We start from the raw sequence: 138,046 nt of genomic DNA on the forward strand, positions 1-138,046 counted from the left end.
AACAGCTGCAGGACGAGCTGATGGCCTTGCGGGTTGAGAATCGCACCCTGGGGATGAGCAGCGCCGAGCACGCGGCCCAGACCCAGAGCCTGCAGGCCGAGGTGAGATACACACCCTCCCCTCCAGGGGGCGCTGGCTCCCATCCGGCCCCAGGGTGGGGATTGGCTGGCTCAGGGGATGGGGGAGGACCTGGGGCCTTTCTCCTCTAGGGTGCGCCGTGGGGAACGGGACCTGGGACCTTTCCCCTCCAGGGGGCGCTGACTCCGGTCTGGCCGCAAGGCGGGGACTGGCTGGCTCGGAGGGTGGGGATCTGGACCTGGGGCCTTTCCCCTCCTGGGGGTGCCGGTTCTGACCCGTCTCTCGCTCCCCAGAACCTGATGCTGCAGGAGCGGAAGCAGGAGCTGGAGCGTCAGACCCGGCAGCGGCGGGAGGAGACCGAGGCCGTGCAGGGGCTGGTGGAGACGCTGCACGAGAACCTCCTGCTCCTGCGCCGGGAGGTGCACGAGAAGGAGCTGCAGGTACGGCCCGGGGGCGCCGTGCGGCAGGGAGGCTCGGCGGCGGTGGGGGGGGGGCTGTATTAACCCTTCGTTCCCCTTGCCCGCCCCCAGGCCCAGCAGCTCCGGGCCGAGGCAGAGGAGCTCCGAGTCTCCAACACGTGGCTCCAGCGCCGGGTGAGGGAGATGACGGATGAGATTTGTCTCCACGACTCGGATGCCTCGGTCGCCTCCCTGCAGTCAGAAATTGAGCAGAGTGGCGAGGGGAGCCCGGATCAGAACGGGGGGCCTGCTAAGGTAAGCGGAAGGGCTCTTGGGGGGTCCCCAACATCCTTGTATGGGCTGGGGTACATTCCCCTCCGTTAAACCGGCACGAGTCTTCTGTTGGGAAACCTAGAACCCAATCTCTTGGTGAGTCTCGCCATTGCCCAGAAACACATCCCCTGCTGAGGAACCTAGAACAAACCCAATGTTGGGAAACCAAGAACCTCCTCTTTGGGGAGGTGTAAGTCACCCAGAACTCAGTGGTTGTTGAGGAACCTAGAACCAACCCAATGTTGGGGAACCAAGAACCTCCTCTTTGGGGAGGTGTAAGTCGCCCAGAACCCAATGGTTGTTGAGGAACCTAGAACCAACCCAATGTTGGGGAACCAAGAACCTCCTCTTTGGGGGTTGTGTAAGTCGCCCAGAATCCAATGGTTGTTGAGGAACCTAGAACCACGGCTCAACTAATTCGGAAAGTACCTAGAACCCCAAAGTGGGTGACGGACATGGAACCCTCCCTCTTTGGGGCCATAGAAATTACCCAGAATTCATCCATCATTGGGGAACCTAGAACCTGTTCCTTTGGGAACCTAGAAATTGCCCATCTAAGCACTGGGTGAGGGGGTCCCCGTATAAACAGCCCCCACGCCGCACCCCAGAGGTGGCTGCATCTCAGTGCCAAAGATGTTGTTCTTTGTGTTGGGTTAGCCCCTGGCCAGGACCATCTCCGAGGCTGCCCCTGGGGGTCCGAAGACCCCAGCCCGGGGGTCGGAAGAGGAGGGTGAATATGCTAAAAGGATCTTGGCTCTGAACCAACTGGATCAAGACCTGCTGAGACAGAAAGAGGTAGAGATACAAAAACTCCATGACCAGGTGAGTGTATGCGGGGGGGGGGGCTCTCTCCTCGCTGGGGTGGGAGCCAATAAGTGGGACCCCGGGTGGGAAGCATGGGGGGCTCCCCAGCAGGGGGCGCTCTCCCTGCCCTACCCCCTCTCTCTGCCCCCAGCTGACCCTGCAGCACGTGGAGCTTTGCAGCCTGCGGGGGGAGCTGGCGAGCCAGAGACGCCTCTTCCAGGAGAGCGACCGGGACGAGACCCTCAAACTGGCCGTGGCCGATCGGGACGAAGCCATAATAAAGTGAGACCCCCCATGCCGCCCCTGCCCCGAGCCAGGCCGCCCCCCTCCCCCGGGGCTGGTGCCCCCTAGAGGGGAAATGCCCCGTGCCCTATTCACCACCCCCCTGCATGATGCACCACTGAGGAAGAGAGACCCCTTGTGTTCACAAGTGGGAACTGCCCCCAAATGACTATCCAGGGAGTTAGGGCTGGAGGGGGAACTGGGGGGGCGGGGATGTGAGCGGGGAACACAGGAATGATCATGGGGGAGGGGAGCGGGGGAGATGTGGCTGATTGGGGGAGGGGAGTGGGGATATGGGGCAGGAGGGGGCTGGAGCGGGGGAGGCTGGGCTGGAGGGGCGCTGATCAGGGGAGGGGAATGGGGGAGATGGGGCAAAAGGCGGTGGCTGGTTGGGGGGGAGGGGAGCAGGGCTGGGTGCTGGGTCTGACCCCTGTGGCCCCCCCACCACAGGAAGGGCCAGATGGAGCTGGAGCTGGCCCAGGTCTCTCTGGAGCGGGACTCCATGAGCCAACAGCTGCTCGCCGCCATCCGCCAGAAGATGGCGCTGTCCCAGGAGCTGGAGGGCTGGCAGGTGGGTCCCGACTCTGGGGGGCGGGAAGGTTCCCCCCAGGACTCCTGAGTCCCTTTCTTAGCAGGTAGAGGCCCTAAATAGTATCCCGGACTCCTGGGTTCCTACCTCAGTGGCTAGAATCACCATGACTCCTGGGTCCCACCCCTGCTGGGTAAAGCCCCCAGCACAATGACCCGGACTCCTGGGTCCCATCCCTGCTGGGTAAAGCCCCCAGCACAATGACCCGGACTCCTGGGTCCCATCCATGGTGGGTAAAGCCCCCAGAACAGTGACCCAGAGACTTGAGTCCCATTCCCAGCTGCTACAGTCTCCGGGACCGTGACCCGGACTCCTGGGTCCCCTCCCTAGCCTATGGCAATGTTCACCTCTGTGCCCCCATTTCTCCCCCAGGACGACATGGAGTTCATTATCAAGCAGCAGCTGAAGCTCCAGCGGCAGCAAGAAGGGATCCCCATGTCCCCCCCAGCTCCCTCCAGGACCCCGGAGCAGGCCAAGACCTCACCTTTCTTTCGGCGCGGGAACAGCGCCCCCAGTGGCACCAGCTTCCTATCGCTCTTCAAAAAAAGCTGAGACACTGGGGGCTGGTTCTGGAGGTTCTAGGGAGTGGAGAGGCAGAGGGGTCAGGATGGGGTGAGTGGACACAACACACCAGCACCAAACAAAGGATGCGGCCAAACCGGCTGGTTACCGAGGTGCCACTGAGATGAGTCTTGGGTAACTAGCTGCAAGGTCACTCAACAGGAGGTTCTAGGTCACTCAGCTAGAGAGTCCGTCCAGAGGATTTGCAGGCACGCCACTGCAAGTCCCAGCTTTCCAAAACCGTCCCCTCTCAATTGCCCAAGTTGATGTTCTAGGTGGGTCAACAGCCATTCTAGGTCCTCAACCTCCTAGGTTTAATGCTGCATGTTGAACAAGCAATTGCTGCTCTAGGTTGCCCAATCCTATCTGACTGGGTCATCTGCAGTAGCAGCCCACAGGTTTTCTTACTGCACAATCTGTTGGCTAACTAACCAGCTGTTTACTCCATATTGGCTGGACTAGGGTTCTAGATTACCCTACTGAGTGACCTATATTGGCCATCTTTATACAACTGGATATGCAGTATTGACCAACCCTGAGTTCCCTGTTATCCTACTGCGTAATCTAGGTTGGCCAACACTATTCAACTGGATTCTCCATATTGAACACACTAGGGTCCTAGGTTATCTTACCAGGTTATCCAACCCTTCTCACCATGGCTTGACAAACTGGATGGTGCTGATTAGTCAAATGAATGTTTCATGTGAGCCAATTGAGTGTTCTAGGTTAGGCTACTGGATGTGCAAGGATACCCAGACGTCCCTTTCTAAATTGGCCAGTTGGATTATCTGGGGCGGTAACAGTTATGGTGCGTGATCCTAGCCGGGGTTCTTGGTTACACCGTTCACTCCAAGTGGATGCACCCTGTTGACAAAGACATGGTCCTACATCATATCCTGTTTGGAGTTCTAGATCAGAGAACTCACTTCAAGTGGACTCTTCATTGCTGGCAAATCCTCCTGCCCCTCTATGCTTCCCAACGGGAGGTTTGGTGTCAGCCAACCGACACTTCTAGATCACCCTACATCCTGTTCTAGATTAGCCCGCTCTTCACTCCCTTGCCCGTGGATCTCTAGCTACCAAGACGCATTGCTCATCTGTGTTTTTCAGATGAGGACTCAGGACTAACGTGTATTATGGACAGACAGAAGGTGCAGAATAAGGCATCTGTAAAAATATCTGCTTCAGGTTTGGTGGGGAGGTTCTAGGTGACTCAATACAAGGCACAAAAGGTGGCTGGCCAGAACACTAGAGAAGCCAAGAGAAAAGCGGCCATGTAATAACCCTCAGCACTGACCCTTAGCCAGCACCTTCCACTTGATTAGCACTTTATTAACACTGATTAACTCCCTCAACCCAGCCCCAGTAAACTGAGTTCCTACCCTTATCCCCACTTCACACGGGGCAAACTGAGGCACGGATAGGCGAAGGGACTTGACCTAGGTCACACAGTGGCAGAGAAGAGACCCCAGGAGTCCTGATGCCCAGCCCCCTCTGCCGGTCTAACCCACTAGGCCCTACTCCCCTTCCACGAAGCACCCTCTTAACTGCTACTTTGGGCGAGTATTTCCCGCTCAAGCCGCAGAACTTGTGAGGTTCTAGATTCTCTCACACACGCAGAGCAGGGCTCACCCCCCTCCAGCCGGGGGCAGAATATTTTGCTACCTTATCTGCTCAAGGTGCCCCGTGCACCTTGGCTTATTATAGGATCAAAGGTCTATCTAGCGACCCAGGGAACACGCTCCCTTACGGTGACGCCGAGGCTGTCGGTCTCTGTAGTTAACGCGCTCGGGTTGTGACCGGGGATTTTTCTATCCCGCTGCCTTGTGCAGGTATCATTTGTGCCGAGCAAGTATAGAGAGAGATGGTTACTAATCGCTCTGTGTGTGTGTGTCATTTCTACAAGGAGGCAGGACTCCTGGGTTCTCTCCCTGGCTCTGGGAGGGGAGGTGGGTCTAGTGGGTTAGAGCAGGGGGGGCTGGGAGCCAGGACTCCTGGGTTCTCTCCCTGGCTCTGGGAGGGGAGTAGGGTTGGGGGGGCTGGGAGCCAGGACTCCTGGGTTCTCTGCCCGGCTCTGGGAGAGGAGCAAGCGGCTGTGGTTGCTGCCCCGGGGGCGGGAGAACAATGGGGTGCTTGTGGCGGTGTGTAGGGGAGGGGGTGGACGGGAGGCCAGGCTGGAATGTCCTTTCCGGGTGGAGGAATGGGGCCCAGACAGACAGATGGACAACTCCAGCCCAGACACCCTCCCCCCCCGGACACAGGGAACGGGCTGTGGGGGGGGGACCCCAGATTTTGGGGGAGATCAGCTGGAGGATAGGGACTGAGTGTGCGTGGGAGTCGGGGGAGCCATCTTCTTGGGGGCTGATGAAGGGGGGCATCTGGGGGGATGGGGAAGGGGGAACCCATTTCCTGTGCGGCAAGGGGACAGAGTGGGGGGTGACTCCATCTCTGGGAGGGGTGGACCTGACCATCTATGGGGCTCAGCCTGGGGGGCCCCCAATCTGGGGGAGGGGCCCCGGGGGGTGGGGATTTGGGATGCGGGGTTCATAGTGGTGGAGTGGGTGTTTGGAGGTGCAGGGGGTGGGGTGCATGAAGGTGGGGGGTGTTTGGGGTGCAGGGGAGGAGGTCTGGAAGGTGGGGATTTGGGGTGCATGGGGGAGGGGTGGGTGTTTGGGGGTGCAGGGGAGGAGGTGTGGGTATTTGGGGCACAGGTGGGCGAGGTGGGTGTTTGGGGGTGCAGGGGAGGAGGTCTGGGGGGTGGGTGTTTGGGGGTGCAGGGGGAGGGGTGGGTGTTTGCGGGTGCAGGGGAGGAGGTCTGGGGGGTGGGGATTTGGGGTGCTGGGGGGAGGGGTGCATGGGGTGGCAGCGTGGGTGTTTGGGGCTCCGGGGGAGGGGGCAGGGACTATCAGCCAGACTGGGCGTCTCCAGGGAGGATGGGGGGGGGCAAATGGCCCCGCCCCCTCATTAGGCCCCGCCCCTTCCTAGCCCAGCCGGCCCGGCCGAGGCCGCAGGAAGGGAGGTTCTGGGTCAGCTGATCCCGGGTCCACCCACCGCCGGGCCGCGGACGCCGCTGGAAAAGGGGGGTTTCTGGGGGGCCCGATTCCCGTCCGCACCCGGCTCTGCCCGCCCCCCCCTTCCTGCAGCCGGGGGCCCGGGATTAGAGGACCCCACCCGGGAGAGGCGCCCCCCAGCCATGACCCCCTGAGCAGAGGCCCCTTGCGCCCAGGCAGCTCCCGGGGGCCGGGACTTTGACCCCCCGCAGCCCGGGGGCGCCGGGCCGGACCGGCGGAGGGAGGGACCGGACCGGAGCGGGCCGGGCAGGCGGAGGGAGGGACCGGCAGGCGAATGGCTGGCAAGGACTATGACCATCTCTTCAAGCTGCTCATCATCGGGGACTCGGGTAGGGGCCGGGCCTGGCGCGTCCCCCCTTCCCCGGGACCCCCTTCCCCTGCCGACCCCGCTTTCCCCGGGACCTCCTGTCCCCGGGACCCCCTTCCCCCTCCCTCCCCCCTTTCCCCGGGACCCCCTTCCCCTGCCTCCCCCATGGTGTGTTCCCTGCCCCCCCCCCCGGGCCCCTTTCCCCTGCCCCCGCCCCCCTCTGCCTCCTTCTTTCCTTTCCCTCGCTCCCTCTCTCCAAGTCCCTTCCCCGCTTCGTGTCTCTGTTTCCTTCCTTTGTTCCAGCTTCTCTTCGGCCTCCCCCCCCCCCGGCTTCCTGGCGCCCCCTGGGGAAGATTCCCCCCCCATCCTTCTCTCCCCCCCCCCCCCCCGCCCGAGTTTCCCTCCCTCCATGTTCTTCCCTCCTCTCCTGGCCCTGGCCCCTCTCCCCCCCCCCCCCCATTCCGTCTCCTCTGGGTCATTTCTCTTCTGTCCGGCCTGTCTCCTTCTCCCCCCCCCCCGCCCGCTGTCCCCCTTCTCTTCTCCTCCCCGCGCCTCTTCCCTCCCCTCGCTCCCAGCTCTGCACCCCGCTGCGCTTTCCCCTTCGGCCTGTTCTCTGCCACCCGCCCTTCCCGCCCTGCGGCCTAGGGGTTAGAGCAGGGGGGCTGGGAGCCAGGACTCCTGGGTTCTCTCCCCGGCTCTGGGAGGGGAGTGGGGGCTGGTGGGTTAGAGCAGGGGGGGCTGGGAGCCAGGACTCCTGGGTTCTCTCCCCGGCTCTGGGAGGGGAGCGGGGGCTGGTGGGTTAGAGCAGGGGGGGCTGGGAGCCAGGACTCCTGGGTTCTCTCCCTGGCTCTGGGAGGGGAGCGGGGGCTGGTGGGTTAGAGCATGGGGGGCTGGGAGCCAGGACTCCTGGGTTCTCTCCCCGGCTCTGGGAGGGGAGTGGGGGCTGGTGGGTTAGAGCAGGGGGGGCTGGGAGCCAGGACTCCTGGGTTCTCTCCCCGGCTCTGGGAGGGGAGTGGGGGCTGGTGGGTTAGAGCATGGGGGGCTGGGAGCCAGGACTCCTGGGTTCTCTCCCCGGCTCTGGGAGGGGAGTGGGGGCTGGTGGGTTAGAGCAGGGGGGGCTGGGAGCCAGGACTCCTGGGTTCTCTCCCCGGCTCTGGGAGGGGAGTGGGGGCTGGTGGGTTAGAGCATGGGGGGCTGGGAGCCAGGACTCCTGGGTTCTCTCCCCGGCTCTGGGAGGGGAGTGGGGGCTGGTGGGTTAGAGCAGGGGGGGCTGGGAGTTCTATTCCCAGTTCTGTGAACTTGAACAATTCCCTGCGCATCTGTGCCTCAGTTTCCCCATGAGTGCAGGGGGGTAAATAGACCCAACCCCCCGGGGTTGAAATGCATTGAGATCAACCCCTGTATAACACAGAGGTGGGGTGGGGTTTCTCGTCCCCCCTTTTTCAGTCCTCCTCTTTCTACCTACTCTCTCTGTGCCCCTCTGGGGTGTGTCCTGGGAGTTGTGCAGACCACACCTATAGTGGGGGGGAGAGATTATTTTGGGGGGCAGATCGGGGGCGAGAACCCCCAGATCTCAGCCGGTGCCCTGCCCTGCCCTGGCTGCCCTCGGGGTGAGGTTTGTAACGGAGCGAGCGGAGCCGCCCCGGATGCCTGTGTCCTGTCCCGGTTTCTCCCCACCCGGCAAGGCAGCTGTTCCCTTCAGTCCAGTTAGTCCCAGCGCCACCCACCCCCTTCCTCCAGAGCAGCTGGGCACCCCCTGTGGGCTCGAGACAGGCCAAGAGCCAGGACTCCTGGGTTCTCTCCCTGGCTCGGGGAGGGGAGTGGGGTCTGGTGGTTAGAGGGAGGCGGGGGCTGGGAGCCAGGACTCCTGGGTTCTGTCCCTGGCTCGGGGAGGGGAGTGGGGACTGGTGGTTATAGCGCGGGGGGGCGGGGGCTGGGAGCCAGGACTCCTGGGTTCTCTCCCTGGCTCGGGGAGGGGAGTGGGGACTGGTGGTTATAGTGCGGGGGGGGGGGGTGGCTGGGAGCCAGGACTCCTGGGTTCTCTCCCTGGCTCGGGGAGGGGAGTGGGGACTGGTGGTTATAGCCGGGGGAGGGGGGCAGGGAGCCAGGACTCCTGGGTTCTCTCCAGGTGGTGGGGTGAGGGTGACACTCGCTGGGTAAACACCCCGGGTGGCTCTGGGAGGGAGTGGTTCACGTCTGTTTGTGTTGTGGGTGCGGCAGGTCGCTCTGGGACCCAGCACTGGGGGGCGGGGGGTCCCGGCCGCTCCCCCTAACCGGCCCTTTCTCCCCACAGGGGTGGGGAAGAGCAGCCTCCTCCTGCGGTTTGCAGATAACACGTTCTCTGGTAAGTACCCCCCCCCCTGCCTGGCTGCCCCCTCTTCCAACCCCCCCACAGGTCCCCAGCCTCCTTCCCTCACTGCCCCCCAAACTCCTCTGGCCTCCCAATTCCTCTCCCCACTTCACCCCAGTCCCCAAATCCTCCCTCTGCCCCCCCATGGGCCGTGTGGTTCTTGGGGGGGGGGTGGTCCCCAGGGGTTCACATCTGGGCTGGAGCGACTGCACTCCTGGCTCCGAGCCCCCCTCCCTGGGACGGACCCCACTGGGAGGGGCACTGTTGGGTCTGGGGGTGTCTCGGGGGGATCCTCACAGAGCCCCGGGACCCCCCTCGGCCGGATGCATCACTTGTCTCTTCCTCCCTTTTCACCTTTCCTCCCTTTTCTCCTTCCCGGCTCCCTCCCCTTCCTGGTTCCTCTCTCTTCCCCTCCATCTCTGTCCCGCCCGGCCCACTCCTTCCTTTCTCCTTTCCCTCGTTCCCGCACCCCCGCTCCTCCGTCCCCCCCTGCCCCCCCCGGCAGGCAGTTACATCACCACCATCGGAGTCGATTTCAAAATCCGGACCCTGGTGATCAATGGCGAGCGGGTCAAGCTGCAGATCTGGGACACGGCCGGGCAGGAGCGATTCCGCACCATCACCTCCACGTGAGCCGGACGCCTGGGTCCCATCTGGGATGGGGAGGGGAGGGGGTCAGTGGTTAGAGTGGGGGGGGGGGGGAGCCAGGATTCCTGGGTTCTCTTCTCAGCTCTGGGAGGGGACTGGGGGTCTGTTGGGTTAGAGCGGGGGGGGCTGGGAGGCAGGACTCCTGGGTTCTCTCCCTGGCTCTGGGAGGGGAGTGGGGACTTGTTGATTACTCGGATGCCTGGGTCCCATGGCTTGTCTCGTCCCCCCACACCCCTGGGGCAGGTATTACCGCAACACCCACGGTGTCATCATCGTCTATGACGTGACGAACCCCGAATCCTTCGTCAACGTCAAGCGCTGGCTGCACGAGATTGGGCAGAATTGTGACAGTGTCTGCAAGGTGCTGGGTGAGTCTGGGGCCCCCCTCAAACCCCCTGGGGCCCCCCTTCCCCCGCAGTGTCTGCAAGGTGCTGGGTGAGTCTGGGGCCCCCCTTCCCCCGCAGTGTCTGCAAGGTGCTGGGTGAGTCTGGGGCCCCCCTCGTCCCCCCTGGGGTGTCCCTTCCCCCGCAGTGTCTGCATGGTGCTGGGTGAGTCTGGGGCCCCCCCTCATCCTCCCTGGGGTTCCCCCTTCCCCCGCAGTGTCTGCAAGGTGCTGGGTGAGTCTGGGGCACCCCTCATCCTCCCTGGGGTTCCCCCTTCCCCCGCAGTGTCTGCAAGGTGCTGGGTGAGTCTGGGGCCCCCCTCATCCCCCCTGGGGCCCCCCTTCCCCCGCAGTGTCTGCAAGGTGCTGGGTGAGTCTGGGGCCCCCCTCATCCCCCCTGGGGCCCCCCTTCCCCCGCAGTGTCTGCAAGGTGCTGGGTGAGTCTGGGGCCCCCCTCATCCCTCCTGGGGCCCCCCTTCCCCCGCAGTGTCTGCAAGGTGCCGGGTGAGTCTGGGGTCCCCCTCAGCTCCCCCAGAACTGCCCTCCCCAAGGGGATGTGTCCCCTTGCCCCCATCCCCCTACCCCAGGGGACTCTGGGTTAACCCCTTGGGGCCCATACCCCTGTGCCTGACCCTCCCCCCTCTTTCCCCACAGTGGGGAACAAGTGTGAGGACCCCTCCCGGAAGCAGGTGGAGATGGCCGACGCCCGGCGCTTCAGCGAGCAGATGGGGGTGCGGCTCTTTGAGACCAGCGCCAAGGAGAACCTCAACGTCGAGGAGGTACTGGCACTGCTGTGGGGAAGCTCGCAGCGCGGCAGGGGAGGGGCAAGCCAGACTGGGGACACTGCTGAAGGGAAGCTCGCAGCACTGCGTGTGTCTCGGGATGGGGGGTGGGGTGCAGGAACAGTCCATGGTTGGGACACTGTTCCTGGGAAGCTCCCAGCCCCATTCCGGGAAAGGGGGGATGGGGCCGCAGGGCAGTTTGCCTCGGCCTGGGATGCTGCTGGGAGGAAGTTTGCAGCCCTGCAGGGGGCAGGGAGGGAAGCTGGTGGGGGCACTGCTGTGGGGAAGCTCGCAGCACTGTGTGTGTGCGGGGGGAGTTGCCAGGAAGCTCCTAGCACCATGGGGAGAGGAGGGAGGAGAGGCTGCAGGAAGCTGACCTTGGCCAAGAGAAGCCCTGCGGGGAAGCTCGTGGCGCTGGGTGGGGGGATCGGGCCGGGGGCACTGCTGCGGGGAAGCTCACCACCCTCTTGCCCCGCCCCCCAGATGTTCAACGCGGTGACGGCCATGGTGCTCCGCACCAAGCAGGAGAACCTGGCCCGGCTGCAGCACCCCGAGGTGGTGAAGATCAACAGGCCCAAGAAAAAGCCCCCCGTCAAGAAATGCTGCTGAGGGATGGGGCCCCCCGAAACCTGGGGGGAGCTGAGCCCCTGCCCCCACCCCCTGGGGCAGGGATGGACTGTGTGTGTATGGGGGGGGGTATCTGCCCCCCCGCCCCGGGGACTCCTGGCCATTGCGGCTGTGGGATGGGGGGTCTGGAGAGGGGGGACGGTGGGGGTTGGCTGGAGGCTGGGGGGCTGGTGGAAGGAACAGAGAGAAGGGGGACTAGAGGAGACTGTCCTGCTCTGGGGGGGGTCCTGGGCCCCCAACTTGCCTCCTGCCCCCCAATCTGCCCCCCATCCCTATCTCTCCACCCCACTGTGAAAGGGAAGATGCCTCTTTGAGGTGCCCATGCCCCCTGAACGCGGCAGGGTCCCACAACTCTGGAGTGGGGGAACACATGGGAGTTGCTGCTCCACCCCCCCCATATTCCCCATGCCCTCATTTGTTTGGGGGTGTCTCCCTGCTCCAGCTCTCCATTCTCCCACAGGGGACCCCAAATCTCCCCAGCGCAGGCCCCTCCACGTGCCCCTATGCACTCCAACCCTCTTGAGCACTGGAAAGGCAGCATGTAGGAAATGGGGGGCAGCAAGCACCCCAAACCCCCTCCTTGCACCCCACACTCTGGGAGCATGTGGGGATGTGGCCCCCTCATTGGGAACAAGATGGGGTTCACCCCTCTTTTCCGAGAACTGCCCCCTCTGGGATCAAATCTGGGGTTTGCTGCCCGGCTCTGAGTTCTCGCCCCACTAGGAGTGGGGTGGGGGGGCTCAGCAGTGGGGGGCAGCCCCCGCACTGGGAGCAAAAGGAGGCAGTTCGCTTGTGGGGTGCAGCCCTGGGACCCCCTCCTGGAGGCAATAAGGGGAGCTTGTAAGTGGGTTCACCCCAGCACTGCACTGGAACAGGGTGGGGTGTGGGGCTGGCCCCCCAATAACTGTGCAATAATCCGGCCCCGCCCCGGGGGGGTGAACTGACACTAACCCCGCCCTAGCCACGGAGACAAGTGTTTCTTCAATAAAGACAGTTTAGGTATGAAAAGAAGCCTGCTTGCTTAGCCCGGACGCCTGGGTTCTCTCCCGGCTCGGGGGGGCTCAGAGCCAGGACTCCTGGGCTCTGTTCCTCGCTGTGCGTGCCTCGTTTTCCCCCGGCACTAGCCAGTTATGACTCTCCGGGGGCGGCGCGAGGCAGGGGGCTCCGGAACGCCCTCCCCTTAAGAGGAACCCAGTTAATTCAGATTCAGGACGTTTACACTTTGCCATTCTGCTTTGGGTCAGACCTGCTCTGGGGGGAGACGGTGGCCAGCGAGGGATCTGTGTGGATGGTCCCCTCATCCTGAGCAGGGAAACGGAAACTGGATTCAGCCCAAGGGCCGGGACCACTGTGGTGAGGAAGCTCGCTGCGCCGGGGGGCGGACAGTCTGGGGGAGAACTCGCCGGTGAGGGGCACTGAGGCAGGGCACAGTGCTGGACAGTGGGGTGGGGGAGGGAGAACTCACCAGCAGGGCGGCCACTGAGGCAAGGCACAGCGCTGGGGGTGGGCCGGTGTTGGGGGAGTGTCTGGCTGGGGGCACCGCTAGAGGAAAGCTCACAGCAACAGGGTGTGTAGTCACTGGCTGGGGGCACTGTTGGGTGAAGCTCGCAGCGTTGCCGGGAGAGGGGACTATTCCTGGCTGGGGGGTTGCAAACCCCTTTCGAGCGCCTCACCTGCTTTGAACTCCCAGGCCGGGGGAGAAACGCCGTCCCCACCCTCCGCCTGGGGCGAGAAATCTTTCCCCGGGGGGCTGGTCCCTCCAGCAGGGAGAGAGGGGACTCCCCCAAAATTCCCCCTCCCCGCGTGGGGGGCAGCCCCCAAAACATTCCAGACCTCCCCAGCCTCAGGGCTCTCTCCTCCTTTATTGACTCCCGGGCAGCGGGCGAGACGCACAAACTTCAGTACAGTTCATCTTGTGGTCGCAGTGGTGGGGAGGCCCCAGCTGGGGGCACTGCTGCGGGGAAGCTCGCTGCGCTGGCGACAGGGTGCGTCCAGCCCGTGTGGGTCTGTCTGGGGTGAGTCCATACCCAGCGTCTCCCCAGCTGGGATGGGGAACGGTCCTGTATCACAGCTCCATCTGCTCCGGCTGCGCCCCCTGCCCCCGGCCCGGGGGGAGCAGTGGGGGGGCAGCCAGGGCGCTGGGGGGCAGCATGAGGGTCCGGATGGAGTGGGGCACCTGGCTACCCGGGGGGGTCCACAGCACCAGCTCCGTTGCGGGGTTCCTGGGGCAGTGGAAGGAGACGGAAGTTAGATAACGCAATCCCGTCCCTGCCCCTCCATGGGGCAATACTCACAGGTACTGCAGGAGGCCCGGCTCTGTCAGGCTGAGGGGGGTGCAGTCGGCCATGCTGAACTCCCCCTCCAGCACCACGCTGCCCTCCTCGGCCTCCGCCCCGCTGGCGTCCTCGCTCCCTCCAGCCGGGGGCAGCCTGGGGGGAACACACAGCGCTGAGATGCAGCCACCTCTGGGGCGAGTCCCCCGTTCCCCCTGGCACGAAGCTCCCCCGCCCTGCTCCCCATGGTGCGCCCTGGGTACCTCTGCTCTGGCTGCCGGCAGCGGGCGTAATCCTGCACCCACTGCGCCCAGGCGGGGTCGGGCGCTGGGCCCCGGGCGGGGAACCCGTTGCCGCTGTAGATGTGGTCGTTCTCCAGGCTCAGCGTGTTGAAGCGGGCCGCCATCTTCTCCTCCGACAGGAACTGCTTTGGGCCGGGCTGCCTGCGGCGGGCGGGGAGGGAAAGGGGAGCTCCCACAATGCACTGCGCTCGGTCGCGCCAACCTGGGGGGCTCTTGGGCTGCAGAGCACCCACTTGCACCGAGACGGGGGTTCCCAGCATGCATTGCGCACGGTCATGCCAAGCCTTGCGTGCCTAAGCGCCCGTGTGACCAGTCCAGCCAAGCTGGAGAGCTCCCAGAAGCCATTGCACCACCTCATGCCAAGCTGGGGTGCCACCTAGCAGCTCTGTGTTCTTGGGGAACCAGGGCGCAGGGCCCAGCCTGGCTGACCCACGAAAGACCTTCCCGCCCCAGCCTCTGCTTGAACCAAATCTGTACCAGAAGAAAGGCGTACAAAAAGCAATGGAAAGGCAGTGGGAGACACCCCTAAACCCCGGGATAAGGGGGACAGGAATAAGGAAACCCCTGTAGCCTCAGCTGCATGGAAGATGGGACAAGGAGGCATCTCCATCAGCCTACAGAATGGAGATTCCAAGGCAAGGACCGCAGGGAACTCTGGGAGCAGAAAAGCAGGGCAGCACGGCATGATGGGGGATCTCTGCCCCAGATGTTAATGAACCCACGCCTCCACGCCCCCAGCTCGGTGGTGATCAGAGCAATTCTGGTCATGAATCCTTTACTGGTATCCAAAATGGTGACGCTCCCTAACTGCACTGTGAGCTCCCTCCAGGGAACAGCGCCCACAGCCAGGAAGCTCAGCTCCTGTTGTCATGAACAACAACTTTGGGATCCTCCCTTGAGCCATCCGCCTGCCCATAAACAAATCGAGCGTCTCCCTTGAACCCCTGTTCTTCCCCTACAAAACCCCGACCCACGCTTCAGCCCGTGCTCTGCTGCCTGGATCCAAACTCTGCAGCAGGTCCACTGGGACCCCAGCACTCCGGACCCTCAGCTACCTCCGCCCCCTGGGACCCCCGATCGACTCCAGCTTCACGGAGTGGTGAGAACCCAGCTCTCTCGCTCTCTAGGTGCAGCCCTCTGACCCTGATGTGTGTGATCAGTTAGAGTTTTCTAAATCTGACTTTTATAATCTGGATTTAATATGATCACGGCTTGGTTTGGCTCCCCGGTGGTTATTACCTGGCTATAAATAACTTTCATGGTTAAGCCGGTTGTGTCTCCCTCTCTCCGTCTCCCCCTCGTGGGGTTTTTTTTGGTTCCGCATTCGCTCTGCAGCAAGGCTCCTCGTCCCTAAGCTAAAGATCCCTGCAGCGCCCCAAAATCCCCTGGGGTTTGCTCAGCCAGTGGGTTACGACCAGAACAATTGTGATGTGAAAGTGCTGATTAACCTGGTCCACTCGGGGTGGGGTGTGTGTGTGTGTTTTCACGGAACCCAGCCCTAGGGAACCGAGGTCCTGCAGGATCACGCCGTTGGGAGGGGACGTGCAGCAGGGAGAAGCAGAGCTCCGTGTGAAAACACAAGGGACACAAGCAGTACGTTGATAGATGTACACAACCCCCCTCCCCAAGAGTAACCCTAATAAATGAGTGAACCCCAAAGTAACGGGCAAAGCTGGTAACGGGTCTCCTGGGCTGCATTGCGCCTAGTCACATGAGGCCAGGAACCTCCCAGAATGCATTGCACTGACTTACGCCAAGAGGGGCGCCTCCTAGCAGGCACTGCCCCCACTCATGGCAACCGGGGGAGCTCTCAGGAAGTCCCGCCCTCGGTCCTGCCAAACTAGGGATCCCCCAGCATGCACCGCAGCCAGGCTGTGGTGAGGAACCAGGCGGGGTTTAACCAGGAAGGAGGATGAAGGCCAATATAAGGGGGGACCCCCAGGCCTCCCCCATTGATGTCACCTCCCCCATACTCACTGCTCTTCCTTCTCCAGGCGACGTTTGAGGGCCAGCGACGCCACGTGGGGCAGCTGGCGGGTGCTGAAACAGGAGGAGAGAGTCAAAATCAGGGGGTCCCAGTGCCCCATCCCAGCTCTTTCAGTCCCAGCAGCCCCCACATGCGCTCACCATGGCAGTGCCGTGCCGGTGAAGCTGACCAGCCCCTGGTCCCGAGCGGCCCAGGGCATTCTGCGGGGCACCTCCTGCCTCCAGTCAGGGGTCGGGGCCGTGCAGCGGGGGGAGCCCAGCCATGGGCGGCGGCTCCAGCCCATGTCCGTTCCCCAGGAAGGGGCAGTGCCGGGGCTCGAGGTCACCGCCGCACCCCGCTGCCAGGGTCAGGGACCCATCCGCGGGTCATCGCCTGGGGAGACAAGGGAGAGTTACACGCTGTCATAAATATCAAGGGAAGGGTAAACACCTTTAAATCCCCCCTGGCCAGAGGAAAAACCCTGTCACCTGTAAAGGGGTAAGAAGCTGGGATAACCTCGCTGGCACCTGACCACAATGACCCATGAGGAGACAAGATACTTTCAAAGCTGGAGGGGGGGAGAAACAAAGAGTCTCTCTGTCTGTGGGAGGCTTTTGCCGGGGACAGAACAGGAATGGAGTCTGAGAACTGAGTCAGTAATCTAGCTAGAGACGCGTTAGATTCTGATTCCTTTAAATGGCTGAGAAAATGAGCTGTGCTGAATGGAATGGAGATTCCTGTGTTTGTGTCTTTTTGTCACTTAAGGTTCAGCATAGAGCGACTCTCTGTGTTTTGAATCTGATTACCCGGTAAGGTATCTACCAGCCTGAGTTTACAGAGGTGATTCTTTTACTTTTTCTTCAATTAAAATTCTTCTTTTAAGATCCTGATTGCTTTTTCCTTGTTCTTAAGAGCCAAGGGTTTGGGTCTGTGGTCACCGCTGCAAATTGGTGAGGATTTTTATCAAGCCTTCCCCAGGAAAGGGGGTGTCGGGTTTGGGGAGGATTTCGGGGGGAAGACGTTTCCAGGCGGGCTCTTTCCCGGCTATGTATCTGTTAGACGCTTGGTGGTGGCAGCGATAAAGTCCAAGGGCAAAGGGTAAAATAGTTTGTGCCTTGGGGACGTTTTAACCGGAGCTGGTAAGAATAAGCTTAGGGGGTTTTCATGCGGGTCCCCTCCCCTGTGCCCGAGAGTTCAGCGTGGGGCGGGAACCCGGACAGGGCGGCGGAGACGCGCAGCGACCCGGCCGACGGGCTCGGCCGGCTCCCAAGGCGCAGGGCGCCAGAGGGACTGGGCTGCTGGTCTCCCAGCATGCACTGCGCCGGGTCACGCCGGGCCGGGGGGCTCCCAGCATGCACTTCGCCGGGCCGGGGGGGCTCCCAGCATGCACTGCGCCGGGTCTCGCCGGGCCGGGGGGTTCCCAGCATGCACTGCGCCGGGTCACGCCGGGCCGGGGGGCTCCCAGCATGCACTGCGCCGGGTCACGCCGGGCCGGGGGGTTCCCAGCATGCACTGCGCTGGGTCACGCCGGGCCGGGGGGCTCCCAGCATGCACTGCGCCGGGTCACGCCGGGCCGGGGGGGCTCCCAGCATGCACTTCGCCGGGTCACGCCGGGCCGGGGGGCTCCCAGCATGCACTGCGCCGGGTCTCGCGGGGGCTCCCAGCATGCACCGGGGGGGTTCACGCCAGGCCGTGGGGGTTCCCAGGAGGCACCGGGGGGGTCACGCGGGGCCGGGGGGCTCCCAGCATGCACTGCACCCACCCACCACCCCCTGAAGAGATGGGGCGGGCCCTGGAAAGCGGGCGTGGCTAGACGCAAGGGGCGGGGCCGCAGTTCAGGGGGCGCGCCACAGGCCGAAGTCGGCCCGCACGCATGCGCAGAGCGACCCCAGGTGTAGCGGTTGGCACCTCGGCGCGTGGCTTCCACCGTTCGTCTCGCGACGGGGGCAGGGATTGGGTGGGGTTCGACGCATGCGCGTACGGACCTGACGGAGATTTTTTTCGCACCGACCGGGGTCCTTTTTCTTACTCCCCTCCCCCCCCACCTCAGCGTCCTCAGGATTCTCCGCCGCCGCCTTCCTGCGGGATGCGTGGGCAGCCTCTCCCGTCACGTGAGAGGAGCGGGCCAATGGACTGCGGCGGCGTGGGGCCTGCTGGGAAATGTAGTCCTTGGCCCTCTGCTGGGACGAGACCGTCCGGCGCGTGGGGACTCCATTTCCCATCGGGTGCCGCGCGCGCTCGCTGCCCGAGCCGCCCCGGGCGGGCCCGCGCAGCCTGCTGGGAGGTGTAGTCCTCGGCCGGGGGAGACGCGGAGTGACGACGTCAGAGTAGCGCGACGCGGAGGCACGTTGTGTGAGGGGACCTCATGGCAGCTGGGGAGGTAACTGGAGCCACAGCGCGGGCAGGGGATGGGGGGAGGGAATCCCAGCATGCACCGGGCGGGGGGCTCCCAGCATGCACTGGGCGGGGACCTGGAGCATGCTGGGAGCCCCCCGGGTTGGCGCGACCCAGCCCGGGGCAGGCTGGGAGCCCCCCGGGTTGGCGCGACCCGGCCCGGGACAGGCTGGGAGCCCCCCGGGTTGGCGCGACCCGGCCCGGGCCAGGCTGGGAGCCCCCCGGGTTGGCGCGACCCGGCCCGGGGCAGGCTGGGAGCCCCCCGGGTTGGCGCGACCCGGCCCGGGGCAGGCTGGGAGCCCCCCGGGTTGGCGCGACCCGGCCCGGGGCAGGCTGGGAGCCCCCCGGGTTGGCGCGACCCGGCCCGGGGCAGGCTGGGAGCCCCCCGGGTTGGCGCGACCCGGCCCGGGGCAGGCTGGGAGCCCCCCGGGTTGGCGCGACCCGGCCCGGGGCAGGCTGGGAGCCCCCCGGGTTGGCGCGACCCGGCCCGGGGCAGGCTGGGAGCCCCCCGGGTTGGCGCGACCCCGCCCGGGGCAGGCTGGGAGCCCCCCGGGTTGGCGCGACCCCGCCCGGGGCAGGCTGGGAGCCCCCCGGGTTGGCGCGACCCGGCCCGGGGCAGGCTGGGAGCCCCCCGGGTTGGCGCGACCCCGCCCGGGGCAGGCTGGGAGCCCCCCGGGTTGGCGCGACCCCGCCCGGGGCAGGCTGGGAGCCCCCCGGGTTGGCGCGACCCCGCCCGGGGCAGGCTGGGAGCCCCCCGGGTTGGCGCGACCCCGCCCGGGGCAGGCTGGGAGCCCCCCGGGTTGGCGCGACCCCGCCCGGGGCAGGCTGGGAGCCCCCCGGGTTGGCGCGACCCGGCCCCGGGCAGGCTGGGAGTACATGTCCCAGTACTTGACCCCGTAACCCGCCCCCCTCCCGCCCCCAGAGGGATGCCCAGCGCGCGCTGGAGCTGCTGCATATGACCGTCTTCTCCCAGAGCGTCTCGCCCTGCGGCAAGTACCTGGCAGCTGGGAACAACTATGGGGAGATCGCCATCTTCAGGTAACCCCCGGCCTGCCCCCGTCACCCCCTGCCCCTCCTGGGGCTGCTCCCCTCCGCTCACCCCTCTCTGCTCCCCCCCAGCCTCTCGGCGGCGCTGAGCTCCGAAGCCAAGGAGGAGAGCAAGAAGCCGGTGGTGTCCTTCACTGGTAGGTGCCTCTCGCGGGCGGGGGAGTGAGGGGGGATTCCCAGCATGCACTGGGGCCACTTGCGCCAACCTGGGATGATCCCGGGATGCGTCGTGCCCCGCGTTGCCAAGCCAGAGGGGTCCCAGGATGCATTGCACCAAGCTGGGGAGCTCTCAGAATGCACAGCACCCGGTCATGCCAGGGAGCTCCCATCACGCACCGAATCCAGCTGCCCCAGCTGGGGCGTCCCCCGGGTGCCCTGCCCCGGCGCTGATGCCCGCCTCGCTCCCCTCCGCAGCCCACGACGGGCCGGTCTACGCCATGGTCTCCACCGAGCGGCAGCTGCTGAGCTCCGGCAATGGCGAGCTCAGGGCCTGGAACTGGAGCGACATCGTGAAGAAGGTGAGACGTGCCGCTGCCCTCCCCCACGTGTCCCGGACGCCTGGGTCCCTGCTGAGTCCGCCTCTCCCGCCCCGGGCTCCTGGGTCCCTGCTGAGTCCGCCTCTCCCGCCCTGGGCTCCTGGGTCCCTGCTGAGTCCGCCTCTCCTGCCCCGGGCTCTTGGGTCCCTCCTAACGCCACCTATTCCCGCCCGGACTCCTGGGTCCCTGCTAATGCTGCCTATTCCCGCCCCGGGCTCCTGGGTGCCTGCTAACGGCGCCTATTCCCGCCCCGGGCTCCTGGGTCCCTGCTAACGCTGCCTATTCCCGCTCCGGACGCCTGGGTCCCTCCTAACGCTGCCTATTCCCGCCCCGGATGCCTGGGTCCCTGCTAACGCCGCCTATTCCCGCCCCGGACGCCTGGGTCCCTGCTAACGCCGCCTATTCCCGCCCTGGGCTCCTGGGTCCCTCCTAACGCCGCCTATTCCTGCCCCGGACGCCTGGGTCCCTCCTAACGCCGCCTCTCTCCCTGGCAGGGGTGCAAGGAAGCCTGGAGCCGCAGACCCCCGTACAGGTGAGCCCCCCGTCCCCCTGCCCCCACCCCCTTCGCTTTCACACTCCCCCTCTCTCTCCTGTGCCAGGAGCAGCCTGGAGGTGCCCGAGATCAACAGCCTGCAGCTGAACCCCAAGGTGAGCTGCCGTGCATTGTGGGAAGGGGGGCACCCCGCAGTCCCCCAGCCCCCCTTACCTGCTGTCTCTCTGCCCTTCCCCCGCAGGATAACAGCCTCCTGCTGGCTGGGGGCGACTGCGCCGTGCACGCCATGGACCTGGAGTCCGGCGCCTTCACTGTGAGTGTGGGGGGGTCACCGGGGAGCTGGGGGGGCCATGGGAGCCTGTGGGTGCAGGGGTGGGCCACCAGGGGGAGCCCCCCCACCTCGGTCACTGCTGGGGAAATGGGCCGGAACGCACTGAAACGGGAGGGTAGCGTCTGTCCGTCCCCGTCCTCCCGTCTGTCCGTCCCCGTCCTCCTGTCTGTCTGTCCCCGTTCTCCTGTCCCCGTTCTTCCGTCTGTCCGTCCCCGTCTGTGTGTGCCTGTCCTCCCGTCCTCCTGTCCCCGTCCTCCTGTCTGTCCGTCCCCGTCCTCCTTTCCCCATCCTCCCATCTGTCCGTCCCCGTCTGTGTGTGCCTGTCCTCCCGTCCTCCTGTCCCCGTCCTCCCGTCTGTCCGTCCCCGTCCTCCTGTCCCCGTCCTCCCGTCTGTCTGTCCCCGTCCTCCTGTCCCCGTCCTCCCGTCTGTCCGTCCCCGTCTGTGTGTGCCTGTCCTCCCGTCCTCCTGTCCCCGTCCTCCCGTCTGTCCGTCCCCGTCTGTGTGTGCCTGTCCTCCCGTCCTCCTGCCCCCGTCCTCCCATCTGTCCGTCCCCGTCCTCCTTTCCCCGTCCTCCCATCTGTCCGTCCCCGTCTGTGTGTGCCTGTCCTCCCGTCCTCCTGTCCCCGTCCTCCCGTCTGTCCGTCCCCGTCCTCCTGTCCCCGTCCTCCCGTCTGTCTGTCCCCGTCCTCCTGTCCCCGTCCTCCCGTCTGTCCGTCCCCGTCTGTGTGTGCCTGTCCTCCCGTCCTCCTGTCCCCGTCCTCCCGTCTGTCCGTCCCCGTCTGTGTGTGCCTGTCCTCCCGTCCTCCTGCCCCCGTCCTCCCATCTGTCCGTCCCCGTCCTCCTGCCCCCGTCCTCCCATCTGTCCGTCCCCGTCTGTGTGTGCCTGTCCTCCCGTCCTCCTGTCCCCGTCCTCCCGTCTGTCCGTCCCCGTCCTCCTGTCCCCATCCTCCCGTCTGTCCGTCCCAGTCTGTGTGTGCCCATCCTCCTGTCCCCATTCTCTCGTCTGTCTGTCCTTGTCTGTCTGTCACCATCCACCCTGTCTGTCTGTCCCCGTCTGTGTGTGCCTTTCTTCCCGTCTGTCCATCCCCGTCCTCACGTCTGTCCGTCCTCGTCTCTCTGCGTCCGTCCTCCTGTCTGTCTGTCCCTCTGTGTCAGTCCATCCCCATCCACCCCGTCTGTCCGTGCCCCCTGTCCACTCTCTCTCCCTGTCTCCCCAGCAGGAGTTTCGGGGGCACAGCGACTACGTCCACTGCCTGGCGCTGCGGGACCAGGCCCAGGAGTGCCTGTCGGGCAGCGAGGACGGCACCGTGCGCATGTGGGGTGAGGAGCCGGAGGACCCCCACGGCGCCGCTGTCCTGACACCCTGGCCCCATCCTGAGCTCTCGGGCGGGCCCGTGGGCCGGGGGAGGGGGTGGCTCGGAGCCTGGGGCCCATCCATGTCCTCCGGGATGTGCGGGGACCCGTCCATGTGCCCCCCTGCCCCGGCTGAGTGGTGAGAATGGCGCATCCCGCTGCTGTCTCTCTGCCGGGGCAGGTGATGACTTGGGGGGGGGGGGGGTAAAGGAGGCCGTGCCCCCCCCCCACACCGAGCTCTCTGTGTCGCAGATCTACGCACCGGGGCACAGGTCCAGCTCATCGAAGTGCACAAATACGAGGTAACGACAGCTCCCCCCGTCCCCCAGTTCTAACCCACCAACCCCCCACTCCCCTCCCAGAGCTGGGGAGAGAACCCAGGAGTCCTAGCTCCCAGCCCCCACTGCTCTAACCCACCAGCCCCCACTCCCCTCCCAGAGCTGGGGAGAGAACCCAGGAGTCCTAGCTCCCAGCCCCCTCTGCTCTAACCCATCAGCCCCCACTCCCCTTCCAGAGCTGGGGAGAGAACCCAGGAGTCCTGGCTCCCAGCCCCGCCTGCTCTAACCCACCAGCCCCCACTCCCCTCCCAGAGCCGGGGAGAGAACCCAGGAGTCCTGGCTCCCAGACCCCCCTGCTCTAACCCACCAGCCCCCACTCCCTTCCCAGAGCCGGGGAGAGAACCCAGGAGTCCTGGCTCCCAGACCCCCCAGCTCTAACCCACCAGACCCCACTGCTCCCCCCATAACGGGCCCTCGTTCCCCTCCCCCAGGAATGCAGCCGGCCCCAGCTCGGGAAGTGGATCCGTTGCCTGGCAACAGACTGTGACTGGATGGTGCGTGAGTTCCCAGTAGGGGGCGCTGGGGGCTCTGGTTTGGGGGCCCCCCCGCTGCACCTGGGGTGGTAAAGTCACCGTCTCCTCAGCTGTGGGGCCAGGGATCTGCTGGGATGCATCGCGCCCGGCCGGGGGGCTCCGGGGACGCGCCTCGCCCAGTGACGCCCGGCCGGGGGGCTCCGGGGACGCGCCTCGCCCAGTGACGCCCGGCCGGGGGGCTCCGGGGACGCGCCTCGCCCAGTGACGCCCGGCCGGGGGGCTCCGGGGACGCGCCCCACCCAGAGACGCCCGGCCGGGGGGCTCCGGGGACGCGCCCCGCCCAGTGATGTCCATCTGGGGGGCTCCGGGGACGTGCCCCGCCCAGTGACGCCCGGCCAGGGGGCTCCGGGGACGCGCCCCACCCAGAGACGCCCGGCCGGGGGGCTCCGGGGACGCGCCACGCCCAGTGGCGCCCGGCGGGGGGGCTCCGGGGACGTGCCCCACCCAGTGGCGCCCGGCCGGGGGGCCCCGGGGACGCACTGGGCCCGGTAGCAGTTTCCCCTTCCCAGCTGGCTGCGAGGGGTTGGCCTGAGAAGCCGAGGCTCATGGGATGCGGGGGGAGCCGGGCTGTGGGGGTCCCTGCGGCGTCTGACCCCGTCTCTCTCCCAGGTGTGCGGGGGGGGCCCGGCGCTCACCCTCTGGCACTTGCGCTCCGTGACCCCCACCACGGTCTTCCCCCTGCCCCACTCCCAGCAGCACGTCATGTTCTACCAGGACCTGGTGAGTGCCCCCCGCCCTGCACCCCTCGGCCTGCGCCAGGCCCGGGCTCCTCCGTGTCTCCTCCCCTCCGGTCCGGCCTCTTCCTGGCACACGCCTGGGTGGGCATCGCGTCCTTCCCCCGGGTGGGCAGGTGGGGGGCCACTTCGGGGGGCGTTTGTTCTTTCACCCAGGTGGGCGTTCGTCCGTTCCTTCTTTCCTTCCTTCGTTCTCTTCCCCCGTTCGTTGGTTCTTCCTGTTGCCCTGCGGGTTCGTTCGCGCTTTTCATTCATTCGTTCTCCTCCCCGGTTCATTCGTTCGTTTTACTGATTCATTCACGCGTTTTCTTCCCTCTTTCTGTTCCCCGATTTATTCCTTCGTTTTATTCGTTCTTTCTAGCATTCATTCGTTCATCCATCCTTCCGTCCTGTTCCTCCATTTGTTCCTTTTCCTGTCCATTCGCTCTTTTTTCATTCTTTGCTTCTCTTTTATCGTTCATTCATCACTGGGGTTCTTCCTTCGTTTGTTCTTTTCCCATTCATTTGTCTTCATTTTTCTTTTCGTTCTTTCTTTCTCTTGCCTTCTTCCTTCCTTCCTCCCTCTGGGGTGCCTGGCACTGGCCACTGTCGGCAGACGGGACACTGGGCTAGATGGACCTTTGGTCTGACCCAGTCTGGCCGTTCTTATGTCTATTTCCCTCTTAGTTCATTCTTTCGTTCTTTTCTCCATTCTTTTTTGTTCGTTCTTTCTCTTGCTCTCTTCATTCATTCTCTTCTCCGTTCATTCACACCTTTGTTCTGTTTTTCCTCCTTTCGTTCTCTTCCTCCGTGTTTTTATTCACTTTTTCCCCATTTCTGTTCTGTTCTCCTGTTGGTTTGTTCATTGTTTTCTTTCTATTACCCTCTTCCTTCCTTCTTTTTTTTTACATTCGTTCTTTTTCTTGCCCTCTTCATTTGTGCCATTCCCCTGCTTGTTCATTTGTTCGCTTTTTTAGTCAGTCCTTTGTTCCAGCCCTACCTTCCTTCCTTTTGTCGGTCTAGCCCCCAGGTCACTTTTTCACTCTTTTTTCCCTGTTCCTTCTCTCTCTCGTTTCTTCATGTGATTTCTGACGTTCTTTTCTTCTGTTCCTGTCCAGCCGCTCTGTTCCTGTGTTTGTCTCTTCGTTCGTTTGCCTTTTTGTTCATTCCTTGCGGCTTTTTCCCTCTTTGTCCCGTTCCCCCTTTCGTTTGTTGGTTCTTTTTAATGCTCTCGTCATTCAGTCTAGTCCCGTCTTTTCTCTTCTCTCCTCTCTCCTTCTATTCCCATCCCGCCACTCGTTCCAGGCCCCGCACATTCATTCGTTCTTTCCCTCCGTTATCTCCCGAGGTCTCTCACTAACCCCCCCGCCCCGTCTCTGCCCCCCAGATCCTCTCCGCAGGGCACAGCCCGGCCATCAACCACCTGCAGATCAGCGGGGAAATCAGGGCTCAGATCCCCTGCACGCCCCGCTCCGTCCACTCGCTCTGCGTCAACGAGCGCTCCCCTGAGCACAAGGTAGGGGGCGCCCCACTCACGCGGGGGGGGGGTAGGTGGGAGGGGCTTAGAATGAAGTGGGAGGGGCTGGGAGAGAGGCGGGGCCTGGAGCTGGGGAAGGGGCTGGGATTGGAGTGAGGGGAAGTACCTAATTGGGGGGGCTTGGAGTAGAGTCAGGCATCTAGTCGGGGGGGGGGGGGGGAAGGGCAGGGGGCTGGGAAGAGGGGGGCTCTGGGGCAGGGACTCCAATGAAGCTAATCCAGCTCCAAAGGGGATCCCAGGATCCTGGCCCCACTGACTCTTCCCCCCCCCCCCCCCGAATTGGTCTGACCCCCCAGGTGCTGACGGCCGCCGGGAGCAGCCACAAAGTCGACGTCTTCACCAACTTCAGCTACCGAGCCTTCTCCCTCTGCTTCGCTTAGCGCCCCCCAGCGCCCCGTCCCCCAGCACCCCCCGATCCCCTCCCCCAGCACCCCCAAACTCCTCCCCCTACCCACGATCCCCGCCCCCAGGACCCCCAGTTCCCCTCCCCGACCCCCCGATCCCCTCCTCCCACCCCAGAGCCCCCCAGCACCCTGTCCCCCAGAACCCCCGATCTCCTCCCCCGTTCCCTTCCTTCCACCCCTGATTCCTGCCCCCAGGACCCCCCAATCCCCTCCCCCCACCCCAGAGCCCCCCCAAGCCCCCTTTCCCTGCTCCCTTTTGTTTTTTTCTTTCCTGTTTGTTTTTTTAATAAAATCCAGTCCCCCCCTCCCCGTCTCTGTGCCCGGAGCGCTGCTGCGGCTCAGGGGTTTGGCTGGGAGATCTGGAGCCGGGCGGGGCGGGGGAGGTGCACGGAGTTGTCGCCCCACAGATCTGGGGGTGCATTGAGGCGGCGTTTGACTTGGAGGGCAGGGAACGCGTTTAGCAAACCTGTGTTACCCAGAGCCGTGTGGTGAGCCCCAGCCGGGCCCCTTGGCACGGGTTATGCAGCCGGCTCTACCTCTGGCCTCTCTCCAGCCTCCCTGACTGCGCCCAGCTCTGGTGTGCGGCCTGCTGCCGTTTTCATCACAGCTCGCGTTACAGCAACTCAGAGAAGGAGCCCTGGGGGTCCTGGTCCCAGGGCTTCGCGCAGCAGGAGACGCTGGAGCTGAGAGTCTGAACATGGGAGGTTCTGTAACGGGTGTAACTGCGGGGAACTGGCCCAGGGAGGGGAGCCAGGCAGCAAATCCTCCAACAGCCCCTACTCTCCTCCCCGATCCGGGGAGAGAACCCAGGAGTCCTGGCTCCCAGCCCCCGCTGCTCTAACTCCTCTAGACCCCACACCCCTCCCTGAGCCGGGGAGAGAACCCAGGAGTCCTGGCTCCCAGCCTCCCTCGCTCTAACCCACTAGACCCCACTCCCCTCCCAGAACTGGGAGAGAACCCAGGAGTCCTGGCTCCCAGCCCCCCTTGCTCTAACCACCAGCCCCCACTCTCCTCCCAGAGCCAGGGAGAGAACCCAGGAGTCCTGGCTCCCAGCCCCCCTTGCTCTAACCACCAGCCCCCACTCTCCTCCCAGAGCCAGGGAGAGAACCCAGGAGTCCTGGCCCCCAGCCCCCACTTCCAGAGCTGGGAAGAGAACCCAGGAGTCCTGGCTCCCAGCCCCCCGTGCTCTAACCCCTCTAGACCCCATGCCCCTACCAGAGCCGGGGAGAGAACCCAGGAGTCCTGGCTCCCAGTGCCCCCCTAACTGCCAGCCCCCACTCCCAGAGCTGGGAAGAGAACCCAGGAGTCCTGGCTCCCAGCCCCCCCTTCTCTAACCGCTCTAGACCCCACGCCCCTCCCCGAGCCGGGGAGAACCCAGGAGTCCTGGCTCCCAGCCAGGCCGTGGGGTGTGCTTTCTCCAGCGATTGCGTGGGTGACACAAACGTCACAGCCCAGGGAGGTGAGGACAGCGGCTCCGGGATGGGTGGAACTGAGCCAACTTCCGGCCTCCGTCCCGAGGCAGCCTGGCAAAATCCACAGCCACATTTTAGGGCTTTGGCTCTGCCGAGCTCAATGAGCATGTCAGGCTTCTGCCACGCCCCAGATTAACGAGGGAGCCTAATGATCATCTTGGCTCGTGTGACCCGGGGCAGCCCACGCTGGACATGCCCAGGGCAGGGCAGGCTGCAGGGGGGGGAGCAGATCCTCCCAGCGACTGGTGGGTAACACTGATGTTCGACTCCCCAACCTGTCACACACGGAGCTCCTGATCCCCCACCCTGGTTATGGAGAAGCTGAAAAAAGCAGCCACCCAGCCCCCTTTCCTGCCGTCCCCGTTCTCTGGTCCCAACCAGCACCGAGCTCCAGTCCAGGGAGAAGTTACGTAAAATCTCTGCTGGCTGCACAAAGTGCTCTTCTGACCCTAGGGCCAGCCACGTTGCCAGGTCAATAGCAGTCTGGATTTTATGCAAAGTACCGTGCGGTCGGCCAGTCCTTTGGTGTCTAGCCCTAAAGGTTTCGTGGGAAAGGGGTCTGGAACGGCTTCCAGGGGTCTGGAACAGCTTCCGTATGAGGAGAGATTAATGAGACTGGGACTTTTCAGCCTGGAAAAGAGGAGACTAAGGGGGGGATATGATACAGGTCTATAAAATCACGGCTGGTGTGGAGAAAGTGGTTAAGGAAGTGTTATTTACTCCTTCTCATAACACAAGAACAAGGGGCCACCCAATGAAATTAGACAGCAGGTTTAAAACAAACACAAGAAAGTATTTTTGCACGTAACGCACTGTCAACCTGGGGAACTCCTTGCCAGAGGGTGTTGTGAAGGCCAAGACGGTAATGGGGTTCAGAAGGGAGCTAGATAGATTCATGGGGGATCGGTCCATCAATGGCTATTTGCCAGGATGAGCAGGGAGGGTGTCCCTAGCCCCTCTTTGCCAGGAGCTGGGAAAGTCTCTGCAGTACCCCACTATGAACACCAGGGAGCACCTGGGTGCACAGGGATGTGTGTCTGCGCCATATCTCACTGCTGCCACCAGGGGGCAGCTGTGTGTGTGGGCACCCTTGGCACTAGCCCACTGCTGCCATCAAAGGGTGCCACATGCCCCAGGGGACAGGGTGGGGATAGTGTGTCGGGGTGTCAGGGTCCCTCTGTTTTCCCATTTGCTGAGTGACACTTTGCTGGAGTGGGTGGGTGGGTGGCTGGGTATTAACAGGGAGGGAGGAGGCTGGGGGTGATGACCCAGGTGGGCGGGGGGCATGCTGGGGAGGGAGAAGCGTGGAGTGAAATCACCCAGAGCTGTATAAGAAAAGCCAGTGGAAAGGCAGGTGTCAGCACTGCCGGGCAGGGGCAGGGGAATAGCCAGGGATGTGTGGGAGCCAGAAGGGGGCAAATAGCACAGATGGGCCAGCTGTTGGGTGTGATTTCAGTGCAGGCTGAATTGTCTATTCCCCCCCTCCCCCCAGCACTCGATCCCCCCATTCCTCACTACACACAACCCTGTCATGTTCCCCTCCCTCCCTGCCCCTCCGTTTGTCTGTCCATCCACCCCACCACATCCTGCCCCTCTTGTCACTGGCTCCTGGGAGCCTGCACCTCTGACAGCTCCCTGAAAATGGCAAGGAACCAGATGATTCATGGGATGCAGTGGCCAGGATGGTGGGAGTTTGCCTGCTCCCCCCCGCCCGCCCCCAAGCCCCAGGGTCCCCGCAGCGGGTATTCCTCAGTGCACTGCAAGAATTAGCCAGCATGCTCATTACGACACGCTGGGCTCCCTGGGATACCTACCCAGCGGACAGTGGGCTCCCAGCGGGGCAGGCAGAGCGCGGTGGACTCACCCCCGCCGGTCGCAGCTGACTGGCAGCCGTGTCAAGGAGCCTGGTACGACTGCCTGGCACGAAGCAGCGGCTGTTCAAAGGAGCGCGGTCGGCAGGTGCTTCCCCGCACGTTCTAGGCCCGTGGAGAACGAGCCCACGTTCCAACACGGACCGAAGGGGAGCGGGCCCACACGCAGGCTCGCTGACGACAGAGACGAGACAACGAAGATTTAGGAACGGCGACATTTCCGTGAGCCGGCGTAATGGAGCCCGGCGTGCGGAGGGAGGGAGCGGGCTGGGCCTTCGGAAAGGAAGCGGACATGCTCTACTAAGCCACCGAACGGCGTTTGAGGGCGAAAGGAGAAAAGAGGTTCGGTTTCTACTCCCAAAGGGCTGGATTCTGGGGTCAAACCGGAGTCACCCGCCGACTGCAGTGGGGTCAGGGCCGGATTCTGATCCCAGCTCCCCTTGGGTCAACCCAGAGCATCCCCATGTGACACCCACTGCAAAACTCTGAAGGCCAATAAACAGAACCTGGCATTTATTATTGTTTAAAAACATTGGTTTTTTTAATAAAGTCTCATGGTTTTTAAGCAGACGCTGTTCCCCCAGGATAAATCCAAAGCCAAGTGAAGTTAGCGTAGAACAGGGGTTCTCAGACTTTTGTCCTGGTGACCCCTTTCACACAGCAAGCCTCTGAGTGCGACCCCCCTTATACATGAAAAACACTTTTTCATATATTTAACACCATTATAAATGCTGGAGGCAAAACGAGGTTTGGGGTGGAGGCTGACAGCTCGGGACCCCCCATGTAATAACCTCACGGCCTCCTGAGGGGTCCCAACCCCCAGTTTCAGAACCTCTGGCGTAGAATATTCAACTGCAGACACGAGCCCAAGTGTCTGTGTTGGGCGAAGAAGATACTCGCAGCTCCCTGTCCCGGCTGTTTTTCTTCCTTCAGGTTTTTGAACTCTTCAAAGAGTTTCTGATGCTTCCTTCTAAACTCGTCCAGCTCCCGCGCCCGTCGGAAGAAGGGTCCCGGGCCTTGGGGCTTGGCCAGGTCGTAGCTCAGCTGGAGGTACTGTTCTGGGCTGCATCTCATCAGCCTCACCTCCAGTCTGAGCACCTCCAGCACCCGGTTTTTCAGGGAATTCTCTTCCTCACTCCGGTGCCAGTCGAAGAAATTCATCGAAGGCAGGAAGTAGCTGGGCAGCTGTTTCTTCTCCAGGCTGAACTCCAGCACCTTCAGCAGGGTCCCCAGAGCATCCAGCACCGTGGCCCATTTCTCGGGCTCTGGGTTGAGGTCAGAAGCCCAAAACAGGACCATCTGCGAGAGAAGGAGAAGTTACTCACCTCGCGTAGCAGCTGGAGTTCTCCCAGAACCGGGCCCCGACGGATGCTGCCCTTCAGGTGCGCACACCCCTGCGCCGTCCAGCAGAGATTTTTCGGTAGCAGCACCTGCGCTGTGCGTGAGCTCCACACACCCGTGTGTCCCACACCGCGAGCCCTAGAGGTGAGCGGACAAACCGCCCTCCATTCCGTCTCTACCGTGACGTCCCACAAGATGAAACATTTTCTGTCTCGTTTTCTATCCCTCTCCTAATAGTTTCTAACACACGGTTAGCCCGTTTGACTGCTGCTGCGCACTGAGTGGAAGTTTTCAGAGGACTATCCACAGTGACCAAAATCTCTCTCTCGAGTGGAAATAGCGAGTTGAGAACCCATTGTTATGTATTGTTATGTTGGGATTATGTTTTCCAATGTGCATTACTTTGCACTTATCAATACTGATACGTCACCCGGTTTTGTGACACCCCCTGTAACTCTTTGCAGCCAGCTTTGGACTTAAGTATCCTGAATAATTTTGCCACTTTACTGTTCACCCCCTTTTCCAGATCATTAATGAGTACGTTGAGCAGCACAGGTCCCAGTACAGATCCTTGGGGAGCCCATTGTTTCCCTCTCTCCATTGTGAAAGCTGACCATTTATTCCAGCCCTATCTTTCAGCCAGTTACTGATCCATGAGAGGACCTTCCCTCTTATCCCATGACAGCTTTCTTTGCTTAAGAGCCTGTGATGAGGGAACTTGTCAAAGGCTTTCTGAAAGTCCAAGTACACTGTACCCACTGGATCCCCCTTGTCCATTTGTTTGTTGACACCCTCAAAGAATTCTAACAGATTGGTGGGGCATGATTTCCCTTTACAAAAGCCAGGTTGACTCTTCCCCAACAAATCATGCTTATGTGTCTGATAATTCTGTTCTTTACTATAGTTTCTACCAAGCCGCCTGGTACGGAAGTCAGGCTTACCGGCTTGTAATTGCCAGGATCACCTCTGGCACCCTTTTCTAAAACTGGCGTTAGATTGGTCATCTTCCAGTCGTCTGGTACAGCGGCTGATTTAAGCGATAGGCTACATACCACAGTTAGTAGTTCTGCAATTTCATATTTGAGTTCCTTCCAAACTTTTGGGTGGATCCCATCTAGTCCTGGGGACTTATTACTGTTTAGTTTAGCCACTTGTTCTAAAACCTCTTCTATTAACACATCAGTGTGGGTCAGTACTTCAGATCTGGTGCCCAAAAAGGACAGTTCTGATGTGGGAATCTCCCTCACATCTTCTGCAGTAAGGACGGATGTAGCTTCTCTACAACAGCCTTGTCTTCCTTGAGGGCTTCTTTAGCCCCTCATCGTCCAGTGGTCCCACTGGTTCTTTGAGAGGCTTCCTGCTTCTGATGTATTGAAAAAAATTTGTACTGTTAGTTTCTGTATCTTTGTCGGGGGGCTGGCTGGGGGCTTCGGACGGATAGTGCCACCTAATGGTGATGCTCCAGGATATAACATCCACCAGTGGCAGTCCCGGGGTCGCTTTGCCTAGCAGCAAAAGCAGAGGGGGAGTATTGCCCAGTGGCAAGTGTGGGGATGGTAGGGGAACCCAGGCCCACCCTACTCGACCAAGTTCTGACCCAGGGCCCTTCAAAACAAGGTACCCTGACACAGGGTTCATGTCCTGATACCCCAGAGCGCTTTCCCTGCGTCGCTTTCTACCCTCGTCCCTCCAGCGGCATCTCCGGGGGTTGGACGTGGGGTCCTTCTTGTGTTCGCCCTGCTCTGTGTCCGGCAACTCCTTCGCTGGGAACAGCAAGTCGTCCCTCTCGGCTCCCGCAGCCGGCTGGCTTCCCGCGCTGCAGCTAAGCGGCTCCACCCCGGCGGCTTGGAGCCCCGGAGGCTTCCCGGCAGGAGGCTCTTGCCCACAACTGCCCTCCTCCTCCGTCAGCCCAGCCTGAGCCGAGCGGCTCCCTTTTCAATGCTCCTGCCACTGGGAGCGTGCCCAGTAGGGGCGAGGGGGCGTGGCTTCTTGGGCCCAGAGCAGTTTGTTAACCCTCGCCTCTCCAGCGCAGGGTTGGTACAAGCCCGTCACAATCTTTAGCAAATTGCTTCTCATTAAAGTTAAATATTATAGTGTGTGTGGGGGGGGATTAATTATCCCCCCCTACAAGGATGCTAAATTTAATTGCATTGTAGTCACTATTACTGAGCGATTTAGCTAGATTCACCTCTTGGACCAAAGACTGAAAATCCTTGCACAGGGGAATGAAAGGCTGTAATAGCCATGAAATGAACTCTGACGGAACTCCTAGAAAGACCTGATTTCTCAAAATCCATCAGATAATTAAGAACATCGGAGAGGGAAGAATGAACAGGTGCAAACTGTGACTGGGGACCCCAATGGTAAAATCTCTTCCATTTCTGAAGGTAAGTATTTCTAGTAGAGATCATTGTATCTGTTTTATATCTGCTGAGCAGGAAACCTCTATCCCCGAGAACCATTGAGGAACCATGGATGGCCATGTTGAAGTGGAGAGACCAACTGGAGTCCTGGGGCAACAGACAGGAAACGACCAGAAGCTGCGGCTGGATAGGAAGTGAGATGAATCAGGTCAGAGAACCAGACCTGGCTCGAGCGAGTTGGTGCAGCTAGAGTGACTCCGTCTCTGTCTCGTTTGATCTTGTTCCGAATCAATGGTGTCAGAGGATATGCATGAAGAAGAGCTCTTGTCCAAGGAATGAGGAAGGCGTCTCCCAAGGATTGATAACCCAGACCTCCTCTCGAACAGATTTTCTTACACTTTCTGTTGGTGGTGGTCGGAAAGAAGTCCACTTCTGGAAACCCTCACGTCAGGAAAATCTGGTCGGGAATTTGCGGGGACTGAGATCAGCAGAGCACTGTTTTCACTCAGAGGCCAATGTCCAAGGGGTACCTGGGCCTGGACCCATGACTGGTCAGAGGGAGAGCTCCATCGTGAAGAGCCTAAATTTAATCTCCAATTTTTACAAGCTCTCCTTTTAACCGCCGAGCAGATTTTGCACTTAGCTGGGATTTGGGGGTATCTCAGGCAGCAGCTACATCGGGAATGTCCGTCACTGACCGGGAAAGCTGAAATCCTGGGGATCCCGGCATACCAAGCCGATGACAACTCCTGAAGCATAAACCTCTCAGAATGGAGGGGAAGGGGCAGGTGGAGGAGGGAGGGGGCAAGGGGAACATTAAACAGACCCCCCCAAACGATAAAGAAATAAATGAGGTGAGCTAAACAGCACTGCATTCTAATTGTGACTAAAATTGGAGGCTTGACTAAGCTAAGCAAAGGTGAAGCGGGCACACGAGACACTATCTTAGGCTGTCAGGCAGCAGAGAAGGAACTGAGGGTGGTTCTCCCGCTCACCTCTCTATATCCTCGGTATGGGGCACGAGGATGTCTGGAGGGCGTGCTTGGGTGGAATGGGCACCGCTATCAAAATTCTCCCAACAAAGGCATCTGGGGCGCATGGGCACCTGAGATGGAGAACCCAGAGCGAAACAGTTGGAAGAAGAAACACGCAGCGCTAACCACTAGACCCCACTCCCCTTCCCGGAGCTGGAGTAAAACCCAGCCCTCTCTGCCGCCCCTCCCCTGCTGCTCTAACCCACTAGATCTTTCTCCCCTATACCTGTGGATGCTCGTATCATCCATTTCCCACCCCCTCCCACTCTGCCCTCTCTGTCTGAGTTACCTTCAGGTGGTAGGAGGTCAGGACTTTGCCGTAGTGCGGTACCCACTTCTCCATGTTGATTTGCTTCAGCAGCTGCAGCGCCTCCCGCCTCCACCCAGCACCATCGAGGTCAATGTCCCTGAGGAGTCGGGTCTCAGCCAGGGAATAGGAGAGCCTGGGATGGGGTGGGGGAAATGAGACAGGGCTGAATGGGAGTACGGGGTCAGACTGACTCCCATCCCACACCTGCACCAGGGTGTGTGTGTCCCTGCGCCCGCTGCTGGTGTGGATGGCCCCTGCTCTGTGTGTGTGTGTGTGTGTGTGTGTGTGTGTGTGTGTGTGTGTCCCCCTGCTGCCCCCTGCTGGTGGGGATGTGCACTGCTCTGTGTGTGTGTGTGTGTGTCCTTGCTCCCCCATGCTGGAGGGGCTGAGCCCCCCTCTGTGTGTGTTTTTGTTGCCTTCTGCTAGAACAAATGAGATTTGCACTTTTACCTCCAGTACAGATTCTTGGCCACCAGATCGGCCCCAGTTTTGTAAATTTCCATGATATTCCAAGTGGGTTTGATCCGCTCAGTGTCTTGCTCCTGGTCCCACCATTCAGAAAGCCACCTGAGATCCTGCCTTGGCCAATCCATGGACATGTCCACTTTATTCCGGATGGTGGGTACCAGGTCTACAGACACAGCTTGGCCGTCCACCTCCAGGCTGAGCTGCACGGCAGAGCATTTTGCAAAGTCGCTCAGTCTAATGTTGCCTTGGAGAGGGCAAGACAGCAGAGTGGGAGTCAAAAGCAAACAGAGATAAAAGCTTTGCAGATCTGAGATGATGGAAGAGCAAAGATTAAGGGAATGAGGGCCAAGATCCCAGGACTCCTGGGTTCTATTTCTGAGTCTTCTTTTGAGTCTCTGTGACATTGTGTGACTAACTTCATCTCCATGGGCACATGGTGAGTTAGTGGAAGAACTGAAGATCGAAACCAAGAATCCTGACTCCCTAACCCCTAACTCTGGGAACTCCATTGTGCGAGAGATTAAGAAGGAACAGGGTAAAATTTCTCAGAAAACAACTGTGCCAGTGCCCCATAATCTTGACCCACAGCCCCCTGCTAGCCCAGCCCTGGGCTCCCCTCATAACTGTGCCGATACCTCTGAATCCCGACCTGCAGCCCCCTTTTAAATGTATTTCCCATTTTACCCTATGCAATTTAACAGTTTCCCTTCTGCATTTCCCTCATAGGTGGTGCTTGTAATTTCTCTGCTTACAGAGCGCCTTATTCTATCTCTTTAATACTTACTAATTCCGGGAGCAGGGCTGCTTCTCTCTAAAAACAGAGATGGGAGAAGAAAAGGGCTAGTTAAAATCTATGACACTCAGAGTCTTGTATAGAAGGCTGATCACAAAGGTAAAACTGGAAGAAAACGATGAGATTCCTGCAGGGTTGGAAGAAGGCGGATTTCTTTGTGCCTGTATTAATCCAGTCTTGGCCGGCTCACAGTTACAGCTACGGGTTGTCGGAAGTGCTGAAATCAACACACCGGAAATACGATCAGTTAGCCCTGTTCCACTCTCGACTGTTCCCCTGTTTAACTACTTCACTTACAGGATGATTTTTATCCCAGTAAAGAAAATCCATACAACCCCGGTGTGATGCTCTGCTCGGGGCACTTAGAACCGTAAGCCAGTTTACCTCACTGCCTTAGCAACAGAGAGCTTTGCTGGAGATCAGACTGGGTGCCAGCTCCCTGCCACCCTGTTGTCCGCCTCACCCGCGAACTTCTGGAGAATCTGACAGTCCAAACCTTGCCGTGTAGAAAACAATCAGTGAAGCCCATCCCGAGTTCCCCAGAGACCTCTCCCTGCAGGTCCAGTCCCTCTCATTCAACACTCACAGAAATTATTAGGTTCGCTGCTGCCGAAGAGACAGAGCACACACCAGATTCCTACAGGACACAGTCCACAGACTCGGCAACGTTAACAACCTGTCTCAGAACACCATCCTGGCCACCATGGATGTCACCTCCCTGTACACTGACATCCCTCACAATGACGGCAGAGCTGCCTGCCTCAAATAGCTACAAGACAAGGGACAACCCTCAGATACTCGCCCCACACTCGTCCGTTTCATCCTCACCCATAACAACTGTACATTCGACAATGAGAACTTTGTTCAAACCATGGAAGCAGCCGTGGGTACTAGGACGGCTCCCCAATATGTCAAACTCTTCATGGGCCACCTTGAGGAAGAATTTCTGGACAAGTGCACCAGAAAACCAATGCTCTACCTGAGATACACTGATGATATTTACACCCTCTGGACAGACGACTTAAACTCCCTCAGAGATTTCCACCACAACTTCAACAACCCCCACTCATCCATTAAACTCTCTCTGGAGCACTCCCACACCAGCATCAACTTCCTGGACACTGCGATCAGCTTCAGCAATGGAACCCTATGGACAACCACACGCAAGAAACCCACAGATCACCACACCTACCTTCACAGATCCAGTAACCACCCCAAACCCACCTAGAAATCTGTTCTTGACAGTCAGGCACTCAGATACCACAGAATATGTTCCGAGGAGAAAGTCCAGGACACCCACCTTAACGCACTCAGAGTCAGCTTCACCAAACAAGGACACTCCATGAGGGGAGTAGATCACGTCATGGAACGGGTCACCAAAATACGCTGAGATAACCTGCTTCAATACAGGGGGGAAAAAATCCCACCAACCGCACACAGTTGTCACCTACCACCCCAGACTGGAGCCCATACTGGGTATCATCAAATAATTACAACCCATACTGATGGGGACCCCATTTTGAAAAAAATCTTTCCTGAACCCCCTTTTCTGGCCTTCAAACAAGCTCCAACCTCATCAACAGAAGCAAGCTCCCCACAGACCAGGACTCACCAACTCAGAGTAGCACCAGACCCTTCCAGAACAACAGATGCAAAACCTGCGGACACATCTCCACTGCTACGATGATTGACACTCCCCATAATGCACCTTTCAAGATCCATGGGTCCTACACATGCCCATCACATAAGAACGGCCATACTTGGTCAGACCAAAGGTCCATCTAGCCCAGTATCCTGTCTCCGACAGTGGCCAATGCCAGGTGCCCCAGAGGGAATGAACAGAACAGGGGATCATCAAGTGATCCATCCCCTGTTGTCCATTCCCACCTTCTGGCAAACAGAGGCTAGGGACACCCTCCCTGCCCATCCTGGCTAATAGCCATTGATGGACTTATCCTCCATGAATTTATCTAGTTCTTTTTTGAGCCCTGTTATAGTCTTGGCCTTCACAACATCCTCTGGCAAGGAGTTCCACAGGTTGACTGTGCGTTGTGTGAAGAAATACTTCCTTTTGTTTGTTTTAAACCTGTTGTTTTAAATTACTGGCCAAAAAAGGCATGAATTTGCAAAATGATTCAGCTGACCTGAATCTGCATTTTTCACTGAAGAAAAGTTTTGGCTGAAAAATGTCACCCAGGTCTAAATGGAAATACACACTAGTGTGCTGTGGAAACAGATCCTTAGTTAAACAGTGCCAGAAATAGATGGATGTCGGTTGTAAAATGGATTAATTAAATCCTTGTAAGGCCATGAAAAGTTGGTGTAGGCAAGGCCCTTCACCTTCGGATTTTATTTGGGAATTCATAAGGGTTTATTAAAAAAACTTAAAGATGGATGAGAATCGGTGCAAAAAATTAAAGTCGCAGTTTTCTGGGTCAACATCGGGATGGATATTGGGGGATGGGAAGACAGAGAAAAAGCAACAAATCAAGAAAAGTACATCCGTGCTCCAGTCCTAAAAGCTCCCGGGACCTGGCTCCCTGCTCCAGAAGGAGAGATGGTGGCTGAGGCTAACTGAGATGTCATCTCTCCTTCCAGAACAGGGAGCTGGGTTTGGGCCACATGTTACTGAGCCACCATCTCTCCTTCTGGAGCAGACAGCCAGGTCTGGGGAGTTCTGGCGCTTCCTTTTGTTTAGGAGTCAAGCTGTGTGTGTGTGTGTGTGTGTGTGTGTGTGTGTGTGTGTTTAGGAGTCAAGCACTGTGTGTGTGTGTGTGTGTGTGTGTGTGTGTCTTCCACTGCATTACCTTGCTTTAACAGACAGCCTCGCTTTTACACTTAGACGAATTCATTATTAACATAAACACGTCTACCGGATGTCACGGATTGGATTTCCTTAACATAACTGGTATTTTCATGTACTTGAGTGATCCACAATTTGGGTGAAAATTGGTAAAAGCTGAATAAGAGCTTTTGTAAACCCAGGAGGGTTTTTTTTTTTGGTTGTTTTTTTTTTTGCGGGGGGGGGGCGGGTAAAAACCAGTAAAAAATGAAGGGCTCTAGGGCTTGTCTACACTACAAAATTAGGTCAACTTAATATAGGTCAACCTATAGCCCCTGCAGTAATTCAATGGCCTGGTGGTGTCCATGCTGCCCTCCTTCTGCCGGGGCAGCGTGTCCTCACCAGGAGCATTTGCACAGACTGAAGTGGGGCATTGTGGGGCACTGGCAGCCACATGGGGCTCACAGCTGGAGGCCCCCATCCGCCCCAGGGTGACACCCCCATCAGTGAGCTCGGGGCAGGTTCCATTTCACAGCACAGAGCCTACCAAGAGGGAAATTGACATACTTGCCGATTTCACGCTGCTATTGTCTGGCTCAGACCGGTGGGGTGCCCAGCTGGGAGCAGGGTGCGGGGAACCTGGGTGGGGAAGCAGGTCTCCCAGCGGGGATCAATGAGCCCAGGCAGCAGCCCGGCTGGGAGCAGGGAGCCGGGAACCTGTGGGGGAAGCAGGGCTCTAGCTGAATGAATGACAGCCAACAGCGGATGTAAGTAACGTGGTGTCTACAGGGACCCTGCGTCACCCTAACTACACGGACATAAGCCCTACGCCTCGCGTGTAGGTGGAGTTATGATGTCAGTGATGTAGGGCACTTCCATCAGCAGGAATAAGGCTGTAGTGTAGACACAGAGAGTGAGGTTGACGTAAGCTGCCTTATGTCAACCTAACTCTGTAGCGCAGACCAGGCCTTAGTTAAAGGTTGCGTTAAACAAAAACCTTGTTGTTATGGACTGGGTGTAACCTGGGGCAATGTGAACTAGTGGGCAGGGGCTTAGCTGGGCACTGTTGGGTGTGTGTGTGTGTGTGTGTGTGTGTGTGTACACGTACACACAGAAGCAGGAAGAAAGCCCAGCAGACAGGAATAGAAGCGCTGCTGGCAATGTGGCTAAAAGAAAAGCTTTTTGGGCAGAGTGCTGGCTGGAAAGGCTAGGGTTACCATATTTCAGGTTCCCCAAAACAGGACACTGGGGGGGGAAGGGAACTGGGGAGCACAGTTGGGGGAGCTGGAGGGGGTACCTGCAGTGGGGGTGCTCACTGGAGGTGGGGGGCAGTGCCTCTCCCTGTCACGGTGGTTGAGCGGCTGGCGCAAGCCCAGGAGGCAGTGACAGCCGTCAGTCATCGACTCCCTGCGGGACCCCCCTCCCCAGGGCTGGGAATCGGGGCCTGGGTGGGTGGGATCTGGCAGCCGCAGATGCCGGGGAATGGACCAATCAGCTGTGGATGCAGGGGACAGACCCATCGGGAAGCAGACCAATCAGGGCTCCTTCTCATAGACTCATAGAATATCAGGGTTGGAAGGGATCTCAGGAGATCATCTAGTCCAACCCCCTGCTCAAAGCAGGACCAATCCCCAATTTTTGCCCCAGATCCCTAAATGGCCCCCTCAGGGATTGAACTCACAACCTTGGGTTTAGCAGGCCAATGCTCAAACCACTGAGCTATCCCTCGCCCCTGAGCTACAGCATCTGCTCTGCAAAAATCCAGGACATTTCCTGTTATTTCAGAAATTCACCCGGACAGAGAATGGAAGCTCAAAAAAAGAGATATTGTCCGGGAAACCCCAGACGTTTGGTAACCCTAGGAAAGGCATGTTTGGGACAGTGAGCAGAGAAACTGGTTTTCTGTTGTTTGATTCCTACTACGTTTAGGGAAACAGGACTTTCTGCATAAACTTTGTCAACAAACAAGACTGCATCAAAGAAAACACTTGACTCTTATCATCAATTTCTCCTCCTAACAGGAACAACCAACAGCTCCCCAGATTTGGTCAACTGCCCGGGTCAAAAGCACTCCTGGTCTGGAATGACCAGATGGATCGATGAGGGGACCAGGATCCTGACTGCCATGGACCAGAGGTTTTTCCTTGAAAGCTCTCGCCATCTTGGAACTTGCTAACAGAGATGAGCTAAAAAATCCAGCCCTAGAAGGAAGGAGAAGGGTGGAAGGCAGCCGCCCGGGTTTGGAATTGGGCCCAGCCTAGGGCTTGAGAGACATTTACAACCGTTTTCTACCCTGTTTCTGCCCCACAGAGGCCCAGAGGGGAGAGGTCGATTCTCCTAGTGCAGACAAAGCCAGCTGGCCTTGGAATCTACAATTCTAATCCCCGACCAAAGCTTGATTAACGCAGAGTTAAGGCTGCCTGGGTAACTCATGCTCTGGCCTGCAGTATTGCCCAGGAAACACAGAGTTAAGGTAAATGCCTGCACAGGGCTAATTCTAGCAATAGCCCCTGAGAATGACCCCCTTCCCTGCAGCTGCAGTGACTGGGTTACGTGTGGCCGTATTGACTGGGGGAGGGATTAGCCGGAGCATCTTGGGAGAGCTGGGACTGTGATACGAGAATATCTGGGGGTTAGTTTGAGGAGCGTCACAGGGTTTATTTATCATCTTCATTTCAGGCCTTGATTAATTAATGCAACACTAATGGATTAATACTAAAACGGACACTTACCCTCAGCCAGAGCATTCTCGACAAACTCATGGAACTTTCGAGCTACCAGAAATGGATCGATGCCGCCCCTCCAAAGATCCTTCTGAAAAGGGGTGAAATCAAATTTATTCAGATACTTTAATCCAAAATAAAAAGAAGCTGTGGGTCAGGAGTGAGGGGCACCGGCAAAGCTGGGGGGGCAGGGCTGGGCTAGCAGGGGGCTGCGGGTCGGGAGTGAGGGGCACCGGCAGAGCTGTGGGGCAGGGCTGGGCTAGCAGGGGGCTGCGGGTTGGGAGTGAGGGGCACCGGCAGAGCTGGGGGGGCAGAGCTGGGCTAGCAGGGGGCTGCGGGTTGGGAGTGAGGGGCACCGGCAGAGCTGGGGGGGCAGAGCTGGGCTAGCAGGGGGCTGCGGGTCGGGAGTGAGGGGCACCGGCAGAGCTGTGGGGCAGGGCTGGGCTAGCAGGGGGCTGCGGGTTGGGAGTGAGGGGCACCGGCAGAGCTGGGGGGGCAGAGCTGGGCTAGCAGGGGGCTGCGGGTCGGGAGTGAGGGGCATCGGCAGAGCTGTGGGGTGGGGCTGGGCTAGCAGGGGACTGCGGGTCGGGAGTGAGGGCCACCGGCAGAGCTGTGGGGGCAGGGCTGGGCTAGCAGGGGGCTGCGGGTTGGGAGGGAGGGGCACCAGCAGGGCTGGGGGGCTAGCAGGGGGGGGGCTGCGGGTCGGGAGTGAGGGGCACCGGCAGAGCTGAGTGTGTGGACAGCTCTGGAGGATACATTCTGATATGATCTCACTTACCTGTCGGCCATTTATTTCTTTGATTTCTTCCTCCGTGAGGTCCAAGCCTAGATCCTTCCTGCCCAAGTCTACAGCCTTCTCATCCAAGATCTTTCTCAGTGTCACCTTGTTGTAATCCACCACCAGCTTGTTCTCCCAGCGATACACCGGCACGCCAGACTTCAGGCTCAGCCAGGAAGGCAGGAAGTGGATCTCTGTGCACGGCGCACTGTACAGGGTACCCAGCAGAATCACGTTCGTGTTGTACTGGATGGGGGCCAGGAAGTCGTAGTCGCTGCTGCTGGACTCTGCCCGGACGTGGAGGTCCTGGGCTTGGCTGCCCACCAGGATGGCTTCCCCCGTGAACAACAGCGTATTCCACTGATGCACCCGAGCCATGATCCTGCTGACCAGAGCTTGCACCCGCTGGCACTCCTGCTCCCTTCTCCGGTGTTCCCTTTGCTCGGGATACACATGGCGCCGTAAGAACCAGTTCAGGAACTCCTGGGCGACTGTACGAGACTCAGCCTGTTCCTCTTCCATTTCTCCTGGCCCTCGGTCCCCACCCTGGGATGCGCCAGCCATCCCTGCGGGGCCCAGGTGGCTCCTGGCAGGGCTGAGCCCTCCTCAGTCACTGGGGAAACTCTTGCAGTTCAGCTCTGCACTTCCTGTCGGGGCTTCCTCTCCTGGCTGTAGCTGTTTCCTGCTCGTAGCTGAGCTGTGTGGTGGTGTGTGTGTGTGTGTGTGTGTGTGTGTGGGGTTGCCGGGGGAGTACGCTGGTTATCTGTGCCAGAGGGACCTTTGTCATCTGACTTACTGAAAGTGACACACCCATAATACTATAATAGTAGAAGTGTCAGTTGTTCGGAGATAAATTCCACTCGGACTCATAGTTTCTAGTCTGACTTCCTGTATAACACAGGGTGTAGGATTGTGGTGTCAGGGGCTGTGCCTTTAAGGGCTGAGCTCCCAGACTGGGACGCTGTGAAGCTCCTATTGTGTTGCACAGCTGGCTGGAACGACACCGAGGATAGAGCAGAGCCCTGGCGAGCATCGAGTGATCACTGACCACCACCCGGTACCAGGAGTAAATGAACGAAGAACAGACGCTGGGTGGAAGGATGGAGCAATGAACAGCCCCACCAGAGTTAAAACTTTGTGGGAAACTGGAGGTGATTTAAACAGCACTTCCCTCTGTATTGGCAACAATGGGATCCAGCAAACAGGAAGACAATCAGAAGGTAGCGACAGTCGTGACAAGAGCTGGTCCGGAAGCAGCTGATGTGTTTCAGTTCTCTCTGGCAGAGAGGCGAACGATGAAACTGGAGAGAAAGTTGAGATATAGCGCACTCCTGTTTCATTCTTATGAGGAGAGAGATGTTTTGAATCAGAGGGTGTGTCAGTGAGGGGAATATAGCATTCAGGCCTGTATATTTGCCTGAGATAGAGTTTGGGGTTTTGTTTGCTTGTTTAACTTTTGATATGCTTATATCCTTACTACCGTGTGAACAAAGAACAAAGACCCGGGGTGTTGCATCTGCCCACAGCCGGATGGGGTTGCTAGCACAAGGAGACGAGATGAGGAAGAGAGTTAAGGTATAGCTGGGCATGGGGGAGTTTAATAGAGGAGCGCACACTTGAAGACGGCCTCGACTCCTGTCTCAAGGCAAGGCCAAGCAACCAGCCAGGAGGGGGAGCCATAAGAAACACTAAAAAGCCAGAGAAAAGGGGACCCTGGCAGAAACACAACCTCACTCCCTACTCCTCCCATGGGGTACAAAAGAGGTGGTACTGAAGCCCCCAGACTCACGACCTTCCAAACAGAACATGGCCATAAATTGTAAGGGGTGGGACCAGGGGCGGGCACTGCAGGTACAACTGAGCCTGCTAAGAAAGAGGAGGGAGGCCAGGAAAAGCCGTACGGATGGATATGCTTGCTTGGTGACCCCACTAAACAGCGCATTGCCTGCACGTCGGACTCTGGCCTTCTGCTTTCTGTCTGCGGGGCGAGAACCGAGGGAGGGCAGGGGAGCCCTCACAGGGTACAAAAAGGAGAAGGAAAAACACTAGGTAAACAGCATGACCAGAGGCATTGAGCAGCTTTGGAGAGAGCCAGAGGTGCCGGGCTAAAGCTAAACCAAACCAATGTAAATTCAGTGTAATGGAAATAACATACCCAGGAGAGACGTTCACACGCCAAGGTGTAGGAGTAGATCACTTGCTTGCCCCTTTGCCACAGACAAGGGGTGTGTGGGGGGGGATACAAAGATTCCTTGGAATGGGGAAATATAGAGAGAGATTTGTGCTTAAGGTAGCTGCTCGAACCAGCCACCGGAGAGCGCTACAATGTAGACACGGGCTGCCAATCGTAATAAAGAGTGTTTGAAACGGATGGAATTGAAGAGGTCCCAGTCCTAGGTACTAGGACAGTACATGCAGAACTAAGTTGTCCATGGACCCCTCCACGGAGATATTGGCATAGTCCTCTTACAGCACCAAGGTCCCACCTGGAGACCAGTGACTTGTGTGCCATGGGTACTCACAAAAACTGGGTGCCAATACACTCAAATCCAGCAGCAGGCTTTGGGCCTAGTCCGTGGGCATAAAAGAGTTTCACATCTTTATTTATGGGAAGACCCTGTAGCTGAAACTGACCATAAGCCACTCATTGCCACTCCCAGCTCCCGCTTCCCCCCAGAATACAGAGGCTAGATGTTCGGTTCCAGATGTATCCTTTGCCCATTGCTCCCAAACCTGGGAGAGGCTGGCTGGCTGGCTGGCTGCTTGCAAACACACTCGCTGGAGCACTGGACACACGTGCGGTGGAGCAAAGTTCAGAGCTAGATTTTGTACGTCGCTCAGAATTTTAAAAATCCCGTCCGGTCTCAGGCAAAATGCGGACCGGGATTGCCAGAGCTCCTGCTCGGGATGAAAGCCTGCAGAAAGTCACTGAGGCTGTTAGCACAGGGTGGCTGGGAGAGCAGATTCCCAGCCCCTATTATCAATACAAGGGGAGCTCTCAGCACTAGATGGCATTTTGTTTAAAGGCACAGGAGGGCGATCCCCAAGGCGTTACAGAAAAATACATTAGAAAGGAGTCATGAAGATCAGCTGGGGATTGAAAAACCTCAGAGAACGGCCAGAGCCCTTCTATGCCGGCCTCACATGAACAGCGACGTTGAGGAAACTGTCCAGAGTTGCTGTATGTGCCAAAAATATAGGCCAAGTCAAGCAAAAGAGCCCCTGTTGGTGGCACCAGAAAAGATTGGCCCCCAGGGCAAAGGAAGCCTGGATTTGTCTACACAGGCTGGAGAAAACGGTGTACTTGTCCTAGACTATAGTTCTTACCTCCCCGAGATAACCCTACGAGAAGACACTAGGGCTAAACGGGTGATGGCGCATATCAAACCTGTTTTTGCTAGACATGGTCTACCTGTCACAGTAATGTCTGACAGGGGCTGCAGTTCGGTGGCCATGAGGTTAAGCAGTTTGCAGTGAAATTTGGGTTTAGAATATAGCCACTCGTCCAGCGTTTCTCAAATGTGCCCACGGTGACCACCAGGGGCTTTTCTTGCTGCCATGACCTCCTGGGTGGTGATGGGGAGCAGCAGTGGTGCCTGCCCCGTCTGGAGCCACAAACACTGTAGGAGCAGGTGACCAGTGTGAGTTCCCCACCTTCCCAGGGTGGTGGGGCTCAGGCATTGGGCTTCAGCCCTGGGGGGGCGCGGCAGGCTCTGGCCGTGTGGTGGCAGGCTCTGTCCCCCATGGCCCTCTCCGCCTCCCTACCCACCTCCCCATCTGGGGCTTAATTTGGCTCCCAGCTTGCCAGGGCTGAGTAAATTTGCTGTGGAAAGTGATATTAACAAATAGACAAATCTCACTTTTCACAATGGCAGATTTACTAGCTAGCAAATCTAAAAACAAACAAACAAAAAAAAACCCTACCAAAAAAAGAAAAATATGTAAAGCAACTTATTTGTGTTTCTATTCTGTTTAGGTCCAGTAAAGAATAGAGACACGATTTTTATTATTGAGTCTTCAAAAAAAAAAAAAACCTACCTAAATAAACTACAGTAATTTGGACACGTGCATGTGCATATTTATTTGTTTTTCCTAAAATTAAGTATTTTAGGAAAAATTGTCAGAGTGGCCACTTGCAAGATTTGGTGGCCGCACTTGGGGGGCCACCAAAAACTTTGTTGTGAGAACCCTTGTCCATGCTATCCCCCATCGAACGGGATGGTGGAGAACAGTGTCAAAAGTCTAAAGCCTCTACTGAAAAGGACTGCTGAGTCAGACTCTGATCTGTATTTAGCCCTATGAAATTACAGACTGGCCCCCAGGGCGTGTCCCCTGCTGCCATTCTGTTCAACAGAAAACGGAGAAGAAGAATGCTTTCACTTTCAGACACGGACATCAGCAAGACACTGGGGACTTGATAACTAGATGACCTCCTGAGGTCCCTTCCAACCCTGATATTCTATGATTCTATGACTTGCAGATCTATAAAGAGACAGACGAGGCAGAACAAAAAACTCAGTATGATTTGGGATCCCAGGAGCTGCCTCCACTTCACAATGATGCAGCGGTTGCCCTGGGGTCATCTGAGGCTGTCACCCCAGATGGAGACATACTACAGAAGAATAGGCAACACCTCCAAATCCCAGGGAAGGAGGGAGATAAGGGGCATCAAAGCAGCCGTCTTGCCTGAGAGGGTCTCAGACAGGCAACAAATACAAGAGAATGAGACAACAGAGTAAAACCGGAACACGTGGGCCTGCTGCCTCCTGAGAGCAGTGGTGCTGATGTCTCGGGGTAGCCCTGAGGTCCAAACGACAGTGCAGGGCACCTCAGAGCCTAGCTGAACATTGCTAGGAACTTGATCCCTGACCTGATCTTGAAGGGGGGGTAGTTTGGGGTAAAATATCATTGATTTGCTAAGCATGCTTCCAGGAAAAACAAAGGAAGTTCTTGAAACTGCAACAGCAAGTAGGGGGAAATAAATAAAACGGTTGTTAGGCTCTGCTATGATAAAATGGGCAAGGTTAAGGGCACTGGATGGGCTGAAAACGCAGCAGCTGCGGTCCTGGACACGTCTGGGTGAAATTGGAAAAGGTGTTTAAAAGACGTGATTATCCAAGCTGTCGTTGGGACACCAGGAACAGAGACACAGGACAACGGGAGCGATGCTCTCCTCAGGGAGCCCAGAACCCTCAGCCAGTGAGCCCTCTGCCTCAGCAAGAGAGAGCGCTTTGCTGGTGCTTAAACTGTGTGTCCACTCCCGGCCACCCCAGCCTGTCAGCCAGCCCCAAAAAACTCCTCAGGACTCTGCCAGCCCAAACCTTGCCTTGCCGGTAACACGCAGCGAACCCCAGAGCTCCCCAGAGACTCTCGCCCTCCCATTGGACACTCACAGAAACGATTAAGTTCACTGCCTCCCAAGAGACAGCGCACGCACCAGCCTGTTAGTGTAGCTGAGGTCCCACACTTCATAACACAGCCCTGAGACGGTTAATAGTGAAGCTAAGAAGAAGTTTGCTAATACAGAACAGAGAGTTCGGTGTGCTGCATGATCAGTTATTACACTTACGAGATTATTTATGGGGGTACAACCTGCACTTGTCACAGACAACAGGTTCTTTTGCGGGCGGCTACTTATTGGTGATACTAAGCAGAGAGAAGAGAAACAGGAAACGGTTAGAAATAAAAAAGCTTTCTAGTGTCTCAGACTAACTTCAGGCAAAGATTGTAACTTGCTAAACAGCTGTCTCAAGTACATCAAGCTACCAGCATCGCCAGCCCGTCTGGCAGGAGGATCCAGCGTTCACAGAACTAGAGGGTGCTGTTCCCTAAGTGATGGATAACTAAACTGTCTTGTTGCTCTCCTTATATTTCCCAGAGTTCACGGTCTGCTTGAAAAGCCAGGAAGCCCTCCTGGGATTCAGACTCCAGAGTGTCCCCTACTGTGTCACCAAGCTGTTTCTTCCGCCACTTGTGAGCTTGACGTTACATGTCAATGCACTTTCATTGTCCTCTGCCTGTGATCAAGCGAGGCAGACAGGTAACTCCACGTTCCTTTGTCTAGGACAGGCTCGTTTATCAACAGCCTCCAAAACAACATATTTCTAGCCGACGTACATAGCTCTTTATACACAACCCGTACATACATCACCCAAAAACATTCATGGCCAGTGAGTCTCCAATTTTCATATTATACCTTATGACACTGTTTTGTAGTATAATATATGATCCGTTGATTCAACTCTCTTATACTTATGCATATTGATTTCTTCTATAATCCCAATTATATTTGTCTGTATTAACTAAAGCAAATGGTGATGAGAACTCTTTCCATTCCACTAGTATCTCTGGAGGATGTTAAACAGAAGCTACCAAAGTCAGACATTTTTAAATCAGCAGGTCCAGATAACTTGCATCCAAGAGTCTTATAAGAGCTGGCTGAGGAGCTTGCGGGACTGTTAATGCTGATTATCAGTAAATCTTGGAGCACTGGGGAAGTTCCAGAAGACCGGAAGAAAGTTAATGTTGTGCCCATTTTTAAAAAGAGTAAACAGGATGGGCTGGGTAAGTATAGTCCTGTCAGCCTGACATCAATCCTGAGCAAGATAATGGAGTGGCTGATATGGGAATCGGTTAATAAAGAACTAAAAGAAGATAATGTAATTAATGCAAAGCAACATGGGTTTATGGAAGAAAGACCCTGTCAAACTAACCGGATATCTTTTTTTGATGAGATTACAAATTGATTGATAAAGGTAATAGTTTTGACGTAATATACCTGGCTTCTGTAAGGTGTTTGACTTAGTACCGGGCAACATTTTGATGACAAAAGTAGAACGATATAAAATCATCATGGAACACATTAAATGGATTAAAAACTAGCTAACTGATTGGTCTGAAAATGTAACTGCAAATGGGGAATCGTCATCAAACCAATCGTTTCCAGTGGGGTCCCGCAGGGACGGTTCTTAGCCCTATGCTATTTAACATCTTTATAAATGACCTAGAAGAAAACATAAAATCATCACTGATCAAGTTTGCAGATGACACAAAAAATTAGGGGAGTGGAAAACAATGAGGAGTACAGGGCACTGATTCAGAGTGATCTAGATCATTTGGTAAACTGGGCTTAAGCCAACCCTGCATTTTAATACAGCGAAATGTAATGCATGTCTCTGGGAACAAAGAATGCAGGCCATGCTTACAGGCTGGGGCACTCTATCCTGGGAAGCAGTGACTTAATACATTTGGGCGTTGTGATTGACAATCAGCTGAACAGGAGCTCCCAGAGCAACACAGTGGCCAAAAGATCCTGGGATGCATAAACAAGGGAATCTCATGTAGGAGCAGAGAGGTCATTTTACCAATCTATTTGGCCCTGGAGTGATCGCTGCTGGAATACTGTGCCCAGTTCTGATGCCCACCATTCAAGAAGGATGTTGATAAACTGGAGAGGGTTCAGAGAAGAGCCACGAGAATGATTAAAGAAATAGAAAATCTGCCGTAGAGTGACAGACTCAAAGAGATCAGTCTATTTAGCTTCACAAGGAGAAGGTTAAGGGGTGACTCGATCCCAGTCTATAAGTAGCTACATGGAGAAAAAATATTTAATAATCAGCTCTTCAGTGTAGCCGAGAAAGGTCTGACATGAGCCAAAGGGTGGAAGTTGAAGCTAGACAAATTCACACAGGGACTAAGGCATCGATTTTTAATGGTGAGGCTAATTAGCCATCAGAACAATTTACCACGGGTCATTCTCCCCCACTGAGAATTTTAAAAACAAGACTGAATGTTTTTCTAAAAGATCTGCTCCAGGAATTATTTTGACCCGTGTTATACAGGAGGTCAAAATACATGATCACAATGAAGCTTTCTGGCCTCAGAATCTGACTCTCTAAGTTGTTCCAATAGTTAATTACCATCACTTGTTAACAATTTGCACTTTATTTCAAGTCTAAACCTGTCCAGCTTCAACTTCCAGCCATTGGATCTTCTTATATCCACTGACTGCAGTGGGGTCCGAGCTGGAGTCACCACCTGCCTGCAATGAAGGCAAGGCCAGGGTCAATCTGCAGTCACCTCTGATTGCAATGAGATCAGGGCTGGATTCTGATCTCAGTTATGCTGGGGTCATGCCAGAGTCACCCCATGTGAGCCCTATTCTCACAAAACCCAGAAGACCTATGAAAAGAACCTGACACTATTTATTGTTCCATATCTCAAGGTTTTGAAGTAAAGTATCCGTTCCCGCAGTGTAAATCCAGAGCAATTGCAGATCCATTGGGGTATGTCAGTTCAGACAGAAGCCCAAATATCTACGTTGGGAGCAGAGGTTGCTCACAACTCCCTGAAGAGGCTTGTGTCAAAAGATATCTTCAGGTTTTTGAACTCTTCAAAGTCTTTCTGATGCTTCCTTCTAAACTCGTCAAGCTCCCGCACCCGTTGGATGAAGGGTCCCAGGCCTTGGGGCTTGGCCAGGTCGTAGCTCAGCTGGAGGTACTGTTCTAGCCTGCATCTCATCAGCCTCACCTCCAGTCTGAGCACCTCCAGCACCCGGTTTTTCAGGGAATTCTCTTCCTCACTCCGGTGCCAGTCAAAGAAATTAATCGAAGGCAGGAAGTAGCTGGGCAGCTGTTTCTTCTCCAGGCTGAACTCCAGCACCTTCAGCAGGGTCCCCAGAGCATCCAGCTCCATGGCCCAGTTCTCTGTCTCTGGGTTGAGGTGGGAAGCCCAAAAAAGAACCATCTGCAAAAGAAACATGCAGCTCTAACCACTAGAGACTGCTACCCTCCCACAACAAGGGCTAGAACCCAGGAGTCCTGGCTCCTGGCCCCCCTCCCAGAGCTGGGGAGAGAACTGAGGAATCCTGGCTCCCAGCCCCCCCCCCCGCCCCCGCTCTAGCCTTCTAGATCTTTCTCCCCTATATCCGAGGATGCTCCTATCACCCATTTTCCACCCTCTCCTACCGTGGCTCCCCAGTTTGAGTTACCTTCAGGTGGTAGGAGGTCAGGACTTTGCCGTAGCGCGGTACCCACTTTTCCATATTGATTTGCTTCAGCACCCGCAACACCTTCTGCCTGCACCCACCATCGGCGTCAATGTCCTTGAGGAGCTGGGTCTCAGCCAGGGAGAAGGTCAGCCTGGAGTGGGGTGGAGGGAAATGGGGCAGGGCTGAATGGGAGTACAGGGTCAGACAGACCCCCATCCCAAACCTACACTGGGGGGGGTGTGTGTGTGTGTGTGTGTGTGTGTGTGTGTGTGTGTGTGTGTGTGTGTGTGTGTGTGTGTGTGTGTGTGTGTGTGTGTGTGTGTGTGTGTGTGTGTGTGTCCCTGCGCCCCCTGCTGGAGGGGATGAGCCCTGCTCTGTGTGCATTTCTGTTGCCTTCTGCTGGAACAAATGAGATTTGCATTTTTACCTCCAGTATGAATTCTTGGCCACCAGATCGGTCCCAGTTTTGTAAATTTCCATGATATTCCAGGTGGGTTTTCTCTGCTCAGCGCCCTGCTCCCGGTCCCACCAGTCGGAAAGCCACCTGAGATCCTGCTGCGGCCAATCCATGGACATGTCCACTTTATTCCGGATGGTGGGCACCAGGTCTATAGACACAGGTTGGCCATTCACCTCTGCACTGAGCTGCACAGCTGGACTAACTGGTGTAATACCCACAGTGTTCTCCAGTTTAATGTTTCCTTGGAGAGGGCAAGACAGAGGAGTGGGAGTTAAAAGCAAACAGTTGACATAGGTCAAAGCTTTGCAGATCTGAGATGATGGAAGAGCAAAGGTTAAGGGAATGAGGGCCAAGATCCCAGGACTCCTGGGTTCTCTCCCAGCTCTGGGAGGGGAGCAGGGTCTAGCGGTGAGAGCAGTGGGGGCTGGCAGCCAGCATTCCTGGATTCTATTTCTGTGTCTCTTTGACATTGTGTAACTAACTTCATCTCCATGGGCACACGGTGAGATAGTGGAAGAACTGAGAATAGAAACCAGGAATCCTGACTCCCTAATCCCTAACGCTGGGAACTCCAATATGCGAGAGAGATTATGAAGGAACAGTGAAAAATTTCTCACCATACAGCTCTGCTGGTGCCCCTTAATCCTAAACTCCAGCCCTGGGCTTCCCCCTTTATGCCCCCCAGCTCTGCCGATGCCCTGACCCATAGACCCCGCTATTACAGCTGTGGGCTTCCCCAACGCACAGCTCTGCTTGTGGCCCTGAACCCCAACCAGCAGCCCCTACTATCACAGCCAGGAGTTCTCCCACCCCGCACAGCTCTGTCAGTGCTCCTCAAACCCGACCCACAGCCCCCTTTTCAATGTATTTACTATTTTACCCTACGCAATTTAACAGTTTTCCCTTCTGTATTTCCCTCGTGCTTATAATTTCTCCACTTACAGAGTCCCTTAATGTATATAATTTTTACTTACTAATTCCGGTAGTAAGGCTTCTCTCTAAAAACAGAGATGGGAGAAGAAAAGGGCTAGTTAAAATCTATGACACTCAGAGTCTTATATAGAAGGATGATCACAAAGGTAAAACTGGAAGAAAATGATGAGATTCCTGCAGGGTTGGAAGAAGTCGAATTTCTTTGTGCCTATATTAATCAAGTCTTGGCCAGCTCACAGTTACAGCTACGGGGTTGTCTTAAGTGCTGAAATCAACACACACTGGAAATACGATCAGTTAGCCCTGTTCCACTCTCGACCGTTCCCCTGTTTAACTACTTCACTTATGGGGATGATTTTTATTCCAGTATAGGAAAATCCTTACAACCCCTGCCAGCATGGGTGCTGTTCTACCTATGTTAAAGGGCTGTTGCGCTTGGCAAGGAATTGACTGGAGCTACAGCAATACAAGCCCGGTGGAAATGGAATTAAGAACATCCTCAGGACATGGATATAAAAGCACAACGGTTACCCAGTGCAAGGTGGGGTTATGCCCTTTACCAAGGTCGCACCTCTTTGGCAAACTGCTTGGGAAGTTAAAGAATGAATTTTCAGCAGGTGGCAAAAAGATAAACCTGAAAAATATTCCTCACTCGAGCTGCTGGGGTTTAGGTCGCCCTAGTTATGGCACTCGCGGTACGGAGTATTCAGACCCCTCAGTGCCGTAGCTATGTACCTAACTTTTCTGTGTAGATGAGGCTGGAAAGAGCTCAATCTCTTTACTTTATCAAAAAAAAAAAAAAGAGTAAGAGGTGACTTGATTACAGTGTATAAGGATCTTCATGGGGAGAAAATCCCAGGTACTAACTGGTTCTTTAATGACAGGTTTCAGAGTAACAGCCGTGTTAGTCTGTATTCGCAAAAAGAAAAGGAGTACTTGTGACACCTTAGAGACTAACCAATTTATTTGAGCATGAGCTTTCGTGAGCTACAGCTCAGCTCACGAAAGCTCATGCTCAAATAAATTGGTTAGTCTCTAAGGTGCCACAAGTCCTCCTTTTCTTGGTTCTTTAATGTAGCAGATGTGGGGAGGCAGGAGGTAAACCGGACACCGGGCGACCCAGAGTCTATTGTGCCGGGCGCATCCACCCACCCCAGCTCACCTCTAGGACTCTGGTGTGCTGGGAGCCACTACCCCCTCCTCTGAAGATTTCAGTGCAGTGAGAGCATCTACCCCCCCACACACACAATTCCAGTGCACTGTATCGACCCACCCCCACACCCCCATGATCCCAGGGCACTGGGTGCACATCCACCTTGGAGAGCCCGACTCCAAGCACATTGCTTCTCGAGAAGTTTACGTATAGTTTGTTATGTTTGTTGTTTATATATAGAGATATTTTAAAAAATTAAAAGTTAATAGAAAAAAACCAAGAAAGCAAAACAAAACAAACACTCTATGGCAGTGTTTATCATCTTCCTGTGGCCTTAATTAATTGATGCAGTAATAATGAATTAATATTCACAAAGAAACTTACCTTTAGTCAGAGCTTCCTGGACACAGTCCCACAATGTTTTCATTACACGAAATGGATCAATGCCATTCTTCCAAATCTGTAGCTGAAAAGGGGTGTAATAAGACATCTTTAGATGCTTTAATCCAAATCAAGAGGAAGCTGCAGGTCGGAATTGAGTGGGACCAGCAGAGCTGTGGTGGGGAGTCCAGGGCTGAGAGACGGGGGCTGTGAGTGGAGACTAAGGGATGCCAGCAGAGCTGTGGGGGCAGAAAGCCCCGGGCTGGGCTAGCCAGGGGCTGCAGATCAGGATCGAGGGGCACTGGCAGACCTGAGGGGGCGCCGGGGGGAAGATCCTAGAGCTGGGCTAGCCGGGAGTGACTTTTTGAATGCCCTATGATCTCACTTACCTGCTGCTTATTTATTGTTTTTATGTCTTCCTCTGTGAGGTCCATTTCTACAGTCTTCCTCTCCAAGAGATCTCTCATTATCAGCTTGTTATAATCCACCACCACCTTGTTCCCCCAGCGGTACACCGGCACCTCGGGCTTCAAGCTGTCCCAGACAGGCAGAAGACCTTTTGGGGTGTACAGCTTGCTGTACAGGCTGCCCATAAGGATCAGGTTCATGTTGTAATGGATGGGGACCAGGAAGTCGTAGTCGCTGCTGCTGGACTCTGTCTGGACGTGGAGGTCCTGGGCTTGGCTGCCCACCAGGATGGCTTCCCCCGTGAAGAGCTCCACCTTGCACTTACGCACTGAAGCCATGATCCTGCTGACCAGAGCTTGCACCAGCTGGCACTCCTGCTTCCTTCTCTGGTGTTCCTTTTGCTCGGGATACACATGGTTCCCCAAGAAGCATTTCAGTAACACCTGGACAAGTGAAGGAAACTCAGCCTGTTCCTCTTCCATTTCCCTTGGCACTCCTGCCTCACTCTGGTACTTGCCCGCCATCCCTGCGAGGCACAGATGGCTCCTGGCAGGGCTGAGCCCTCCTCAGTCCCTCGGCAAACTCTAGTGGTTCAGCTCTGCATTTCCTGTAAAGGCACCTCCTCTCCTGCTCATAGCTGAGCTGCATGGGGGAAGGGAGTGTTGTTTGCAGGCGGAATTGGCCGGTTATTTCTGCCAGAGAGACCTTCGGCATCTGACTTACCGGAAATGACGCCACCACAATAATACAATAGTAAAAACATGAGTCATTAGGAGACAAATTCCACTTCTTTCGGACTCACAGATTCATAGATTCTAAGACCCGAAGGGACCACTGTGATCATCTGCTGAAAAGTCCTGTATAACACAGGCCAGTGGACTGCCCTGAATTCATTCTTGTTTGAACCTAACCCTAGTTCATATTGGCAGGCTGTCTGGAGCAGCTCAAGAGCATGAGCACCAACCTCAGGGCAGACTGCTAAGAAGCAGGGTACAAACCAAAAATTGGTTGTGAATTCTATACTTAGATTTTGCCAACTAGTTATCAAGTGTAAACTCCTCTGGCACTATACCAGCCTTAAGATAGAGTGACAGACAGTCCCTTTGGATACTCTGATCTATCTTGCACCTACACATGCCTGCCTTTGTGATAGATGGTCCCTTACACCAAAAATCACAACAATATTCAGGTTCCTCCCGAGCCCAAAAGACTGATCACTTACCCCAGATCAATTGCATCCTAAATCTTATACCAAAGACAACCCGCTTGTAACAAATCCTATAATAAATTATCTAAAGATTTACTAAGAAAAAGAAATGAGAAGTTATTTACAAGGTTAAAGCAGGTAACACACACACAAACGAGCTACAGCCTTAGGTTCCAAACGATGACAGAAGCTTCTATAATGAGCAAGCTCTATACATCCCTTAGGGCTAGCCCTTGCCACGCACTGGGGAATCTTTTGCTTATGCTTAGTGACCCTGGCCCCTCAGAGACCAGGCAGCAAAAGGACACAGTTTCTTCCTGTCAGGGATTTTTATTCCCTTCATCCCAGAGTTCAGGCTGATGGGATGAGTCCATGTACAGGTCTTCTCTTCACTGGGTGGGGTGGAATGCAATTAACAAAGTCTTTGTTCTTTGAGGTTTCACAATGGCGCATTCAATGAGCCTTCTTGGTGGGCAGGCCCTAACACCTTCTGTAGGAAGCTGGCATTGTACATTAATTAATGCTTCTTTCCTGTTTGACGATTTATACAATTACAGAGGATTACAATACAAACACTCCCTGCCACCTTAGAACATGGGGTACAGATGGTATAAGTGAGATTAATGCATGCAGCATCCTACAAGCATTTCATAAAATCTGAACCCTAAATACATTCTTAGAAACTTAACAGACTGCTGACACACAGGTGAGCCAGACTGGTTTCCAGCTGTGTATTTGTCAGTGTTCGGCTGAGACCTTGGGGCCTTGGCATGAGCTGGCACCTGGTCTGCCAGCATCACACAGATTTTTCAGAAAAACGTCCCATCTTGATTTACAACTTGCCAGTGAAGGAGAATCCACCTGAGCCCCTGGTAGGTTGTTGCAGCCGTTAAGTCCCCACACTACAAACAAATTCATTCTTCTTTCGAGTCTAAACCTGTCCAGCTTAAAATTCCAGCCATTGGATTTTATACCTTTATCTGCTAGATTGAAGAGCTCCCTATTATTTCTGTTTCCCATGTCGGTACTCTACTTATAGACTCTTACCTGCTCCGGGAGAGATACCCAGTGTTGCCAATCACAAACATCCAACAGTCATGAAAATGGCTTAAAATCATGAGATTTGGAGGGAGAAAACATTGGGTTCTCTTTATTCACCTTTGGGTTTCTGAGCCTTTTAGGATCTTGTTTTCCTACTTGTCTCCTCAAACCCTCCACCGCTCCCCAAAAACAGTTTTGTTAAAGCTGAGACCATCAGCTAGGTCCCTACTCAGCAGAAGCATGGCACTACTTTCAGTACCACAGAAGTGTTCTGTAGCGTACTACTGAACGGAACCGAAGTAGTCATCAATGAAAAACTGTACTGGATGAACACAAAACCATCATGTGTAGATCACATCTTTACCCTGAGACAATTGATTGAGAAAGGGCTTGCTTACCAGAGAAGATGAATCTTGAACTTCACAGATTTCATCAAATCTTTCATCTGCATCCATAGGGTCTCCATTGCAGATCTTGCAACAATATGGTCTTCCTAGAAAGATAGTGTCACAGGCCAAGATGCTGTATGAAGGTTCAAAATGCTGTGTAAGGACAGAAAGTGGAGAGACAGATTGGTTTGCGATCATCACTGGAGTGTGGCAGGGTTGTATCTTACCACTTTTCCTTTTCTGCATGGATTACGTGATGCAAAAAGCAACATCAAAGGAAGATACAGTAGTTATGTGAAGTAGAGAAAAACTTCAAGAGATCAACTTTGCAGATGACATTGTTCTGTTGGACACAGATGACGATGCCATGAAAAAGACCACTACAATGTCAAATGGAGTGCCGTCAAAGAAGATTAAGAAACAGCCAAAAGAAGACAAAAGTCATGATTGTTGAAAGAGGAGTCAGCAATAATGTTGCGTATCTGATTGATGGTGAAGAATATGGCATGGTTAACGAAGTTGTACATCTTGGAAGCACAATCAGTGCTGATGGCCAACTCCATAAAGAAGTCAAAACAAGAACTGGGAAGGTAAGCGGCGTTTTTTGAGACTATCTGAATAAATAAAGAGATTCACATCAGAACTAAGATAAAAATTATACAATGCCATGTGATACTGACATTGTTACATGCTTCTGAAACTTGGCAAGTGCTAGAAGCCCACGGCAGGAAACGTAACACATTCCATCAGAGATGCTGGCTGAGAATACCTGGTGTCCGCCGTGGGGACAAAGTAACCAACCCTGATGTGTTACGAAGGACTGTCCAACAAACAAGCTGTAGAGATAATGATTGGAAAAAGAAGAATGCAGTTGTTTGGGCATGTTGCACAGACGTCAAAAAAAACCCCAAACCCTGTACTCCTAGACAAGCCCTAGACTGGAGACCCAGCAATATCCCCTCCACAGACCATGTCAAGGTTCCTTCCCCACTCTGAACTCTAGGGTACAGATGTGGGGACCTGCATGAAAAACCCCTAAGCTTATTTTTACCAGCTTAGGTTAAAACTTCCCCAAGGTACAAACTATTTTACCTTTTGCCCCTGGACTTTATTGCTGCCACCAACAAGCGTCTAACAGATATATAACCAGGAAAGAGCCCTCTTGGAAACGTCTTCCCCCCACAAATCTTCCCCAAACCTTACACCCCCTTTCCTGGGGAAGGCTTGATAAAAATCCTCACCAATTTGCATAGATGAACACAGACCCAAACCCTTGGATCTTAAGAACAAAGAATTTTAATAGAAGAAAAAGTAAAAGAATCACCTCTGTAAAATCAGGCTGGTAAATACTTTACAGGGTAATCAGATTCAAAACACAGAGAGTCCCTCTAGGCAAAACCTTAAGTGACAAAAAGACACAAACACAGGAATCTCCATTCCATTCAGCACAGCTTATTTTATCAGCCATTTAAACAAAACAGAATCTAACGCGTCTCTAGCTAGATTACTGACTCAGTTCTCAGACTCCATTCCTGTTCTGTCCCCGGCAAAAGCCTCCCACAGACAGAGAGACTCTTTGTTTCTCCCCCCTCCAGCTTTGAAAGCATCTTGTCTCCTCATGGGTCATTTTGGTCAGGTGCCAGCGAGGTTATCCTAGCTTCTTAACCCTTTACAGGTGAGAGGGTTTTTCCTCTGGCCAGGAGGGATTTTAAAGGTGTTTACCCTTCCCTTTATATTTATGACAGACCCTCTCTCAGGGATCCTCCAATATTCCCCTCAGAGACACCCACCAGTTTCTCCTCAGAGACCCCTACTAAACCTCAGAGAACTCCATGCCTCCTCAGAAATACACAATATCTCCCTCAGAGACCCCAAATATCCCCCAATATACCCACAGGGACCCTCCCCCCGGTATCCCCCAAGAATCCCAATGCCCCCTCAGAAATGCCCCAATAGCCCCCCAATAACCCACACAGAAACCCACCAATTTCCCCCCTCAGAGACATGTCCAAATATCCCTGAGAGACCTTCCAGTTTCATCCCCAAGACCCCCCCCCAATATCCCTCCTCAAGGACCACACAACCTCCTCCCTGTTCACCTCCCGACATCCAACTCAGACACCCCAATATCCTCACGGGGACCCCGCAACATCCCCCTCATAGACCCCCAGTATCCCCCCAATATCTTCTCCAGAGACCCCCAACATCCCCTTCAGAGACCCCAATATATCCCCATCTCCCTCAGAGATCCCCAATATCTCCCATCTCCCCCAAATCCCCTTCAGAGACCCCCAATATCTCCCCAACCTCCCCCCTCAGAGACCCCTGACATCCCCCTCCCCCCAGCGACCGTTGGCGCCATGACTCCCCTCCCCCACTGCAGCGCAGCTGTGAAGGGCGGGGAGGAGGCGGCTCCAGCACAGGGCGGGGGAGGGAGAGTAACGGCCGCAACGGTCACCGGGGGGAGGGGCCCGAGGGGGATGTCGGGGTGGGCTCTGAGGAAATCATGTTGGTGGCACGCTGGGGGTCTCTGAGGGGTCTCTGAGGGGGGAGGTTGGGGAGATATCGGGGGTCTCTGAGGGGAGATACTGGGGGGATATTGGGGTCTCTGAGGAGGGAGGCTGGGGGTCTCTGAGGGGGAGGTTGAGGGATATTGGGGTCTCTGATGAGGGAGGTTGGGGGTCTCTGAGGGGGATCTTGGGGAGAAATTGGGGGTCTCTGATGGGGGATGTCAGGGGGTTTCTGAGAGGGGAGGTTGGGGGGATATTGGGGTCTCTGAGGAGGGAGGTTGGGGGATATTGGGGATCTCTAATGGGGGATGTCTGGGGGTTTCTGAGAGGGGAGGTTGGGGAGATATTGGGGGTCTCTGAGGGGGAGGTTGGGGGATATTGGGGGTCTCTGAGGGGAGATATAGGGGGGTCTCTGAGGGGGAAGGTTAGGGGGATATTGGGGTCTCTGAGGAGGGAGGTTGGGGGAATATTGGGGGTCTCTAATGGGGGATGTCTCGGGGTCTCTGAGAGGGGAGGTTGGGGAGATATTGGGGGTCTCTGAGGAGGGAGGTTAGGGGTCTCTGAGGGGAAGGTTGGTGGATATTGGGGGTCTCTGAGGTGGAAGGTTGGGGGGATATTGGGGGTCTCTGAGGGGAGTTATAGGGGGTCTCTGAGGGGGAAGGTTAGGGGGATATTGGGGTCTCTGAGAGGGGAGGTTGGGGAGATATTGGGGTCTCTGAGGAGGGAGGTTAGGGGTCTCTGAGGGGAAGGTTGGGGGATATTGGGGGTCTCTGAGGTGGAAGGTTGGGAGTCTCTGAGGAGGGAGGTTGGGGGATATTGGGGGTCTCTGAGGGGAGTTATAGGGGGTCTCTGAGGAGGGAGGTTGGGGGATATTGGGGGTCTCTAATGGGGGATGTCTGGGGGTCTCTGAGAGGGGAGGTTGGGGAGATATTGGGGTCTCTGAGGAGGGAGGTTAGGGGTCTCTGAGGGGGAGGTTGGGGGATATTGGGGGTCTCTGAGGGGGAAGGTTGGGGGTCTCTGAGGAGGGAGGTTGGGGGATATAGAGGGTCTCTGAGGGGAGATATAGGGGGTCTCTGAGGGGGAAGGTTAGGGGGATATTGGGGTCTCTGAGGGGGGAGGTTGGGGGTTTCTGAGGGGGAGGTTGGGGGATATTGGGGGTCTCTGATGGGGGATGTCTGGGGGTCTCTGAGGAGGGAGGTTGGGGGATATTGGGGTCTCTGAGGGGGGAGGTTGGGGAGAAATTGGGGGTCTCTGAGAGGGGATGTCAGGGGGTCTCTGAGGGGGGAGATTGGGGAGAAATTGGGGGTTTCTGAGGGGGGATGTCAGGGGGTCTCTGAGGGGGGAGGTTGGGGAGATATTGGGGGGTCTCTCAGGGGGATACTGTGGTGATTGTCTCTGTACAGTAACCATCTACCCCAGCGCCACAGCCCGCCGGGGCATCGACTCAAGGACCCTGAGATTGGGGCCCCCGTCGCGCCAGGTGCTGCACAGACACACACACACCCTGACACAGACTGTAGCCCCCGTCGCTGCACATGAACAAACCATGGGGAGAAATGCTCCGAGCTCAGGAACAGATGTAGGGGCAGGTAAGCTGGATGGGGCAGTGGGTCGCTGTGGGACTCAGAGGACTCCTAGGTTCAGTTCCTGGCTCTGCCACAGACTCTCTGTGTGACCTTGATCATTTCATGTGGACCGTCTCTGCCTCAGTTTCCCCATGTGTACAGTGGGGACTCTAGCCCTGCCCAGCCTCCCCGAGGCATCATGAGGATAAACCCATTGACGATTGCAAACTGCTCTGAGACATCAGGGTTGGTGCCTGTTATAGCCGAACCTTCTGCTGTCGTTCGTGGCCAGTCCAGCTCTAATTAAAGCTCGATTGTTCACAGTGCCTAAACTCCATGCCCCTGCTCAGACTGCCTGGGCACTGGGTGGGCCCCATGGTGGCACGGGCTGCGGTCGGGGATCCAGACGTGGGGCCATTTGACCAACGGGTTCCCGAGATCCAGCCAAAAACAACCTGGCTTCAAGTTCACAGATTCTGCCTGTGATTTGCTGAGCCCTGGAGTGTTAAATGCTGATGGCTGAATGGGAAGGGGAGCTGGAAATATTAGGGGGGCCTAGATGTTGGGGTGGTGGGGGAGGAGAGAGACACAGCAGTCTTCTCTCACATGCTTCACGGCACCGTAGCACCGACGTAATAAAACCGTCAAGCTTTTGGGAACTAGATCATGGATGAGGTTTCCCTCATCAGCCCTGTTCGCATCTACACTGCAAACATTGCAACGCATGGCCATTATCCCATGAGAACAGTGTGCAGGAGGTAGGGGGGACAGTTAAGAATCACATAGCGACCATCTGGCCTAGTGGAGAGAGCAGTGGACTGGGACTCAGAAAACTGGCCTCTATTCCTGGCTCTGCCCTGGGCCTGTGGATGACTTTAGCCAAGTCACCTCACATCTCAGTTTCCCCATCTGTACACTGGGGATAATGATGTTTTCCTCCTTGAGAGCTACTGGTGAAAAGCGCTGTGTAAGAGCTAGGTGTTATTCACAGGAGCGTCTGAACTTCTCAGCGACATGAGACCTGCAGCTGCCTCCTTGAGCACTAGCTCCTGGCAACAACATTTTCTTTCTGTTCAAAAAAATTAGGAAATTCACTGACAAAAACCGTCGTGAACACAGAGTAAAGGTTGCCCGGGGGTAGCTTGTGCCCTTCTGGAACGTCGAGCTCAGCAACACTCGAGCTTTGGAACCTCAGGGAATACGGTGTTATGGTAAATGCCCAACACAACCTTAACTCTGCCCTCTTTGAGCGATGCCCCAATATGCCCCAAATGCCCACACTCACACCCTGCCTTTGACCTGTACGGAGCAGGAGCTCCCTACGGCCGCCCTACACTCAGACACGGAGCCTTTCCGCAGAAAGGACACCGCAGCTGCTCATTGTACAAAATCCCTTTTATAGCCCCTTCCCCTGTATGCACGACGATGCTTTCACTCCCCCTTCATTAAACCCACAGACCTCGCTCATCACTCACCTCGCTGCTGACAGTCCCCATGGCAAGACACCCCCTGTGCCCTGCTAGTGCCCCAGCCTGCACAACGCCGCTCTGAAACGAGGGGTACCGGATCTCCCAAGGTCTGCATGCACCTCTTTCTTTTGATCGCATGGGGGGGGCTCAGATCTCCTCAGAGAGGCAGGGCCCCCAAGGTCTCATATCCCAATCACAGCTCTGCCAAGCAGCTCCATCTGCTCCCTCCCCCATTCAGTACAGCGCCACCTATAGCAGTGAACACAACTGTGGGGCATGTGGATAACTCCCAGTGGCTATTGCAAGCTCCGGGGGGTGGGCGGGGCAGAGTTAAGGTTGCGCTGGGCATTTACCTGAACTCCATATTTTCTGGCTTGCACAAGTTTGAGTTTTGATGAACTCAGTTCTGGAAGGGCATGAGCTATCCCTGGACAATCTTAACAAAGGTGTTTGTCAGTGAATCTATATATGTCCAATTCCTGGTTCTACCTTTCGGCCTCAAGGAGGTGCCAGTCACCTACCAGCGCCAGGTGGATCAGTTACTGAATGGGATGGAGAACTTTACCGTAGCATACATTGATGATATTTGGTTTGTTAGCCAGAACTGGGAGGACCACGTGTCCCAGGAAAGAGGGGGCCGGGTCACCTCCAGGATGCAGGGCCGACTGTAAAAGCTGTCAAGTGCCAGGTGGGGATGGCCGAGGTGTCATACCTGGGCCACAAGGTGGGGAGTGGCTGTCTAAAGCCAGAGCCAGCCAAGGTAGGGACGATCAGAGTCTGGCCTGCTCCCCTAAGACTAAGAAACAGGTCCAGGCCTTTATCAGGATGGCAAGGCACTGCCAGAGGTTTGTGCCCCACTTTAACTTCATGTCAGCTCCCATCACGGAGCTATGTAAGAAGGGTGAGCCAGACAAGCTGGTCTGGACTGGGCAGTGCCAGAGGGGTCTCTGCACGCTGAAGGAGGCTCTGGTCAAGGGCCCGGTGCTGGGAAACCCAAACTTTGACAAGCCCTCGATGGTGTTCATTGACGCGCCAGACACAGGGCTGGGTGCGGTGTCAACGTACACTAATGGAAAGGAGGAGAAACACTCCATCCTGTACCTGAGCAGGAAGCTGCTGCCCCAGGCTATGCCTGGGCTGGGCTCTTAGGAGGCCATACCCAGATCTATTCTGGAGGCACTTCACTGTGTACACTGACCACTTGCCCTGCCGTGGCTGCACCAGCTGAAAAGGGCCAATACCAAGCCCCTGAGGTGGAGTCTGTCCCTCCAGTAGCATGAGATGGAGGTGGCCCATGTTAAGGGGAGTGCCAATGTTATAGCTGATGCTTTGTCCCGGAGAGGGGGTCCCGAACCTCCCCAGGTCACTGGCTAAAGTGACCCCACTCAGTTCGGTCTCGAAGGGGGGAGATGTGATGAAGTGGGGTTTTATTCACCTTGTTATGTTGTATGTGAGCCTATGTGAGTCTTACTGTTTTGCATGAATACTGTGTGTGCCTCAGTTTCCCTCGGTATTACACCAATGTCTAGAGTGTGGTAATAAGGGAGTGTGACTTTTGCGGCGGCTGTTCCCGCTGGCTGCACCTATGCTATGGCTGTCCCCTTCCTAACTGGAGCCTAGGAGGGGGATGTGACCAGGTGAAAACCTTTTGCCCAGGAAGCAGACAAAGACAGGAGGAGGAGCAATGGGCAGAGGCAGGGGTCAGGCAGCTGAAAGTAGGTCAGTCTCGACTAGCTTGGAGCGCAGGGGAGGGCCAGAGCCCTGGCTCTGGGCTCCCCTCCTCCCAAGATGGATTAGGCTGAAAGTCACTGATTTCTGTGCTAACCGTGTCCTGTTCTACTCTATGTTCCTCTCGTCTAATACACTTTCCGTTTTACAATGCTGGTTCAGTCACGTCTGACTGCGGAGTTGGGGTGCAGGGCCCCCTGGCTTCCCCAGGAGTCCCACCTGGGCAGACTGGCTGTGGGAAGCACACGGTGTGGACGGGGATGCTGGATGCTCCAAGGTCAAACTCAGGATGGACGAAGCTGTGTAAGCTCCTTACCCTGGTGACAGTGCGCTCACCGAAAGTAGGCACGTTGCCCCAGGACCCTGAGTGGCTTCATGTGGGGCAATTCCAGAGCATCGCCTCCACGACTTCATGATACTCTCCCATGGGGGGCGCTGTGGGGAGGGGATGGGGCGTTGGCTGTGGGGGGGAACTCCCAGCTACACCAGCCCTGAGTGGGCTCTGTAGGTGGCACAGATGATCATGGCTGGTGCGTGTCAATCTCAAGAGCCAGAATCCCACAGCCCAGTAACTTTTTAATTACTGAATATTAGTCCATGTCACATCCATTATGCCCTGAATATTTTGCCCAGCTTCACCCAGACAGACCCATGATAAGAATGGGAGAAATTTTAAAGTGAGGGCAGTGGGAGAGGGGCTATATATTTGAGGGAAAAACCATGAAATTTTCAGCACTAACTCCAACCCTGGCCCCCATGGAGCTCAGCAATTTTCAAGTCAAACTGGTGATGCATGAGTATTTTACAGCTACTCAGATGACACGTTTCTCATTCTTAGCTATGGCTGTGGCTGCTTCCCGGCACAATCCTATAGCTGGGATCTGCTCCGCTGTTAAATCCTTCAGGGCTCAACCTGTTCCCTCCCTTGAACTGGCTAGGCCGTTACATTCTTGTTACCCGGCTCTTCCTCTTCCCACTCATACAGCTGTTTCTCCTCCAACTCCTTCAGCTTCTTCAGGTGGCTCGAATTAAATCCCTGGAGAGATGTCTCTGCTCTGCTGAAGGCCCCAGGACTCTCAGAATGCTTCTTGGGGACTCTCAGGGATATATAGTCTGCTGGATTCACCTCCAACAGCTCCCCCTCCTTGTTGAGGATCTGCAAGGCCAGGCACTCATAGAACCCGTTACCTTCCCTGTAGCGCTTGTTGAAGAGGTTAAAGTCACGCAGGAAATAGTGGGGGAGCTTTCTCTTGTTCACGCAGTGACGTAGGAGGCTCAGGAGGGTCTTCAGGGACGACTCCAGGGTCTCCCATTTCTCCGTCTCCGGGTGAATATCTTGGGCCCACAGAAGAACGGTCTGCACAGAGAGAGAGGAAACTTACATAGCCAAGACGAAGGAAATCTGTGTAACTCCTCGAGTTCTTCACACCAGCTTGGATTCTGACCCCACTGACCCCAATGGAGTGATAGCCTATTGAACCCAGCTGGGATCTGACCCCATTGACCCCAGTTGTGCAACAGCCAAGTGACTACAGCTGGGGGTCTGGCCCCATTGACCCCAATGGAGCTACAGCCCGCTGACCCCATCTGGGATCTGGCACCATTGACTCCAATGGAGCTAAGGCCGAGTGACACCAGCTGGGGGTCTGGCCCAGTCTTTTTGGTAGTTTCTGTTAAAGATTTTTGTTGGGTTCACACTCCCCTCCTCCCATCAGCAGTTCAGATTTTGTCTCTCCTGAATATTTTTATGGGTGACCAAGTTAGAGTTGGGGGATTGAGCAGTTCTTGAACTCAGACACTTGAGCGACACTGCAGAGAAAAAATGTCTGAGCTAAAGGTCTTCCAGGTTGACCTGAAGAAATACCTGCGCAGCCCCAAATCTGGCAATCTTGAGCATGTGAGTCAGACCCATCAGCCAGGCACCTAAAAGAGGAGTCTCTGGACCAGCTCAGAGCACCAGCCCACCCCGTCTGGCTTCCCATCTCCAGCTGTAGCAGGTCCCCAGTGCTTCAGGGGAAGTTGAAAGAAACCCAGAATGCGCCTGGCCAGTTGGGCACTGGGAGAATCTCTATGAGAAAATCCCCTTCCTGATCTCCGCAGATGATTAGCCTAAGCCCTGAAGCATGAGATTGGATCAGAGTGAAAATAGATTAGAATTATACAGTATCGCCAGGTCTCTGTGAGTCCTCCAGCAAAAGCAGAGAAGACACCCACACTCAACACGGATTGCACTGCCTGGGATCTGACACAACTCACAACATCTCAGACCAGAGCCTGAGTCCAGACAGACAGCTATCTATGCTTGAATTATTCCCCCCCCACCCCCAAGCATCCCCTTACAGCAGATGATCCCGCCCAGGCATGCTCGGAGAGTACCTTCAGGTGGTAAGACGTCAATATCTTGCCATATTCTGGGACCCAGCTCTCCTTGTTTATGAACTTCAGGAGTCTCAGAGCTTTCCGTCGCTGCCCCCCATCACTGTCGATGTCCCGGAGAAAAGCTGTCTCGGCATTAGCAAAAGAGAACCTGGAACCGAGGGAAAGAGCAACCTCATTGAATTTCAGTGAGCGAGGGATCTCGGCATAAACAGCCCCCACACCCCTAACCCTATCCCAGAGGCAGCCGCATTTCAGTGCCAGGTGCAGACTGCCAGTTCCCACTCACCAAAACCAAACCAAGGCACTCCTGAACGGGAATGAGTGTCCACACCGGGGCTATCCCAGTATAACTAGACTGGTTTAAATTCAAGCCGTGGCTTAAACCAAAGAAGGTTTCCCATGTAGACAAGGCCCAAGTTTCATTTTTTCCCTTTGCCACTAACTTTTCCAGAGTTCAAGAGTGGAAAAAGAAGGAAAAGGAATAGATGGGGAGGAAACCAGCCTGGAACCCATCCCTCTATTGGATTCACTGGCCAAAAAAGGGGACAGAGGATGAAAAAAAAAAAAAAACAAATTCAACGTTTCAGAAATTCAGAAATTTTTTTTAAGTTTTCAAAAGCTGAACATTTCAGTTCGAGTCAAAATGAAAATCTCTCTCTGGGAAATAAAAATGTTGATTCAGGACCAAGGGAACATTTCAGTTCCTTTCAGCGGTGGATCTTTTTTACCTCCAGAAACCATCTTTGGCCACTATGTCAGCACCGACTCTCCCAACTTCCTCTCCCTTCTGGCGGAATCTTTCCTGGCTGTTGCCTGGCTCCTTGTCCCACCAGTCGGACAGCCTGGCCAGGTCGTTTGTCTGCCAGTCTTCAGACAACACCACCTTATCCTGGACAGCAGGGACCAGATCCACAGAGACTAGCTCCTCCTCGCCCAGCCGGAAAATCAGCTGCACAGCCGGGCATTTGGGGTCCCAAGGCTGCAGTGTGATTCTCTCTATGAGATGGGGAGAAAAGAGAAGATCCAGTGATGCATACAGACACATAGGGTTGGGCAGGTTCTCAGATCTACCAGTTACAGATGTGGTTAAAGCTGCTGGCCCTGCTAACAGATGCTGGGGGAAGAGGGAGGGCTCTGTGTGCCCCCCATTTCCCCCCCTTATCACCAAAATCCATACGATTCCATTTGTTGATGGCTAGAAATTTCCCTGAAAGTTCGGCACAGATCGGATGTGGCATTTGCACAGCCAGTGAGTGTAAACCCTAGTGTAGACACTCCACAGATGCTGGTCCCTGGTCATGATTCACCCTAGGCCGGGCCCTAGGCTACAATACAACTTGCAAACACGTGCTAAACTATAACCTGTCCTGCCTGGTAGAGCAAACAAGCGTCTGGTGTATTAAGAGTCTAGGAATTTAGAGATGTGCCCTGGAAGTTGGGGTGGAGAACACAGGTTAGCCGCGTACAGCAGTTCACCACACATGGTCTCCAGTTGGTTTTATTAAAAGTTTTATTCCTTTCTCATTCACTGGATGGTTGTTTCATGCAGTGGCTCTCAGCCTTTCCACACTGCTGTACCCCTCGGCAGCTGAGTTGTCTTGCCTACCCCCAAGTTTCACCTCTGAAAAATGACTTACAAAATCAGACACAAAAATACAGAAGTGTCGCAGCCACACTGTTACTGACAAATTGCTGACTAATTTCTCATTTTTACCACAGAATTTTAAACTAAATCAATTGGAATATAAATATTGTCCTGACGTTTCAGTGTATGGTTTATAGAGCAGTACAAACAAGTCATTGTCTGTAGGAAATTTTAGTTTGGACTGACTTTGCTAGTGCATTTTATGTAGCCTGTTGTAAAACTAGGCAAATATCTAGATGAACTGAGGTACCCCCGGGAGACCTCTGTGTATCCCCAGGAGTATGTGTAGCCCGGGTTGAGAACCACTGGTTTAATGACCCCCCAGATCAGTACATGTGAAGCAGCAAACAGAGAAGAACAAAGGCTTGTGTTTGTATTTTATGAAGCTAGTAGTAGTTTGACTACTTTATGAAGGGGAAAAAAAGCTAAAAATGGATGTGTTGCAACTTCCATCCAGTCTGCCATTGTCAGGGAATGTTGCAGAGAACTGGGGGGAAAAAAATCAAGCAGAGATCTGAATTGTATTCAGCAACCAGAGGGGCGGAGGAGAAAAGTGATCCTGTGAAATCATCTATCTTTTTGCATGTTGTTGGGGAGAAAGCATTGGATAGTTATAATGACTTTAAGTTTGAAGAAGGTGAAAGCAAGAAATTAAGTCCAATACTGACTACATTTGAGGAACATTGCATGCCGAAAGTAGTGAGACCTTAGAGAGAGAATTTTTTTTACACGCGCGCAGAAAACTGGTGACGCCACAGAGGAATATGTCAAAGAATTAAGGAAACTCAGTAACACCTATGACTTTGGTGAGCTGGCAGATTCTCTGGTCAGAGATAGAATCATTTGGGGCATTAAAGACAACGTGTTAAGAAAGGGACTGCTCCATAATGGAGACTAACTTTAGAAAAAGCTCCCCAGATATTCAGGACAACAGAAACTGTGAAAGCACAAGCCAAAGAGCTGAATCCACAAGAAGGGGTTACCCAAGTACTGTGAAAGAATATAGACAGACTAGGTCAAATCAAATTGTGGAACCACTCGCTATGAAGACCACTGCTAGGAGGAAGACTGGGTACAGGCGGTGACGTGGAAGGTGTGGATCACAGCGTGGCCCCAAACAGTGCGTTGCCTTTCGGAAACTCCGTCGTAAACGTGGGGAAAATAATCCTTTTGCAAAATGCTGCAGATCCCAAATGCAGAACAGTCAAGTGCATTCAGTTCAAGACAGTCTGGGTTGAGGAGTTTTTCACAGATGTTCTGGGATCTAGCAAGCCCGATGAGAGGGACTGGATACGACAGCCTGTGACAGCGAATGGAGCAATTATCCCACTGAAAGTGGGCACAGGCACTCAGGTTAATATGCTGTCTGAACAAGATTATGAGAAACTGAAAATAAGACCAAAACTGGGACCAACCAAAATCAAAGTACCTGGTTATTCTGGAACAAATATACCAGTGAAGGGCGGGGAGGGTGTGTGTGCCTTGCTAGCATCAACCTAAAAACATCATGTACAGGCTCCCATTCATTGCAGTGCCAAAAGGGGGTGACACCAATCTTAGGCCTGGCTGCATGTGAGAAACTCAGTCTGGTAAAATCGGTGCTCTCACTGCAAGATCATACTGAACCTGGCTAGGAGCCTCTTTCGGGAATATCATGACCTGTTTCCAGGGTTGGGTTGCTCACAGGGTGAACAGACAATCCAGATAAACAAGCAGGTCCTTCCAGTTACCCAGTCATGTAGAAAGGTGCCATTTGCACTCTGCGATCAACTCAAGGCTGAGCTCACAAGGATGGAAGCAATGCAAGTAACACAAAAAATTGAGGAGCCAACAAAATGGGTCAGCTCCCTAGTCATTGTGGAGAAAAGTAACATCCAGCTACACATGTGCTTAGATCCCAGAGACCTCACTAAGGCTCTAGGGAGAGACCATTTCAAACTACCAGCCAGAGAAGAGATTATGGCTCAATTTGCAAATGCTTAATATTTCAGTAATTGGATGCATCCTCGGGTTTTTGGCAGCTAAAATTAACTGAAGAAAGCTCAAAACTATGGCCATGTAATTCCCTGCTTGTTGGGAAGATACAGATTCTTGCACTTTACCCTTCAGCAGAGCTTCACCACCAGACGTGTGCCACAAAACCATGCATATGGTCTATGAACATACTAACGGTGACCTCAGTGGAGGACATAATCATCTGGGGCCCAAAGGAAAAGGAGCATGATCGTAGACTTCGGGAAGTCCTGGATGCAACTAGAACTGCAAACTTCAAACTCGATAGGGAGAAAGGTGTTTTCGGGGTTACAGAACAGACTTTTGTTGGAGACATTATTTCCAACAAAGGTGTAAAACCAGCGAAGAGGAAGAAATGATACCCCAGCTGCAGTCAAAGGAAGATTTCCAACAGTTCCTGGGAATGGTTCATTAGCTCTGCGAAAGCTCCCAGAGAATACAAATGAATGGTCCTGGGGCGCAGAACAGAAGGAATCATGGGAAAGTTTAAAACAGCAACGGATCCAAGAGCCAGTGTTGAAGTTCTGTGCCGACTGAATAGGAAGGCCGTCTGAAATCTCCGCAGATGCTTCACAGTCTGGGTTAGGAGCAGTGATTTTACAGCAGAATGAGGATTGTTGGCAGCCAGTGGCATATGCATCCAAATCCCTGACTGAGGCAGAAACCAGATACACAGAGATTGAGAGGAGCTTTTAGGAATATTGTTTGCCTGTGAGAGATTCAGTCAGTATATTTGTGGTTGGACAGTGAAAGTTGAAACAGATCACAAGCCCCTGGTAGCGTTATTTAGCAAACTGCTAAACGCCTGAACCTTAAGGATTCAGAGGATGAGGATAAAGCCGCAAACGGAGGATTTGGTTGTGACCTACACACCCGGGAAATTCCTCTTCGCGGCAGATGCACTTTCCAGAGCAGTGGCTCCCACGAACCCAGAGCAGACTTTAGAGACAGGGACGTAGGCCTATGTAGGTCTGCTTGTAAAGGCAATTCCAGTAGCTAACAGGAAACTGCAGCAAATGAGAGAGGAAATGCGGTAAGACGAATCGTCGGGGACCCTTAAAGAAGTGACCATTAAAGCGTGGCCAGAAGAAATAAGCAGTTGCTGTCCCGGCATAAGACACTATTGGAACAGCCGACATGAACTTACGGTGATGGGGGTGATTTTCCAGGGCAGTAAGGTTGTAATTCCAACGAGCTGCCGAAAAGTAATGCTAGGGACGATCCCGGAGGGACATGTAGCAATTGAAAAGCGCAAACAACGAGCATGAGAGGTGTGGTGTAGGCTGAAGATCACTCACGGCATTACTAACGTGGTAAGAAACGGCTTTTCATGCCTGAAATACAAGCCAAGCCAACAAGCAGAGCTGCTGAGACCTCATCCAGGTCCACAAAGGCCTTATGAGAAGGTCGGCATTGACTGCGTTACCTGGCAATCAAAGGATTATTCAATAGTCACAGATTATTATTATTAGTCCAGTTGGATATTAGGAAACACTATTTCACTAGGAGGATGGTGAAGCACTGGAATGGGTTCCCTAGGGAGGTGGTGGAATCTCCTTCCTTAGAGGTTTTTAAGGTCCGGCTTGACAAAGCCCTGGCTGGGATGATTTAGTTGGGGTTGGTTCTGCTTTGAGCAGGGGGTTGGACTAGATACCTCCTGAGGTCCCTTCCAACCCTGATATTCTAGGAGTCTATGATTAGTCTCTAAATCTAGAAATTTGAAAGCTGCATAGTACGAACAGTAGTCAGTGGTAGCCGGCATGAAGGGAATCTTCTCCTGACACAGAATTCCAGATGAAGTCTTCAGCGATAATGGGCTGCCATTTTCCAGTGCAGATTTTAGGCAATTTGTCCTGGATTGGGATTTTCATCACAAAAAATCAAGTCCAAATTACCCCCAATCTGATGGATTTGTGGAAAGGTCTGTACAGACAGTAAAGAATTTAACATTGGGGGCGATCTGTATAAAGCATTACTGTTTACCAAAGTACACCCCCGGAGAATGGCTTTTCTCCAGCTCAGCTGGTAATGGGAAGAATTTACCAGTCACTGATAACTTGCTGAAATCTCATAACAATGAAACCATATGGAAGATGAAAGACAATCAGAAGCGGAAGCAGAAACTTTATATTGAGAAAAGGGCCCGTGATCTCCCATCTCTAACCCAGATGATAGAGGTGGGATCCCTCAGGCACACTCTAATACTTGGGGCCAAAGGGGCACCATTAAAGAACAGCTGCATTCGCGGTCTAAGGTAGACCAGACAGACCAGGGAGACACGTTTTGATGAAATTGAAGGGATCTACGAGTAATCCCAGAAAGTTCCAACACACTGACAGTAGATGTGGACTCTGGCATTTCCCATCTGACTGATCCTTTATCATCCACACACAAAGGAGAAACTGTCGAAGGAACACGAGAACTCCTCAGACTCCAGTGAAAGGCTGGTACTGAGAAGATCAGAGCAGGAGATTAAATGTTCTGACTCACAGATTCTTACTAACCTTTCTGGAGAAGGGGAAGTTGAGGAAAGTGAGTGGTAAAAACTCACTCCAGAGTGATGTGCTGGCAACCTTTCCTTGCTAGGTAGCTGACACATTGGGTTTATGGAAATCTACTAAGTGGGTGGAGAATTTAATGCATGTGCTGCTAGATAGATGTTAGCTTTTTATATATATCTGTAGGTAAGAGTTCATTCGTTTTTCTTTAAGAGGGAAGCTGTAGAGACATGTTTGTGGAAGATTTAGAGATGCTCCCTCAAAAGGGACAGTTTATGAATATAGGAATTTCGAGCTGTGCCCTGGAAGCTGGGGTTGAGAACCCCATGTAGCCCTGTTCAGCAGTTCTCCGCAGACGCTCTCTATTTTGGTTTATTACAGGTTTTATTCCTTTCTCTTTCACTAGTTTGTTGTTTAATGAACCCCAAAATCGTTACAATCACTGTCTGTGTAAGGTGAATGTAACATCGCTGCACAGGATGGCTCTTCAGAAATTGGTAAGATACAGAACCTTCTTCTTGTACCATATTAATAAAGCTGCCTTGGCTATTTGGTCTCGGGTATATTTCATCATGAAATATCAAATCAAAGTGTGGTCAAGCAACTGACTATACAATTTATTAACAGCACAAGTGTCCCTCCTGGCCTTGGAATATATGAAAGGTCTTGTTTTCTACAACTACAGCTGAGACCTCACCTCTGCTCAGCAGAGCAGAACAATTACCTCTTCTATCTTACACACAAGTGTAATATTTCCAGACAATAGATCTATGATTGTTTTCTGTGTTGTAAAGAAATGGCCCAAAAGAAAATAAATGCTAAAGAATGTTGGGAGTCATTAGGAAAGGGAAAGATAATAAGACAGAAAACATCATATTGCCTTTATATAAATCCATGGTTTGCCCACACCTTGAATACTGCGTGCAGATGTGGTCACTCCATCTCAGAAAAGATACATTGGAATTGGAAAAAGTTCAGAAAATGACTAGGGGTATGGAATGGCTTCTGTATTAGGAGAGATTAATAAGATTGGGACCTTTCAGCTTGGAAAAGGGACAGCTAAGGGGGGATCTGATTGAGGTCTACAAAATCATGACTGGTATAGAGAAAATAGATAAGGAAGTGTTATTTACTACTTCTCATAATACAAGAACTAGGGGTCACCAAATGAAATTAATAGACAGCAGGTTTAAAACAAACAAAAGGTAGTACTTCTTCATACAATGCACAGTCAACCTGTGGAACTCCTTGCCAGAGGATGTTGTGAAGGCCAAGACCATAACAGGGTTCAAAAAAGTACTAGATAAATTCATGGAGGATAGGTCCATCGATGGCTATTAGCCAGGATGGCGTTCCTAGCCTCTGTTTGCCAGAAGCTGGTTTTGGGTGACAGGGGAAGGATCACTTGATAATTGCCCTGTTCTGTTCATTCCCTCTGGGGCACCTGGCATTTGCCATTGTCGGTAGACAGGGTACTGGGCTGGATGGACCTTTGCTCTGACCCAGTATGGCCGTTCTTATGTTCTTAAAATGTCCAACTTACCTTTTATTGATTTATGAATCTGAGGCACTCTAGGTTTGATCATTCTTGCTTGGAACACTGGGTCTAGAAGGAGAGAGAGGGGAAGGAAATTGTGGGATCAGCATTACCAAAATTTCTTTTGGCCCATCATTGTTTGCTCCTATTTTATAAGGTCAAGTTAAAAGTTTCCAAAGCTGACTGCCTAAAGTTTGGTACCTAAATCCATATTTAAGCCTCCGCTGTGACAGTTCTGACAAACCCAGGCATCTCTCTGTGACAACTGTCTCCACTTTATAAAAGTTATCAGCACCTCTGGGCCAGAGATTGCGTGCTGGCTGGTTGAGGTGAGTTACTGAACTCTGTCCAGGAGCTAAAACCGACGGTGGACAATCACTGCAGACCCCTGGACCGGTAAACACTTCCAAAGAAGGACCCCCAGTGCTCTGAGTGTAGCCAGAGGGGGCACCTGTGGTGTGACTGGGCCTTCATGGATTGCAGCAATGGGCAAGCCTGGACAGCCAATGCGAGAGCTCACAAACAGGGAGTCATAAATATAAAGGGAAGGGTAACAACCTTTATGTATGCAGTAACATATATCCCTCCTGCCAGAGGCACAGAATCATTTACCTGTAAAGGGTTAAGAAACTCAAATAATCTAGTTCGCACCTGACCAGAAGGACCAATGGGGAAAGAAGATACTTTCAAATTCTGGGGTGGGGCGGAGGGGAGGTTTGGTTTGTGCTCTTTGTTTGTGTGTTCTCTCGGAGCCAGAGAGGGACCAGGACAGGAAAACCCATCTCTTAAAACTCTGCCTAAAATAAGCATCTAGGATTACAAAAATTGTAAGTAAGCCAGGGAAGGCGTCAGATTATCTTTTGTTTTAGCTGGCGAATTTTCCCTATGCTAAGCGGGAGGTTTATTCCTGTTTTCTGTAACTTTGAAGTTATTCCTAGAGGGGAATCCTCTGTGTTTTAAATCTTTTTATTACCTTGTAAATTTACCTTCCATCCTGATTTTACAGAGGTGATTCTTTTACTTTTTTTTAAATACAATTCTTCTTTTAGAGCCTGATTGATTTTCAGGGTCTTAAAAACCCAGGGGGGTTGATCTGTGCTCACTAGTACCAATTGGTGAGGATATTATTCTCAAGCCTCCCCAGGAAAGGGGGTGTAGGAGTTTGGGGGGATATTTTGTGGGGGTAGGGCTCCAAGTGGCCCTCCCTGAATGTTTGTTTAAATCACTTGGTGGTGGCAGCAATATCGTCCAAGGACAAGGAAAGAAATTTGTGCCTTGGGGGAAGTTTTTAATTGAAGCTGGTAGAAATGAGCTTAGGGGGTCTTTCATGCGGGTCCCCAGATCTGTACCCCAGAGTTCAGAGTAGGGAGGGAACCTTGACACAGGGCCTGGCCAAAATGACAGTACCGGTGAGGGTCACTGGGGCCGAAGTGACAGGCCTAAGGACTCAGGATGCAATCAGACATCAGTGTGGAAGAACTTAGTGCAGGCCCGTGATCCACCTGGCGCCACGATCTGCTGGCAAAGCATCCATAGGATGTCTGGCCCTATCCCATGGAGGAAGTGCAGCTGATGGCAGGGAACCATATGGAATCTTGCTGTATGGGGTTGTAACCCACTTTGGCTTACCCTGTAATCTCAGGTCAGGATCTGAAGCATTTCGGGGAGATCCTGGGACCGTGGGATGGAGACCAGCTGGAGGGATCCAGTCCTGGTCTAGGGACAATGGAAACAACCAAACCAGGGGAACTCGTTGGAGCTGGTGAGAGAGAAGACCCAGAAGATGGAACCTCCCTGCAGCCAGGAAGCTTGACCCAGCACCCCACCAACTGCCAGGCACCCGAGGTAATAAGTATCAAGTGGCCAATGCAAAAGTGGATTTCCAAGAGAACACTAAGACCAGACCCTGAGTTGGGAATTTGAACACAGAGCTATGGCTAATGGCGAAGAGATCGACCCTTTGAATGCAGAAATGAACAACTGCACCAGGTGACAGTGAACCCCCAAACCAGGGAAATAGGGTTCAGCTTCTGGTCCCCAAGAGATCTGAAAATGAGTCTTACACCCAGTTCAATTGGTGCCATGAGGTGGGTACTTGGGGAGGGAGAAAACACTGGAAAGGGTGAGCCTCAGATTTCACTGGCCTGGGATACCGACTGTCACCTGGGGGGGGCCAAGAGAACCCCAAAGTCTCCCCTGGTCCCCCTCCTGGTGCTGGAGGTACCCTTTGAATGAACAGGCCTGGACTTAATAGGGCCACTCGAGAAAAACCCGTTGGGTTCTTGGCACGTATTGGTGACAGAGGATTACAGGACACAGTACACCTGAGGCTATTCTCCCCCCGCCCCCCAGCCGCTGCATGACAAACACACCCACCATTGCGACCAAACTCATGAAGGTCTTCACCGGGGTCAGGATACCTAGAGAAATCCTGGTGGACCGGGGGTCCAATTTCACATCAAGACTGATGCAGGAATTGCATGAGCTGCTAAAGGTCAAATCCCTCAAGACATCAGTCTACCATCAGCAGACGGATGGGTTAGTGGAGTGGTTCAAAGGGACCATGAAGATGGTGCTGAAAAAGTTTGCAGCCTCTAACCTCTGCCACTGGGACCGAATGCTACCCCTGTATGGGAGGTCCCTCAAGCCTCCACAGGGTTTTTGCCATTTGAGCTGCTGTATGGGAGACCACACCAGGGGATTCTGGGCCTCCTTTGGGAATCCTGGGAAGAATGTCAGGAACCCAGAGCTACGGGCTCCTTGCAGTATGTGCTCCAGCTACGGGAGAGGCTAAGAGTGCTAGGGGGTTGCAAAGGAGAACCTCACTACAGCTCAGCATTGCCAGGAACACACCTACAATCAAGAGCCCCGATGACACAAGCCTGGGACAGTATATTATTGTTACTACCAAGCTCCGAGTCAGCTGGCCAGATAGCAAGGACCATGTGAGGCGATAAGAAGGGTAGGGCTGGTTGACTTTGAGATTTGTCAGTCTGGGAAGCGTAAAGAGATGCAGATATATCCCGTTAACCTCCTAAGAGGCCTGGAGAGATCAAGAAGGCCCTGCTCATATCCTTCTATTCCCCGAGCTGGAGCTAGGCCCTCAAGCTATGACATCTCAAGATCTGCACCCAATTCAAACCCAGCTCCAACCTGAACAATGGGCACAGAAGCTACAGCTAGTTCAGACGTTTTCCTCGGTGTTCTCAGCACACCCAAGGCAGATGCATTTGATCAACAACTTCATACAGACCGAGCTGGGGCACAAAGTCCAGGAGAGCCCCTGGCTCCGGACAAGGAGGATGTGGAAAATGGTATACAAAGAGCTGCAGCCTATGCTAGCCCTAGGAGTCATCAAGGAATCCCCGCAGCGGGTGGAGGAGTACGACTGAGCTGGTGCCAAAGACAGACCGGTCGATTCGATTTTGCATAGACATTAGGAAAGTCCAAGCAATACCCAGGTTACCCAATCCTGGGGTGCAGAGCTGCTGAACTGGCTGTGGACTGCTGGACCTTAGACCACTGTCGACCTGTACTGGTAGACCCCATTGTTGGTGGAGTTCGGGGCTTGGCCAGCTGTTACGGGCGGGCTGTACTGGACTTTGCCACAACAGCAGCCCCAAAAGGTTAAATGGATGGAAGCTGGTGACAGTATGTTCAAAGCCTTAAAGAACCATCTAACCCACAAGCTGGGTCCTCTTCTACCCTGGCTTCTCAAAACAGTTCACCCTACAGATGGGCATCTTGCAGACGGGCCTTGGGGCAGGGCTACCCCAGAAGGTGGATGACGAGGGACACCCAACTCTCTACAGAAAGCTGTTCCCTCGGGCAGTAAACTGCTGGACCATCAAAAAGGAAGCCTTGACACCTCTCTCCATCAGGGCTGAGCAAGGGTACCCCCAAAACTGGAGCACCCTAACATCACATCCTCATTCACCTTCAGCGTCTAACCCAGGAACAACATGTGCTGCAGACACAGCATCCACAACTCTGACAGCATTTCAGAATATGACCTGGGGCTGACTTCTGCTCTCAGTTAAAGGCGTTCAGAGTAGCAGCCGTGTTAGTCTGTATTCGCAAAAAGAAAAAGAGGACTTGTGGCACCTTAGAGACTAACCAATGTATTTGATCCGATGAAGTGAGCTGTAGCTCACGAAAGCTTATGCTCAAATACATTGGTTAGTCTCTACGGTGCCACAAGTCCTCCTGTTCACACCCCCCCAGCCCTGCCCCCACCCCTGCCCCAAAGTCCTGGCCCAAACTCCACCCCTCCCTGCCCCTATTGGACCCCCCCCAATCCCCGGCCCCGCCTCCTCCCCCAGCACGCTGCTGGGTCCTGCTTCTCCCACCTCCGTCCCAGCGTTTGTGCCGGGAAGCAGCTGTTTCACGCACGCAGCAAACCTGGGAGGGAGGGGAGAACGCGGCGTGCTGCGGGAGGAGGCGGAGCGGAGGTAAGCTGGGGCGGGGAGCTGCCGGTGGGTGTTCTGCACCCACCAATTTTTCCCTGTGGGTGATCCAGCTCCGGAGCACCCACAGAGTCAGCACCGATGTCTAGAGTCACCCCACTGTAGTTAGGGAGTGACTCCGGATTGACCCCAGGGAGCTGAGATCAGTACCTGGTCAATCTGCTCTCGTATTTGGCACTCTAATACACATGGCCCACAGTTATTTGACAATATCCCGCCATTTATTTCATACTCACCGTTGTCTCTGGGGTGGCTGTTTTCATCTGAAGATAGAGGAAATCGAAAACGAAAGTGTTATGAGCAATTACCCAGATGGTTCCTTTAACAGCTGATCCCTCCCCATAACCCCAAGCCTGTCCCCACTCCTCAACTTCATCTTCCTAGCTTCCTGGTCCCTCCCCCACCCTCCCATACCCCCCAATCCCACTTCAATGCCCAGTCCACCCTCTCACCCCCTACGATCTGATGCCCACCCCCAAATTCACCCTCCCAGGACCCCAACTCCTCTGCTGACTCCACATTCCAAGCCCCCCAGACCCTGGCTCCCACATATCCACCCTTCTGCTCCCGCCCCCCAAATTACCTGCAGTCAGAGCATTTTGCACATATCTGTGGAAGTCCTGCAGGATGTGGACAGGATCCAAGTGGCGATTGTCGATGCTTCCCTGGGAAAGGAGGGGAAAATCCATCAGATCTTTTCTCCACCTACCTCACAAGCCATCAGGGATCGAATGTAGGACAAAGCCCCAAATCACAGGGCACAACAAATTAATCCTGCTGGAAGGTTAAAATGCTGCGAGATTCCTGCTTGGGATGGTAACTAAGAGACCTGCCTGCAGTATTATCAACACCAAGGTTTACAATTCTGGCCTGGGGCACCCAAAATACGTAGCCACTGTTATTGTTTCCATTTGTTTTTTAATTTAAATAGTTCATCTGGAATGCCATTGAGGCTGCGGGTCGGGAATGAGGGGCACCGGCAGGGCTGGGGGGGGGGGTCAGGGCTGGGCTAGCGGGGGGCTGCGGGTCAGGAGTGAGGGGCACCGGCAGAGCTGGGGGGGGTCAGGGCTGGGCTAGCGGGGGGCTGTGGGTCAGGAGTGAGGGGCACCGGCAGAGCTGGGGGGGGTCAGGGCTGGGCTAGCAGGGGGCTGCGGGTCGGGAGTGAGGGGCACCGGCAGGGCTGGGGGGGCAGGGCTGGGCTAGCAGGGGGCTGCGGGTCAGGAGTGAGGGGCACCGGCGGGGCTGGGGGGGCAGGGCTGGGCTGGCAGGGGCTGCGGGTCAGGAGTGAGGGGCACCGGCAGGGCTGGGGGGGGCAGGGCCGGGCTAGCAGGGGGCCGGCGGGGGGTGAGCCCAGGGCCGGGCTAGCAGGGGTGGGTTCACCTCACTTGGAACCGATCCCTCGCTCCTGCCCCGGGGTTCCCTGTACGCGGGGCCGGCTCATCGCAGTAGGCGGTCGCCCCGTCCGCTCTCAGGGTGTCCAGATCCACCACCAACCTGCTCCCGCAGCGGAACAGCGACACCCCTTGGGCCCCGTAGATGTAGGTGGGGAGCCGCCGGTCAAGGGCGCTCGGGTCCCGGACCGTCCTGCGGCCCCGCAGCCGGAGCTCGGGGGGGAAGCGCAGCGGGATGAGAAAGTCGAAGTTGCTGGCGCTCTCGCTGGCGCGGCTCTGGAGCTGCAGCCCCTGCCGGTGGCTCCCCGTGGGCTGGGCACCCTCGGAGTACAGCCCGGTGCTGCTTTGATACAGCCACTCCACGAGCTTGGCCACCGTCTTTTCCACCACCTCGTAGCTCCTCCACGCGCAAAAGTCTTCATCGTCCCCTCGCACAAACACGCTGGCGTCGTAAAACCGCTGCAGGAAACCTTCCCCGGCCATCCCGCCGCTCTCGCCTCTCCCTGCAGCCCCACGGCTCGGAGCAGGGCCCAGAAACTGTGCGGCTACAGCCGCCGCCGCTTTCAGTTTCCGGCAGCGGCTCCTCCCCCCAGTTAACGGGAGGAGCTTAGCGCTCGCAGGCCGCCTTGGGAGCTGTGGAGACGGGACCAGCCACCTTGCTGTTGGAGGCGCTGAGGCAGCCCGGGGTGTTGTTCTGGGATCAGGCCCGTGATCCAGAAGGGAAGCCCGGCTGGGCTCTTAGAAGATGAAGTTTACCGACTGGGAGTTACACACAGAAGGGTCATCACAAGCTGCTGCGTTGAATCTGGTTTAATCTAAGTGGGGTGGGTTTTCAACCCCAGGAGTTGGCGGCTTTGTCAGTCGGTGAAGAGACCTGCAGGCCCCTACACAGCATTTAGAAAAGCAGCCGGGATCCCCCGACATCCCCAGACAGCTGTCCCAACCAACCCAGACGAAGCGCAGAGGGGCAGGAGGACTGTCCGAGCGACCCAGAGGCAGCCGTGTTGAACGAGGTGTGCGCTCAGCGAGGGGCGTGACACCAACACTTGTGGTTTTTATCACAAGCGTCAACATAAAAGCTCCCAACTCCCGGAGTCCCGAGATTAGGGGAGAATTTCAGTTGTTTTTTAAACTCATTTTGTAGCCCGGGTGGCTGGGAAGAAAATCATGAAAACAAGAACCCAGAAGTGTGAAAACCCAGAAGACTGAGAATCAGACCACAACAGGCATTGTAACGCTCATGGGGATCCGGGCGAGGGTTAGTGTCCAGATTGGGGTTCCTTGAGCAAGCTCGCCCCCACAAATACACCTAACATAGGGTGTTATGAGCCCTGGGGCTCACACATGGCTCTGATCCTGCCCAGCCTGGTCTCCCCTGCCCAGGATTGATCTCAGCCGGCGTCCGGCCCCCACTGCCCCTTTGGGAAGCGACGCTATCCAGGGTACCGATGGTGACGCCAGCTTAGCTCAAGGCAAACTGCCAGGCTAGAGAACGGGAAGTGGGCACAGGCTTGGGTGCAGGCCGGAGGGTTTGCAGACAGTGAGTGGCTCAGGGCACTGAGCTGTGCCAAGGCTGGGTGGGGAGCTGAGAGCAGGCACGCTCGGTGCACGGCACAGGCCCACAAGCTCTGGCAACACAGGGACAGGGGGCAGGAACACCCCTGAGATGAAAGGGGCAGGTCACACGTCTCAGAGCCAGAGTGTCAGGCTGTGTCATCTCCATGGGGCCGGGTGTTCTCACGCCACTCAGACCACCACACCTCTCTCAGCTTCCAGTGCTGCAGGCGGGCCTGGAGAGCCCCTTCCCCCTGCAGCAGGCCCACTTCTGGGGGAGGGGCTCTGCCCCGCCACCCCCTGCCTCCAGCTAGTCCATGTGCTCCACCCTGCCCCACCCCACGGACTCTCCAGCCTTCCCAGGGCACAGCCCACCGGGGCCGACTTTCCTTTCTGTCTCCCTCCTTGTGCCCTGGAACTCACCTGCTGGCTTCCACAGCCTGGTTCGGTGTTTGAACCCCTCGGTGCTGCCCCATAAACAGCGCTTCTAAGAGCGCCAGAGCTGCCGGACTGGGTCAGACCTGGGAACATCTGGCCCAGGATCCTGTCTCTGACAGTGGCCTGTGGAGAGCTCGCCGTGTAGCAAGAGATTTTTGCTTTGAATGCTGCGAGATACTTTGCAGCACCTTAATAGACGCTTACAGAAAAACCTCGGCAAAATTCATTTCTCCCAGTGGATATAATTAAGGTGGTGACAGTATCAGGATGCTTTGGTTTGCATAAAACAGGAATCAGTTTCAGATTAAGGCTCTAATTAAGTAGGAATTAATGATAGTTTAAGTTTAAGCAATCCAACAATGCGGATCAAAATGATGCAGACAGGGATAACTTAGGTAATGGAAAGTTCTAGCAAACATGGTGGTGTCAGGGGGAGGAGCTTAGAAAGGTCTAGAATCCAAGCTGGTGCCAGGAGAGGAGCTTTCCTACCTAACAATAGGAATGATGTCATGGGAAGGAGCTGGAAAAGCTGATTGGCTGAGAGGAGCTGACCTTGAGAGAGCAACCAGTATATAAGGCCGCCAGCCAGCAGGCTGAGTGTGTAGTGGGTTTGACAGCAGGCTGGAAGTCGTGGGCTTGGGGTTTTGAGAATCATAATCCTGGAAGGGACCTCGAGAGGTCGTCTAGTCCAGACCCCTGCACTCATGGCAGGACTAAGTATTACCTAGGCCAGGGGAGGGCAAACTACGGCCCGCGGGCCAGATCTGGCCCATCAGGGCTTTCAATCCGGTCCGTGGAATTGCCAGCCCTGTGGCACAGCGGAGCTAAGGCAGGCTCCCTGGCCCCACTCCTGGAAGCGGCCGGCACCATGTCCCTGCAGTCTGTGGAGAAGGGAGGAGCAGAGGGCTCTGTGTGCTGCCCTTGCCTTGATGTGCCACCCCCGACAGCTCCCATTGGCCAGGAACCGTAGCTGGCCACTTCCGGGAGTGGTGCAGGGCCAGGGCAGGCAGGGAGCCTGCCTTAGCCCCACTGCACTCCACTGCTACCCTGGAGCTGCTTGGAGGTAAGAGGTGCCGGGCCGGAGCCCATACCCTAACCCCTCCTGCACCCCAACCCCCTGCCCTGAGCCCCCAACTCCCTGCCCTGATCCCCTTCCTGCACACTGCACCCCCTCCAACACCCCACGCTCCCTCCTGCACCCCAACCCCCTGCCCCAGCCCTACATTCATGGCCCTGCATGCAATTTCTCTACCCAGATGTGGCCCTCGGGCCAAAACGTTTCTCCACGTCTGATCTGGACCATCCCTGATAGGTGTTTGTCCAACCTGCTCTTAAAAATCCCTAATGATGGAGATTCCACAACCTCCCTGGGCAATTGATTCCAGTGCTTAACCACCCGGACAGGTAGGAAGTTTTTCCTAATGTCCAACCGAAACCTCCCTTGCTGCTATTTAAGCCCATTGCTTCTTGTCCTATCCTGAGAGGTTAATGAGAACAATTCTTCTCCCTCCTCCTTGGAACAACCTTTTACCTACTGGAAACCTGTTCTCACGTCCCCTCTCCGTCTTCTCTTCTCCAGGCTAAACAAACCCCGTGTTTTCAATCTTCCCTCACAGCTCATGGTTTCTAGACCTTGAATCTTTTTTGTTGCACTTCTCGGGACTTTCTCCCATTTGTCCACATCCTTCCTGAAACGTGGCGCCCAGCACTGGACACAATACTCCAGTTGAGGCCTAATCAGTGTGGAGCAGAGCGGAAGAATCACTTCTCGTGTCCTGCTTACAACACTCCTGCTGATACAGCCCAGAAGGATGTTTGCTTTTTTTTTTTTTTTTTTTTTTTTGCAGCAGCGTTACCCTGTTGACTCATATTTAGCTTGTGATCCACTGTGACCCCCAGATCCCTGTCCGCAGCTCCCCTTCCTAGGCTGTCATTGCCCGTTTTGTATGCGTGCAACGGATTGTTCCTTCTTAAGTGGGGGACTTTGCATTTGTCCTTATTGAATTTCATCCTATTTACCTCCGACCATTTCTCCCGTTTGTCCAGATCATTTTGAATTTTCATCCTGTCCTCCAAAGCACTTGCAACCCCTCCCCGCTTGGTGTCGTCCGCAAACTTTATCAGTGCGCTCTCTGTGCCAGTAACAGACTGTAAATATCTGGAAAATTTCCCCTGCTTTCGAGGAAATCCCGTGTTCAGCCTGCCAGTTCTGGCCAAACGCCAGCTGCAAATCACTTTGGAAAAGATCCCAGAGGGGCTTTTGTTAACTCCTCCCTCTGCCCCACCCCACCGCTACCCACCCAGGGACCCTGGGAGCTGAGCCCAATCCCTCACTCAGCCCCCCTCACCCTGATGTCTCTCCGTACCCCCCTGCCGGGTCCCTACTCATCACCGGAGCGTGGGCCAGATCTGGGCTCCCTGCTGCTATTACCCCCTCCCTCTCCGCCTCCGCTTCCCCACAAATCTAATTAATAACCACTCATAAACGACACCACTGTCCGTGAGAATGAACTCACCCAGCTCCGGTGGGTAGGAGAAGAGGGAGGAGGAGGGAATGTGTGGGGACAAGTAAAATTCCCCCTTTCTTCCAAATCACGGACACAGCCCTCCCCGCATCGGGTCCCTTCCCCGCCCCCATCTACACCCCACCTGTGTTGTGATGCCCCGACCCTCCCCTACCCTGGGCAAAGCTATCCATGAAAACCTCCTCAGTTGCCCCCGAGAAACCCCCCCAACAGCCCCCTGATATCCCTCCTCAGAGCCCACCAATATCTCCCCAAACTGTCCCTCAGAGACCCTCAACATCCCTCCTCAGAGCTCACCAATATTTCCCCAACCTCCCCTGCTCAGAGATCCCCAATATCCAACCTCAGAAACCCTCTGACATCCCCCCTCAGAGACCCCCAATATCTCTCCAACATCCCCCCTCAGAAACCTCCAATATCTCCCCAACTTCCCCCTCAGAGACTTGTGACACCCCTCAGAGGCCCCCAATATCTTCCCAACCTCCCCCCTCAGAGACTCCCCAATATGTGACCTCAGAGACGCCCAATATCTTCCCAACCTCCCCCTCAGAGATCCCCAATATCTGACCTCAGAAACCCTCTGACGTCCCACCTCAGAAATCCCCAATATCTCTCCAACCTCCCACCTCAGAGACCTGCGACACCCCCCTCAGAGGCCCCCAATATCTTCCCAATCTCCCCCTGAGAGATCCCAATATCCCCCCTCAGACCTCCAATATCTCTCCAACCTCTCCCTTCAGAGCCCACCCAATCTCTACCTCAGAGACCCCCAACGTCCCTCCTCAGCAACCCCAATATTCCCCCTCAGAGACCCCCAATATGTCCCCAATATCCCCCCTCAAAGATCCCCAATATCCGAACCCAGAAACCCCCTGACATCCCCTATCAGAGACCCCCAATATCTCCTCAACCTCCTCTTCAGACCTCCCAATATCTTCCCTGGAGGTAGGCAGAGGAGCGGGGAGCAGCACGTGGTGAGGGGGGGAAGCAGGGAGCTTAGCGACCGCAGCAAAGAACTCTGTGGGCCACATGTTAGAGACCCCTGGACTAGACCACGACAGTGGTCCCTTCGGGCCTTGAAATCTATCAGTGGAGCTAACCCCTGTGGGAGGCACCGGTACAAGGGATAGGCTCCACTGGAAGAGGAGCCCCCGTGGGACAAGGGCATCAAGCCCAGAGAGGGGCGGATGATGCTTCAGTAGCGCTGGATTTTGGTTCCAGTTTTGCATTGTGTGGAGAGGCCCAGGGAGAAGCCCTGGGCCTGGCTGCTCTGAAAAGACAGTGCTGTGTTGAGGAGTGTGTTGGAATTGCAAGCTGTCACCTTAAGTGAGTGGGATTTCCTGGCCCCGCTTGTAAGATGGGGGGCCTTGTAGAGAAGCATGAGATGAGAGTCAGTGGGCAAAGAGCCAGCTAGAGGAAGGTAGGATGAGTTGTATCTCGCTGCCTTTGTGAACAGCCTGGTTTGTCTCTCTCTGGTTTTGAATTCTTGTGTGTTCGCATTCTGAATTCTAAAGCGGTGCCACATTCCAGCAAGAGGAGACTATGTTTTTATCCCACTTCCCTGCACGTGTGCACATAACAAAGACCAGTGCAGTTCTGGTCAGTTCTGTTGGAGTGAAGTTTTTAGATCAACACATAAATGCCCTCACCTGACAGTTGCAATGTAACATGACTTTATTTCTCCAGAACACACAGGAACCAAAAACAGAGAGAGACAAAAGCAGGCTGCTCCCTCTGGCAGTGAGGCCCACCTCACCCCACCTTTCTCCAGGCTGGCTCTCTGCAGACCCTGCTGCTAGACCCAGAGCCCACACATCCCTCTAGAGCCCCAGGCCTGGAAGCAGGACCCAAACTCTCCTCCTCTTGAAGCGATAGCTTGCAATTCCAACACAGTCCTCAATACACCACACCCGAAAAAGGTTACATTTTCTTAGGGACTTGGTCAGAGAGCCAACCCACATCACCGTCACTGACCAGTGTGGGGAAAGCCAAGGGGACCCACCTTGGAAAAGGAAACTGAGGCAGGGTTCCCTGCAGCACCATGTTTGACCAGAAGAGCGCACACTGCGGTGGCCAGGTCCTATGACAGTCTCTCTATGGGCTAAGAAGGGGGGGATAGCACCTGACTCCCCTGAACTATTTGCATCTCAGTCTCCCCCGTCCCCACTAGGGAGGTTTCCCCAATTTCACTCTGGTTACTGTAAATCACATGATTTAACTTTCACTGTCTGCCAAACGTTGGTGCATGTTGTCATCCTCGCTAACAGCTGTTTCCCAGGCAAGGGAGAGTTAGGTGTCAGTCAGGGTGTTTGTGATGCGGGGAGGGAGTGCTCAGAAGAGGGATGGGATCAGGTTAGTGCCCTATTGAGGTGGAGAGAAATAACTGTTCCCCCCAGCTCGGGCCATCACCCAAAGCCGAGTACTAGAGCACGTGGGAGTTTTTCCATCAAAATATTTTTCTTCATCCAGGGTTTCCATTTTCTGCAGAAGCCAAAAGCCAGCAAATGGGCTGGTTTCCACCCACACACTGTTAGTTTGTTTTGCTTTGTCATAAAAAACTGCAACATTTTGGTGGGAAATTTCAAAAAGAGAAAAAAAAATTCAACATTTCCACAAGAAAAATAATGATTTTCCAGCTGGTTCTGCTAACCACTGCCCCTTTCCTTATTCCACCTCCCGTCCTTCCTACGCAGTGTATCCAGGTCAGAGCCAGACCCCCGACTCAGGGCTATATTTAGGGTGACCGTCGCCTTCTGCACTGCAGTGAGAATTCCCCTCCTTTCTCAAGCTGCCCTGTGTCCCTGGGGGAGAGGACAGAGCTGGGGAGCTGCAAGGTAATGGACTCTCTTCTGTGTGTGAGAGGGGAGCTCCAGTGCGGCGAGAGGTAAGGAGAAGACCAGCTTTCTGTTTAAAGCCGGACTGCTCCATGTGCTCTCCAATCCGCTTAGCTGTGCGGATCGCTTTGGCATTGGGGGTGCCTCTTGGGGGTGCAGGGGATGGTCAGAGAGCCAAATGTGGGGCCATTTGACCGCCGGGTTCCTGAGATACAGCCCTCCCCAACATAAACATCTAAGTCACTTGCTGGTGACCCCCAGCATGTCCACAGCCTCCACTCGCCCTTTTGGGGAGCAAAATTCAGAATGGTTTTAACAAGAGTTTGCCACAATCTGCAGTGAATGGCTAATGGGGGGGAAGGGTAGTCGGGGCAGGGGAATGGGAGTTTTTCTTTCCCTCACTAGGTTCAACTGAAGGACAGAACTATTCAGCTTCCTAGATACAGAGGACTATGTACAGGGAAAAACAACACGGACGGGATTTTGGTTAGCCTATAAACGGGTTGTGAGAGTTTAACACCATCCCTTGTTAATATTGACTAACCTGTGGCAGCTGAGGCTCTGCAGCCAGGGCGTTGCCAGCCTGGACTCAGCATGGGGATGTTGGAAACCCGGGAGAAGGGGGCAGGGACTATGGGAGGGGTCTTGAGAAGAAGGCCTCATTTACAGCTGTGTATATGTGACACGCGGGACCTCACAATAGCACTCTGTAACCCCCATATTCATCACTTATATACGGCTGTGATATTTCATACAAAGCCATGTACGATATTTATGAAAGGTCATGATCTGCTGAAGCCCGTTGTTCTGTCCAGATATGTATGTCATTAGTGTGAATGAAGTTATGAGATTTAATTTGCTGTATGTTTGTTTCTGAAATACGTTGTAAATTTGAGAGTCTCTATTGCTAACCGCTCCCGGGAGGGTATTAACCGACCATTAATCAGCAGGGGAGTTGTGATGAAGGGGGTGACAATTCAATGACAGCTGCCCAAGCACCACACGATGGGGACTGCTCAACCCTTTGACTGAGTAGCACAAGATCACCAGGGGGATTGCTGAACCCTGTGACTCAGCAAAGCCCATCAGGAGATGTCTGGGCAAGTGTCTTCTAGGCCCGTGGACTGAGGGTATAAAAGAGGGGACAGTGGCAGCATGCCTTGGCCTTTCTCCTCCCCCACCTACTCTGGAAGCAACAAGAACAGTGAGAAGACGAAAACTTAAACTGAGGAGACTGGTCCCAGGCTTGAGAGAGAGGCCTGTGTATGAAGAACTGTAACATCCAGTGGGGTGAGAAAATCGCTTGATCCAAATACTGCCCAGTGTAATAAGGTTTAAGATTTAGAGGGTGCACTTACCTTTTATTTTCTTTGGTAACTATCGCTGACCTTTTGTGCCTACTGCTTGTAATCACTTAAAGCCTGTCTTTCTGGAGTTAATTAATCTGTTTTATATTTTACCTAAAACAGTGTGTTTTGCGGGAAGTGCTTGGGAAATCTCAGCTCAGGTTCCCAGGGCCATCCTTACCCATATGCAAAGAACACAGGTGCATAGGGAACCAGGAAATTTGGGGCACCACATTTCCTGGTGCCCTGCACAGCTGTCTGCTGCTCCAGCCCCTCCCCCGCCTCTTCCCGCCCCTGCCCGGCCCCCACTCCCCTGAGGACTGCGGCAGGGCCGGGCCTGCACTCACCAGCAGCAGGAAGTGCAGCGACCAGGCCCCAGCCACTGGTGAGTGCTGCAGGGTGGTTCCCCCCTGCTCCCCAAGCCAGCCCCACCCGACCCCCGTGGAAGCCTGGGGCCTGCTCCCCCACCCCCTGCGGAGGCCTGGGGCCTGTTCCTTATCCCCCCATGGAGGCCTGGGGCCAGCCCCCCCTTTTTCCTCCCACAGAGACCTGCCCCTTCCCATGGGGGGGCTGCGTAGGACCCCAGAATAGCTAGGGATGGCCCTGCAGGCTACAAAGGCTAGTTCGTGTCCTCTCCACATGGAGGGAGGGATGGACTTGGTTAAATACTTACACTCATCAGGCCTCTAACCAGAGCAAGATGGTACAGCTCTGGGGTGCAAGGCTGTGGAGCTGGGGGAATTGGCTGGTGCCTTTCCCTGTGTGATTCGTGAGTGGCTCAGGGAGCCTTCATGCAACTCAGCGGGGTGTGGGGCTCCACATGCTGATGGCTGAGTGATCACAGTGCCCGGAGGGGTTTGCTCCGTGTCACTAGCAAAGCACTGTGAGAGACAGCCCAGGGTGGAGAGTTAAGAGGGCAAAGTGGTACCCCAGTTCCAGGTTGTGCCCGGGGGACCCCATCACAGTATACATCTGCAGCAGCACAAGGGTTAACCCGAGGAAAGGTCTCAGCAGGCTCCAGATTCCCAGGGATCTGGGTGGAGAAACTGAGTCACAACTCAGGATTCTGGGGAATGATGGCATATATTTTTCTTTATTGAGCAAAGTAAAATAAAATCCTCAGAGAAGCACAAGCCCTGGGCTGGAGCAGCGAGAGGCAACAGCAGATTGCAGACAGCGGTAGAAAGGGATATAGCAGCCAGCGCATTCTGGATAAGTGTAAATCAAATCCAGTGTCAACTCCGAATCTCACTGTCCTCGCTCTTACGCTGGCTTTACATTGCAGGGAGTCCAAGAGTTACTCCTCATTTGCACTGAGCAGAATCAGCCCTGAGCTCCCTGATGGGGTAACTCCTGACATATATCGGCCTGTCTGAGAGCAGAATTCACCCCTCCCCACGAGCTTGTCCCTTCATTTATGCTCTGGATGGCGTTTTAGGTGCACTTTGCTCAGGTGAGAATGACAACACCAGGTGCAATCTGGATCCACTCCTGGATTCTCTCCCCAATGCTGGAGGGGAGTGGGATCTAGTGGTTAGAGCAGGGGTGAGGGGCTGAGAGCCAAGACTCCTGGCATCCTTCCCTAGCTCTGGAAGGGGTAACCTAGATAGTGTGATAGTAAGAAACATTTTTTACCCTACTCATGACAAATGCATTGGAGGAAGGGTCTTGGCGGGGGGTGGGGGTGGGGTGTTGTGAAGGGAAACCCCCTACAATAGCTCTGGGAAGGAGGGTGAATATACCGTAGCGAGTGAGTATCTCATGGTCTCAGCTTGCTGCTTTTTCACTGCCCCTTCCCAACCCCCCCGGCCTGTCTCAGCTAACCGTGCCGGCTTTGCCTGGTCGCTGGGTGAGGTTAGTGTGGCTCTCAGAACAGTGCCGTGAAGCTGGCTAGCCCGCGGTATATGCTGGTAGCCCCAAGGCTGGGATGGCTTTGGTCCCCACCCCCACGAGTAAATCAGCCACTCACAGGATTTTAAGGGGCTGGGCGTTGCCCCCATTGTCATGTCAGCAGGGGTCGAAGATGGGGTAGACGGGGGCATCCTTGAAGGCAGCGTTGTAGAAGGAGTACAGGGGGATCAAATTATCGGGGTCATCGGGGTTGTAGAAGGTCACTTCCCCGCCCGTGTAATCGAGATAGACCCCGATGGTCTCAGGGTGGGGGCTACAGTCAAAGGGCATCCGGTTGGTGTCAGTCGCCCAGTATGGCTTCCCGGCCTTCTCCTTGTTGTGGCCGATCAGCCAGTAGCCCTCGGCACAGACCTCACCAGACCCTGAGGTCTCCTGGATCAATCTGCCCCGTCTCTCCGCTCGCTCCGAGACGACGCCCAGGTTCCAGCGCGGCTTCTGGCCCACGGACACCTCCCAGTAGTGCCGCCCGGAGCTGAAGCTCTGCCGGGCCACCACGCAGTTGGCCGTGTCGAATTGGCTGGGGCTGCAGCTGACGTTCTTCCTGCAACTCCCGCATTTCACCTCCTTCCCGTCCGCTGAGATCTCCAGCTCGGGATGGGCCGTGTCTGGGTCCAGGGTTAGATCCTCCTTCTCCACTGGGAAAGGCAGAGGGGTCAGGGGAAGGGTTTTATTCTGCAGGTTTATGGCTCTTCCCATCACAGCCATCACCTGATATTGATTTTTGGGGAGGGCCACAGATTTCCCATCCCTGCTGTGAGCCCAGCCCGTCTCACGCTAAGCAGAAGTGGGCTGGGTCGCGGTTTGGAGGGGAGATCTCCCTAGAAAGCACTGGGAGGGACTCTGCCATTGGACTCAGCAGGGCGGTAGGGGGTGTGGTGCTGCAGGGAGCCTGGCAGGGGGCTCAGTGAGGGGTTCTCTCTCCTTTCAGTCAGTGCTGGCCCCAACACCCCAGTCATGCCGCGCTAGAGGGTGCTGTGCGGCTGGCAGTGGGGTGTATATAAAGCTGCCCCATCCCAGAGGTGGCCGCATCTCAGTGCCAGCTGACGGATCCCTGTTATAGAATCACAGAATCCTAGAAATGTGGGGAGGGAGGGACCTCGAGAGGTCACCTAAACCAGCCCTCTGCACAGGGACAGGGACAGGGTACCCTAGACCAGCCCTGACAGGGGTTTGTGAAGCCTGTTCCTAAAAACCTCCAGTGACGGGCAATGTTTTCTATGTCTATGTGCGGAATGAATTGTATGTGCACCAATATGGAGGTGATGGACGGTGGGGGTGGGGCAGAGGGGTTTGGAGTGTGGGAGGGGGCTCTGCGCTGGGGTAGAGGGTTGGGGTGCGGGGGGGTGAGGGCTCTGGCTGGGGATGTGGGGTCTGGGGTGGAGCCGGGGATGTGGGGTTCAGGGTGCGGTAGCGGGCTCAGGGCTGGGGCAGAGGGTTCTGGTGCTGGGCTCTGGGGGGGCAGAGATGAGGGGTTTGGGGTGCAGGCTGCCCCAGGGCTGCCCCAAGGAGAGAGGACTCCCCCCAGCGCTCTCTCACTACAGCAGCCCGGGGATGGGGGAGAGGCACCTCTCCCCCGCTGTGCGGCCCTTGATAGCCTGCTGCACGGCCACGCGGCTTAGAGGGAACTTTGGTCACGGGCATCCCATGACCTCCTTTGGAAGCCAGTTCCAGAGCTTAACCGCTCTTAGAGTGAGAAACTTTCCCCTAATATCTAATCCAAATTGCCCTCGGTGCCAATTAAGCCCATTACGTCTTGTCCTGCCTTCTGTGGCCATGGAGAACAATTGATCCCCGTCCTCAGCCCGTAACGTATCTGAAGACTGTTATCCGGTCCCCACTCCGACTTCTCTCCGGACTTAACATGCCCAGTTATTCTAACCTTGCCTCACAGGTCAGGGTTTCTAAACCTCTCATCAGTTTTGCTGCTCTCCTCTGAACTCTCTCCAGTTTGCCCACATCTCTGCTAAAGCGCGGCACCTAGGACTGGACACAGTTCTCCAGCCGGGGCCTCCCCAGTGCTGAGTAGAGTGGGAAAGTTACCTCCTGTGTCTTACGCGCCCACCTCCTGCTAACACAGAGTTATACCCAGTCTGGGACGTGTTTTGGGGACCCGTGGGACGAGAGACCCTAAGGATTGTTCTACCCAGCGCTCCGGCCAGCGGGGGGGTCATTTCAGGAGGACCGCTCCCCCTGCCCAGTGACAGCCAGGACTGCACTGAAGGGCTGCAGGGGGGAAACCAAGTCGCTGCCCACTCTCACCCCGCTTAGCCTGGGAGCGCACACTAGCCCAAAGGAGACACCTGATGATCTTATAGGCCGAACCCCCCAGATTTCCCCCTGCACCACTCCAAGGGTGGGGGGAGCTGTGACCTCCTGTTGGGGTGGGCTGAGGCCTGGCTTCTGTCCCCTTTAGCTCCCCCCTCTTCACGTTCTCCAGCTCCCCCTCCTCCTCTTCTCTGTCTCCCCCCACTTTCCCCTCCAGCTCCTCCATTCTTGCCCCTGCTCCCCCCTTGGCTGGCTCTGTGCAGGATTAGATGCTTGGTCTCTGGCTAGTCGTCCTCACTCACCTGGTACGTCCTCGTGGCCAGTCTTGGTAGCTTTTTTCCTTGGCCACAGTTTATTGCTCTGGTGGGAGAGCAGAAGGGCAGTTGAGAGTCTCTCCAAGCCCCATTGCTTTATACAAAAACGCTGACCAACACTGGGGCCCTCCATGGGGCAGGGCACTTCACAGACCCCCCCCTCCACCCGCCCCGAGGAAGATCGGGGACCCTGGCACTCCACAGACCCTCCTTGACTGAGATAGGGGCCCCATCACACTAGGTGCTGCACAGACCTCCTGACCAAGACTGCAGCCCGTTGCACTGGGCGCAACACCGACCTGGGCTCCCAGGTGCCAGGTGCTGCCCAGACACTCAATGAGAAGCTGTCACTGTCCCGAAGAGCTCACAGCAAGTAGAAATGGCAGACAAAGAGCGGGAGGGGAAACAAAGGACCAGGGAGGGGAAATGACTTGGCCAAGGTGACACAAATAGTCAGTAGCAGAGTTGGGAACAGACCCCATGTGGCCTGAGCCCTGGTCTATTACCCTGTACACTGGGCAATGCTGCCTCCGAATGCTCGAGTCTGTCTCTGGCTCTGGGAGGGAAGTGGGGTCTAGTGGGTTAGAGCAGGGGGCCTGGGAGCCAGGACTCCTGGGTTCTATGCTAGGCCAAAAAGTACTCTGTCCTACAGTAGTTCTAAGGTGTTTCAGCTACAACCACCACCGACCCAAACATGACAAAATGAGGGAACGCCCATCCCCATCGGGAAAGGAGTGAGAGGTCACAGCAAAGCATGCTCTGACAGCCTCGGTAAAATCAGGGCTGGAGGGAGGTGACCGAGCTCATATTGCTGCTGTGCTCCTCTCTAGGCACAAAAATTGTGATGTGTTAACTGTGGATGCCTAGACTGCTCTAAAGGGGCTCAGACCCATACAGCCTATTCCCAGTGAGGACGGGAAATTGATCTTGGGCGTATTGAATTTGTGGCTAAAGGAAAATAGGATCGAGTGGTTCTGCCTCGTTTCCTTGTCAACAGGGAATTGAAGAATATCAGGAAGCAGTTCAGCGAGCGAAGGAACAGCTGAAATGGTCCTGGAGCTCAGAAAGCAGGAGATGACTCCGAGACGTCTGGTTCTTTACACAGCATATGGTAGAGATGCAGATCTTTCACCATCTTCATGTACTAACTCAGGTTCCAACTGTGATCAAGTTGCACCGGGGAGTTATCTAAACTTCAGTATCTGGACCTTAAAATGAGCCAGAGCTGTGGGCAAGGGCATGTGGGCAAAGGGAGAAGGGGGGACTGTGACGATTTGGGGAACCTATGTACAGTTCATGAGTTTGGATTGACTTTCGGAGCTCCCTGTGTGCATGTATCCAGCTACCATCTCCATTTTGATTGTAAGCCTGGTCTGTGCCTTCCCCACTGTCCTTCTACCTCCCTCTCAGAGGGAAATTCCAAGGCATGGTGACACAGGAGGGTTAAACCTTGATGGTCCTCTATTCACATGAAGGCACCCAGATCAGTGGTTCTCAATCATTCCAGACTACTGGACCCCTTTCAGGAGGCTGATTTGTCTTGCCGACTGCCAAGTTTCACCTCATTTAAAAACTACTTTCTGACAAAATCAGACATAAAAATACAAAAGTGTCAGAGCACCCCGTTACTGAGAAATGGCTGACTTTCTCCTTTTTGCCATATAATTATAAAATAAATCGATTGGAATATAAATGTCTGGTATCCCACTGGGACGAGATGAGTAAGGGGAGTCAATGGGAGAGTTTCTCCCGTCAGCCCAGTGCGGTGTGGACCCCACGGCAAGTAGATCTAAGCTACGTCGACTTGAGTTACGCTACTTCTCTGACGTGCTTTTCTATTCTCCAGCCTGAGGGACACGTGACCCAAGGCTATGCATGTCTTTTTAACTGCTAATTCCATTTATTCTTCCTTATTCACTTGAGTTAGTATCATCCTTCATGCTGACCAGTGATTAAATTATGACTTTAAAAAAAGAAGTAGGTGAGTGGGGCGGGGCGGGGGGGGGAGGATACTGATGCCTCGATCCTTAGAGCAAAAAGGGGAAAAATCTACCTACCGGGGCAGCCATCGCCAATTTCAAGTTCCAAGACTCGTCTCCAGTTGATCCAGGCAATTTGACTGACAAGAACGAAGCGTATTTGGGGATGTTGTTGCCTCTGCTTTATTCCTAGAAAACACACGTCCACGTTAATCCCATTCCCATTTTCCCTTGCATTTGCTTTAACTTGCATGTATTGGTCAGTGGGTCAGAGAAGTGCGCAGTGCAGAGAGAGTGCCCCGGAGTGGGGCACCCTAGCCCCTGTCCTAGGTGACCGCAGCAGGGTTGGGGGTTGAGCCCCACAGGAATCCTGGGCCCAGCCTTGTCGGGGTTACGAGGACTCTGCCAGGCAGGAGAGTGGAAGGGGAGTCCTCAAGAGCAGGGAGGCCTCTGGGTAAAGGAAGTGGGAGCGAGGACTCAGATCCTTTCGCTAGCCCACTTCACCGGGGTAGTGCAGAAGCCAGGAAAGTTCCCCACAAGAGCGGGACTATTCCCCCCTTACACTTCTCTTTCCCTTCCCACCCCTGCTCGCTGGGCTGCTGCCTGCCTGCCTAGCGCTGCCAGGGGAAGGAGGCTCCTGGCTGGAAGCTGATCCAGGGGACTGGGGTGGATGTGATGGGAGAAATTCCCAGGCAGCGGGGTGCTGGGGGCGTGGTTCCAGGGGAAGGGAATCAATCCATCCTGATGCGGGGAAGAGGGGGTGCTGACCAGAGTGTGTGTGTGTGGGGGGGAGACAAAATTTCCTCTGTGGGAGGGAAAACTCCTCCAGCAGGATGAATCCAGACAAGGGGAGGGAGCGGGGAAGGAACGGCTCCCCTCCCAGGGAAGCCCCGCTTGCCTGTGGCCGTGGCTGTGTGCCCAGGGAGGGGGCAAGGTGCAGCCCAAGTTCACTCATCAGACGCGAGGGCAAACTTTTCTTCCAGCGGCCCTCCGGCCCAAGGGCGACTTGCCCAAACTCCCCCAGCGAGTTAAAGTCAAAGCCAAGAGAAACCCAAGATCTTTCATTCCTGCCCTAGTCACTCGCCAACACTGCTCCCTCACGGCCCGTTCTCTCATAGAATCATAGAATCTCAGGGTTGGAAGGGACCTCAGGAGGTATCTAGTCCAACCCCCTGCTCAAAGCAGGACCAATCCCCAATTTTTGCCCCGATCCCTAAATGGCCCCCTCAAGGATTGAACTCACAACCCTGGGTTTAGGAGCCCAACACTCAAACCACCAAGCTATCTTTCCCCCCATCTAGCGACTGGTAACCCCCATGGAACAGGACTGACTTACCCGCCGAGAGCCAGGCACTCGCAGCCCCAGGGCCGAGGGAAGATCTGAAGGGCTGAGGCTTGCACCGATGTAGATATTCCGTCGGTTTGTAATTATACCGACTGGAATTACACCGTCCCAGCCAATAAGAGCGCAGGAGTGCTGTACAGCATGCAGGTCCCTGCAATCCCATTGGCTATCACAGAACGAGCCACCCCTCTGCTTCAAGTCACGTTGTTATCTCGCAGTGTGGCTAGTGTAACCAGCGGCTAACTCTTCCCCGGCGTCACTTTCACTTTTACTAATTCTACCCTGCCCATAAAAATCCCCCTTTAAGTTTTCCTTCTTGGCCCAGCCTTGTTCTTCCCTCTAGACTCTAAAGAGGGGAAAACTTAAGGCCAGAATTTTCCAAAGCATTAGGCAGGTAAAAGGGCTTTTGATGGAGCTGGTCAGAAACCGGGGGATTGTTTCTCTGGAATATTTTGACATTTTGGGGAAAAAAATCTAAACTGCAATTTCTGAGCTGAAAACCAAAAGGAACAGTCACTTAGCATACAGTTGTCACAGTTGGAGACATGCCAAGCAATCCACTTGGAGCGTCTCTGGGGTGAAAGGAGGTGAGGAGAAAGTCTGAAGAGCTGGGTCATGTCTGGCACAGTCTCAGGGTAACTGCACCTTTGATCCGCTCCGTGGCCTGCTGTAGAAATGCCTGTTTGGGTCTCAGGCCTCCAGCTGTCAGCTCTCTCTGGGCAGGGGCCCGTGACCCACTCCCGTCTGACCGGAGGTTTTTGGCTGTAGCCCCCTGTAGTTCACTGGGATATCCCCAGCAGCCGGTCTGCCATGAGGTCAGCACCTGTGCCGTGCTTACTCTCCACAGACATGACAAGTGATTGACCAGTGACCCAAACGGTGTCTCCAAAGCAAGCTCACTTATTCAGGATAAAAGCCTCCAGAGAAAACATGGAGACAAGAAATGGATTTACAGGCACACTGAATGTACCGGAAATCCCCCATCAGGGAGGCTAAAATCCTAACCCTTCCTCGGACTACTCGGGCCCGTTGGACCAAAAGTCCTGTCTGTTTGCTGGATCAGAAAGAGGCCTCAAGGCTGGATAAACTTAGCCTTGTATAACAAAAGCCTTCAGTCTCTGGAAAACCTCGCCTGAGCCAGCCCATACAAGACTCTCCAGCGGGTGGTGGCTCTCTGGAGCTGTTAACAATCCTAGGGGTAATCACCACCCCACACTGTTGTTAGTTCCTGGAGGAGACGTTAACCTTCCCCATGGAGCAGAAGATAATCATACAAACCAGTCATAGATTTCATAGCGTGGTTCCCCAAGATACGGCCTGGGTTTGCAATATCTGTCGCACTGTCCGGGTGGTAGAGCAGGTTCTGGAGATATCTCGAGTGTGAAGCTTCTTTCCCCCAGAGAAAGGTGCGGCTCTGGGAAGAATTCAAGGGGAATCCTGAGACCACCTGGGAGATGAGTTGGTCTCATCACCACCTTGTCCCTGTGGGATGACGTGTAGAGCAACCCAGCCGTGAGGGCCTGGATCTCACTGACTCTGCATGCCAGTGTGAAGGCAACTAGGAAGACCCACAGGGGAGCTCAGCCATTACCGGTACAGGTTACTGCCCTTTGGACTCTCCGTGGCAGCAGGGGTGTTCACGAAGTGCCTGGTGGCAGCGCATCTAAGGAAGCTGGGACTTCCCGGCAACCTGTACTTGGATGGCTGGCTGCTCACGCGCCCCCGTGAATCTGATACTTGCTGTGGGCCTGGTGGATGGCGGATAGGAAAGCAGGCGTCTGCCAGTCGAGAGCCACGATCCAGCCTGGAGGGAGATGGACTGGTGGAGGCAAACATTTCCATATTTAACCTGAGGCAGTGCATGTATTGGTTGTGTCATCTCAGGTCTAGGATGGCTTGAAGACCCCCCACCCCGCCGCTTTCTTCTTCGGGATGAGGAGACATAGTGCAGTGGTTTGAGCATTGGCCTGCTAAATCCAGGGTTGTGAGTTCAATCCTTGAGGCGGCCATTAAGGGATGGGGAAAAATCGGTTATTGGTCCTGCTTCAAGCAGGGGGTTGGACTAGATGACCTCTTGAGGTCCCTTCCAACCCTAACCTTCTATGATTCTATGAACCCCTTCCTCTGATTTCCTGAGCCAGCTCCTCCATGGCTCCCAGCTGGAGCAGCGAGGCCATTTCTGTTTGTAAAAGGCTCCTGGGAGAAGGGCCCCTGAAGAGGGATGAAGGGGGAGCGAGATGAACTGGATGATCTAGCCGTGGGTGACGACATCTAGCACCTGTTTGTTTGTGGCGATATCACCCCATGTCTGATGGAACGAGGCGAGACAGCTTCCCAAAGAAGAGCTCACTTGAGTGGTCTCAGTGCAGCTCTTGACCAACCTGGCAAATTTCCTGCTGTGTGGATGGAGCAACGTGCATGGCCACAGCCAACAAAGACGGATGTTCTCTGCTGTGTCTCGGATACTTCTTTGACAGCCCAGCTGGCTGGGTCTGGTTACAAACAAAACAAGACACACTTGCAAGTGACTAAAACTTAATATTAGCAAGTTACAATCTTGGCCTAAGCAATTTCCTAACTTACATCAAGATATCAGGATCTCTAGTTCTCCAGACCAGGGGACCCAACCTTCATTGGCTTGTGAGTATCCATAATTCTTCCTGTAGTTTAAATACAGACATTTCACAGTGATATTAATGTGGTGGAGTGGGACTGTTCTTAATGTTTCCTCTGAATATTGTAGGGGTGCCTCAGTTTCCCCTATGCAGATCTTAAGTCTCTAGGTGGTGGGATAAGGGTGTATGATCATTGCAGAGCCCTGGAGGGCAGGTGTATGCAGGGGGTCTGGAGACAGAGAATGGCCAACACCCAGTTTCCTGGCAACTGATGGCCTGGCCCTTCCCCCCTGAAAGGTGAGAGCTAAAGGGTTGGAGAACAAAGGAATCCGGTGACCTTCTGGCCCGGGAAAGGGACAAAGCCCAGAGGAGGAGGGGCTGGAGGGAGTTTCAGTTTGGGGCTGGCTGGGGACGAGGAGTGAAGTGCAGACGTGGTTGTCTGGCTCACTGCCCCCCAAAATGGGCCCAGCTGAGGGGTCCTGTTCTCTGCACCTACAAGCTCTGTGTTAGACCATGTCTTTGTCGTCTAATAAACCTTCTGTTTTACTGGCTGGCTGAGAGTCACATCTGACTGCGGAGTTGGGGGGCAGGACCCTCTGGCTTCCCCCAGAGCCTGCCTGGATGGACTCGCTGTGGGAAGCGCATGGAGGGGCAGAGGATGCTGAATGCTCCGAGGTCAGACCCAGGAAGGTGGAAGCTGTGTGAGCTGTGTGTCCTGCAGACAGTCTGCTCACAGAAAGGAGACTTCCCCAGAGTCCTGACTGGCTTCATAGGGAGCAGTTCCAGAGCATCGCCCGGGGACTCCGTGACAACTGGTGGGAGCGGTGGGATGTACTGCACCCCATGGATGGCACTTCCTGCAGTAAGTGACTGTGGAGCAGTAAAACGAAGTGGGATTGACGAGGACCAGGTGTGCTGAAGGCTCAGAGAGGAGCGGTTTCAGGGGACGGTTAACCCCTGGGAGTGTGTGACCAGAGAGAAGGACTTTTGCAGTAACAGGATTCCCCTGGAGATTGCAGCGAGTGGTCCCAGGGGCGGAGGAGTCTGCAGCTCGACGCTGGCAAAGAGGTGGTGACCTCGAGAAGGGCTGGCACACTAGGGGTTCTCCTTGAAAACTGTGGGAAGCTGAGAGCACACAGGCCTGTGAGTCCACAACAACTTGGGAAGAGCAGAGCGATGGCCTGTCACCGTCTCCTTAAGAAGGACATTGTAACCCTGTGCAGAAAGAGAGGGTTGAGCATTGGAAAGTTCACCAAGGCACAGTTCATCGTGCAGCTGGAGGAGGATGACCGCTCTAAGGGACAGATTCCTGACCCAAATGGGGCTAGAGCAGGATCTGGGAGCAGCTGGAGTGGGAGCCAGGCATCCCCAAGGCTCCTGTCCCTGACCAGACGAGGGTCTTCACGATCGGGTTCCCCATCGGGGGATTGGAGAGGGACGGGATTGGAGCTGAGTCCGAGAGGGCAAGAGGACTGTGAGAGACAGCGAGAGCCCGAGAAAGAGCTGCAGAAGCAGCTGCAGCATGAACTGGATGTGGGGGAGCGGGGAGGCCTAGGAGACCTCCCAGGGGTGAGTGGGGATAGACCCCGGGGGGCCAGTTCTGCAGGGAACCTCGAGACTCAATTGCTGCCCCTGGTTAAGGAGGGGGGGATGTGGATGCCCACCTAACTGCCTTTGAGCAGGCTGGAGATTTGAACAAGGGGGACCCTGTGGAAAAGTCCCTGTGTCTAACTCCCTTGCTGGGTCCCAAGGCCACAGACTCCATCAGCCAGATGGGTGGGGAGGTGGACAGGCTCCCACTCCTGACCCCAACCTATATGTCTGTGTGGAGTTTCCTGTGGTCAGGCCCCTCGGACCCCCAGTGGGAGCGGAAGGTGATGGTCAATGGGGAGACATTCCTGGGGTGGCGAGGTCCTGGGACAGAGAGAACTGTTGTCAGGCCCTGGGTGGTGCAGCCTCAGATGCTGAGGGGCTGTGTGAGCTGGGTGAGGGTCCCAGGGATGAAGCCCCTCGCCCTGCATATGGCCCAGATCCCTGTGCAGACCCAGGAGGGGTGGGGCTGGCTGGTTGTTGGGGTGCTCCAGGACACCAGCTGTGACACCCTGTTGTGGGATGACTGTGTCTCTTTGGGACAGGATCCAGGCCCTGCTCCGGTAACTGCCAAGGGTTTGAATTTGAATCCAGGGAACCAATCGGCGGAGAGGGAAATGGTCAGTGAAAATGCAGATGACCTGGCTGGCAGCGGGGAGAAGCTGCTAGGCTCAGGCTACCTGCCTTCCTGTAACCAGACCCCTGGGGCTGGGTGGGACAGAGAGATGCTCCCCGCCCCCCTTGCACACCGGAGAGGGGGCTCACGCTGGCTCTGATGCAGTGAGGAAAGCAGCGAGCTCGCTGCCTACCCCACTGGGACAGCAAGGGCCGCGCTGAGCACAGTGGGAGCTGAGACCCCAGCTGAGTGGGGGGAGACACAGGCAGGGCAGGGGATTTCTTGGGAGTGGCAAGGTGCTTGGTAAGGAAAGTCTGGATGAGCCTAGGCAGCCTTATGAGCTGATGGCTGTGTCTAGTCAGCAGGGTGGGAAGGCCAGGAGAGTGGAAGATGGACCTTACCTGTTAGCTGGGTGGAGAATTGGGACAGGGAAGGAAACGTGCTTGTGTCTGTCAGGGGTATTGACTTGCCTCTGGAGAGAGCTACCCTGGTCTCCAAGCAGTTGTCTGTGACCAGCCTTGTGTGCTAGGACCAGGGGAATGAGATCCCAAGCTGTGTGTCTGGGAAAGGAGAAAGTGTGTCCGGCTCTTTGTCTGTGGAGCAGACAGAAGGGGCCTTTCAGCCTGTTATGGTTGAGGGTAGTGCAGTTGTCTCAGAGCTGGTTCTGGATTCAGCTAAAGCCCAGGAAGGGAAGGGTCCTAAGTTTGTGTCTGCTCAGGAGAATGGCCCTGTAACTAGGTCGCATCCAGTTAGCGTCTATGTAAAATCCCAGAGCCCAGACAATTCGGGTGCTTGTATTTTGCCTGTTTGCTAGTGTGTTGTTGGGAAAGGGTGTTGCAACTCTGTCTAATCAGGGTGAGATCCTAGCCAGGGCACAAGGAGAGCATGAAGATGATGGGATTGTGTTACCAGCTCTGCACCTACAAGCTCTGTGGTAGACCATGTTCCTGTCGTCTAATAAACCTTCTGTTTTCCTGGCTGGCTGAGAGTCCCGTCTGACGGTGAAGTTGGGATGCAGGACCCTCTGGCTTCCCCAGGACCCCACCTGGGCAGACTCGCTGTGGGAAGCGTACGGAGGGGCAGAGGATGCTGAATGCTCTGAGGTCAGACCCAGGAAGGGGGAAGCTGTGTGAGTTGTGTGTCCTGCAGACAGGCTGCTCACAGAGAGGAGACTTCCCCAGAGTCCTGACTGGCTTCGTAGGGAGCAGTTCCAGAGCATCGTCCGGGGACTCCATGACAATTAATCACCAGTGTATCACCAGTTTTCATAAGAGACTTCCTTGAGACACTTTTACATTACCCTGGGGTGTCTGGACCCTGATCATCACACCGGCTGCTCCTGGAGGGTGGGCCAGGCTCAATTGAGGGTGAAGCCCAGCTGGGGAGGAGCTGCGTGGTGATGATAAAGAAGAGAAGCACAGATCAGAAAGGGGGAGGGCTGCAAGGAGTATCAGAGAACTGGAAGGGACCTTGTGAGGTCATCTAGTCCAGTCCCCTGCCCTCAAGGGAGAACTAAGTATTCTCTAGACCATCCCTGACAGGTGTTTGTCCAACCTGCTCTTAAAAATCCCTAATGATGGAGATTCCACAACCTCCCGGGGCAATTGATTCCAGTGCTTAACCACCCGGACAGGTAGGAAGTTTTTCCTAATTTCCAACGTAAACCGCCCTTGCTGCAATGTAAGCCCATTGCTTCTTGTCCTATGCTGAGAGGTTAAGGAGAACAATTTTTCTCCCTCCTCCTTGTAACAAACTTTTATGTACTTGAAAACTGTTCTCATGTCCCCTCTCAGTCTTCTCTTCTCCAGAGTAAACAAACCCAGTGTTTTCAATCTTCCCTCACAGGTCATGGTTTCTAGACCTTTAATCATTGTTGTTGCTCTTTTCGGGACTTTCTCCGATTTGTCCACATCCTTCCTGAAATGTGACTCCCAGAACTGGACACAATACTCCAGCTGAGGCCTAATCAGTGTGGAGCAGAGCGGAAGAATCACTTCTCGTGTCCTGCTTACAACACTCCTGCTGGTACAGCCCAGAAGGATGTTTGCTTTTTTTGCAACAGCGTTACACTGTTGACGCATATTTAGCTTGTGATCCACTGTGACCCCCAGATCCCTGTCCGCAGTTCTCCTTCCTAGGCAGTCATTGCCCATTTTGTATGCATGCAACGGATTGTTCCTTCCTAAGTGGGGGACTTTGCATTTGTCCTTATTTAATTTCATCCTATTGGCTTCAGACCATTTCTCCAGTTTGTCCAGATCATTTTGAATTTTCCTCCTATCCTCCAAAGCACTTGCAACTCCACCCAGCTTGGTGTAGTCCACAAACTTTATCAGTGTGCTCTCTGTGCCAGTAACAGACTGTAAATATCTGGAAAAGTTCCCCTGCTTTCACTCCCATTTCGAGAAGATCACATACTCTCAGCCTGCCAGTTCTGGCCAAACGCCAGCCCTAAATCGCTCTGGAAAAGTCCCACATGGGTTTTTGTTAGTCCTGGGCTCCTCCCTGTACTCCACCCCACCGCTACCCACCAGGGGACCCTGAGAGATGGGCCCAATCCCTCACTCAGCCCCCCACACCCTGATGTCTCTCCACACCCCTGCTGCAGGGTCCCTACTGATCACCGGAGTGTGGGCCAGATTTGGGCTCCATGCTGCGATTACACCCTCCTTCTTCTCCACTTCCAATTCCTCTTCTCATTCATCCAGAAAGCTTCCACTGCTCCAAGCCACCCCAAATTGCAGCTGAGGAGCCAGCAGGCCAGGGGGATTCCCTGCCTGGGGGCACAAGCCAGGGCCCCCTACTTGGTCAATCAATATCTCTCTGTCTCCGACTGCTTCTCTTTTTCTATCCATCTCTCTCTGCTATTATTTATTCTTTGTATTATAGTGGAACTGAAGACCCCACTGAAAACAGTGCTGGGAATGGCACAGACCGCCCGACCCAGATCAGAGCGCCCATGGTGCCGGGCGCTACACAGACCCTGACCGATATCTGGGCCCCCGACGTGCCGGGCGCTACACAGACCCTGACCGAAATCTGGGCCCGCGACGCTCCGGATGCTGCAGAGACTCTGACCGAAATCTGGGCCCCCGAAGTGCTGGGCGCTGCACGGACCCTGACCGAAATGTGGGCCCCCGACCTTCCAGGCACTGCACAGATGCATATAAGAGATGGCCCTGACCCAGAGAGGTTACAATCTGTACCTAAATATATCCTCTTCCTTTCCCCTTGCCCCTCACAACAGCCACCATCTGTCCTTCCCTTTCCTACTGCCAGAAATTTAGTAAAGGCTAGAGGGTTAGAGCAGGGGACTTGAGACTCCTGGGTGCTATCCCTGGCTCTGGGAGGGGAGTGGAGTCTAGTGGTTAGAACAGGGGGGACGGTGGGAGCCAAGAGTCCTGGGCTGTATTCCCAGCTCTCCGTTATGGAAGCGACTTGCTATATACTGTGTGCTTCCTGTTTTGGGGGAGGGCGGGTGGAAGGAGGGCTGGGCAGGAGGAGGTGGAGGCTCCTCTCGCCTTGCCGCCTATCAGCAGGACATGCTGGAGCAGCTGAGCCGGAGCGAGGGCTGGGCAGGGGCTTGGGGGCAGGTGCTAGAGGAGGAAGCGCAGCCAGTCTCCAGCCCAGCCCCAGTGGAAAGAGACGAGCGTGGAGGGGACCCCTCCCACCTTGGCGGGTGCCATGCAAGTCCTGGAGAACATCACCAGATGGCTGAGGATGGAGGAGGTGGCCCAGGAGGCCGGGGGGATCCAGGAGCCGCGGGTGATGAAGGAGCAGACAGAGGAGAGAGCCAAGCTCTATGGGAGGAGAATGCGACGGTGAGGAAGAAGCTGGAGTTCATGAACTGCCCCAGACTGACCACAGTGAGTGACCTTGTGCTCACCCAGCGCGCCGCAGCCACGGGAGAAAGCCCTGAGCAGGAAGGAGAAGCGGTTTCCTCATCTGGTCGATGAGTGCAGGGGAATGCAGGGTGACCTGGAGAAACCGGAGCAGGAGAACAACACGCTGAGCAAGCCCTCCCTGGAGAGCTTTGGCCCTGCTAAAGGAGGTCACCGCTCCCATCTTCACTTCCTCACACAGGGACCCCTCGCCAGGTGCTGAGATGCAGTCACTGCTGGGGCGGGGAGCGGGCGCTGTTTGTACAGGGACCCCTCACTGGGCAATGATAATGTGGCCCCCGCTGGGTTGAGGTGCAGGGGCTGTTTAGATGGGGACCCCTGGCCCAGGGCTGAGAGACACGGACACTACTGGGGTGGGGCCTGGGAGATGTTTGTACAGGGATCCATCACTAGGGGTCTCTCATCTGGCGCTGAGCTGCAACCTCTCTGGGATGGAGCGCAAGGGCTGTTTACACAGGGACCCTTTGCCCAGCATTCAGATACAGCCCCTGTGGGGAGGAGTGCAGGGGCTGTTTACACAGGGATCCCTTGTCTGGCGCTGGGGGTATGTCTACACTACGAAATTAGGTCGAATTTATAGAAGTCGCTGTTTTAGAAATCGTTTTTAGATAGTCGATTTGTGTGTGTCCCCACATAAAATGCTCTAAGTGCATTCACTCGGCGGAGTGTTTCCACCGTACCGAGGCTAGCGTCGACTTCTGGAGCGTTGCACTGTGGGTAGCTATCCCGCAGTCTCCGCTGCCCATTGGAATTCTGGGTTGAGATCCCAATGTCTGATGGGGCAAAAAACATTGTCGCGGGTGGTTCTGGGTACACGTCATCAGGCCCCTGTTCCCTCCCTCCCTCCCTCCCTCTGTGAAAGCAACAGCAGACAATCGTTTCACGCCTTTTTTCATGAGTTACCTGTGCAGACGCCATACCACGGCAAGCATGGAGCCCGCTCAGCTCACGGTCACCGTATGTCTCCTGGGTGCTGGCAGACGCAGTACTGCATTGCTACACAGCAGCAGCAACCCATTGCCTTGTGGCAGCAGACGGTACAATAGGACTGGTAGCCGTCATCGTCATGTCCGAGGTGCTCCTGGCCAGGTCGGCCAGGACCGCCTGGGTAGACATGGGTGAAGGGACTACATTAGAAGTGACTTGACCAGGTCACTCTCTTTAGTCCTGCAGCCAGTCCTATTTTACCATCTTTTGGTGAGCAGGCAGGCAATATGGATGGCTAGCAGTCCTATTGTACCATCTTTTGCCGGGCAGGTAGGAGATGAGGATGGCTAGCAGTCTTATTGTACCATCTTGTGCCGAGCAGCCAAGAGATGTGGATGGCTTGCAGTCCTTCTGCACCGTCTGCTGCCAGCCAAAGACGTAAAAGATAGATGGAGTGGATCAAAACAAGAAATAGACCAGATTTGTTTTGTACTCATTTCCTCCCTCCATCCCTCCTTAAAGTCCTGCCTGAAATACTCCTTGATGTAAAGCCACCCCCTTTGTTGATTTTAATTCCCTGTAAGCCATGTCGTCAGTCACCCCTCCCTCCGTCAGAGCAATGACAGACAATCGTTCCGCACCTTTTTTCTGAGTGGACGCCATACCACGGCAAGCATGGAGCCTGCTCAGCTCACTTTGGCAATTAGGAGCACATTAAACACCACACGCATTATCCAGCAGTATATGCAGCACCAGAACCTGGCAGAGCCATACCGGGCGAGTAGGCGACATCAGCGCAGTGACATGAGTGATGAGGACATGGACACAGACTTCTCTCAAAGCATGGGCCCTGCTAATGTGGACATCATGATGCTAATGGGGCAGGTCCATGCCGTGGAATGCTGATTCTGGGTCCGGGAGACAAGCACAGACTGGTGGGACTGCATAGTGTTGCAGGTCTGGGACGATTCCCAGTGGCTGCGAAACTTTCTCATGCGTAAGGGCACTTTCATGGAACTTTGTGACTTGCTTTCCCCTGCCCTGAAGCGCATGAATACCAAGATGAGAGCAGCCCTCACAGTTGAGAAGCGAGTGGCAATAGCCCTGTGGAAGCTTGCAACGCCAGACAGCTACCGGTCAGTCGGGAATCAATTTGGAGTGGGCAAATCTACTATGGGGGCTGCTGTGATGCAAGTAGCCCATGCAATCAAAGATCTGCTGATATCAAGGGTAGTGACCCTGGGAAATGTGCAGGTCATAGTGGATGGCTTTGCTGCAATGGGATTCCCTAACTGTGGTGGGGCCATAGACGGAACCCGTATCCCTATCTTGGCACCGGAGCACCAAGCTGGCGAGTACTTAAACCGCAAGGGGTACTTTTCAATAGTGCTGCAAGCACTGATGGATCACAAGGGACGTTTCACCAACATCAACGTGGGATGGCCGGGAAAGGTACATGACACTCGCATCTTCAGGAACTCTGGTCTGTTTCAAAAGCTGCAGGAAGGGACTTTCTTCCCAGACCAGAAAATAACCATTGGGGATGTTGAAATGCCTATAGTTATCCTTGGGGACCCAGCCTACCCCGTAGTGCCATGGCTCATGAAACCGTACACAGGCAGCCTGGACAGTAGTCAGGAGCTATTCAACTACAGGCTGAGCAAGTGCAGAATGGTGGTAGAATGTGCATTTGGACGTTTAAAAGTGCGCTGGTGCAGTTTACTGACTCGCTTAGACCTCAGCGAAACCAATATTCCCGCTGTTATTACTGCTCGCTGTGTGCTCCACAATATCTTTGAGAGTAAGGGGGAGATGTTTATGGCAGGGTGGGAGGTTGAGGCAAATCGCCTGGCTGCTGGTTTCGCAGAGCCAGACACCAGGGCAGTTAGAAGAGCACAGGAGGGCGCGGTGCGCATCAGAGAAGCTTTGAAAACCAGTTTCATGACTGGACAGGCTACGGTGTGAAAGTTCTGTTTGTTTCTCCTTCATGAAACACCCCGCCCCTGGGTTCACTCTTCTTCCCTGTAAGCTAACCATCCTCCCCTCCTCCCTTTGATCACCGCTTGCAGAGGCAATAAAGTCATTGTTACTTCACGTTCATGCATTCTTTATTCATTCATCACACAAATAGGGGGATAACTACCAAGGTACCCCAGGAGGGGTGGGGGAGGAGAGAAGGACAAGGCCACACAGCACTTTAAAAGTTTACATCTTTAAAACTTATTGAATGCCAGCCTTTTGTTTTTTGGGCAATCCTCTGGGGTGGAGTGGCTGGGTGGACGGAGGCCCCCCCACCGCGTTCTTGGGCGTCTGGGTGAGGAGGCTATGGAACTTGGGGTGGAGGGTGGTTGGTTACACAGGGGCTGTAGCGGTGGTCTGTGCTCCAGCTGCCTTTGCTGCAGCTCAACCATACGCTGGAGCATATTGGTTTCATCCTCCATTAGCCTCAGCATTGAATCCTGCCTCCTCTCATCACGCTGCCCACCACCAGCTTCAGCTCTGTCTTCAGCCCACCACTTACTCTCTTCAGCCCACCACCTCTCCTCCCGGTCATTTTGTGCTTTCCTGCACTCTGACATTGTCTGCCTCCACGCATTTGTCTGTGCTCTGTCAGTGTGGGCGGATAGCATGAGCTCAGAGAACATTTCATCACGAGTGCGTTTTTTTCTCTTTCTAATCTTCACTAGCCTCTGGGAATTAGAAGATCCTGTGATCATTAAAACACATGCAGCTGGTGGAGAAAAAAAAGGGACAGTGGTATTTAAAAAGACACATTTGGTAGAACAATGGGTACACTCTTTCACGGTAAACCTTGCTGTTAACATTACATACATAGCACATGTGCTTTTGTTACAAGGTCGGATTTTTCCTCCCTCCTCCCCCCTCCCCATGGCTAACAGCGGGGAACATTTCTGTTCAGGCACAGGCAAAGAGCCCAGCAGGAACACTCACCTCTGAGTGTTCCCTGAAGAAAAGCACCCTATTTCAACCAGGTGACCATGAATGATATCACTCTCCTGAGGATAACACAGAGAGATAAAGAACGGATGTTGTTTGAACCTCAGCAAACAAACACTGCAATGCTTTGTTGTACAATGATTCCTGAGTATGTGCTACTGGCCTGGAGTGGTAAAGTGTCCTATCATGGCGGATGGAATAAGGCTGCCCTCCCCAGAAACCTTTTGCAAAGGCTTTGGGAGTACATCCAGGAGAGCTGCAAATGCCAGGGCAAATTAATCATTACACATGCTTGCTTTTAAACCATGTATAGTATTTTAAAAGGTACACTCACCGGAGGTCCCTTCTCCACCTGCTGGGTTCAGGAGGCAGCCTTGGGTGGGTTGGGGGGGTACTGGCTCCAGGTCCAGGGTGAGAAACAGTTCCTGGCTGTGGGGAAAACCGGTTTCTCCTCTTGCTTGCTGTGAGCTATCTACAACCTCCTCCTCCTCATCTTCCTCGTTCCCAAAACCTTCTTCCATGTTGCCTCCATCTCCATTGAAGGAGTCAAACAACACGGCTGGGGTAGTGGTGGCTGAACCCTCTAAAATGGCATGCAGCTCATCATAGAAGCGGCAAGTTTGAGGCTCTGACTGGAGCGGCTGTTCGCCTCTCTGGTTTTCTGGTAGGCTTGCCTCAGCTCCTTAAGTTTCATGCAGCACTGCTTCAGATCCCTGTTATGGCCTCTGTCCTTCATGCCCTGGGAGATTTTGACAAATGTTTTGGCATTTCGAAAACTGGAACGGAGTTCTGATAGCATGGATTCCTCTCCCCATACAACGATCAGATCCCGTACCTCCCGTTCAGTCCATGCTGGAGCTCTTTTGCGATTCTGGGACTCCATCATGCTCACCTCTGCTGATGAGCTCTGCATAGTCACCTGCAGCTTGTCATCCTGGCCAAACAGGAAATTGAAATTCAAAAGTTTGCGGGCCTTTTCCTGTCTACCTGGCCAGTGCATCTGAGTTGATAGTGCTGTCCAGAGCAGTCACAATGGAGCACTCTGGGATAGCTCCCGGAGGCCAATACCGTCGAATTGTGGCCACAGTACCCCAAATTCGACCCGGCAAGGCCAATTTAAGCGCTAATCCACTTGTCAGGGGTGGAGTAAGGAAATCGATTTTAAGAGTCCTTTAAGTCGAAAAAAAGGGCTTTATAGTGTGGACAGGTGCAGGTTTACACTGATTTAACGCTGCTAAATTTGACCTAAACTCCTAGTGTAGACCAGGGCTGAGATGCAGTTTTTCAGTTTAGAAGTGAATTAAGGTAAACCGAATTAAGGCTACTTGTCTTCCAAAGGAAAGTGGCCAGAGATTTGCACCTCTGATGCCAGTTTACTGCAGGTACCTACCACATTTGTAAATGGTTGTTCCAGGGCACAAATTGGACTATTGGAAAAAGGCAAATATCGTGCTCATCTTTAAAAAAGGGAAGAAGGAGAATCTGGGGAACTACAGGCCAGTCATCCTCACCTCTGTCCCTGGAAAAATCATGAGGTAGGTCCTCAAGGAATCCATTTTGAAGCACTTGGAGGAGAGGAAAGTGATCAGGAACAGTCAGCATGGATTCACCCAGGGCAAGTCATGCCTGACCAACCTGATTGCCTTCAACGACAAGAGAACTGGCTCTGTGGATATGGGGAAAGCGGTGGACTTGATATATCTTGACTTTAGAAAGCTTTTGATACGGTCTCCCACAATATTCTTACCAGCAAGTTAAAGAAGTATGGATTGGATCAATGGACTATAAGGTGGATAGAAAACTGGCTAGATTGTCAGGCTCAAGGGGTAGTCATCAACAGCTCCATGTCTAGTTGGCAGCCAGTATCAAGCGGAGTGTCTCAGGGCTTGTTCCTGGGGCCGGTTTTGTTTAACATCTTTATTAATGATCGGGATGATGGGATGGATTGTACCCTCAGCAAGTTCCCAGATGACACTAAGCTGGGGGGAGAGGTAGATACGCTGGAGAGTCGGGATAGGATCCAGAGGGACCTAGACAAATTGGAGGATTGGGCCAAAAGAAACCTGATGAGGTTCAACAAGGACAAGTGCAGAGTCCTGCACTTAGGATGGAAGAATCCCATGCACCGCTACAGCCTGGGGACCAAACGGCTCGGCAGCAGTTCTGCAGAAAAGGACCTGGGGATTACCGTGGACGAGAAGCTGGCTATGAGTCAGCAGTGTGCCCTTGTTGCCAAGAAGGCTAAGAGCATATTGGGCTGTATTAGTAGGAGCACTGCCAGCAGATCGAAGGAAGTGATTGTTCCCCTCTATTCAGCACTGGTGAGGCCACATCTGGAGTATTGCATCCAGTTTTGGGCCCCCCACTAGAGAAGAGATGTGGACAAATTGGAGAGAGTCCAGTAGAGGGCAACGAAAATGATTCGGGGGCTGGGGCACATGACTTACGAGGAGAGGCTGAGGGAACTGGGGTTATTTAGTCTGCAGAAGAGAAGAGTGAGGTGGGATTTGATAGCAGCCTTCAACTACCTGAAGGGGGGTTCCAAAGAGGATGGAGCTCGGCTGTTCTCAGTGATGGCAGATGACAGAACAAGGAATGGGTTACCGAGGGAGGTGGTGGAATCTCCTTCCTTAGAGATTTTTAAGGCCTGGCTTGACAAAGCCCTGGCTGGGATGATTTAGTTGGGGTTTGTCCTGCTTTGAGCAGGGGGTTAGACTAGATGACCTCCTGAGGTCCCTTCCAACCCTGATATTCTATGATTCTATTCTATGAACAGCCCTTGTTAACCTAAGATGAGATTCCCCAAGAACTTCAACCAAAACACACTGCTTTAGGTAAAATATAAAACAGGTTTATGCACTACAGACTGACAGATTGTAAGTGCTGATAAGTGGTCAGCATAGAAGTCAGAGCTAGTTACCTGAAGAAAATGAAAAGTAAACATGCCTTCTAAATCCTAAACTTTTAGGCCTGGTCTACACTACAGCTTTAGGCCAACATGTGCTTTGTCAGGTCAAATGTATAATGTTCTGGAGTGCTCCGCTGTGACTGCTCTGGACAGCACTTTCAACTCCATTGCACTTCAGTCAGGTGCACAGGAAAAGCCCCGGGAACATTTGAATTTCATTTCCTGTTTGATCAGCGTGGAGAGCTCACCAGCACAGCTGACCATGCCTGCCCAGGGCCACAAATGTGCTCCAGCGTGGAGCATACAGGAGACACTGGATCTGATGGCTGTGTGGGAAGAAGAGTCTGTTGCATGCAGAGCTCCGAACCAGCAGAACAAACATTGACATCGATGCCAAAATCCCACAGGACAATGGTGAACCAGATTGTGTGTCGATGAGCCATTAATGCCGTCTGGTTATTGATGGCCCCTGCATTGTTGGAACTGAAAGGCTGGTTGTGGGTGTTCCCAACCTCACCACTTATTTCAGTAACTCATAGAGCAATACTTCGTAACTCCCCATCCAGTGAGAGCTCATACAGTCCGACAGGGTCTTATTGTTCAACAGATCAAGACATGCAAAATGAGGGAGGGATCGCTCAGTGGTTTGAGCCTTGGCTTGGTAAACCCAGGGTTGTGAGTTCAATCCTTGAAGGGGCCATTTAGGGGTCTGGGTCAAAAATTGGGGATTGGTCCTGCTTTGAGCAGGGGGTTGGACTAGATGACCTCCTGAGGTCCCTTCCAACCCTGAGATTCTATGATTTTATCCCTCACCAGGCATACTTTGTACAACACAGATCGTAATCATAGACAGTGGTGAATATTGGGGTTCCAGGGTGCTACTTACAGGTACAGAGCGTCACACCCTCCCGTAATCCCTGACTCCCTGTCCCAGATTTCCAACATCCCCACGTTGGCTCTTGGCCAGCAGTACCCTGGCTCCAGGAACTTAGTGGCCAGGTGTTAGTAAATATTGACCTGTGATGATGTTAAACTCTCCCACCCCCCGACCCAGCCCTGAACCCACTCCTGCCCCCACAACCTCCTGCCCCAGCCTTGAGCCCTGTTCCACACCCTAAACCCCTCATCCCCACCCCAGAGCCTTCACCCCCAGCCAGAGCCCTCCCACACTCCAACCCCCTGCCCCATCCCTGAGCCCCCTCCCGCACCCTGCATCCCCTCCGGGAGCACACACCCCACACACCCTCCTGCACCCGAACACCCTGCCCTAGCCAGGTGAAAATGAATGAGTGGGCAAGAGTGGGAGAGAATGAGCGATGGAGGGAGGGGGTCTGGAGCCTCGGAGAATGGCGGGGCATTGGTGAGAGCAGGGGCGGGGCTTTGGGGCGGTGCAGGGGTTTTCAATTTTCTGCCATCAGAAAGTTGGGCAACTCTACCTTTGTTCCCCCTCAGGCTAGAACCAGCTCTCAGCTCACTGGGGTCCTCTCTCCTTTGCCCTTTGTCCTTACACTGGTCCTAGCCGGCTGCCTTCCAACCTTCCTGCCCCAGCCACCACGTCACCAGCTGCTGGGGTCCCCTGGGGAAGGTCACCCCTGGTCCTCCACAACAACCACCCCTCTCCCACCTCATTGCACACACGACACACAGGGAAACTGAGGCACACATGCTATTCGTGTAAAAAACCAAGGAAATTCCCTGCTTTACCGCACAGGGCTCTTCAGCTCCCCCGGCGGGTCGCTCGCAGCCCGGGCTGGCGTGAGAGGCAGCAGTTACCAGGTTCCCTGCTATGGGCAGATCAGCAGGGACCCCACTGAGTGGAAAGGGGTGACACTGGAGATCACAGGGGGAGCCGGCCTGAAACAGAGAAGGAGCCCTGGGGGTCTCGGTCCCAGGGCTATGCACAGCAGGGGAGAGAACAAAAGGAATCCCAGACCCACCTCTGCTCTAACCCACCAGACCCCACTCCCCTCCTAGAGCCAAGGAGAGAACCCAGGAGTCCTGGCTCCCAACCCCCTGCTCTAACCCACCAGACCCCACTCCCCCCCAGAGCCAGGGAGAGAACCCAGGCGTTCTAGCGATCTGCCCCTTTGACTCTCACTAGCTGGGGGTCTGGCCCCCTTAGCTCAGATGTTCTCAGTCTCACAAATAACCCAAAGTTCAGGTTCAGGATGTGGCCGGCCACAGGGGTCGGACCAGAGCCGGCCTGTGCAAGGGCTGGGGAGGCAAAGGAGGTGCTGAGGGCCTGGGTTTTGCAGCTGTAGCTTTGTCCTATTTTGAAACCAGGACACAGCTAAAAGTCCCTCCCTCAGCCTCGGGGGGGAGCTATTGAACCCAGGACTCGTCTGATTCAGGGGACAACGAAGGCAAAAACCAGGAGCAGGCGTGGGGGCCATAGGGCCAAAAGTAGGGAACCTGAGGGAGACACTGAGCAGAGAGCCCCGAACAGCACCCACTGCTCCTCGAAAGCATCCAAGGAGCCAGCGGACGCGGCCAGAGGAACTCTGCCCAGATACGTGAGCGGATGGAAGAACAAAAACAGGCCCCACAGTCACAGGGCCCCCTCAGCCAACCGCCTCTCCCTGGTGTTATAAATGGCCACCTTGGCCATGGCTAGGAGGAGGTGGATGAGGAGGTCCCTGGATTTTGTGGGGCCATGGATGGGGTGAGCGTACACAAACAAGTGGGGGGGAAAGTGTAGCCAGAACTGCAATAAGAGGTTCTGGAGGAGCTGGAAGAGGGGCTGCAGCCTGGCGCAGCGAAGATACGAAATCGGACCGGCTGCAACTCAAACAGCCAGCTCGGGGTATGAAAAGGAGGGGGCCAGGAGAGCTCAAGGGGCAGGGACCCCTGGAGCTTTGTCACTAGATGTGTTGAAATCCCCCAGGGCAGGGAGGGGGTATTTCCCCACCATGGCTAATAGGGTATCCGCACGCTCCTTCATGAGTCCCTGAGTGCCAGTGAGCCCTTGCCGACCTGGCTGGTGTTGGAGTGGGGGGCTGGCTGGCTGAAAAGTGATGTGTGTGTGCGTTTGTGTGAACAATGCGGCCATCTAGTGGCTGAAGCTCCCAGGGGTGATACAAATCCTGCCATAGGGAGGGCGGGGGGGTTACATCTTTACTGTGTGTGCCCACCTGCCCCTGCCCCTGCTGGAGGGGATGAGCCCTGAGCAGTGGGAATATGGGCAACTGTGAATGACTTCGGCTTTTCCAGAGACAGGCCACATTTTGGCCCAGATTCAGCAAAATACTAAGGCACATGCTTAACTGTAAGTGCTGGAGTAGTGCCACTGACTTCCAAGTTAAGCTTGCCCCAAGGGGTTGTCTGAATGGGGGCTTGGATGTGATCACCTGCAACATGACCTGCTCCCGTCACAGCATGCTGGGTCAGGAGGCATTAGCCAGAGATCCCATTAAATAACACAAAGTATATCTCCTGGGAGGAAGGGGTGAAGGTGGCAGCCCCTTTGTCCCTCCGTAAATCAACTAGTACTTCATTGTCCAGTCAATTCTTTGTTAAACTTATTCTTCAGCAAACATCTTACCTGCCAGAAGATTGACCAGCATCCTAGGAAAGAAAAACACACACACACACACACACAAAGGCGCCGAGTTCTGCTGGCGTCAGTGCGTACTCGACCCCCATCTGTTCCCGGCCCCACCCCGACTCCACCCCTGCCCCGCCCCTTCCCACCCCTGCTCCGCCCCCATTCCAACCCCTTCCCCACATCCTCACCCCGGCCCCTCCTCCTTTCCTGAGCGTGCCATGTTCCTGCTCCTCCCCCCTCCCTCCCTCCCGGAGCTTGTTATGCCGCAAAATGGCTCTTTTGCGGCGGCAAGCGCTGGGAGGTAGGCGGAGAAACGGGGACGGAGGTGAGGTGGGGAGGTGGGGGTGGGGAAGGGAGCTTGGCTGCTGGTGGGTGCAGAGCATCCACCAATTTTTACCCGTGGGTGCTCCTGCCCCAGAGCACCCCCAGAGTCGGTGCCTAGGCACGCACACAAAACAAAAAGAAACAAAAACACACCAGGGTAGATCGGTTAATACCAGGACAGCATGAGAAAAGCAGCCTGTCATGGTTTAAATTTCAAACTCTGTCCAAAGTCTGTTTTATCCAGCAGATTTGTGTTTTTTGCTGAACAAATGCATCGTGTTTCCCTCCGAGGGGGAAGTAAAACTGAAGAGAAAAACACTACAATTACAAAACAGGGAACCCTGCCACAGCCATCACCGGTAACCTGCTGATCCACAGCAGAGCAGAGCTGTGGGGAGGCCCAGGGTGGTGGGTAATGGAGGCTCGGGCAGGCTAAGCCTCCCCAAACCGCCGCTAATGGTCCCCACCGTCGCCCCGGGGCCAGGCCGTGGCGGGACATAGGGCTCCTCTGGGCAGCACGGGCTCGGCTCAGGCCAGAGCTCCTTCAGTGGGCCAGCTGGTGAGAGCAGGTGGGTGGGGGGCAGAGTGGGGGCAGGGCCTTGGGTGGAAGAGGTGGGGCCGGGGCTAGCTTCCCTGAATGGGGGGTGCACATGCCATGCATGGGAGAGGAGATCCCAGGACTGGGCTAGCAGGGGCTGAGGCTCGGAAGTGGGGGGCACCATCAGAGTTTAGATGAGGTGGGTTTGGAAAGTTTCCATGTCAATTGTGCTCGCCAAGCATCAATTTATCCCTATTTCCCCTTGTTTTTTCCTCCCCCCCCCAGACGTTCTGGTTAAACTTGGATTTATGCTGGAAGTGGCCCACCTTGATTGTCATGCACAGTGTGGGGAGAGTGGTCAGTTTGGATGAGCTATTGCCAGCAGGAGAGTGAGTTTGTGTGTGTGTGGGGGTGTGTGTGAGAAAACCTGGATTTGTGCTGGAAATGGCCCACCTTGATTATCATGCACATTGTAGGGAGAGTGGTCACTTTGGATGAGCTATTACCAGCAGGAGAGTGAGTTTGTGTGTGTATGGGGGTGGGGGAGTGAGAAAACCTGGATTTGTGCTGGAAATGGCCCACTTTGATTTTCATGCAGGTTGTAAGGAGAGTGGTCACTTTGGATAGGCTATTACCAGCAGGAGAGTGAGTTTGTGTGTGTGGTTTTTGGAGGGGGGTGAGGGGGTGATAGAACCTGGATTTCTGCAGGAAATGGCCCACCTTGATTATCATACACATTGTGAAGACAGTGGTCACTTTGGATGGGCTATTACCAGCAAGAGAGTGAGTTTGTCTGTGGGGGGGCAGAGGGTGAGAAAACCTGGATTTGTGCTGGAAATGGCCCAACTTGATGATCACTTTAGATAAGCTATTACCAGCAGGAGAGTGGGGTGGGAGGAGGTATTGTTTCATCGTGTCTGTGTATATAATGTCTTCTGCAATTTCCACAGTATGCATCCGATGAAGTGAGCTGTAGCTCACGAAAGCTCATGCTCAAATAAATTGGTTAGTCTCTAAGGTGCCACAAGTCCTCCTTTTCTTTTTGCAATTTATCCCTTGTTTGTTAAAGACTAAACTCCCTATTTTACATGGTGCTTGTTGTTGACCCAGATGCCCAACGCAGGGCAGGATGTAGGATCCTCCATTCTCAGCATCGTCCCCCTCATGCAGGAGCTGCTGTGGGTCATGCCTCCGGCCCCGTGCTCGCTGGGGTGAGGGATAATGGGGGTGACTGGAGACACCTCAGTTCCATGTCTGGCCCGGCAGAGTCGGGGCTGGAAACGACTGGCTCCCTTACCTTCAGAAAGGGCAGCTTCCTCAGCGAGCTCTGGAAAACGGGGCTCAGTTTATATTTCCCTGGTGAGTTTTCTTCCACCTCAAAATCTGTTTCTGAAACCCCTTGAATTCCCTGGGTGAGATTGAACATCAAGAGTCACTGGGAACAGGTGTCTTAATGTCGCGACTGCAGTTGCGATAATGATCAGTTATTGAATGAAGTGTCTGATTTCAGCATCTCCAGCCTTGTCCACACACAAACTTGCATCGGTTCGGTCAAACCAGTGGAGACCCCTGTGTGGACGCACCTTCTTTCAGTTCATCCTAAATCCATTAGGAGCAGATCAAAGGTAAACCAAAATATGTGGCTCTTAAACCAGAATGAGACCTTTCCCCAGGGGGCTGAACTGGTTTAACCATCGTTAGTAACTCTGAGAAGTGTGAACTGCCCACCTGTAAGCAGTGGAATAGTCCTGCTCTTGTGGGGAACTTTCCTGGCTTCTGCACTACCCCAGCGAAGTGGGCTAGCGAAAGGATCTGAGTCCTCGCTCCCACTTCCTTTACCCAGTGGCCACTCTGCCCTTGAGGACTCCCCTTCCACTCTCCTGCCTGTCAGAGTCCTTGTAACCCTGACAAGGCTGGGCCCAGGATTCCGGGCGGCTTGACCCCCAACCCTACTGTGGTCACCTAGGACAGGGGCTAGGGTGTCCCCACTCCGGGGCACTCTCTCTGCACTGGGCACTACACTGACCATTACACACAATTTGAAGCTAATGCAAGTTACTTAATCAATAATTAACTTTAAAAAGAATAAGGGGAAATGGGAAAGGTTAAAGGAAACACATCACTCCACTCTGTGGTGTTAAGGAAAAGTTAGCATATGTGACTCCATTTTGGTTTGGGGCCCACCATTGTCTAAAAGCAAGCATATCATGCACGAGGAGGAGTGTTCTTTAGATACTGCATTCCTGTGAAAAGCCTCCCCCTTGTTTCCAGCCTGTTTCGACTCCCGGTTTCTGTTCTTTGACTATTCCTAAGTCCCTGCCTCCTGGCCTTGTGATGTGAGCCTCCCATCCTGACAAGAAAAGTTACTGATGCATTGCTTTAGGGCCATGTTGTGTAGCTGAAGTAATGGTTTAGCACAGGGAATGTACCTAGCAGGGACAGGTGGTAGATAAGGGAAGGGTTTGTCTATTGGCTAAGGTTCTGAGCCACAAGGGCAACATGCTTTGCTAAAAGGTATATAATCTCTGTATAACCTGCATTCGGGGTCCCCTCCTGATTAGCAGGGGGCACCATGCTCGAGCATAATAAACTTAATATCTTTGGGAACTCTGCAGTTGTGGACTTTGTTCATGTGCCTCAGCCTACACTTGAACTTGAGCGTGACCTATCAGGTATAATTCGCAACAGTTCTTGGCGACCCAGATGGGACTCTAGGCTCGCCCCAACGAGCGAGACCGCACTGCTCCTCTCGGACAGCTCCAGCCGGCACAGGGTGAGTTCACCTTTGAGAACTCCGAGGAGTGGGAGTGTGAGCCGTCGCTTAGGCGATAAGGTGGCACATTTGGTGTCCTTTTTGGTAGCCCATGATGGGTTCTGGGCAGAGTGTAAGACAGGGGACCCCTTTGGCTGAAATTCTCGAGAATTGGGGGAATATTTCTGGTACCCATGGGTTAGGTAAAAAGAAAGCTGTAATCTTGTGCAAGGTTGAGTGGCCAGCACTAACAACTCAAACACCTCTCAAATGGCCACCGGATGGGTCCTTTGCTGGGGAAAAATTAACAGCGCTTAGGAAAAGGCTGGAGGACAAAGCTCCAGCCCAGATGGATTATTGCTTTATATGGGACAACTGGGCTTATGCACGTGCAAAAGGACGTCCTCTTTCCTCCTCCTTTTCTTATTCATCTCAGGGGTCTCCAGACCCGCTCTGTGCTATGCCTGCTTCTGCCCCTCCGCCAGCTTACCCTTGGCTTTCTGACCTGTGTCCAGGACCAGTTGCAAGCCTTTAGACAGGACTTCCAGGCAGAAAAGGAAGCACTGGCTAAGCAAGTACCAGTCCTTCAGAGGCTTGACAAAATTTCACCCTTTGTGCTCAGCATATGCCGTAACAGCAGTGTGTCTGCCATAAGAGGAAATTAAATAGTTAAACCACCAATTGGCCGTGCATTCTCTCCAGTTGACAAGCCTCACGGGGGAGGGCTCGGGTGGCCCTTGTGAGTGAGAATATTTAAGAGAAGAGAGCAGGAGGGCCTGGGGCTAGTTCAGAAGCCCACCCTCCTTGTGAAATTGGTAGTGGGACAAAGCTGGTGCTCCTGGAAGGGACAGTTCAGAGAGAAAAACAGGATCATACCCAAGCAGGCAGGCAACAGATGGAGAGATTGTAAAACAGGTTAGAAACTTGGAGTGGATAGTGGAAAAAGAGGAGTAAATAATTACAGGAATGGGAAATGTAAATCCCGGAATAATTCTTGGAATGGTAAAATCTGAGCTGATTGGGCGTGGTTTTGGGAGATAAGCGAGTGATTTAAGAAAGGAAAGTGAGAAGTTAACTCTGTCGTTGCTGGAGGGAATTAAGCAGTTGAACTTTGTGAAATACAAGAAAGAAAAATAATTCTTGGTTTCTTTGCAGCCATTTTGAGGAAAATGGGGCCTTCTCCAAAGGAATGCAATTATACAGTGCTACTTAACTACTATCTTATCAGGCTCCACGGGGCTACAATAGGTGGTGTCTTCCTTTTCAGGTTGCTGTGTGTTTGACAGCAGGAGTTAAAAGGAAAAGGCAATCAAAAGTCTGGTAAAGTTTATTGTGCCCTTTTTAAAGTAAGCATCTTTAAGCTGTGGATAGCTTTGGATCCAAAAGCAAGCTGGAAAGCATCTGCGTTAATGTAAATTACCTAACTGATAAGGTAGAAGCCACTGAAACCTGGGCTGCCTATGAGACAAATACAAGAAAATATGGATAATTCCTCTGGTTTGCCTGCCATTAACAAGGGTATTTGTGTAAAAAGGAGATATTTTTTAAGCAATGACTGACTGCCCAGAAGGGGTAGATCTATGTTCTTTTTGTCTTTCAGAAAATCAGAGAAAACTGATGCCCGCTGAAAAGCCATTCAACATATCATGACTTTACTGGCACAATAGGAATTCTGTTCTGTGTTCTATGTCCTGTCTTGTGTTTGTCTTGTGGCCAGAATTGCTGTGTTTAATTTTTCATAGGACAGTTTAGTTTAAAACTAAATAGAAGGGTTTAATCAATACTTGTTTTATTCAACTTGGAATACAAAGTGTTTGGATAATATCAGGAAAATGTGAAATACTAAAGTTGAATACATTTGCTTAAGTAAGAAAAAGAAATGTCATTGGCCAGATCTTTTAACTGAAAAATTTCTTGTTAAAATTCACACACCAACAGTCTCTGGAAGAGAGGACATGGAAGGTTAACCCACTCCCCATATTATACATGGGATCCTTCTGGCTACCCCAAATTTCGAGCCAGAGGGCTGGGGAGGGAGGAAAGCTATTGGACACCAGAGGTTGTACCAAGTGGACTCCTCAAAAGTGGGTGTGCTTGTCTTGGCTTGTTGCTCCAAAGCTCCGTAATAAAGTCATTTTCCTAGAAGAGTGTATGTGGCATACATTGAACAATAAGACGAAAGTGCTGTATAATGGGTAATATACATGTGTTCATTTTTGAACAAAGGTGTGTGAGTGGAAAGTGAAAGTTTCCTTTGCAGGTTAATAGAAGCCAAGAAGGGGAGAAGAAAAAGAATGGAGGACAAGTTAATTCAACGCTGTAGCTGGCAGGCTCAGTCCAAAGATAAAACGCTGGCCTGCCCAAGGACACTGCTCACAGCTAGCATTTGGCTGACAGCCAAGAAAGAGGGGGCCTTGAATGTGCCCAAGCAGCTGTGAGATCTGCAAAACACTGCCAGACCTTAATGAAATGTGTTAGGTGTCTGCATTTACAGGTGAAAGAAGTCCTGCTCCAAGGATCCTGAGCAAACCTGCCATTTGTTAAAACCAGGTGACTGGGTCTACATAAAGGTCCATCAACGAAAGACTACTCTGGCCCCATGCTGGAAAGGTCCTTATTAAGTCCTGCTAACTACCAACACTGCTGTGAAGTGCCAAGGACTGACTGCCTGGACCCATGCTTCTTACTGCAAAAGGACCCCTCCACCTTGAGATGACTTCACTCGGACTACTGATCAGCCTGTCCCTCCTTCTGGGTGTTTTTCTTTCCTCCTTTTGGACAGCAGGGGAAAGGACAAGGTGAAGTGCTAGTAACCTCTCCCTTGTCCACTGACAGAGCTAACCTGCATTCAGTATTTCCTAAAGAAACCAAAGCAAGACAGGGTGACGTGCTAGTAACCTCTCCCCTGTAGAATGCAAAACCATGACTGTTCCAAGAGAGAAGAAGGAACGCCTGCTCTGCTGAAACCACCAAGATCCAGGGATTCCTGACTGCAAAAGACATTGAGAATTGGCCTTGGTGGTGAAGACGGAGCATTGTACATTGGCAAGGAGGGTTGCAGGATGTATTCTTGGGAATGTGGAGTGAAGGGGTGGGGTGGGTTTATTCCAGGGGCTGGAATCTGTGCTTGTGGGCAAGTATGAATACCAAAAATGCCTTACAGCCACAAACATTACTCCCACCATCTGCCACCGCTCCTTTCCAGGTAAAGGTTCCTGGATGCATCAAAGCTACGTTAAGTTGGCGCTGGGACCCCCACCTGACCCTGACAAGCCATTGGACAAACCACTTCACGAATGAACTCCACTACCAACCCATGGACTGAGCTTTCCAGCTATTGGGACCTTTACAGCCCACCAGGACTTCTTGTGTTCCTGTTTATTGGACTTACATTGGTGGTGTTGGTTTTTGTATGGTACAGAGGAGGATGCCAACATTAGTATGGTTTGCCTGGGGGGGTCCTCTCCCTATTCCCAAGTCCAGTACAAGGATGGGAGGGCAATAGCTTTTTGAATTTAACCCGTGCCATAAAACAGGGTGTAAATAAAATGCAGTGTTGGATTTGTATTCATACCCCCACAGATTTGGGTCAGGGGGTCCCATTGGTAGGGGTACCTATCCCTCTTAATCAAACACACCAAGCTAAGCTATGGGCAAACACTACATTCAATTGGAACGTTACGATCCAAAGATGGTCTATTGATATAGTGGCCCAGGGTAATTATGCTTTATGTGTGTCATAGATACATAGATACTAAGGTCAGAAGGGACCATTATGATCATCTAGTCTGACCTCCTGCATAATGGAAGCCACAGAATCTCACCCACCCACTCTTGCGAAAAACCTCTCACCTATATCTGAGCTACTGAAGTCCTCAACACGGGGTTTAAGGACTTCAAGGAGCAGAGAATCCTCCAGCAAGTGACCCATGCCCCATTCTACAGAGCAAGGTGAAAAACCTCCAGGGCCTCTTCGAACCTGCCCTGGAGGAAAATTCCTTCCCAATCCCAAATATGTCAATCACCTAAACCCTGAGCATATGGGCAAGATTCACCAGCTAGATACCCAGGAAAGAATTCTCTGTAGCAACTCAGATCCCACCCCATCTAACATCCCATCACAGGCCATTGGGCCTATTTACCATGAATATTTAATTACCAAAACCATGTTATCCCATCATACCATCTCCTCCATAAACTTATCAAGTTTAATTTTAAAGCCAGATAGATCTTTTGCCCCACTGCTTCTGTCAAGGCTGCTTCCCCACTCTGAACTCTAGGGTACAGATGTGGGGACCTGCATGAAAACCTCCTAAGCTTACTTTTACCAGCTTAGGTTAAAACTTCCCCAAGGTACAAACTATTTTACCCTTGGACTTCCACGGCCACCACCAAACTTTATCTGGGTTCCTGAAAAAACGTAGTTTGGACACGTCTTTCCCCCCAAAATCCTCCCAACCCTTGCACCCCACTTCCTGGGGAAGGTTTGGTAAAAATCCTCACCAATTTGCATAGGTGACCACAGACCCAAACCCTTGGATCTTAGAACAATGAAAAACGCATTCAGTTTTCTTACAAGAAGACTTTTAATAGAAGGAAAGGAATCACCTCTGTAAAATCAGGATGGTAGATACCTTACAGGGTAATTAGATTCAAAACATAGAGAATCCCTCTTGGCAAAACCTTAAGTTACAAAAAAGACACACAGACAGGAATATTCATTCTATTCAGCACAGCTATTTTCTCAGCCATTTAAAGGAATCATAATCAAACACATACCTAACTAGATTACTTACTAAGTTCTAAGACTCCATTCCTGTTCTGTCCCCCAGCAAAAGTATCATCCAGACAGACACAGACCCTTTGTTTTTCTCCCTCCTCCCAGCTTTTGAAAGTATCTTGTCTCCTCATTGGTCATTTTGGTCAGGTGCCAGCGAGGTTACCTTTAGCTTCTTAACCCTTTTCAGGTGAGAGGATTTTTCCTCTGGCCAGGAGGGATTTTAAAGGGGTTTACCCTTCCCTTTATATTCATGACAGCTTCCCTTGGAAGGCTATTCCAAAACTTCACTCCTCTGATCGTTAGAAACCTTCATCTAATCTCAAGTCTAAACTTCCTGGTGGCCAGTTTATATCCATTTGTTATTGTGTCCACATTGGTACAGAGCTTAAATAATTCCTCTCCCTCTCTGGTATTTATCCCTCTGATATATCTATAGAGAGCAATCATATCTCCCCTCAGCCTTCTTTTAGTTAGGCTAAACAAGCCAAGCTCCTTGAGTCTCCTTTCATAAGACAAGTTTTCCATTCCTCGGATCATCCTTGTAGCCCTTCTCTGTACCTGTTCCAGTTTGAATTCATCCTTCTTAAACATGGGAGACCAGAACTGCACACAGTATTCCAGGTGAGGTCTCACCATTGCCTTGTATAACGGTACTAAAACCTCCTTATCTCTACTGGAAATACCTCTCCTGATGCATCCGAAGACCACATTAGCTTTTTTCACTGTCATATCACATTGGTGGCTCATAGTCATCCTGTGATCAACCAATACTCCAAGGTCCTTCTCCTCCTCCATTACTTCTAATTGATGGGTCCCCAGCTTATAACTGAAATTCTTGTTATTAATCCCTAAGTGCATAACATTACACTTCTCACTATTAAATTTCATCCTATTACTATTACTCCAGTTTACAAGTTCATCCAAATCTTCCTCTATGATATCCCGGTCCTTCTCTAAATTGGCAATACCTCCTAGCTTTGTATCATCCGCAAACTTTATTAGCACACTCCCACTTTTTGTGCCAAGGTCAGTAATAAAAAGATTAAATAAGATTGGTCCCAAAACCCATCCTTGAGGAACTCCACTAGAAACCTCCCTCCAGCCTGACAGTTCACCTTTCAGTAGGACCCATTGTAGTCTCCCCTTTAACCAATTCCTTACCCACCTTTCAATTTTCATATTGATCCCCATCTTTTCCAATTTAACTAATAATTCCCCATGTGGCACGGTATCAAACGCCTTACTGAAATCTAGGTCAATTAGATCCACTGCGTTTCCTTTGTCTAAGAAAATCTGTTACTTTCTCAAAGAAGGAGATCAGGTTGGTTTGGGACAATCTACTTTTTGTAGAACCATGTTGTATTTTGTCCCATTTACCATTGACTTCAATGTCCTTAACTACTTTCTCCTTCAACATTTTTTCCAAGACCTTGCATACTACAGATGTCAAAGTAATAGGCCTATAGTTACCCGGATCACTTTTTTTCCCTTTCTTAAAAATAGGAGCTATGTTAGCAATTCTCCAATCATACGGTACAACCCCTGAGTTTACAGATTCATTAAAAATTCTTGCTAATGGGCTTGCAATTTCATGTGCCAATTCCTTTAATATTCTTGGATGAAGATTATCTGGCCCCCCCGATTTAGTCCCATTAAGCTGTTTGAGTTTCGCTTCAACCTCAGATATGGTAATATCGACCTCCATATCCTCCTTCCCATTTGTCATGCTACCATTGTCCCTCAGATCCTCATTCATCTTATTAAAGACTGAGGCAAAGTATTTGTTTAGATATCGGGCCATGCCGAGATTATCCTTGACCTCCATTCCATCCTCAGTGTTTAGCAGTCCCACTTCTTCTTTCTCGGTTTTCTTCTTATTTATATGACTATAGAACCGTTTACTATTGGTTTTAATTCTCTTTGCAAGGTCCAACTCTACTTGACTTTTAGCCTGTCTCACTTTATCCCTATATGTTCTGACCTCAATAAGGTAGCTTTCCTTGCTGATCCCTCCCATCTTCCACTCCCTGTAGGCTTTCTGCTTTTTCTTAATCACCTCTCTGAGATGCTTGCTTGCTCATCCAGCTTGGTCTACAACTCCTGCCAATGAATTTTTTCCCCTTTCTTGGGATGCAGGCTTCCGATAGCTTCTGCAGCTTCGATTTAAAATAATCCCAGGCCTCCTCTACCTTTAGATCTATAAATTCTTCAGTCCAATCCACTTCCCTAACTAATTTCCTTAATTTTTGAAAGTCAGCCCTTTTGAAATCAAAAACCTGAGTTGCAGATTTATTTTTCTTAATCCTTCCGTTCAGTTTGAACCGAATTAGCTCATGATCACTTGAGCCAAGATTATCCCCTACAACCATTTCTTCCATGAGGTCCTCACTACTCACCAAAAACAAATCTAAAATGGCATCCCCTCTAGTCAGTTCAGCAACTACTTGATGAAGGAATCCATCAGCTATCGCATCCAGGAAAATCTGAGCCCGATTATTACTTGCACTCGTCCTCCAGTCTATATCTGGTAAGTTAAAGTCTCCCATGATCACGCAATTTCCATTAGTATTTACTTTATTTAAAACATTAGACTCATAGACTATCAGAGTTGGAAGGGACCTCAGGAGATCATCTTGTCCAACCCCCTGATCAAAGCAGGCACAATCCCCAATTATTTTTTTGCCCCAGATCCCTAAATGGTCCCCCCAAGGATTGAACTCACAACCCTGGGTTTAGCAGGCCAATGCTCAAACCACTGAGCTATCCCTCCCCCCACTGAGCTATCACTCCCCCCCCGACTGAGCTATCCCTCCCCCCAGGGAGCTCTATCCATATCCAGATCGGGTCCCGGTGGTCTGTAGCACACCCCAAGCACTATCCCGGGGGAGGCTCGAGTAGTTTTCTTCCCCAATGTCATTTGTGCCCAGACGGACTCTGTCTTATCCATCCCATCGCTTCTTATTTCTTTACATTCTACCTCCTCATTGATAGACAATGCTACTCCACCACCTTTGCCTTTATTTCTGTCTTTCCTAAACAGCACATCCCCTTCAATACCTGTAGTCCAGTCGTGACTGCTATTCCACCATGTTTCTGTTATCCCTAGAATATCTGGTTTCACTTCCTGCACCAGTCGCTCTAGATCCTCCATTTTGTTACCTAGGCTCCTCGCATTGGTGTACGAGCATCTTATTTTTTGCTGTTTGGCCTCGCTCTCATTCCTTACCCGATTGGGCACGGTCATTCTACAGCCAGTAGGATCTATTGGACTGGTATCCACACTGCCCTTCCTCCTTATAGCCATTCTCCTACCCACGGCTGTATCCTTTCTTACTTCGTTTTCTTCTCCTCAATGCTAAAATGCGGCGTGGAGATTAACTGGACATTTCCCAACCATCTCCCCCAAATCCCTAGTTTAAAGCTCTCTTAATCAGTTGTGCCAGCCTCCATCCTAGAAGTCTATTTCCTTCCCGACTCAGATGAAGCCCATCCCGAGAGAATTGTCCTCTGTCCATGAATGCCTCCCAGTGGCCAGACATCCCAAAGCCCTCCTTCTAGCATCACTGCCTAACCCATCTGTTGATAGTCAAAATCTTGTCACACCTTTGTTGCCCTTCTCTAGGAACAGGCAGAATCCCACTAAAGATCACCTGAGCCTCGATTTCCTTAAGCGTCTTCCCCAGCCTGGCATAGTCTCCCTTAATACTTTCTAGCGAGAATCTAGCCGTGTCGTTTGTTCCCACATGAAGGATAATTAGGGGATTCTTTCCTGCTCCCTTTAGGATCCTTTTCAACCTCAGGTCTACATCCCATATCTTAGCACCTGGAAGATAGCATACCCTTCTATTCTCTGGATCAGCTCTGGTTACAGGCCTGTCTATTCTTCTCAGTAAATAGTCCCCGATCACATAGACCTGCCTTTTCCTGGTGACGGTGCTGTTCTCCAGTCTATCCCCTGTTCCCTCTGGCGGCAAGTTCTTTCCATTCCTAGTCTCCCTTCTAATCCTCTTCAACCCATCCTGTATCCTCCTGGGGCTCATATTTGGTGTAGTCTCCATTAACTCTTCCCCTTTTCCTATAGGACTAGCTGCTCTTCTCTTCTTCCTTGCCCTTCCACCTTCAGTGACCACCTGCTGAGCCCCTTCTTCATTTTCCAACTCTGCAAACCTGTTCTTGAACTCTATTTCTCCTTCACGAGCCGGTCTTTTCCTCTGCCTGGTTCTTTCAGTCACATGCTTCCACTGACAACTTTTCTCACCCAGTCTCCCCTCAGAATTCCCCAGTCCTGTTTCCATCTGCAAGTCTGAGCTTTTCCCTTCAGATACCCCATGTCTTTGCTCCATACTCTGCTCGAACCCCTTCCTAAACTCAACCAGACTTTCTACCTGCATCTTTTCCTCCATCAGCTCTAGTAGATGGCATTTCATGCCTGCATTTCATGCAGACAAAACTCTTACCAGGTCCCCCCTCCAGGATCATGGAGCTTCCACATCCAGTCATCTCCATTATGTCTTCCACGACATGGGTCACTCCCACTGCTGCCTCTGTGTCTGTCATCGCCTTCCCACCAAAATCCTATTAATATGGGAAACACAAACCACACCAAAACCCCTCCCCCCACAGCAACAACAAACCCCAAACAAGCACCACAAGACAAACTCCCCCTCAGACTCCCGCGTTTAGAGCCCTGTTTGCTGGCTCCTGTGCCGTGGCAGCTGTCACGACGTAAGGGCAGGGAAAATACAGTTTTTGTGGGGAATTTTGAGGGGTGCAAGGACACCACCCAGATCAGCTCTGGTGTGGCAGGACCCTCCAACTACTCCAGGGTCCCGTGGCCAGTCCCTGAGGGGTTTGGCTGGCATTGGTTCTGCAATCACACAGCCTATAAGGTTCTCCCGGCAGGATGCTGTGGTCCATGTACCTGAGGGGCGATAGTACCCGCCGTGACAGTACACCAGACCGTGACCCAGGGAGAGATCCGCAATCTAGTATGGAGAAACCGATGAAGTATTCCTTTAAACCCTCTTTCTCAATGGCCCACAGGCTTTCACTCCTTTGTGCGCTGGTTTCTACCATGGCTAGGAGTAAGAGAGCTAGAAAACGCCATCGTTAACATTCCAGCTGCTTTGGAATTAATGGCAAATGCCACTGCAGAAGACTTATCTGCCCTTCAAATTGAACTAACTCAGGTATCCCAAGCTACATTGCAAAACCGCCTAGCCCTGGACTATCTCCTTGCAAACCAGGGTGGGGTTTCTGCTCTGGTTAACTCAAGCTGTTGTGTATTTGTAAATCAGCACCACAGGGTGAAAACTGACATCCACATCCTCATGCAGCAGGCAGCCCTATTTCACCACACCAGCCTCGACAATACCAGCGCTGGCTTCCAGGAGGTCTGGAACTGGCTCACCTCATGGCTACCGGATGTGGGGGCTTTTCTACTTAATTCTTTTGGCTGTTATTGCTTTTGTGTTATTGTTTGTATGGCTACAATCTTGTGATCTGTGCTGTCGGCAACTGCTAACCCTGCATCGCGGTTAATCAGCCCCGATATCGCTGACTGACATCCAAAAGAAAAGGGGGGACTGTTAAGGAAAAGTTAGCATATGTGACTCCATTTTGGTCTGGGGCCCACTGTTGTCTAAAAGCAAGCACATCATGCACTAGGAGGAGTGTTCCTTAGATCCTGCATTCCTGTGAAAAGCCTCCCCCTTGTTTCCAGCCTGTTTCGACTCCCAGTTTCTGTTCTTTGTCTGTTCCTAACTCCCTGCCTCCTGGCCTTGTGATGTGGGCCTCCCATCCTGACAAGAAAAGTTACTGATGCATTGCTTTAGGGCCATGTTGTGTAGCTGAAGTAATGGTTTAGCACGGGGAATGTACCTAGCAGGGACAGGTAGTAGATAAGGGAAGGGTTTGTCTATTGGCTAATGTTTCCGAGGCACAAGGGCAACATGCTTTGCTAAAAGGTATATAATCTCTGTATAACCTGCATTCGGGGTCCCCTCCTGATTAGCAGGGGGGCACCACGCTCGAGCGTAATAAACTTAATATCTTTGGGAACTCTGCAGTTGTGGACTTTGTTCATGTGCCTCAGCCTACACTCGAACTGCGCGTGACCTATCAGGTATAATTCGCAACAGTTCTTGGTGACCCAGATGGGACTCTAGGCTCGCCCCAACGAGCGAGACCGCACTCCTCCTCTCGGACAGCTCCAGCCGGCACAGGGTGAGTTCACCTTTGAGAACTCCGAGGAGTGGGAGTGTGAGCCGTCGCTTAGGCGATAAGGTGGCACATTTGGTGTCCTTTTTGGTAGCCCATGATGGGTTCTGGGCAGAGTGTAAGACAGGGGACCCCTTTGGCTGAAATTCTCGAGAATTGGGGGAATATTTCTGGTACCCATGGGTTAGGTAAAAAGAAAGCTGTAATCTTGTGCAAGGTTGAGTGGCCAGCACTAACAACTCAAACACCTCTCAAATGGCCACCGGATGGGTCCTTTGCTGGGGAAAAATTAACAGCGCTTAGGAAAAGGCTGGAGGACAAAGCTCCAGCCCAGATGGATTATTGCTTTATATGGGACAACTGGGCTTATGCACGTGCAAAAGGACGTCCTCTTTCCTCCTCCTTTTCTTATTCATCTCAGGGGTCTCCAGACCCGCTCTGTGCTATGCCTGCTTCTGCCCCTCCGCCAGCTTACCCTTGGCTTTCTGACCTGTGTCCAGGACCAGTTGCAAGCCTTTAGACAGGACTTCCAGGCAGAAAAGGAAGCACTGGCTAAGCAAGTACCAGTCCTTCAGAGGCTTGACAAAATTTCACCCTTTGTGCTCAGCATATGCAGTAACAGCAGTGTGTCTGCCATAAGAGGAAATTAAATAGTTAAACCACCAATTGGCCGTGCGTTCTGTCCAGGTGACAATCCTCACGGGGGAGGACTCGGGTGGCCCTTGTGAGTGAGAATATTTAAGAGAAGAGAGCAGGAGGGCTGGAGGCTAGTTAAGAAGCCCACCCTCCATGTTAAATTGGTAGTGGGACAAAACTGGTGCTCTTGGAAGGGACAGTTCAGAGAGAAAAACAGGATCACGCCCAAGCGGGCAGGCAACAGATGGAGAGATTGGAAAACAGGTTAGAAACTTGGAGTGGATAGTGGAAAAAGAGGAGTAAATAATTACAGGAATGGGAAATGTAAATCCCGGAATAATGCTTGGAATGGTAAAATCTGAGTTGATTGGGCGTGGTTTTGGGAGATAAGCGAGTGATTTAAGAAAGGAAAGTGAGAAGTTAACTCTGTCGTTGCTGGAGGGAATTAAGCAGTTGAACTTTGTGAAATCCGAGAAAGAAAAAGCATTCTTGGTTTCTTTGCAGCCACTTTGAGGAAAATGGGGCCTTCTCCAAAGGAATGCAATTATACAGTGCTACTTAATTACTATCTTATCAGGCTCCAAGGGGCTACAATAGGTGGTGTCTTCCTTTTCAGGTCGCTGTGTGTTTGACAGCAGGAGTTAAAAGTAAAAGGCAATCAAAAGTCTGGTAAAGTTTATTGTGCCCTTTTTAAAGTAAGCATCTTTAAGCTGTGGATAGCTTTGGATCCAAAAGCAAGCCGGAAAGCATCTGTGTTAATGTAAATTACTTAACTGATAAGGTAGAAGCCACTGAAACCTGCACTGCCTATGAAACAAATACAAGAAAATATGGGTAATTCCTCTTGTTTGCCTGCCATTAACGAGGGTATTTGTATAAAAAGGAGATATTTTAAGCAATGACTGACTGCCCAGAAGGTAACGCTGACTGCTCAAAGGTAATAAACTTAATATCTTTGGGAACTCTGCAGTTGTGGACTTTGTTTGTGTGCCTCAGCCGAGACTCGAACTGCGCGTGACCTGTCAGGTATAATTCACAACAGTGGCAGGGAACATCACAAACAGTGTCTCTGGAATGTCAGGGCAGTTCACTGTCTGTTCCTGGTAAGTCCCAGGCCTTCGTCTCAGGTCCTGGCCATGTTGCAGGGATACTGTGGGTTGGACACTTGCTCTGGTGGGGGCCACATGCTCTCAGGCTCTTAGTGGTAGGACCCTTCTGCCCAGTGTTGCCCCCGCCCTGTTGGGGTTTGCGATCCAAACCTGGCCTGCAGAGCCCCTTGGCTGAGGCGCCTGCCTGTGCTGGGCCCACTGCCCATGGTCCACCTCGGTCTCCCCAGCTGCTCACCGCACCCAGCTCTGGACTGCTCCAGCCCCAGCTCCACCACTCGGTCTCTGCTGCTCTGCCTCCAGCTCCCTGCGCTGCTTCTCTGACCCCTCTGGCTCTGGTTGCTGCAGCTCTGCTCCCAGGGCAAGTCTGCTCTCTCTGGGTCTGGCCCAGCTCTGCTCCCCTGCTTTCTCCTAGCTCGGCCTCACTCTTTCTGACCAAGGCAATTCCAGCTCACATGGCAGACGGGACCTCCCTGGCCTCCTGACTCCCTGATGAGCCTGCCCACCCTGTCATTCAGGCTGACCTGGAGCATTGGCCTCTCCCCATTGTTCCTGGGGGCTGTCAGTGTCAGGGTCCTGATTCCCCATCGACCCATCCTCCTTTGAGTACTGGGAGCTAGCAATTAAAACACCCCCACTGAATGTTAGTAAGGGGGCAACAGTCCCCTTACACACCCATGCCTGAGGTGTTAGCTCAGATGCCCAGTGCATGTTACAGATCCCCTCTGTGGCTGGCCAGGGAGGATCTGATCTGTTACAGCCCTAGCCAGGGAGCTCCAACAATCCACATTTAAATAAAATGCCAAACTTCCAGCCTTTTGTTTCACACACACTGGAAGGAAAACAGCTAGAGAGTTTGAAAGGTAAAAAGTCAAGGAAGTCACATTTTTTAATCCCCTTCCCCATTTAGTTGGATAGAGTCATTTCAAAGGAAAATCCCTGGCTTTAGAGGGGATCAGACATGGTGCTGAATAATTTGGCTGGGAAAAGGAAGCTGGTTTATTTAGATGGCCATTTTTGCTTTAGTGTTGTTACCTCTCACTCTTCTTTTTGGAAAGCTGAACAGACCGAGCTCTTTCAGTCTCCCATTGCCAGGGATTTTCTCCAGCCCTCGGATCATCCTTGGGGCTGCTTTCTGCCCCCTCTTCAACCTTTCAACCTCCTCTTACAAAACACACACCCCAGCAGTGGGTGCACTAGTCCAGCATCAGTCTCCCAATGTCGTATGGCAGAGGGTAACTGCACGAGCACTTTGGAAGAGACCAAAAGGACTGAAGAGACAGTTTCCTTTTGGCCAAATAAAGAACCAGGCTAATGTATAGAGAGGCCATGTCAGTCCACGCTGAAATGAATTAAGTGTCCACATCCTCTGCGAAGCAATAGCTCGGGAAGATAGTGACACTGTTCAACTTACAGAACGACCTACTAGGCTGAGAGAGCGAAGGTGCATTACTGTGATGGGGGCGTCCATGCTCTCAGTGATCAGAGTCCAGGTCATCTTCCACAGAGCTCCCCAGACCCAGGTCCGGCATCTGAGCTGTGTGTATTACGGGGAGGCAGCTCTCTCCCTGTGGACATTGGGATCTGGTTCACACTCCAGATCACAGCCTTGGCTAAGACACCCAGCGATACACAGAGAGATGTAAGAGGGAGTCACAAGATGCAGAGGTAAGAGAACATGTCTCCTGCGTCCCTTACCTCAGTAAGTAAGTGACGAAGTGGGACTGTTCTTAAAGTTTCTTCTGAATAGTGTGGGGGTGCCTCAGTTTCCCCTATGCAGTTCTTAAGTATCTAGGGGGTGGGTAAGGGTGTATGATCATTGCAGAGCCCTAGAGGGCAGGTGTGTGCAGGGGTCTGGACACAGAGAATGGCCGACACCCTGTTTCCTGGCAACTGATGGCCTGGCCCTTTCCTGCTGCAAGGTGAGAGCCAAAGGGTTGGAGAATAAACGAATCAGGTGACCTCCTGGCCCGGGAAAGGGACAAGGCCCAGAGGAGGAGGGCTGGAGGGGGAGTCAGTTTGGGGCTGGCTGGGACATGGAGTGAAGTGCAGACATGGTTATCGGGCTCACTGCCCCCCAAAATGGACCCACCTGAGGGGTCCTGTTCTCTGCACCTGCAAGTTCTCTTTTAGACCATGTTCCTGTCATCTAATAAACCTTCTGTTTTACTGGCTGGCTGAGAGCCACGTCTGACTGTGAAGTTGGGGGGCAGGACCCTCTGGCTTCCCCAGGAGCCCCGCATGAGCAGACTCGCTGTGGGAAGAGCACGGAGGGGCAGAGGATGCTGAATGCTCCGAGGTCCGACCCAGGAAAGTGGAAGCCGTGTGAGCTGTGTGTCCTGCAGACAGGCTGCTCACAGGAAGGCGACTGCCCCAGAGTCCTGACTGGCTTCATAGGGAGCAGTTCCAGACCATCGCCCAGGGACTCCGTGACACGTCTCCTGCGTCCCTTACCTCGGTAAGTAACTCCAGCACAAAAAACCCTTGAGACTCCTTGAAGACCTCCGCTAGGGTCTGAATCAACCAGGATCCGTCCTGTTCATGTGGATAGGTGATGTGTCCTGGTGAATGGCCAGGTAATTAAGTTGTGGTGTCAGCGGGGAAACCCCTCCCCTTATAGCCTGGTATCCCCTCCCATTATAAATCAGGAGCTGGATTGATTTCATTACATAGGAACGGCCATACTGGGTGAGACCAAAGGTCCAGCTAGCCCAGTGTCCTGTCTGCCGACAGTGGCCAGTGCCAGGTGCCCCAGAGGGAATGAACAGAACAGGGAATCATCCAGTGATCCATCCCCTGTTGCCCATTCCCAGCTCCTGGCAAACAGAGGCTGGGGAAACCATCCCTGCCCATCCTGGCTAATAGCCATTGATGGACCGATCCTCCATGAATTTATCTAGTTCTTTTTTGAACCCTGTTATAGTCTTGGCCTTCACTACCTCCTCTGGCAAGGAGTTCCACAAGTTGACTGTGAGTTGTGTGAAGAAATACTTCCTTTTGTTTGTTTTAAATCTGCTGCCTGTTAATTTCATTGGGTGGCCCCTAGTTCTTGTGTAATAAGAAGGAGTAAATAACACTTCCTTATTCACTTTCTCCACACCAGTCATGATTTTATAGACTTGTATCATATCATCCCCATAAACCCTGTGTGACCCCTGCAACTTCGTTCTGCCTTTCCCAGGAGAGGAGGAGGATCATAGAATCATAGAATATCAGGGTTGGAAGGGACCTCAGGAGGTATCTAGTTCCACCCCCTGCTCAAAGCAGGACCAATCCCCAATTTTTGCCCCAGATCCCTAAATGGCCCCCTCAGGGATTGAACTCATAACCCTGGGTTTAGCAGGCCAAAGCTCAAACCACTGAGCTATCCCTCCCCCCAGGATCTAACCCTGGACCCAGTCATGGCCCATCCCCTGCTGGAGATCTCGCTGGATGGGAAGGAGGTGAAATGCGGGAGTTTCAGGAAGAATGTTAGCTCCAGCCTCAGCCAATTCGACACGGCCAACTGCGTGGTGGCCCGGCAGAGCTTCAGCGCGGGGCGGCACTACTGGGAGGTGTTCGTGGGCCAGAAGACACGCTGGAACCTCAGGCCTAGCGGAGAGACAGGGCAGATTGATCCAGAGGAAATCCCAGTGGTCGACCTTGGCTGAGGTTTGTGCCGAGGGCTACTGGCTCATCGGCCACACCCAGGAGAAGGCCGGGAAGTTGACTGGGCATTTGACACCAACCCGATGCCCTTTGACTATAACCCCCACCCTCAGACCATCGGGGTCTATCTCGATTACGAAGCCGAGGAGGTCTCCTTCTACAACACCGATGGCCCCAATGCTCCGATCCGCCTGTACACCTTCCACACCGCCTTCTGCGCCACCCCCGTCTATCCCGTCTTCGACCCCTGCTGGCACAACAAGGGGGGCAACACCCAGCCCCTCAAGAGCCTGTGACTTGCCAGCTCGCTATTAGGGACAAAGGGGGTAGAGACCAAAGGAATCGCAGCCTCCAAGTACCAGCGTAGCTATAAGGCCAGCTAGTTATGCCACACACACGGGTGGATAGTTGGTAAGTTGGGACCACACCAGGGACTTCCGGATGTTAAAGTACGAGTCTCTTCTGCTCCAGATCCCAGATGCAGTTACATGGCATGGCTGTTCTGCTGCATCCAAACTCCTGTGCAGGAGGGGCATTGTAAATACAGTGAGCTGAGACAATGAACGCCACAGCTGGCCCCTTCTGACACCCCGTGCCCAGCGCTGACACCAGTGTCACCTCCTCTGCTGAGCAGCAGCTGAATTCAGGGCTTCGCAGGCCAGCTGCCCAATGGAGGAGAAATCAGTGACCCAGAGCCTGGGTATTTTCTCAGCGCACCTTTATATTGCACCAGATACACCAGTCCTGGCACAGAGGTGGGCACAAATGGCACACAGACAATCCCTTCGTTCAGAGATCTCAGCCCAAACATCAGTGTCTGGGGAATGCAGTCTAGTTAGAGAGACTGAGGCAGGAACAAACTCTCCTGCTGCTTCCAACAGTGCCCCCCAGAAAGCCTGCATCCTAAACTACCATCACCACAATTGTGAAATCCCCGTCATTGGAGGCTTTTAAGAACAGGTTGGACAAACACCTGTCAGGGCTGGTCTAGATTTACTTGGCCCTGCCTCAGTGCAGGGGGCTGGACTTGATGACCTCTCAGGGTCCCTTCCAGACCTATGGTCCTACATCTCTTCCAAAGACTGAACACTTGCTCACACACTAAGAAAAAACCACTTAAGATGTCTTAACAGCATCATCTGGTGGCTCCTGCCCTAACAACATTCAACCTGTTTCCCTGAACTATTGAGGGTTCTCCTGGCCAGTCCTTCAGAAAACCCTCCCTTCCAAACATCATCCCTGTATAAGTCACTGTCAGGGCATTTCATTGTCTCAGCTCTCTGCATTTTGCCTTGATCTACACAGATGGGTCAGTCATGATTGGCGTTATATCAGCTAACTCAGGGAGACATGACCAAAGAGCACTCAACACCACGGTGATGGGCATGGAATAAGATCCAGAACACACTAGAAAAAGAGGAGCGAACAGATCCTCCCCAACCTTCTGTTGCCCGGCATTTCTTGCTGCAGGACCTGCACCAGACCCCCTATAACACAGAGACCAGGGCTAGGGTTTTCCAAAGCGACGAGTGATTTGGGGTGTCCATATGGAGAGAGCTGATTTGCAGAGCACTTTCTGAAATCCCAGCGCTGTAACTTACTTTTCAAATTTTGGCCTAATTGTGAGCGGGATCCCAGGCCCCCCAGGAGAGATCAAACATCCATTGTTTCTGTTTAGATTAGTGAAACCCCACTGTGCATCGAATTCCTCTCTGCCCCACTAACCCGTCCCTTGTATTAATCATATTAACTTTCTCAGGAGCGTTTTGATTTGCTACGGGCTTTAGTACACACGTGGCTAAGATTTTACAGGGCTTGTGATTTTGATTTTGCCTCAATGTGATTTTTATTTTGCTCTATAAAAAAAGATAATGGAATTCTCCATCGTTGCTTAGCGTCCTGAATCCAGACTCGGTGTCTCCCTCCAGATCCCAGGGAATCCAGGGCTGGCTGAGTTTCTCTTAACCCCCTCCTCAATTTAATCCTCCCACTGCTGTGGACACATAGACACCGCTGAACACAGAGTCCTTCCACTCCATCTTCCTCCCGTAATCCCGACTCCCCAGCCCAGTGTCGTCACCTTTCGGGGGGTCAATTCAGACCAGGGAGAGGTGGTGTCAACACCTGCCTTGTAATCCTGAGTGTCTCAGATGCGTCTCTGCTGTCCCAGCCCAGAAACCCACAGCCAGCCGACGGGCATGTAGTTCCCCGAGTGCCGTGCAGCCCTGGATCGGTGCTTTGACCACAGGAGCCTGCTTCTTACACCATGGCCACACGCTGGTCTCCGCCAGCCTTGGTGACTACTCGCAGGGTGAGCCCAGCGCCCTCAGTGCTGAACTTCCCCCATCTCGGCTGCCTTGAAGTGCCCAGCCCTCTCCGGGGCCACTCAGAGATGTAATAATGTCCCTCACTCCCTTACCTAGAGCAAAGCCCAGGATTTACCCCCAGCTGCTGCTGGAACGGAGCTTTGCACGTTCAGCACTGCTGGTGAGTCTGGGTGTGTGCGAGAAAGACACAGTGGTTACAAGCAAATAAAAGTGAAATACGCTTCCAAGTGGCTCAACTTAACTGAACAAGCTACCGCCTGGGTCCCTATCGACAAAACAGGGATCATGATACTGACCTCCGTTTGTAAGGCCTATCTGAGAGATTAAAGCTGCTCGGAATGTTTTTCAAACACATTTTTAAAACGTCAGAAATTTTGCCTGTTTTGAAAAACAGAATTTTTGGTGAAAATATTTAAATATTTTCAAAAATTTCCTTAGAAAAAATTAGACAGAAACTTTCCATTAAAAATGCTGGTTGTTTTGCAAAATGGGTTTGCTCTTTGTTTTCAGTTTCCTTTTGTTGTTGTTTGTACCACCCCGTTGTAACTGAGCCTCAGCTTTTTAACAGAAAGGTCAAATCAGTCTCACTGCAGGTACACTAAGGGCTGCATTAAG

At 53.8% G+C, this 138,046-nt stretch overlaps 7 protein-coding genes across 13 annotated transcripts in view; 3 read left to right on the top strand and 4 right to left on the bottom strand.

Moving 5' to 3' along the window:
- BICDL2 (BICD family like cargo adaptor 2) overlaps window positions 1-4,901 on the top strand; it is a 7,121-nt gene extending 2,220 nt beyond the window's left edge. Inside the window, exons 3-9 of the mRNA XM_074956726.1 lie at window positions 1-101; window positions 372-518; window positions 609-791; window positions 1,467-1,631; window positions 1,765-1,895; window positions 2,346-2,466; window positions 2,857-4,901. The exon at window positions 1-101 is cut by the window's left edge and continues 16 nt beyond it. Coding sequence (XP_074812827.1) covers window positions 1-101; window positions 372-518; window positions 609-791; window positions 1,467-1,631; window positions 1,765-1,895; window positions 2,346-2,466; window positions 2,857-3,036 — 1,028 coding nt within the window. The 3' untranslated portion in view covers window positions 3,037-4,901. The remainder of the gene's footprint in view (window positions 102-371; window positions 519-608; window positions 792-1,466; window positions 1,632-1,764; window positions 1,896-2,345; window positions 2,467-2,856) is intronic.
- Window positions 4,902-6,237: 1,336 nt separating this feature from the next.
- Window positions 6,238-11,228, top strand: LOC141988434 (ras-related protein Rab-35-like). 2 transcript variants are annotated; one of them, XM_074954219.1, is made up of 6 exons: window positions 6,238-6,445; window positions 8,717-8,767; window positions 9,279-9,402; window positions 9,665-9,789; window positions 10,458-10,582; window positions 11,069-11,228. In XM_074954219.1, the coding sequence occupies exons 1-6, from the start codon at window positions 6,391-6,393 to the stop codon at window positions 11,192-11,194; spliced, it is 606 nt and encodes a 201-aa protein (XP_074810320.1). In that variant the 5' UTR covers window positions 6,238-6,390; the 3' UTR covers window positions 11,195-11,228. The 2 variants fall into 2 exon arrangements, with proteins under 2 accessions (XP_074810320.1, XP_074810321.1); XM_074954220.1 differs by lacking the exon at window positions 6,238-6,445 and adding an exon at window positions 8,036-8,103.
- Window positions 11,229-13,038: 1,810 nt separating this feature from the next.
- On the bottom strand, window positions 13,039-17,939 carry HCFC1R1 (host cell factor C1 regulator 1). Of its 4 annotated transcripts, none has more exons than XM_074954214.1 (6): window positions 17,739-17,893; window positions 15,915-16,146; window positions 15,765-15,827; window positions 13,749-13,928; window positions 13,507-13,641; window positions 13,039-13,434 (listed from the first exon to the last, which is right to left on the bottom strand). In XM_074954214.1, exons 2-6 carry the CDS (start codon window positions 16,055-16,057, stop codon window positions 13,278-13,280), a joined length of 678 nt encoding a protein of 225 aa, XP_074810315.1. In that variant the 5' UTR covers window positions 16,058-16,146; window positions 17,739-17,893; the 3' UTR covers window positions 13,039-13,277. The 4 variants fall into 4 exon arrangements, with proteins under 4 accessions (XP_074810315.1, XP_074810316.1, XP_074810318.1 ...); XM_074954215.1 differs by having other exon boundaries at window positions 13,046-13,434; window positions 17,799-17,939; XM_074954217.1 differs by having other exon boundaries at window positions 13,046-13,434; window positions 17,662-17,789.
- THOC6 (THO complex subunit 6) lies at window positions 17,795-40,691 on the top strand. Of its 3 annotated transcripts, XR_012639756.1 has the most exons (14): window positions 17,795-18,133; window positions 19,070-19,185; window positions 19,267-19,331; window positions 19,609-19,712; window positions 20,225-20,262; window positions 20,330-20,378; window positions 20,465-20,536; window positions 21,773-21,875; window positions 22,161-22,210; window positions 22,678-22,740; window positions 23,389-23,499; window positions 24,880-25,008; window positions 39,889-40,340; window positions 40,547-40,691. XR_012639756.1 is itself a non-coding variant. In XM_074954212.1 (13 exons), the coding sequence occupies exons 1-13, from the start codon at window positions 18,119-18,121 to the stop codon at window positions 25,407-25,409; spliced, it is 999 nt and encodes a 332-aa protein (XP_074810313.1). In that variant the 5' UTR covers window positions 17,797-18,118; the 3' UTR covers window positions 25,410-25,452. The 3 variants fall into 3 exon arrangements, 2 of the variants coding, with proteins under 2 accessions (XP_074810313.1, XP_074810314.1); XM_074954212.1 differs by lacking the exons at window positions 39,889-40,340; window positions 40,547-40,691 and adding an exon at window positions 25,326-25,452 and having other exon boundaries at window positions 17,797-18,133; XM_074954213.1 differs by lacking the exons at window positions 39,889-40,340; window positions 40,547-40,691 and adding an exon at window positions 25,326-25,452 and having other exon boundaries at window positions 17,797-18,133; window positions 21,776-21,875.
- On the bottom strand, window positions 29,333-42,034 carry LOC141988431 (uncharacterized). The gene is made up of 6 exons (XM_074954210.1): window positions 41,369-42,034; window positions 40,600-40,681; window positions 35,077-35,103; window positions 34,275-34,536; window positions 33,804-33,957; window positions 29,333-30,075 (listed from the first exon to the last, which is right to left on the bottom strand). The coding sequence occupies exons 1-6, from the start codon at window positions 41,930-41,932 to the stop codon at window positions 29,602-29,604; spliced, it is 1,563 nt and encodes a 520-aa protein (XP_074810311.1). The 5' UTR covers window positions 41,933-42,034; the 3' UTR covers window positions 29,333-29,601.
- A 7,098-nt stretch (window positions 42,035-49,132) lies between these two features.
- LOC141989810 (uncharacterized) lies at window positions 49,133-56,398 on the bottom strand. The gene is made up of 7 exons (XM_074956727.1): window positions 56,339-56,398; window positions 53,674-54,406; window positions 53,288-53,369; window positions 51,792-51,815; window positions 50,785-51,058; window positions 50,358-50,508; window positions 49,133-50,113 (listed from the first exon to the last, which is right to left on the bottom strand). The coding sequence occupies exons 2-7, from the start codon at window positions 54,214-54,216 to the stop codon at window positions 49,706-49,708; spliced, it is 1,482 nt and encodes a 493-aa protein (XP_074812828.1). The 5' UTR covers window positions 54,217-54,406; window positions 56,339-56,398; the 3' UTR covers window positions 49,133-49,705.
- Window positions 56,399-64,205: 7,807 nt separating this feature from the next.
- LOC141989811 (protein mab-21-like 3) lies at window positions 64,206-80,108 on the bottom strand. Its single transcript, XM_074956728.1, has 7 exons — window positions 79,525-80,108; window positions 78,723-78,804; window positions 78,376-78,402; window positions 73,680-73,742; window positions 66,709-66,976; window positions 65,978-66,128; window positions 64,206-64,958 (listed from the first exon to the last, which is right to left on the bottom strand). The coding sequence occupies exons 1-7, from the start codon at window positions 80,011-80,013 to the stop codon at window positions 64,536-64,538; spliced, it is 1,503 nt and encodes a 500-aa protein (XP_074812829.1). The 5' UTR covers window positions 80,014-80,108; the 3' UTR covers window positions 64,206-64,535.
- Between the last annotated feature and the right edge of the window lie 57,938 nt (window positions 80,109-138,046).

Source organism: Natator depressus, chromosome 6 (genome assembly GCF_965152275.1).
Source record: "Natator depressus isolate rNatDep1 chromosome 6, rNatDep2.hap1, whole genome shotgun sequence".
In the NCBI taxonomy this organism is placed as follows: domain Eukaryota; kingdom Metazoa; phylum Chordata; order Testudines; family Cheloniidae; genus Natator; species Natator depressus.

Bases quoted from the DNA above. Each gene is read 5' to 3' on its own strand.
- LOC141989811 (XM_074956728.1), bottom strand. From the start codon at position 80,013: ATGGCCGGGGAAGGTTTCCTGCAGCGGTTTTACGACGCCAGCGTGTTT. The intron at 78,805-79,524 runs GTGAGGTGAACC...CTCCTTTCCCAG, and splicing joins GAGCGAGGGATCGGTTCCAA to GGAAGCATCGACAATCGCCA. The intron at 78,403-78,722 runs GTAATTTGGGGG...CTCTATCTTCAG, and splicing joins GCAAAATGCTCTGACTGCAG to ATGAAAACAGCCACCCCAGA.
- THOC6 (XM_074954212.1), top strand. The intron at 22,741-23,388 runs GTGCGTGAGTTC...TCTCTCTCCCAG, and splicing joins CAACAGACTGTGACTGGATG to GTGTGCGGGGGGGGCCCGGC. The intron at 23,500-24,879 runs GTGAGTGCCCCC...TCTGCCCCCCAG, and splicing joins TCATGTTCTACCAGGACCTG to ATCCTCTCCGCAGGGCACAG.
- LOC141988434 (XM_074954219.1), top strand. From the start codon at position 6,391: ATGGCTGGCAAGGACTATGACCATCTCTTCAAGCTGCTCATCATCGGG. The intron at 6,446-8,716 runs GTAGGGGCCGGG...TTCTCCCCACAG, and splicing joins GCTCATCATCGGGGACTCGG to GGGTGGGGAAGAGCAGCCTC. The intron at 9,403-9,664 runs GTGAGCCGGACG...CCCCTGGGGCAG, and splicing joins TTCCGCACCATCACCTCCAC to GTATTACCGCAACACCCACG.
- LOC141989810 (XM_074956727.1), bottom strand. From the start codon at position 54,216: ATGGCGGGCAAGTACCAGAGTGAGGCAGGAGTGCCAAGGGAAATGGAA. The intron at 53,370-53,673 runs GTAAGTGAGATC...ACCCCTTTTCAG, and splicing joins AAACAATAAATAAGCAGCAG to CTACAGATTTGGAAGAATGG. The intron at 51,816-53,287 runs GTAAGTTTCTTT...CTCTGTTTTTAG, and splicing joins CCAGGAAGCTCTGACTAAAG to AGAGAAGCCTTACTACCGGA.
- HCFC1R1 (XM_074954214.1), bottom strand. From the start codon at position 16,057: ATGGGCTGGAGCCGCCGCCCATGGCTGGGCTCCCCCCGCTGCACGGCC. The intron at 13,929-15,764 runs GTGAGTATGGGG...CGCCCGCCGCAG, and splicing joins CGCCTGGAGAAGGAAGAGCA to GCAGCCCGGCCCAAAGCAGT. The intron at 13,642-13,748 runs GTACCCAGGGCG...TGTTCCCCCCAG, and splicing joins TGCCGGCAGCCAGAGCAGAG to GCTGCCCCCGGCTGGAGGGA.
- LOC141988431 (XM_074954210.1), bottom strand. From the start codon at position 41,932: ATGGCTGGCGCATCCCAGGGTGGGGACCGAGGGCCAGGAGAAATGGAA. The intron at 40,682-41,368 runs GTAAGTGAGATC...ACCCCTTTTCAG, and splicing joins AAGAAATAAATGGCCGACAG to AAGGATCTTTGGAGGGGCGG. The intron at 33,958-34,274 runs GTAAAAGTGCAA...ACCCCATCCCAG, and splicing joins GCCAAGAATCTGTACTGGAG to GCTCTCCTATTCCCTGGCTG.